The 116,211-nt window shown below is 41.1% G+C and overlaps 2 protein-coding genes across 11 annotated transcripts; both read left to right on the top strand.

Moving 5' to 3' along the window:
- The first annotated feature begins 35,667 nt into the window (after window positions 1-35,667).
- PROM1 (prominin 1) lies at window positions 35,668-107,844 on the top strand. 10 transcript variants are annotated; one of them, XM_076335969.1, is made up of 28 exons: window positions 35,668-35,784; window positions 42,375-42,788; window positions 65,696-65,754; window positions 68,928-68,954; window positions 70,489-70,694; window positions 77,826-77,946; window positions 80,762-80,825; window positions 83,157-83,246; window positions 84,572-84,789; window positions 85,204-85,278; window positions 86,493-86,556; window positions 88,390-88,549; window positions 90,079-90,231; window positions 91,068-91,191; window positions 91,616-91,719; window positions 92,139-92,223; window positions 95,057-95,203; window positions 95,481-95,552; window positions 98,276-98,368; window positions 99,124-99,141; window positions 99,504-99,557; window positions 101,027-101,107; window positions 101,200-101,268; window positions 101,832-101,924; window positions 103,490-103,605; window positions 104,689-104,757; window positions 106,885-106,925; window positions 107,158-107,844. In XM_076335969.1, the coding sequence occupies exons 2-27, from the start codon at window positions 42,569-42,571 to the stop codon at window positions 106,901-106,903; spliced, it is 2,601 nt and encodes an 866-aa protein (XP_076192084.1). In that variant the 5' UTR covers window positions 35,668-35,784; window positions 42,375-42,568; the 3' UTR covers window positions 106,904-106,925; window positions 107,158-107,844. The 10 variants fall into 10 exon arrangements, with proteins under 10 accessions (XP_076192084.1, XP_076192087.1, XP_076192090.1 ...); XM_076335970.1 differs by lacking the exon at window positions 35,668-35,784 and adding an exon at window positions 37,051-37,272; XM_076335972.1 differs by lacking the exon at window positions 68,928-68,954.
- A 3,222-nt stretch (window positions 107,845-111,066) lies between these two features.
- On the top strand, window positions 111,067-113,116 carry FGFBP2 (fibroblast growth factor binding protein 2). Its single transcript, XM_076337584.1, has 2 exons — window positions 111,067-111,870; window positions 112,741-113,116. The coding sequence occupies exon 1, from the start codon at window positions 111,231-111,233 to the stop codon at window positions 111,855-111,857; it is 627 nt and encodes a 208-aa protein (XP_076193699.1). The 5' UTR covers window positions 111,067-111,230; the 3' UTR covers window positions 111,858-111,870; window positions 112,741-113,116.
- Window positions 113,117-116,211: the final 3,095 nt, after the last annotated feature.

Genomic DNA, 116,211 nt, shown 5'->3' with positions numbered 1-116,211 from the left:
AGATTTTCTTGAAAAGCTCCCTTCTTAACAGTAAAATAAATAAGAGCATCAGAGGTTAAGCAGTAAATAAATGGAGTTCTTCAATTAATAAATCCCTCCAGAAACAAAATCTAGACAGTTCTGATGCAAGCAGTGATATTTCAACTAAAGTCACAGTTGCCGAATTAATTCCAAAAGCACACACTGAGTACAGTGTATATTCATAATTAGTAGTATTCATTATGGGAGCATTAAGGAACAACCATGTTTTCCATAGGATTATTTAATTACTCTTTTGAAGCCTTTCAGATGTTCATCAGCTGAGCAGAATTTCCCCTCAAGCAAAGTAGTTTTACAATCACAAGTACACTGTTAATTTACTTGCCTCTTAATTTAGTGAGTTTGAAACTTCTCAACTTCGTTGTGTTTGTTTTTGTAGTGCAAAACTTTCTATATTCTAAATATTCATTTAGAAGTCAGTTTTTGTAAGTCAGCATAGTCCTTAAGGTCAGTTGTTAAAGCCAGTATTTGCCCAGTTGTGGCTGCTATGCCAGCTCAGCTGTTGGGCCACAATTCTGAATCTATTTGGTGGCAGTAAGCAAGGGTGAATGCAACTTAATTATAGCACAAACGTAACCAAACTGTGAAACTCCTGAAACATTGCAACATTTTGTCTTACAAACTGGGCTACTCCATTGTTTGTAAACCAGGAGTTGTACCAACTGTGTCAGCCTTGGGTAATCATGGCTTCAGAAATGCTCTTCACAATTACTAGACAAAGTTTGCTCTTAAAACTTCAGAGTAATTGCTCTTTCTTAGACATTTGGGAGATGTTAATTTTGACTCCAAGGAAGCAAATAGTTTTGTGTGTGTACAAAGCAGCTAGCAAAGGGGGCTGTAACAAACACTGCAAAAGCGGTGCAATGAGACCATCTTTATCTCAAGGAAGTTCTTCCGTATATAGTGGTATGAGATGCTTAAACTATGAAGGCTGTCAAAATCACCGAACATATCACTTCTGTATGTCTCTTTCTCTAGGTGAATAGTATCTTTCATCGGCCATGCTAACTAAGCCAGAGTCTAGCTAGACTTCTAGGACTTCAGTATCCGTTATATTCTGATTTAGAAAAAATGCTGCCAACAGAGGAGTTGTAAGAGGGATCATGAATATGTAACACCAAAGAAACTCTTCAGTAAGCTCGCAGCTGTAATAACAGAAAAATCCAAAATGATGATAGGTTTTTAAAATATGTCTCAATTTTGACCAAAACCCTATTATCATGTTTGCGATGAAATAAACTCGGATTTTAAAATGTGCCCTTATTGTAAATATGCTGCCCACCTGTAGCTCACAGCGACTGTTTTAAGCTGTGTAGGCTGTCATTTCTTCCATTCATTACTACTTTGTAGGAGAGTAGTGCTGTCGAGCAGAGCCAAGGTTTCACTTTTAATTGGAGGCAGTTCTGTCTTACAGGCAAACTGTAGGAAGTGTTGAGCATCGGGGAGAGAGAGAGGAGTCAACTCTGAGTACAAAGATGTGAGTTGCAGCAGCTACCTTGGGTTCTAATTTTTTTAGGGTGACTTTGGTGCAGATATATTGTAAATTTTGCGAAATAAATCCTGTATTGAATAGGCAAACACATTGCATGTATTATATTGCATTTACTACTTTCATGTTTTTATATCAGAAATTTTGTATCAGAAATCGCTTACTAAGATCGGTGGTATGAGAGTGATGTTGCAAGTAAGTATATTTCTGGTGTTCAAGGAAGGCTCAGGTTTTATGTTTGTGTTGCTTCTTCCTATCTGTGCTCAGGTTGTTGGACAAAAGCAGTAGTAAGTTTCTAGGTATGGTGACTGCTTTGAATATCAGAAAGAGTATGTTCCTGTGATGCCCAGTCCTGACAGATGCTTATATCTGCTGTTCCTGTTGAAAATAAATTAAGTGTCAAGGTAGCTCAGGAATCACTTGTTTGATGCTGACAGTTTAAAACAGGTAATTCAGAGAATTGGAATTGTGGAGTCTTGGGAAGTGATGCCTCTGATTTACTGAGAAGCGTGGCAATGAAACTTAAAATCCAGCATTGGACAGTATTTGAGTTGATGCTGGTGAGTACGATCCTGGTGACAGGACTGACTGCGAGTCCAAAATTTTCCTGCAGATTTGATTTGAACTTGACATTCTTGTTAAAGGCAGCAATAGAACCATCAGCCAACTTCTTTCTGTAGCCAAGGCAGCAGGAGCTGTGCTAAACTAGTCTCTTCTGGAAACAGTTCTTGGAAGTATCCTGTGTGTACGAGTCTCATCTCGAAGCTATGGGACCTTGTTTTCAGGTCAGTTAACACTTTGTGCCCTTTGGACTCCTCCAAGGTGTAGCTGTAATGAAAAAGAACCTTGCATTGAGGCTTGGCACTAGGTACTGATTTGAGACAATGTCCTTAGTACGGTAGCAGAGAACCCACCTATTAGGCTGATCTAAAAATTTGAGTTGTCTTTAGTCATTTAAATTACTTTGACATTGGAGGAGAGTGAATTCTGCTCCATCTGAGGTAATAGTTTATGGTGCTTGTTCTGCCACTTAGTGACCACATGCTCTTTTGCCTCCATGCGGGCAGGAGTAAATTCTCTAGCTAGTTTTTGTTCTAGACCCTCATTTCTTAAAAGCCAAGGACCAAAGCCCCAGTGTATATTTAATAAGTGATTCTTTACAGTAGATGTTCTGCTAATGGCATCAAAGTCATTTTGTGGAATTGATTTACCTGCTTTGTACATCTTATGTTCAGAATGGCAAATTGCATGAGGTAAGTTTCAGCTTTTGATCTGAATACACGTGTCATTTCTTTTATTGCTATTTATTTAATTGATTTGACAAGTCTAGTTTCTAAAACATTAAAATTCTAGTAGTCCCAACTTTCAGTAATGTGGGGTTTTGTCCCAAGGGGCCTGAGGGCAGTAGGTGTGCTAAGCTCTTGATATGCTAACCAAACTGCAAACCCTAAGAAACAAAAATACAAGCCTCATAGTTTCACATAACCACTGTAAGGAGCAAGATAATCTCTGGTTTATATCTGGTGTGAGCAGTTCATGAGAGCAGGAAGAGCACTGGGAGTAAGAGACCAATACACAGTATACTCAGTTTACCTGTAAATTCTCCTTACAGTTTAAACACCAAGGAAATGAGCTAGATCTTAAATCTGTTCTCCTTGCTGTTATTTTGGATATGTCAAATTTTCATTGGTTATTCTAGTGTTCATCCAGGCCATAATCTGCAGCTTTTTTTTAAAAAGAAAAGACTGAATAAGTCTTGTCTGTAGAGGAAAATATTCTCACTGGCATTTAACTTGAGAAGGGAGGGGCTTTTGGATTATTAAAAAATGTTGGTTGTCTTATTTTTATAGTAATTAGCTTTTTTCCTCTAAAGACAATTGCTGGCTTTGGGTTTGCCATAATATTCCAAGTAGCTGTTGGCAGCCTGTGGTGAATAGTGAGATGGGTATCAAATTATCAGTGTTATGATTTCACTACTGGATGATACAAGTATGAGGACAGGTGGTAACCTTCAAACACGGCTATAAACACTGCAATGGCTATAAACACTGCAACGGCTATAAACCAGAGCTCCATAATCAATGAGAAGCTGTGGCCTAAAAGCCACATGAAACCTGTTAATTCTGTTTAGCATATTATGGAGCATTTGAAAGTCTTTCCTAGTGTCTTGAAGAGAAATTGTTCAGGATAGTGTTTTTCACAGAAAAAATAATTGGGGATTTTCTCCTGCCCACTGCGGGGTAATGCTCAGCAGACTGGGGCTTCTAAAGCCTGTGTCATTTATATGGTTGCTAATGATCTACGAAGAATATATCTGTTATTTTATTTATTTAAAAAAAAAAAAGAGGGGGGGGGCTGATAAATAACTTCAACGAGTGGAAAAAAAAATGAAATGTTTTAAAATAGCCTCTGCAAATGTAGAACTTCGTACATGAAGTGTAACGGTAGGAATAACATGCATTTGGGTGTACGTTTCCAGAGATACATTTGTGTATGTTTATGTGGTAGGGACAAAGTAGGATAAAGTCTTTTTTCATTGTCATTCCATGCTCCTAAGCCCTGCCATTTTGTCACTTTGACTGTTAGCCTAGCCCCTTCAAATCAACTGAACAGTCCCTGAACGGAATTCGGCTGTAACACTCGTTACTGAGTGCTTTTGTTCTCCCAGCTGGATGCCAGGTCTTTAAAGCATGTAGTTGCCTCTGCAAACGTATGTGCTCAGGACTTGGGGAAGGTCTTCCTTTGAGCAGCGTTTTCTGAGATACGGGACGAGATGCCCTCGTAGAGCAAGATCTGAGTATGTAGATGAGAACAAACGCCCTTCATTGTGGATCGGTGTAATCCTTGACTCACGGAGCTGGGGGGTAGGGGGAGCCTGGCTTTGGGCACTTTATAAGAGCAGATATTTCCTCTCCTTTGTTACACTGCTCAGGAATTTGGCCAGGTATGGTTTCCCTCTGCTGATGGGTGCCAAGGTGAGGCTATGGCCTGATGAGAACTCTGACAGGCTCTCCTGGATGTAGATTGCATGTAGAGAACAGAGCAGAAAATGGAGGTCTTTGTCAAAGCCCCCTTTGTAACCGTAAATAATGCACCTTTGTATCACGGTACAGAAGTTTCCTACTTGACCTCATGTTACAGTAAGTAAACAGTACACTTGCATCCAGAGAGAATTCTTCAGAGAGACTTCTCTTGCATCTCAAAGCCGACAGCTGAGTGCCCAGGGGAGGGGTGAGGGATGGTGCTGCTGTGGTGGTGATGATGTGACTTGACTGGCACAGGAAGAAGGCAGATGGGCTTTGTTCCACTTGCCCCATGTAAAATGGGGTGGGTTTGTGTGTGGGCATGTAGCAGCCTGGCATACACTGTGGGAGATGGGGGTAAGAACATCTGAGCTCCAGCCAGCACCTCTTAGAAGGCAAAGGAGGCATTTGTAAGTTATCCTACAAGTACAGCAGCTCCAGCCCTTCCACTACTGGACCTTTTCAAGCTACTTGCCTTATTAGGCCATACATACATACAACAGTCACAGCTTTTAAAGAATCAGGGAAGACAGTCCAGGACACTAGGCTAGAGCAGCTAGAGTATTTTGGGAGGCCAATGTCATAACTTGGATCTTCCTGCTTTTATTCTGCTGCTCTTTCCTCCTTGTTCCTCTGTGGTGGTGCTCACCATGTAGTCCAGCACTGGTGGCTGGGTTCCCTGCCATGAGAGCAGTGGAGAGCAGCTTGATGCCAGGGCTGAGGTTTGTCCTCTGAGCTGTTCAGCTGGTTTCTGGTTTTTGTTCCACTACTCACTGCTGCACTTGCTTGTTTTACTTGTCTGGTTTTTTTAACCTTGTTAATCAAGCCTGTTTCACAGTATCAGAAGCTGGATAGAGCTACTTATTCTAGCTCAGGTCCTGTCCAATGCAGCATCTAATTCATGTACCTCCTGATCCTTAACATCTTCCTCAATCTTAAATGACAGAGATTCCACAACCTTCTTGAACAGTAAATATGTACCCTGCAAATGCTGTTATTACCTGTAGAAAGCTTCCTACTGTCTGTTTTAAGTCTTCGTTACTGAAATTTAACCCCCCCTACTTTTTATCCATCCTGGGCATGGAGAATAAATTTCACATCTTCCTCCCTCTCTCTCTTTTTCTCTTCCATCCTTGGCAGCTGAGACTGCTTCATGTTTCCCTTCAGGCTCCTTTGCTAAACCACCCTAATGAGTTCAGTTTCTCTTTGTGCAGCCAGCTTGTCCCACACTCATCCTGGGCGCAGAACTCCAGCTGATGCCTTCCTACCCAGCTGAGCTGAGCCTAAGGGTTACATCAGCCAGATTTTAGTTGCCGTATCCTGGTATGGGATTTACCTCTTAAAAACAGGATGCCACTTCTGGCCCAGGAGAGTTTGAATACACTGCGAGATCTATATACTTTCTGTGGAACTGCCTAATTGTTCCCAAACCTGCACTTGTGCTGTAGTGTAGTGCTGCCAAAATGTAAAATCCTGTATTAGAGCAGCTTTAGTTTAATTTTTTTTACCATCTGTTTCTGTGGTTAGTCAAGTTTGTTTTGAACTCCTGTTGTGTAGTGTATTCACAGCCCTTCCTTTACCTTTCTCTGGCACCAGCACAATACTACTGATTAAAAACACCAAATGGCAATGGAGCGTGAAGAAACCTCTGCAGGATCTTACTGCTGTGTGATGATGAACTAGTGATATAAATACTCCCCAAGCAGGATTTCCCAACAAGCTTTGTCAACTGCCCCAAGCAATTTTAATCTGTACTATGTTTCCTTAGTTTGAGAATATCATGTGAGAGAGTATCAAGAACCTCATGAATATCAACATATGTGATACCTGCTGCTTCTCACCTTAGGTTGTATTACACTGTTGAAGGGAAATGCACTGGTTTGAAATGATCTGACCAATTCATGCTGGCTTTCATTCATCATCATCATGCTACTCTTCAAGCACTAAAAAGAACAAAACCCAAATCTGGTTACTTGCCCAGAAAAATTCTGGAAGACTGCAGTTGGTTTGATCTATTGTTTCCTTTTTCCCTGTTTTAAAGATTGCTCTTTTAAATCACAAGAAAACCGCTAACAAGACTGTTAGTCACTTTTTGGAGTTTTTTGTTTTGGTGCCCAGGATAAGACCTAAGCTGAGTGGAAACATCTCATATACCTCAGTTACTGATGTGCTAGGATCCCTACGAGCCCCCATGAAACTGCCGGTGGTATATTTGGTAGGGAGAACGGTGGGTTTGTACTGCCGTGCTTTGTCTTCGTGTGGTGTTCCCACAAAGAAGGTTGGTATGAATTGAGTAAGAAGCTCTCATAATATGTTGTGCAAAGCCTTACTGATGTGCCTTCAAGTAGCTATAGGGATAAAAGGCAGAAAGTGCTAACCTATCACCAGAATCGATGTTTATCGAAGGACCTTAAGGAGGAATAGGGAAGAAATGAGATAAACCTCTGAAGCGTCTTGTGATGTCCTAACGTCCAATGATGAGTCACAAGAAAGCAAAGTTGTGTCAAAGTCAGCCAGGCAGGGCTGTGTCCCACCGTGACCCTTGAACATAGGATGAGGGCTGCGGCTCTGTCCCTGTCCTTTGCTGGCTCAGGGAGACGGAGCAGTGTGCAGCTCAGGCAGCATTCAGACATCTAAAACGTTCAGTGGAGGGATTCCCCATATTCCTTCCTGTCCTTACCTTGGATTTACAGTAAGGACCTGATTTCTTCTGGTCCTTAGACTTTAGTCCAGATCAAGATGTTACTGCTTACCAACGGGCTCCTGTTACTCTTTTCCTCCCAAATCTTACTTAAAGCCTCCCCATCCTGGAAAGTTGACAGGCAAAGAGACTTTCCTCGTTAAGAGGATTCCCATCTTCCTCAACAGCTCATGCAATGTCACCCCGTGGCTGAGGGTGACAAAGCCATCTTGGAAACGTCATCTGTGTGCTCATCTCCAGGAAGCATCTGGCTCCACCTGATCCTTGAGCAGAAGGATTAGGATTCACAAGTCTAGCGCAACATCACCACTACTTTCTCTCCTGTTCAAGCCTTTCCTGAAAGTATCTTAGTTGAGCAGCCAGGGTCACTTGGTGAGTGACTCTTGGCTGAGTCTGTGTCTCTCCAGTGCCTTTGAGGCTTGGGTGTCAACAGAGACCCCATCTCCTGGGCAGGAGCCCTTCTATCACACCCAGCTGAAAGTCACCAGTCCCTAGTGCTTTTTCCTTGCAGTGGTGACTGTGAAACTTGGGTTTTAGGCAAGGCATTTGTCATTTTCTGCAACAAAGAGCGAATCCTTACTTGCGGGCAGGATATTGGAGCAGCAATTTAAACCATCTTTAATCTGGTGACTACCTGTTAAGAACAGATACAGAGGAAGCCTGCGATATGTTCATTTCCTTTTTCCTTACTCTAGCAGATAGAGCGAGCAATGAATCACTTTCTTCATAACAATCTTTTTAGTGGAAGATTGTTATCATACCCCTTCTTGATCATCTTTTTTTCTAGACTGAAGTAGCTTCATGTTCTTTCCTCTAGACTGCCCGTAATTTATCTGCATCTTTGAAGTGTCGTCACCAAAAGTGGAGGCAGTCCTCCTGTCGAGGCTTCACTGGGAACAAAAATGACAGAATAATGATTTCCCTTCCATATTATGCTCCTATTAATGCACCTTATAGTTGATAAAGCAAATCTTTAAGTTGTCTCTGTCAGCATAAACTTTGGACGTTTCCCATGTAGCGACATGGCCAACTGCACCAAGTCTGGGCTAGACTTTAAAAGGATTTAGATGCTAATGAATTTTATTTAGGCACCTGAATACTTCTAGAAAACTGATCTCTTGCATATTCTGTTGAGATTGTCACTTCTCTTTATCAAGGTGTAATGGCAATAAGTATGGATTAATGGTTTTGCTTTGGCACCCCGATGCCTTGATTACAGATAATCAAAAGTCACTTTTTTCAAGACCTGAAGCAGGCAATTAAGATGCAATATGGGCTCCACTTACAATGTCACTACCTTGACATGAAATCCTAGATGGAGCGCTGTGAAGGAGAGATGAAAGGTGCAAGCTTTGCCTGATTTCCTTTGCACTTCAATAAGCCTTACATCTACGCTTCCAGTGAGGTGTCAAAGATTTGGATGTTATATTTTTGGATGAGAATTGAAATAAAATACTTCAGGCAAGAAGTTAAGTCTCTGAGCCTGTACTCTCAGTGGAATACCAGTGGACCACAAAGAATCAGACAGACATACTTCACCCTTACAGGTTCTCTGTGTGATGAATGTATTTTGTGTATTTTATATAGTGTTACTTTAGTGTATAGACTCTTGTCTACAACATCTAATGAAAAAAACTAAAGTAAAATACTTGTTTAAAAAACAAAAAGCCCACAAAACCCACCCCGCACTGTCTTTTTAAGGCAAATGACAGCAATTTCCAGGGCATTGCAATTTACATGGATCTTCAAAATGATGCGGGGCAGCTCCTCCATTCTAGCTGACTTTTCCTAATTACAACAAATTCAATTAGTAATTCCTGGGTTGTAAGTTGAAAGCACCAATATAGCTTGCCCTTCAATGCAGTAACATTTAAAGATACCTTTAATCTGAAGTAATTAATTAGGAAATATACTATAGTTCCCCACAGGCAACTCCCCTAGCAAACAACTGGCACTACTTAAAAGCTTGTGTCTGCTTGAAAGTGATATACACATTAAAATGTATACCCCAAATTCTACAATAGCTTTCATTTAAGCCACAATCCTTTCTGCTTTTTGAAATGTGCAATAAATCCCTGTGCAAATATAATACCATGCTTTCACATTTCAGCCAACAATCTCAAAAACAATAAATCTTAATTAAGCTGCACAGCAGCACATTCTCCTACAGTGGGACACCAAAGACTATTTCCGCTTAAGAAATTAATGAAACGAAATACAGGGAATCTAGCTCGCTGACCCAAAATCTGTCTCATAGTAAGGGACAAGGCCAGAAGGACCTATAGCGCTGGTCCATCCTAAAGAACAGCACTTCCCTGAAGCAAAAGAAACTATTTATTTTACTGTCATTGTGTTGGGCTTCATCAAGTGAATGTGCAAGGGTATTTCAAGCCTAAGCTTCAGGATTATCCATTCTCCATGGATAAAATTCTGAGCAGGTGTCCTGCTCCCCACCTGTACGGACCAGTATCTCAGCCCCTGGAAATAAGTGTCCCTTTGTTCAAGAGAGGATATAGCGGGTACACACCACGGGCCACCCTGTGGTTTTACCTGCATGACCACGGAGATGACATGAGGAAGTGGGATGGAAAATCTACTGTGACCCTAGAGGTACGGGTACGTGAGTTACAAGGAAAAACAATCACAAAAGGGGGTTCTTCCAGGAAAATTGCTGCTCCGGTTTCCAGTGAGGCTGATTTTGCTTCCAATCTTAATAAAGGGACTTTTGATTCGCATATACAAGAAGTGAGTAACAAATACTATAACCAGGACTAGAGGGGCCCTGCCTCCAGCCAGGGGGAGGAAAGGGACAAACAGGTTTACTGAACTGTGTGGATTCGGTGGCCTGGCACATCAGACCCACAGAAGTATAAGGCTCTAGTAGACACCGGTGCACAGTGTACCCTAATGCCATCAAGCTATATAGGGGCAGAACCCATCTGTATTTCTGGAGTGATGGAGGGATCCCAACAGCTAACTGTATTGGAGGCTGAAATGAGCCCAACTGGGAATGAGTGGCAAGAGCCCCCCATTGTGACTGGCCCAGATGCTCCGTGCATCCTTGGCATAGACTACCTCAGGAGAGGGTATTTCAAAGACCCAAAAGGGTACTGGTGGGCTTTTGGTATAGCTGCCTTGGAGAGAAAGGAAATTAAACAGCTGTCCACCTTGCCCAGTCTCTCAAAGGACCCCTCTGTTGTGGGGTTGCTGAAGGTCGAAGACCAACAGGTGCCAATCGCTACCACCACAGTGCACCGGCGGCAATATCGCACCAACCGAGACTCCCTGATTCCCATTCATGAGCTGATTCATCGACTGGAGAGCCAAGGAGTGATCAGCAAGACTCGCTCACCCTTTAACAGTCCCATATGGCCAGTGCGGAAGTCTAATGGAGAGTGGAGACAACAGTAGACTATCATGGCCTAAATGAAGTCACACCACCGCTGAGTGCTGCTGTGCCAGACGTGCTAGAACTTCAATACGAATTGGAGTCAAAGGCAGCCAAAAGTGGTATGCCACAACTGATATCACTAATGCGTTTTTCTCAATCCCTTTGGCAGCGGAGTGCAGGCCACAGTTTGCTTTCACTTGGAGGGTCGTCCAGTACACCTGGAACCGACTGCCCCAGGGGTGGAAACACAGCCCCACCATTTGCCATGGACTGATCCAGACTGCACTGGAACAGGGTGGAGCTCCAGAACACCTGCAATACATTGATGACATCATCGTGTGGGGCAACACAGCAGGAGAAGTTTTTGAGAAAGGGAAGGAAATAGTCCAAATCCTGCTGAAAGCTGGTTTTGCCATAAAACAAAGTAAGGTCAAGGGACCTGCACAGGAGATCCAGTTTTTAGGAATAAAATGGCAAGATGGACGTCGTCAGATCCCAATGGATGTGATCAACAAAATAACAGCCATGTCTCCACCAACTAGCAAAAAGGAAACACAAACTTTCTTAGGCGTCGTGGGTTTTTGGAGAATGCACATTCCAAATTAGAGTCTGATTGTAAACCCTCTCTATCAAGTGACCCGAAAGAAGAACAATTTCAAATGGGGCCCTGAGCAACGACAAGCCTTTGAAAAAATTAAAGAGGAGATAGTTCATGCAGTAGCCCTGGGGCCAGTCCGGGCAGGACAAGATGTAAAAAATGTGCTCTACACTGCAGCCAGGGAGAACGGCCCTACCTGGAGCCTCTGGCAGAAAGCACCAGGGGAGACTCGAGGTCGACCCCTAGGGTTTTGGAGTCGGGGGTACAGCAGATCCGAGGCCCGCTATACTCCAACTGAAAAAGAGATATTGGCAGCATATGAAGGGGTTCGAGCTGCTTCAGAAGTGATCGGCACTGAAGCACAGCTCCTCCTGGCACCCCGACTGCCGGTGCTGGGCTGGATGTTCAGAGGGAGGGTCCCCTGTACACATCATGCAACTGATGCTACATGGAGTAAGTGGGTCGCACTGATCACACAACGGGCTCGAATAGGAAACCCCAGTCGCCCAGGAATTCTGGAAGTGATCATGGATTGGCCAGAGGGCAAAGATTTTGGAATATTGCCAGAGGAGGAGGTAACGCGTGCTGAGGAGGCCCCAATGTACAATAAACTACCAGAAAATGAGAAGCAATATGCCCTGTTCACTGATGGGAACTGTCGTCTTGTGGGAAAGCATCAGAGGTGGAAGGCTGCTGTATGGAGTCCTATACAAGAAGTCGCAGAAACTGCTGAAGGAAAAGGTGAATCGAGCCAATTTGCAGAAGTAAAGGTGTCCTGGTTTCGGCAGGGATAGAGTTAATTTCCTTCCTAGTAGCTGGTACAGTGCTGTGTTTTGGATTTAGGGTGAGAACAATGTTGATAACACACCAATGTTTTAGTTGTTGCTAGGTAGTGCTTACACTAGCCAAGGACTTTTTAGTTTCCCATGCTCTACCGACTGAGAAGGCTGGAGGTGCACAAGAAGCTGGGAGGGGGCACAGCCAGGACAGCTGACCCAAACTGGCCAAAGGGATATTCCATACCATGTGATGTCATGCTCAGTATATAAAGCTGGGGGAAGAAGGAGGAAGGGGGGGACGTTGGGAGTGATGGCGTTTGTCTTCCCAAGTAGCCGTTACGCGTGATGGAGCCCTGCTTTCCTGGAGATGGCTGAACACCTGCCTGCCCATGGGAAGGAGTGAATGAATTCCTTGTTTTGCTTTGCTTGCGTCTGCGGCTTTTGCTTTACTTATTAAACTGTCTTTATCTCAACCCACGAGTTTTCTCCCTTTTACCCTTCCGATTCTCTCCCCCATCCCACTGTGGGGGGGGTGAGTGAGCGGCTGTGTGTTGCTTAGTTGCCAACTGAGGTTAAACCACGACAAAAGGCCATCCAGCTGGCTTTAGATACTGCTGACCGAGAAAAGTGGCCAGTGCTCTATCTCTATACTGACTCGTGGATGGTGGCAAATGCCCTGTGGGGGTGGTTGCAGCAATGGAAGCGGAGCAATTGGCAGCACAGAGGCAAACCCATCTGGGCTGCTGCACTGTAGCAAGATATTGCTGCCCAGGTAGAAAACCTGGTTATAAAAGTCCGTCACGTAAATACTCACGTACCCAAAAGTCTTGCCACTGAAGAACATCAAAACAACCAGCAGGTGGATCAGGCTGCTAAGATTGAAGTGACTCAGATGGCTCTGGACTGGCAACATAAGGGTGAATTATTTATAGCTGGGTGAGCCCATGACACCTCAGGTCACCAAGGAAGAGATGCAACATACAGATGGGCTCGTGATCGAGGGGTGGACTTGACCATGGACACTATAGCCCAGGTTATCCATGAATGCGAAACATGCGCTGCAATCAAACAAGCCAAGCGGTTAAAGCCTTTTTGGTATGGAGGACGATGGTTGAAATATAAATATGGGGAGGCCTGGCAGATTGATTGTGTCACACTCCCACAAACCCGCCAAGGCAAGCGCCACGTGCTTACAATGGTGGAGGCAACCACCGGATGGCTGGAAACATATCCCGTGCTCCATGCCACCGCCTGGCACACTATCCTGGGCCTTGAGAAGCAAGTCATATGGCGACATGGCACCCCAGAAAGAATTGAGTACAGGACTCATTTCCGAAACAACCTCATAGAAACCTGGGCCAAAGAGCACGGCATTGAGTGGGTGTATCACATCCCCTATCATGCACCAGCCTCTGGGAAAATTGAACGATACAATGGACTGTTAAAGACTACACTGAGAGCAATGGGTGGCGGGACATTCAAACATTGGGATACACATTTAGCAAAGGCCACCTGGTTAGTCAACACTCGGGGATCTGCCAATCGAGCAGGCCCTGCCCAGTCAGAACTTTTACGTACTGTAGAAGGGGATAAAGTCCCTGTAGTGCACATAAAAAATATGCTGGGGAAAACAGTCTGGGTTATTCCTGCCTTGGGCAGAGGCAAACCCATCCATGGGATTGCTTTTGCTCAAGGACCTGGGTGCACTTGCTGGATAATATGGAAGGATGGGGAAGTCCGATGTGTACCTCAAGGGGATTTGATTTTGGGTGAGAATAGCCAATGAATTAAATTGTTTGCTGTTAATTGCTATATAATATATATATCATCACTTCTATGGTGGCTATATGCCATATCAACAGTATTACAGTAAGAATCACCCAGATTAATCAAGAATGAACTTTGATGAAACCGAGCAAAGTGCAGCAATTATAGAACCAGAGAAGCGCAGTGATAATGGAACCAAAACTGGCTGCAGCATGCAACAATCCAACACTACACACCACCTCTCGTGCCCTGAAGGACTGTTATGACAGATGGAGGCCAAAGTCATGACTAAATGAACTCAACAAACATTTTAGAGGGATGGCCCATAGACTAAGGGAATGATATGTGTATATATATATAAAAAAACAGGAAAAGTGGTGGTGTTTAATTAGAATGTATTGGAACATGTGGGACCTGGGCATGACATAGATGGTATAGAATAAGGAGTGGATACTGTCCTGGTTTCAGCTGGGATAGAGTTAATTTTCTTCCTAGTAGCTGGTACAGTGCTGTGTTTTGGATTTAGAATGAGGATAATGTTGATAACACACGGATGTTTTAGTTGTTGCTAAGCAGTGCTTACACTAGTCAAGGACTTTTCAGCTTCCCATGCTCTACCGACTGAGAAGGGTGGAGGTGCACAAGAAGGTGGGAGGGGGCACAGCCAGGACAGCTGACCCAAACTGGCCAGAGGGACATTCCATACCATGTGACGTCATGCTCAGTATATAAACTGGGTGGAGTTAGCTGGCCGGGGTGGGGGGGGTTGACCACTGCGCGGTAACTAGCTGGGCATCCGTCGGTGGGTGGTGAGCAATTGCATTGTGCATCACTGTCACTTATTTTGTATATTCTTTTATCATCATCATCATCATCATCATCATTATTATTATTTTATTTTCCCTTTCTTCTCTGTCCTATTAAACTGTCTTTATCTCAACCCATGTATTTTTTTTTTTTTCCGATTCTCTCCCCCATCCCACTGAGGGGGGTAGTGAGCAAACGGCTGTGTGGTGGTTAGCTGCCTGCTGAGTTAAACCACAACAGCAGGTTCACCCGTCTCTGAAGCACCATGATTAACACACACCATGAGATTTAAAAAACAAAATGTTTGGATACCACTTTCTTTTCTTGGACCTCCAGGACTTCTTTTTTATTTTTTTTTTTTCCCGAAGCTTTTGTCTGTAACCCTAAGAGCTGGAGGATTTTTCTCTAAAATAAATACATAAATTGCAGATTGTCATACAATCAGAAGACCCCAGGAGTTCCAGCCTTAGGAAATACAGCAAGTGCGAGTATTGTGAGACTGGCAGGACTGCAGTGCAAAAATGAAGCTTGCCACCTTAACTAAACATTTTCACCCAGGGTGAAATGCTCCTCTATTGCAGCGAACCCACAGAAGAAGTTTCACATCATCTTACCATATAATCATATGGGCTTATTAAGAGCAAACATAGTAAGAACTGAACAACTAATTCCCATCTCTGTCATGAGCACACTAGTGAGTGTTGCCCCAGCTGCGCATGCAGCTTCATTTCAAGGCAGCAATTAGAACAGACCCTTTTATGAACAGCGTTAGCTGATACTTGGCTTGCAGAACAATTGACTTTGAAAAGTTGTCACAAGCTGTTGAGTTTACAGTTGTATGCAGCTTTCTATAGCTAATAATAATCTGATAATGCAGTGAACACTTCTCTCTCCTTCTTCAATGTATATCCAAGAATTCTTAAATCTAAATCTTTTTCATTAAAGAATGTATCTTCCTCTTTCTTGAACCTCATGATTTCTACAGTGTTCTCAAATGCTACAGTCAGAGGTGAGAAGGCAGGTCTCCTCCAGATCTGATGTACTATTGGACCAAATTTAGTATGGCAGTCTAAAAAACATTGTACCGCTTTGGTGAGGTAAAGTTAATTAATTAATCCTATCTACCAGTTAAGTTCTGATTGTGGCAGCAATACTCAACTGGAGCTCCTCGGTTCATCTGGCAGAAGTGTCGTTGGCTGTAGTAGGAAGCTAACAGTAGAATTCAGATTAGGTAAGTACTGAAAAACCATCTTTTCTCTATTTTCATTCCATTCGAGCAACATCCTCCAAAACACATCAATCTGTATGTCTGTTGTCCAGTCCTGGCCTAGAAATTGTTCTTAAAAATGTAATGAAATTCAGCACTGGTCACATGCGTGGAGAATGTGCTCTGAATGCATTTCCCTCGCTAGCAGGAGTATTTGTTATTTGATAACTACAACTGTACTGAGTCAAGGCCAACCATTGTGCTACAGTTCAGGTCACATTGTGTTAGGGGAGCTATAAACACTCGTTGGCAATGGCCATCACTGTGTAGACAGTTGAAGATAGTACCTGATGATCTGGAAACTTGACTTGAGTGAGTACCATTTGTTTCTAGCAGTATTCACTTGCAGAAGTTGACTGGGAGCTTGAAAATACAGCATAGAAGTGTCTCTTGTGCTAAACTAGGCAGTTTTCATCAGTTCATTACTTCATTGAAAAATAAGTCGAAACTATCTAACTCAGCTTTAGGTTGGAGTTTTGATAGGCCAGTTCTCCTCAACAAACTCTTTGAGTAAGTTGTAGTTCAAATTTATTTGTTTTCAAGAAAAATCACAAAATATAAATCAAACCCTTCTGTTTCAAAATCCAAACACAATACGCCTGTATGGTTCTAGGCATATAGAACTGATCAAAGGTTTAGTAACATTGCTTGAAACAAATGCTCTTTCTCAAATGTTCCTCAATGCAAACACACTAAACATTCCATTAATTTCAGAGGGCTCTATTAGGAGGCTTTCTTAAAAGAGTCTGAAAGCAGAGTAATGCTCATCTTCATTGTCTTGTTCATGATAACGCAATGACAAGCCCTACAGCAGCAAAGGTCATTCTGCAAATTTCATATGGGAATTACTTAACAACTTCATAGGTTTCACTCTGGATTGCTGCACAATTGAACCAAGACAGTGAAAGATCAGAAAGGTCTTTCAAACTGTTCTAACTGCAGGAGGAAAATGCATCTTTAATGCGATCCTACCTGTTGACAAAGACTCTGGCGTTGTTTAGCAGAGCCTGAGAAAGATCAAACAGGATGGCATTTCCTTTCTACATCTCATCGGCCTTACAGCTGGCACCCTGGCCCAGAGCCCTGTCTTCGTAGACTTTCTTTTAGGGTCCTGCTACATGTGCTTTTGCAGCTGTACCTATGGCAGTCCCCACTGGCTTCCTCTGAGTTGTTTTTCCTTCTCTTGTGCTCATACCTACACCTACTTAAGCAATACCCAAGAGAGCTTTGTGGCTTAGCCTTGCCCCTAATAAGATTCATAAAGGGTTTCCTCTTTAAACAGATACCACTTCTGAAAACACATCAGCTTTACAATAGCAGTCCTTTTCCCTTGTTGGGTATGGTTTAAATGAGGTAAATCCTGGTAACTGATGGAAAGAAATGAGTTTAAATTAGACTGCCGAGACTTGCTGTGAGGCTTCACGCACACTTTCCTTCCTAAACTGTGACCCTCCTTTTAACACCCAGCCCCTCAACTCAGAGTGTTTGTCTCCTGTTACAAGGCCCTTCTAACACCTGAATAATCTCATTTAACCTAATGGTGTCTTATTTAACCCAGTGGTTCCCACTGTGGGTTTACATGAGAACCAACCATGGCAGAAAGCAATGATCAGCAGAGAAAAGGATAGTGGTGCCTGAGCATACCAACAGGAGCTGCCTTTCCGAAGAAGACCCTGTTTCACTGGCAATAGTGAAGTGACGGAGATAAATGCAACTGTGAATTAGTGCACAAACAGGGTCATCAAGAATTTCTCATTTCCAGTCACTTAGGACCGCTTTTTCCAGAACATCTGGTGTTGATACTAATAATCACTCCCTCTTTGATCTTCCCATTTTTTTACTGCTTATTTCTCTCTCACACAATTAGTGCAAGTTATTTGTGCCCTTTTATGGCCACCATATGTTGGAAACCTGAACTCTGCAGGGAGACTCAGTCAGTGCTGCACAAGCTGTTGCAGTGTTTGAACGGGGCTGCTGGAGTTCTGCCAGGGGAGGTTGCTCTGGACCCATCCTGCTGGATTTGTCTGTCTCTGTTTTCCAGACCCTGTAATAGTCCTGATAGCTCTAATGATCAGGGAAGACACTTGCACACACACAAGCAAGAGGTAGTTCATATAATCCCCACAGATTTTCAACAGTTGAGAGACTGAGCTGGAATCTGATATCTGTGAAGGACTCCAGGGAGAAATTTTCCAGGTTTATGTGCTGCTCTGTCCAGTTGTTGTTCGATGTCCGACTCAGAAATATAAAACGCTATTGTCACCAGAAATTCTTTTGATGAATATCTGAGAGTTATTTCTAGTAGGATCGCTATTTCCTCTGAGGTTTCTATTAAAAAAAAAAAGAAGGCAAGGTACTCAGAAAACAAAGTAAACCTCTTGCATGTTATTTTGACAAGAAGCCCAGTCAATTCCCAATGTTTTTGTACATATTCTGTCCTGAAAAAATGTGACTCTTTGCATCTGGAATATATAATTTTCTGCCAGGTAACTTGTCTGTTTTCAAGCTACAGTTGCCCTACAGGTGATTTCAGTGTAACTCTGCACAGCCACAACTGTCTGAATGAGAGTCTTGGATTCCTTCAAGTAACAGGGACTGCAGTCCTGCACAAGCAAAAGCTGCACAGGCTCTGGCTCTCTCTTAGATGCTTGACAAAGGTACAGATGGAGCACTAGGCTGACAATTTTTTGATGTCAGATATCCCCTCATGTGGATCTTCTTTGTGATGAGTGCTGGCGAATAAAGGGTAGCCCAATGTGGCAGTCTAACCGTGGTGTTGACACTGTTTCATTCAGTGATCTTGCTTAGAGGTGTCCGTCCTTTTGCTTTGGCTATTAGCATGAATAGGCTTGGAGGGTCTGGTCCCATTGTATGAAAAAACATTGTGTAGAGCACAATTGTATAAAAGGAAAGGGTTTCTTTGATTTTGAGAGCATGAAGGAGCTCTCCCTGACCAATGAATGCCATAAGGAAGGTAATATTCACCCTTTATGGGTAATAGAGGGATGTTCAGTGATGAGGGCACAGCATGACACGGACTATCACATTGAGTGCAAGTGTCACATGAGTGTAAATAAAACTTAAATTTCTCCAGTCAACCAAATTGAAGGTAGAGAGAAAGAAGTGCCATAGAGGATGAGATGCCAAATAGTTCAAATCTTTTTTTTTTTCCCCTCATGGCATAAGTGTAACTGGGTGCACCCAGAAAATACTGAGAGGATGCTCCAGGCTGAACAAAAATATCTCTATTTCTCTACAACTGGAAATTAAAAGAACTTATTTTTTCATATGCCTCCAGGGTGCACGTTGCTCCAAACCGCAGGTAGGAGGATGTCATCTTCTCCCTTTAAGCTGGCTACAGACTGGACTGTGAACACTGTGATCACTAAAACAAGACTATAGCAGCATGATCCAGCTGCCAGCTTGAGGATGGACATTTTCTTTCTTTATGTTCTTCCAAACAGGTAATGGGAGAGGTTTCAGCATTGTCATTTTCTTGGGGAAGAAGTAGTTCTTCCTGCTCAGGAAGAATTCTTGGGGAATTGCATGAGTGACACTTATTCCTTTTTTTTTTTTTTTCCTTTTAAACATTGTTATTTCTGTACCTTTAAGCAGCTTTGCACTGTGAATTGCATCTATTTTGAAACCTAGAGACTAAGTTTTGTATGAATACCAGTTACAGAACCTGAAGCCTTATCAGCAAGACTCAAATCCCACTAGTATTGCATTTTACATAATATATTCAAAATGAATTATATATATTTGTAGGGCAAAGGAGGAGTAAATTAGTAAATAGAAAAAAATATAATTTTCTGTAGGAAAGCATGGCCTGAAGTGTGTATCCGAGACTTGGGAAGTTACGCATAATGAATAGGTAAGTGTGCTCTTGAATTTGGATATTTTCTGTAGGTGGATGATGGAAATTGCACAGTACTGGTATGTAAATAATGCACATACACTCAGTAACTCTGACCCGTTGCTTCTGAAACAGAGGAGAATGTACCAGGAAGAGCCTGACAATAATGCTCAAAATAAGTCTCTAAGCCACATGAACACATACAGCTCCCAGCAGCCATTACAAAGGCAGACTAACAATTTGGGAATTGTATTTTGATGATTCCTTCTCCCCTCCTACCCTCACTCATCACAAGAGGGTTTTTGCGACTATATGGATGGGGGCTTCCAATGCATGACTTGTTCAAATACTGAACTTTTCAGTTGCTAGAGGGCAAATTCGCATAAAATGTGTGTCCTTTTTGTGTGCTACTGAAAACAAGTACATACACAGTCTAATTTGTTTATAAAATCTCAGAGACAGACATGTGCTGTAGATGAATCTAAAAGAACAGCTGGCTCAAGCTAGATGCTGTGGATTGGAAATACTAATTAATGTTTTTCTAAAGGCTGTATCTCATACTGCAATACACCCCAGGATTAGGGAAAAAAAGATATTCACGGCAAGAGACCAAGCATTGCAAGTGTTTATATGCTGCTGAAATCTTCTCTCAGAAAGCAGCACAAATTTACCCTGAGCTCTTCCTCTGCTTCCACATCCCTAAATGCCTCTTTACAATAGATCACAGTGTTTATATTTGGGGCAAAATGATCGTAAATACAGAAGGCAGTAGGCAACTATTTTCTCTATATGCTGTTATCTTATTTACTGCCTTTCTGCTCTGGTAATTGCAGTGGTCTTGGTGGTGGATGAAGCCCCACGTAACCCTGCCCAGTGGGAGCATGAAGAACTGTGCCTTCTCAAAGTGGGGCCACATGCTGGGGAGTCCTTCTTCAGACCCTCCCGTAATGTTTTGGTAAGTAAAAGTAACCAAGTCTTGTGAAATCCGGAGAAAATAATTCCTCTGCATATTTTTCCAATTACAGAGGACAAGAAAACCCCATTTGCCTTGTCTTTGATCTCCACAGATTAACTGGGGGGACTTAGTTGAAGGCCTGGGTCTTCCTCCAGTTGACAGCAGTGTTCTGGTCTTTATTTCAGCCTCCAAGGCACCAGGACTCCTGCCGTCCTGGCAAACCTCTCCCAAATAAAATAATGCTGTGGCTTTTGTAGCCTCCCACTAGGCTTTTTATTGCCTCACTGGCAAAGTGTCCCTTCCTTGCTGTTTGCTGAGAGAGCTTCAACAGCCTTTCTCTTACTGCATGTTAGTAAAACCGATGGAAGATCTTTCCACAGTACAGAACCCAGAGCTCTGTCCCTGACTGAAATGCCATGTAGCAAAATTGATAAAGGAATTAAATCTTCCAGCAAGCATCTCACATAGATGTGATATTTGTGTTTGGAGGTGATGTATGTTCTGCTCTGAATACGGAGAACTAGCTCCCGTCCAGTGCATTCAGAATGGATAAACAAGTTGTCACGCATAATTTTAATGGTGAAAATAACTTTGGGTGGGTGACAGAATGAGGATAAATGCATTTAATATGAAATTCTGGTTTATATATGGATGCATAGGCTGTATTTCTCATACACGATAGTGTAATTTCTAAAGCATTTTTAAGGTTTTTATAGCTCCAGTTCTGCTCAAAAGAGAATTCACCAGACCGTGTGGAAACTCTCCCCCTCCTTTAAGTGGCTTAATATATTGGCAAAACAGGCAGTTGCTGAAGACAGAAGCCTGACAGGGACAGCAAAAACCCTACAAGAGGCAGCCACTGCCTCCTTTGCCTACAAGAAGGGGAATGGCTGCTGTTGGTGAGGGTTTCGGCTGCATGGGGCAGGGCTGCTCCGGTGGCGGGGCAGGGGCAGCTCTGCCCCCGTTCTTCAGTAGGAGCTGTATCGGGGAGATGTTCACAGCTAAGAAACAGAAGTTCGGCTTTGTCTACTCCGTTAAGAAAACTTGCATTGGCCTTGTCCCAACTTCCTGACCCATGTGAAGTTGAACCTCTGTGCAGGATGCGAGCCTGTGTTTGTAACATGACGCTGATCTCAGCTGAGCTTCTCCAGTGTTGCGGGGGGAGCAAATAAAAGCATGCAATGGTGGCTGATATATATTTGGAGTCTTCTGCCCTGATGCCAATGGCCATAATAGCTGCATGGTGTCATGCTGAAGGCAGGCTTTCTCTCGATCAAAATACGACAAAAGGAAAAAGCTCTCAGTGATGCCGATGCTGTAATTTCATTTCTAATGGGTATTCTACTACTGAAACAAAAGCTCAGCACTGCCAGAGGGCTCTTGCATGGTTATGACTAATATAAACAAGTATTCAAAAGTGATTCTTCCTTTGCAAGCTGATGCCATGGTGTATTTACCTAAGCCATTCTCTTCTGGGGGTAGCTTGGTGACACACTTCAAGAGTAAGAATCACTAAACTAGATTTAGTCATGCATACTTGAGTCACAGTCTGGTGTTACTTAATTTAGTACAGGCCATTAAATATTTTTACCTCTGTATTAGGGTCAGGACAGGAGAACTAATCAAGTGAGATTCACTGAGGCTTTATATGTCATACAAAGTACTCAAGCTAATCTTCCACACTCAAACTTGCGCCCCACCACATGTGACTGAGACAGAAATACACGGGGGTCACATATTTCATGTATATACACATATATTTACTTGTGAGTTTGGTGAGACTAGTGTGCATGGGTGCAAGGGTAATATTAAACATTAAAACCATCTTAATGCAAAAGCAAAGCTTTTCAAGGTGAGAATAAAGATGTTCAAGGTGACAGCCAGAGCAGAGGCACAGAATCGCCAGCCTGGTCTGACCTGAAGATGTTTTGTTGGTACAGATACACCACGGATGCGTTGCAGTGGCACAAAATACTGCTTACTTCAGCGTGGCTAGCCTGGTGCGGGATGTGTTCGCTGGGGTTTCAAAGCACAAGATTTATTAATATATTAAGAGATAGTTACACTGGTGGAAACATCCTTGCTATACAGAGGCCTGAAGGAAAAAACCACATTTGGCACAATCATTTTAGAAATCTTAATCTATTTAGCCTCTTTAGTATTCATCTTGTTAAACATGTACAGCACTAAATAAATTGGTGTTATTTAAATATTTATCAGATGTCTCCCTGCATGTTTAAATAGCAAGCAGGCAGCCAGTCATAAACATCAACTTTTTTTTTTACCATCCCTCCAGGATCATCTACATTTCTTCTTTTCCCCTCAAAGGCTCAGCACCATGGTCACCCCAGTGCCACCAAGCGGGGAGAAGCCGGGCAGGGTCCAGCAGGCTGTGCAGGAGTGGTCCGGGAGGCTGGGACGGAGCCCGGGACCCCCCTCGGGGCTGAAACCCAAGTCCCTGGCACAGCAGCGGGTCCCCTTCCCCCGGGCTGCAAGGCAGTCGCTCTGCTCGGCCGCCTCGGTTGGTTACCTGGTGCTGTTCGCAGCACTGAGCAGGCATTTTGGCACATTTTTATTTGGAACAAGTTTTGTCTACCCCTGCGACTCCGAATCTCGCTGCGGCTTCAAGCTGTTGTATTATTATAACTTTTGCTGCAAATAAACTTTAAAAAACTAGTTTGCATCACTGCCAGGAAGCTTAAAGGCAGAAAGGAAAGAAGTCAACTATTTGAATATGAATTACAAACTCATAGCAACAACCATTAACACAGACTCGTCCCACACCCCATTTCAACCAGTCACTTTGGCACATTTTAATGGTGCAAAAGTTTGCACCAGGTGCAGACAGAGAATTGTAATTAGAATTTGCTTCCAGCTGCGTTTCACACAGCGCTGGTGCCAGCCAAGCACAAACACATGTCCTGCTGCCGAACGCTAGAAGAGGAAATCGAAGCAAAGAGTCCTGACAAGACAGCAGGACGCCACAGATCTGGGTTCTGATACCAAGAGTGTAAGTCCTACAGATTCACTGGGTTCAGCAACGTTAGTTTCAACTAGCACGAGTGATGACAGGGTCAGATACACAACCATTTATAGTCTGCACTTCAATAGCATCTTCCCCCTGAGGAGCCATGCACTTCACAAACATCTTCGTTTCCCTTTTACAGACAAGGAAATCAATGAAAAGAGAAGTTATAATAACTTTCTACCATATGTATTAAAAGTTGGGGACAAAATGAACAGAAAAAATCAAAACTCTCTGACTCCTCGTTTTGTGCTATTACCACAAAACCATGCTTAACCCTGCTCTGCGTGCAGCCGAGAAAACTGATGGCATGTCAATATTTTCATTGTATGCAACAGGGCGGTTAGATATCAATAGTTCAGTGACAGCCTCTGAAGGCATTTCAAGTGGGGTCTTTTGGGACCCAGTTCTGTGCCTTCCAATACTTTCCTCAATGATACAGATAAGGGAGTGGAGGCTGTCCTTATAAAATATGCAACTGATGCCAACTTGAGAGACACAGCAAGCATTTTGGAGACAAGATTGTTCAAAATAATCTTTATAAACTGGGGAAGTCCTAAATCAAATATATGAAATTAAACAAAGCAAAGTGAAAAGGAGGAAAAAAATCAAACACACAAAAAAAACCCCCAGGAAATATTTGCCTGGGCAGCAGTACTGCGTAAGAGATTCTGGATATTACAAGGACCGACACACACACTGAGTATGCACCAAGGCTGGGATGCTCTTACCAAGAAGGCAGATTCAGCAGTGCGTGAAGAAGAGAATTATATGTATGGTATGGGATGTCATTAGGTTGCTTTCCTCAGGAAGGGAACCCTCAGCTGGAGTTGCATGTTTACATAGGGGAACTACATGTTTTAAAGGACATTCGCAAATTGGAGAGAGGTCACAAGACAGAAATTAAAACATGACTCTTAGGATAGCTTTAAAGGAACTGGGCTTTGATCCGGAAAACAGAAGACCAGGGGAAGGACATGGTAACATGTTCCAGTGCATGTTCCAGTATTTCTAACAATGTTATAAAAACGATGACAATCAATTATTCTCCATGTCCACTGAGGGTAGGATGAATAGAAACAAACCTAATTTTCAGCAAAGAATATTTAGGTTAGATATTAGGAAAACTTTCTCATTATGAGCATAATTAAGCGTTGGACCAGACTGCCTGAGGGACATAGTGAATCTGCCTTCACGGGGGGTGCTGGAGTGCAGGTGGGGCAAGCGCCTCGGGATTCTCTGGGCAGACTTTGCAGCTGGGAGAGGGAACTGGGGACCCTTCCTACTCTGTTTCTATGCCTGCGTGGTATTTCTGAAGTTCTGAGATCCAGTGCCCAAATGAAATGTAATATACCTGGCACTGCTATCTGTCTTAACATTCATCCGGTCTTCATAGCAGCTTCTAGAGAAAAAGACAGAAGTTAAAAGTTTGCTCCAACTGATTAAGCAACTCAATTGATAAGACTGAATAAAAGTGCTCCAGAGAATTTTTTTTTGTCACAAATAAGTTCAAAATTACTTCATACTATGATCAAAGCACTGCTAAATCTGTACTAAACCTCTTCCTGCCCACCGAGAAGAATTGACATTCTGCAGATTTGAAATACAGCAACTGAGGCAGCCTGGATACAAAGGTTAACCTAGACAGATTAATGTGAGCTCATATAAAGCTCTTAATGCTATTCCAAATGCTAATAGTGACTGACATTATAGGGTTTCCTGGAACTGATTTAGAAAGACGAGAACTGTTTGCAATAAAAAGCCTGTTTATCTAATAAGAAGAGCAAAAATTCCTTAATTACCCGGCAATTTAACCAATTATGATCTCATTTAACAGACAAATCATTTCTAAACATGGCATACATCTGTGTGATTTCCCAAGACACTGTGCTGTACCGTACAGTGCTCTTCAAACAGGGCTGCAGAGGCACTTCTGAAATATATGCTGACAGAAACCTGTGAAAAAGGCAAGTTTTATTATAACCATTTTGCCAACCAGTAAAGTGAACTGCAGCAAGTACAATGTCTTTCTCAAGGTGAGAGAGAGGGGGACAGACAGATTCATGGAGAGAGGTTTTAGCATCACAATGTCCGTCCCCTAGTCTTTTGTTCCAAGCCTTGGGATGCACAGCTCCTGGTTAAGTGGTAAATGATCCTCTACACTCTTCAGCACATAGGCGTTCTACAGAGGTGCTTTTGAAGCTTTTCAGCCATGCACATGCTTTTCCTTTTTATTTCAGCCATGCACATGCTTTTCCTTTTTTTTTCTTTTTAGTGAAATAACAAATGTGAGACTATTGTGAATCTGGCAAAGGCATAACGGGAATTTTGAGAACCTCGGGGAGCTGAGCCATTTCACTGAGAGTAATCTTAGTTCACAAATAGAACAGCAGTCCCTGGTAGTATTGCAAATCCTGCTTCAGCAGCAAAAACATCTTAGAAGATTTTTTTCCCCTCTCTAAAATCGATGAGAAAATGTATACTTAAAATCTTTAAGCATCCAATTATAAAAATACTATCCCCCCTTCTCCATCGCAGAACAACTTCAATATTAAAAAAGAAATTTGGCTTCTCAGTCAAAATCAAAAGACAGGATATTTAATTTACTGTCTTTCAGATGTTGCGAAGTGACTGCAGAAAATAAATATCAGAATGGTTGTAATATACACAAACTCAGGCTGGAAATTCAACTGGAAAGATTTTTCAAGTGTATGTGGTATGCTGTATCACTAAGTACAAACTAATAACATTTGATGTATACCAGAATTCAGATTTGGCTGACAACTACACACACACATATCTCCTCTTGTTGGGTTCAATGTAAACTGTATTCCCATCCCAGGGCAGACTTTGTTTCCTTGTCTCTCTGGGAATTTTCACAGATTTCGCATAGGCAGGAAATATTTTTCATGTGACCTCTCTGCTCTTGCTTTGGCAACTCTTGGGCAGAATCATTATGCACACTTTTTTATAATGTTTTGCTGGGTTTTACTCTGTGTATTGAGATATTCTGCAAGCTACTTAAATCCAGTTACAAAACCACTGCAATGTGCATGTTTGGTAATATGAATAAGCTGCTAAAGAAAGCTTAAAATACATCTAATGTGCAATTTTTAATTGCATGCCTGTACTGTATCAACTCTCAGATAGCTCATATAGAATACATAAAATAATATGTTTTACTGCAGTGTATTGGGGATTACTTTTTATACAATGATTGCTTCTACAATTGAAGCATGATTTGGGAATTTATTTCTTTTCCTTACTACAAATAGCAGAGGGTAAATACTACAAATCTGCAAAAGCAAATATTTAAGCCTGTGCAGAGGCAAATGCTAGGATGAGCAAGGTGCAACAGAAACTGAGATCTGGTAGCCTTGAGAAAGCTTTACCAAAATATGGTGAAAATGACTACCATTTAGACTTGTAAAGTCAAATATAACAAAAAAACACAAAGTCCCTAAGTTTGTGGGAATAATCATCTGCCTGGCAGGTAGCTGCCCTTGATTGTCCCGTAAGTTCTTTCGGTGACTGCCTTTTCAGATAGGCAGGATGAAATGCAAAGGAGTTAAATGAAGTGTCCATTTAGCGAGAGGAGTGGGAACAGGAGTTTGCAATCTAAGCTCAGTCTATTAGACCTCCAGCTCTTCAAACGTCTGTAATTCAATGTTCAGGGAATTAAAAAGTAGAAAGACTGCCACAATATGAGTTAGGTTCAGATTTATAGATAAAGCATTAGAGTAGCAAACAATGGCTTCCAGATTTGTCAAAAGACCTTTTTTACCTTAGCAGCTGTGTAGGATTTGCAGGCTATACATGCTGAAGAGAATAGTGCTGCTTTCTAGTTGGAAATGGTACCAAAATCCCCATCTTTTATCTGTCGTGTCCACTTTGGACCACTGCCTCTTCCAAGCACAGACCCTCCTTTTCCACACTATATAGCTTGTACCATACTTGATGGCAGGGAAAGCCAACAACATTCAATCACAGGCACTATTATAATCAAGTGGCCAGGCAACACCAGTGCTGGTGAGTGTTAAAACACATTCTTTAACATGTTTCTTTCATGTTATTATAATAATTATAACAACATGATTAATAAATTATAACGCAAAATATTATAAAAAAGTGTGCACAGTAATTCCGCCCAAGAGTTGCCAAAACAAGAGCAGAAAGATCACATGAAAAATATTTCCTGCCTGTGTGAAATCTGTGAAAACTCCCAGAAAGACTAGGGAACAATATTTAATTCAGAAAAGGAGAGAAAAGCATGGAAGTCATACTTAGCAAGATTCTCATCAAGAATGGTGCTACTCTATCATAACAGCTTTAGTTTGTGGCACCAAACAGAGCTGGCCTAAGATGTGAAGGGTAGACTTGAAGACTAGTATCACCACTGAGTGGTACCACACCTAATTCTTTGGTATTGCTTGGTGCTGTGGAGCCACTACATTGTTCATCACTATTACAAGGCTGTTCAAAAGCGTAGAAAAGAAATTGGAAGCTGAAACTAGACAACTCAGGTGAAGGCTAAAATTTTAATCTTTAATAATGATAGAAGATGGCCATTCAGAGAGTTCACAATCCAACAAAGATCTACTGTCACCTGAAACCTAGGTACCTCTCTCCAGAAGTCTGCCGTACCTGATGAGCTTGATGTTGAAACTAGTATGTGAGTCTTCATGGCTTCATGTATGTTGTGCATATGAATCACATGCAAGGTGATCAGAACAGTCCTCTCTGACTTAAAAAGAAACCCCTGTGAATCAAGGAGCTTATGAAACAACACTTGATCATTCGTTTCTTCACCGGACGCAGAGCAGACCAAAGAGTGCATGACTTGCTGCAGTCCCTTTTACAAAAGCAGGTGATGAGTAAGTATGATGATGAAAGTTGGGCTTTGTTTTGCCCAGATTATGTGTGCAATGTCTCTGTTTTCTGTGCCTGTGTGGGCCTCCATCCCCAGGACAAAGGGTGCAGACTGTGGGACGTGCCCAAGTGAACGACCTGCACCCCAGGCTTCACTATCCCTTGAACTATGCCAGTCTGGAGACTACACATGAACTAATACTTACGCAGCCAGTGACTGTAAACCTGAGCAAAGAGCAAACCAGCATGACAACACGGATGTGCCCCCGCTGTACTCATCAGCATGACTGTGAACTCAAGCACAGAGGGAAGGATGCTGTAGCCTGCAGCAGAGCAGAACCAAGAGGCACACTGCAGCTCTTGGAGCATGAGGCTGATTCTTGCTCTGCTGCCTGCACAAATATAGCTATGTGCTACCTCTTACTCAGGCTAGATTTTAAGACTATGGTTTAACTTTAAAGCAACAAACCTCAGGTGTCCTCCGACAGTATAAATGTTTCCTTGTTCTCAAATGCTTAGTGTTGCCATGAAATACTTATAATATGGAAAATCATTTGACATTCTGACATGCAAAAAGGCAAAGGACCAGAGTTAAAGGTCAGCTTCTCTTTTTTATGTCTTGCATGCTTCAACAGCAGAAATACTTTCCCCTTTCTTTGCCTCTCATACTTTAATCAGCAGGGAGGTAGAATACAGGAAATAATAAATTAATGAGAACATTAGGGGGAAAAAAGCCAATCTCCTCCATAAAATTCTGAAAACACCTTCCTTGACAAAAAAAAAAAATCCATTATATTACAGACGTAAAAATGGCATTTTGCTTGGAGCATGGTATCATCAGGGCTGCGGTCTTTTACTCAGCTGTAATGAACATTTTTGTGTTAAACCTGAGAAGACCAAGGAGGGAGCTGGAGCTGTGAGGTGGCAAAGGGGAGAAGCTGCACTTCTGTTTTGTGTGATAACAGCTTGTGGATAGCAGGCTGCTGTCCCAACCATTCAGTGGAAAGTGGGGACTTGGGATGCAGAGGGACAGAAATGGTATTTTTTTTTCAAGTGTGCAGTTTATCATGAGGAGAGGGACGGAGAAGTTCACCACCTAGACCTGAAGCCTGGACAAGGTAACAAAAAAAATTGTTCTCTACCCACTCTATAAGAAACTTAGGGATCAGATACTCAGCACATCTCTGTGAAGGGCGTATAAAACCCAGGCCTCTTACTATCCTGGTAATAAATTTTCAGCCGAGGTATGGTCTGTGTAAGATAAATCGTTATACCTCATATAGTTCATTTGAGGAGACTTGCACTAGGTGTAATGTTAATAATAGAAACTAGAGCGAAGGGGCCCTGTCAGGTTAATCCTGTGAAGTGTTTTGTTTATGCGCTTCCTGCAAGATGGTGTAGGTGGTGGTGTCATTCTCCCTGAAAACATAATGAAAGGATGCCTTCCTTTCTCGTATTTTGTTGTGCTACAGATTATTTTATACTGATATTAAAAATAGCCTTCTTCCAATCTTCTTTACTCATGTCAGACAGAATTTACTCCAGAGCAAGCAGACAAAAGAAGGTCATTGCTGCAGCTAAGCTCCTAAGGTAGGATTAAATTTTGTGGGAAGCACGGGAGAGCTACCCTGCGCTGAGGGGACTTCTGCTTATCATAGGGTCACAAGCAGAGATGAAAACCGATCTTTTTTTTTTTCCTGACAGCTGACTACCGAGATCAATGACTTTGCTTCTGTGCTAGCTTTCATGGGTGTCCTTGGTTTGGCTGATTAATTATTTCTGTAGCGTTATGTTCCTACTGACATACAGATACTCTTATTAGATGAATAGCTTGTTTAAACCAAGTATTACAGCCTCTCTTGCCTCTCGGACTGCTCAGGTCCTAGCTCTCAGAAGAGGTGAATAAATGCATTAATTAAAACAAAATAAAATCAAATAAATAAGCCACAAGAGAGAACAAAGAATCTCTGAGTCCTAATCTCCAGGTGTCCATGACTGTAGCCCAAGGTGAGGCAGCAGGCTAGGCTCGGTGCTGTACCACATACAGCTGCTGGCCACTTACATCACACACACAGGTGACTTCATTAGCCAGGACTCAACTTTGTGACTGTGCCTGTGGGACCCAGCCTGGATGAAGCCCCTGCATGCCTCCGCTAGATACCAGTATACCACAAGAAACAGCCATAGTGCTAGTCAGCAATTAAGCGGCCACAAGCAAGAAATTACCAGTAGTTGAGAACAGACGTGCCCCATGGCCATACCCTCATTTCTGAGGGGAAAGGCACCAAACCATGTGTGCAAGTTTGGTAAACAGGAGCATCCTTATTTAAAATCTTCTCTTCTATAAGGTGAAATTACACTTGTGCAGGAGGTTTTCCAGACTTCATTTGAAATAATTTATTTAAGGCCATAAATTGCTTTCTAACAAACTGAAAAGCCCTTGCTGACATGGCCACGTCCTCCATCAGACAGCTCATTACGTACAGTTCCCACAGAGGGAGAATCTGGGAGCTGCTGCCCAGGTCCTTTATGTCACCAGAGAAGCATAAGGTGCTGGAGCTGGAACCAAAATCTGGGGTGGTAGCTGGCCACTACTCCCCAATCTGATACCAAACAGCATCAGAACCAAGTCGTGCTCCTTCTGTTCCAGTGTCAAAAAGAGATGTGCCTTTCCCATTTTAATTTCAAGCATTCCTGACATGGCAATTTATCAAGATGTCAAGCGTCAAAGCTTGTGAGCAGAAATAAAACACAGAGATGATGGAAAAATAGGGTGGGGGGAGCTCATAAAAGAAGCTACAAGCCCCGAGTACATGCATCATGTAATCCCTGTCATTTTGTACCTTTGTTTAGCTGTGAAATCTGTTATAGCAACTACTAGTGGTTTCCTCAGATGAAAAGAGATGAATATAATTTTTAAGTTCTTTGATGAGTTGTCATGCAGGTCTATCACAGTCGCGAGAAGGGGGCACAGCAGAGTGTAATGGCAAGACATGTGTAGCTGACAAAACATCAACTCTGTGAAGGCATCCTAAAGTGATATACAGCAGGATAAATCTTCTGTTCAAATGAAGGCAATCCTCACTGAAATCATATCCTAAACTGGCATGAATCAAAGGTCTACAATGAAATGTCATGTTGTTTTCTAAGTTTGAGAATGAATGTGAGTAAGATTGTCCATTGCCTTTTTTTATTTTCCCTCAGGAGTAAGAAATTAAGCAAATACATGGCAGGCTATAGCACACAGCAATTGTGCTGTTTCCCACCATTTTTATGGATCCTAATCATTCTCTCAAATTTTATGTGTTTTGTGTCTAATACAGCAACACATTCCTCCTGCCTGCTATAACCCCAGTTCTCTGCTCTCCCAGAGCCTGCAGAGCCTGGGCTAGCCTAGCTCCAGCTGGAAGAGTTCACAGCTTGGAGTTTGGGCTGTGAACTCACACAGCCCATAATCCCTTAAGCCTTGCATCCCACAGGAGAATTAAGGATGAGGAGGGATGCAGCTGTGGATGTCAGAGAGGGGAGAAACAGTGCTGACGGGGAGCTGAGCAGAAGGAAGGCATGGGGTATGCAGGTAGCTGGTGGGTCCTGGGCAGCATCAGCTAATTGGGAGGGCTGGCAGAATCCAAAGGGCTAAGCCAGACCTGAAGGGAAGGGTGGCATCGGGCGGCAGGAGGGAGGGCAGAGCTAGGCAGAGTGCATGGTGGCAGAGGGCAGGGAAGGACTCGGAGGTTATAACCCACAGAAAGCTGGGCAAAGTGGGCAGGCGTCGGGCTAAAGGGTAGAGCTGACAGGAGGGATAAGTAGACTGGTTGGATTTTGGGGTGTTGGCATAATTCCCTCTTAGGCATGTTCTTGGCAAAGGGTGTAAATCACTTTTCTCCAAAGCCCTGGTGCAGGGAAGGTACGCTGCTCCTCTCCCCAACTTCCATGCACCCTTCTCTCCCTGAACCCACACTCAGGCAACAGCCAGAAGAAGACTTAACATAGTATAAGAGGTTTCCTACCTTGACCTTTTTCTTTTTGGGAGGTGGAAAGGTTGGAGTTACGATTTTAGATCTCTTCAGGCAATACCATGCCTAGCTTAACTCCAACTAATGAAAAAGGCTATTTATCTAATAGACCTTTAATCACGAGCTCTACTTAAAAATCAATTACATGATACAACCATTATAGTTAAGCTCTAAATCTCCTGTATCTTCCTGTTATCTGAGGATTTTCCTCTGAGATAACAGAGATGATTGATACGCAGCCAGATTTTTAAATGCTCACCACAGAGTATGGGACAGGTTTTTTCATCCAGCTGTTCCTGTTTTGGATGCTTATAAAGCGGGTTTTCAAAGGCCTTAGCACCTACTGCACTGTGGTTTGAAAGACTGCTTCCTCATTTATGTGAGCAATTAGGGGTTTAGCTGTCTCGGGAACCTGACCGCAGCTCTGAGTGCTGCGATCGTTTAAAAGTTTTGGCCACAAAAAATAAAGCTAGAAGGCATCCTGATTAATTTTAGCCCAATCGCCCTAAGGCACAAAGGACCACAGATAAAAGATGGTGCAGTCCCTGGAGGACAAGTTTTCTTGATGCTCTCTGAGCCTGCTAAGACTCCACACCGTTTTTACACGTTCTGCTTCTCTAATGTGACTACGTTATACCGTGCATGCAAACCACATACCAGCACATAGTTCGCAGTGCCCACAGCCAAACGTCCAGCAGGTAAGTGTGCAGCTAAGGAAGCCTGGACACAGCTGTGATTTGGATGGCAGGGAGACAGGGAGCGAAGGAAAGGGCTGCAAACTGGTGCAGTATTTCCCACTTTACAGCTGTCCGCCTCTACCTGACATGCAGTTAGTGGTGAAGAAACATCAAGGAAAGGTCAACAGCTGCTCAGAGCACTTTCAGGTCAGACATATACTTGGGGTTGCCAGCAATGTAATGGGAGGCAGCTGAAGAGGTCGTGCTTCCATTTACCATCTCACAGTGACAAGCTCTGACATGTTAACTAGGTGCTACTCAGAGAACACATTTTCAGTACTTAATATGATATTCAATCACTTCCAGAGACCTTAGGTAAACTCCTTGTGTCAGGCTAGATACCAATAATACAAAGAAACTCAGATGTGACTGGAAAGCTTTCTTACATTGAAGGCATCATCCATAAAAAAGAGCAGGAAAGCCGTTACACATGGATAATACTAATCAGGAAATAGGTGTTGTCTTAGTCTACTGAAGAAATGCCTCCATTAATAGTGTTGGTCTTGATTTAGTTTAAATTCTTCCCTGAAAGCCAGTATCTTTTTCCTGTAACTCTAGTTGCATGTCCTTGTTTATGCAAACTACAGACATTTCTCACCTAGAAGTCCTGTGGTAGCCTAGCATAAATGGTAGTAAACCTATAACTTGTATAAATTAGTAATCCAAAAGAAAATCTTAGTATCTTTGGCTCCAGCAAGGCAAGATTTCCTGAAACTCCATTCCAGGCTGTTCTCTTCCACATTTCCACATTCTCTTCAAGTTCCTACAGACTATTCCACCGTTGCAGTTATTTATCACTGTAGCCATATGCCTTCACTCTGCAGTTTAAAATCAGTCAATGAGTCAATGAGGCCAGTGAGATTTGGCCTTTCTGTTATAACCCTGTATGGAAGCAAGGGAATCAAATCCATCAGATCATCTCATTAATAGTGTTGGGCACTCACAAACCATTATTTAGAAGGAATATTCTCTTGTATTTAAAACAATTTTAATCCAAAGCTTAAGACAGGAGCTATACTATTCTGTATTTGAGGACTATCTGGCTAATTTAACACATTTGTCCTTTTGTCAAGATGTTCTGTGTTTTCCCCAAGGCTATAGCATTGACCCTCTTTGACACACGGCTTAGGGTGCATACGAGAACTATAACAAGAACCAGGTCAAGCACCTTTCCTTGAGCTCTGTGCCACTGCACTTTGGGTTGTAACACTACGTATCCTCCTGCTGAACAAGTCCAGCATTGGCTGTGGTCAGAATAATTGTTCTTTCTACGTGTAGCCAATGTGGCAACTTGTTCTTTGATATGCATTGCTGGCAAATGCCCTAAGATGAAATACAGGTAGAGTTCAGCAACACCAAATACCATTTGTGGGAAAACTGTTCGATATTTGGCCAAACTTGCATTAGCAATGCAGACTGCTGTCATGGCCATAGCCTTGATTTCTTTCTGCCTGCCGAACGGGAGACTAACCGCCTTCTCCATCATTGTTTTAAGAACTTCCAAAGAACCAGGATGATCTTGGACCTCCAGCGCAAATTCTTGCTTTGCCTTGGTCTGTGTTGCTGAATAATGGAGGGTCTAGTAAGAGAGGTAAGAATCATGTTTATGTTTTAATATTGCAATGGGGGAACCATATTAAAATATCAAAGCTGCAAAAAAAACCCCAACCAAAACTAGAGGGCTGAAGGAGGAAAGTGCAGGAGCCTTTGAAAGAGTATGTTACTGTATTGCAACCTTTAGGAAAAGTGCTTCTCATTTTACCAATAAATCACTGGTCCTCAGAAACAAAAACCACTTAGGAACACAGATACCAGCCCTAACAGGAATGATAACCCCATCAGGAAATAAGGACACCCTTATTTTTTCCGTAGGGAAGGGTAAAACAAGATGTTTTTGCAAAAGCTAAGGTAAGCCACCTTGATGGGAAAAAGCAAACTCGCCTGAACTCAAACCAAGCTCTAGGAGAAATCGCCAAAGAGGGATGGCACGGCCACACCTGGAGGCGGAAAGAAAGGATGTGCCTCGGCGGAGGCCGGCCGTTGCTCCCGGCGTTCCGGGGCACCTTCCCGGCCGAGACGAGGGTGGGGGCCAGACCCCGCCTCGGAGCCGACCCAGCCCGGCGAGCAACAGGTCGCCGATCGCTGCGTGCTCCCACCCGCCTGCCTGACCTGCTCGGCCGCGTTTAAATAGCCGCAGCACAAAGCCTTTCCCCCCTCCACAGCTCCCGCTCGCCTGGCGGGTCCCTCCGGGGTTAAACCCCTCACGCTCCTCCTCTTCCTCCCCCCTCCAGCCCCAGCCTGCCGGGGTGGTCCCGCAGCCCCGGCCCGGGGCAGAGCCCGCCCTCCATAATCCATGCGCGGGCGGCACCACCACCACCGCCGCCGCGGCGCTCTGAGGCGGCAGGCGGAGCGGGCCGTGCCGTGCCGTGCCCCTCCGTCTCCGTCTCGCTTTCCCCGCTTGGCCGGTGAGTGCTGCCGGGCGGGGGGTACGTGAGGAGGAGTACTGGGGCAGCGCTCCCCCGCCGCCGCTCTGCCCGCGGCGGGGTCGGGGTCGGTAGCAGGTGGGGGTGGGGCTCCTCCGCCTTCCCCGGCTGCTCCCGCTGCGGGCGGCAGAAGGTCCCGGCCGGGAGTGCGGCCGCGGGGGAGGAGGGCCCCCTTCCCTCGCGGGAGGAGAGGTGTCGGCGGGCGGGGGGCCGTTGTGGGCAGCCGGGTGAGGGGGGGCGGGTGGCCGTCGAGGGAGGCGGGTGCCCGAGGGAGCGGGGCTGCCTGTGGGGAGGGGGTTGGTGGGGATCCCGGGAGAGCTCAGTCGGGGCTGGGAGAGCAACCTGCGGGAGCGGGCAGTGGCGGGATGGAGGCGCTGAGGGGGGGGGAGCCCCGGCCCTGAAAGCGCGGGGTGAGGCGGGGGCAGAGGGGCCGGCTGACGGGCAGGTCTGTGCTGAGGGGAGCCGGGGAAGCGGGCTTGCGGGCAGGGGCTCTGCGGGAGGGACGGGTTTGGCCGGGGGAAAGGAGCTGCGGCACGGCGGGGTGATGTGTGCCGGTCCGCGGGGAGCGAGGGCGGATCCGCCCGCTGAGGAGAGCGGGGCGGCTGGCGCGGCCGCTGTGAGTGAAGCGGCTTTCCTCCCCGGAGAGCCGTGTGTGGCGGGGACGGCTGAGGAGGGGTCGGGGGCCAGCTGAGGAGGGGTCGGGGGCCGGCAGTGAGACTCTGGCTGCTGAAGAGAGAGGAGTGGCGGGAGCGGGGCGGGGAGAGCCCCGGAGATCTCCGGGGAGAGGGGGAGCCGCCCCGCGAGGAGGAGGGCGCCCGTTGAGGACACCTGCCTGGGGCGAGGAGGGGGGAAACGGGCGGTGGGGCCTGAGCGGGGACGGGGACACCGTGCTGGCCTCGAAATTCGCTCGTCGGGGGCGGAGGAGGCAGGCAGGCGGGCAAAACCCTGCCTTGGCTCTGCGGTGAAACCGCGGATGTGAGCGGGGAGAGCGGCCCGTCCGCTCCCGCCGGGGGTCCCTCCTCGGTACGGCAGCGCGCTGCGGCGAATGCCGCCTCGGAGGAGTTAATGGAGGCGGTGCTGCTGGTGGCTTGCTGCTCAGTGCATACCTGGGCAGATCGCGCCAGCCCACCCCGGATGGTCAAACCTTTTTCTCGGCAGGGGCGAGCTCTGCTGTGAGCTGGGGACCTCATCCGAGAGCGGGGGTGGAAGGGGCGGTTGTGGTAAACACGGGGTGTGTCTTCCTCTGCACACACATGCAGGGGAGCAACTGAAGAAACTACTAAATCGGTCGGTATTCCAGCAGAGGCAGAACTGCGGTACCCGTGCTACTATGCAGTTTGCAGATCAAGGACTAAGCAGCGTGGTAGAGGAAGAGGTCTCTACAGTTTTAGTAATTGGAAAGAAGACGAAGGAAAGACTTGGTCTCAGCTGCCAGTGGGAGTCCGTGGGGTCTGTCGTCGCAGTACCTTGGTATTGAGACATGTACTCAGCTGTCATCAGTTCACATTTGCCAAAAAACTGCCTGTTTATGGGCTGGCTTTTACTGTGTTTTAAATTTTTCTATGTGATGCTGAAAAGTGCTCTCACAAGGAATGCTCTATGAACACTAGGGTAAATGTACCACTTAAAATCAAGTTAAATATATTTTTTGTTGTTCAGTTAGTGAAAAAATACATTAACCATTTAGGCAGTCAGCTAAAAATCAGACCTGCTGATGTTCTGGGAAAGATCTCTCACTTGGAATTTTTACAGGTCTGTTTCTCTTGTTTGCAAATGGCTGAGACTTGTAAAACAGCCGGATTTTTTGGTGTTGCTTGTTTTTTATTTACTTCTTTTCAAATTATTAAGTACCTGCTCAAAGTGAACAGGGTTCTGAATATCCCATTTTTCCTGACTTGAGCACTTATTCATTTTGAGCATATAGCTCAAATCAGATGTGTACTGAGGCTACCTTGTGTGGAAGATTCTATTTGTTTTGCTTTTTGTCAGTGCTGCCAGACTGTGTTCTGCAGTTCCTAGTGCTTATTAGGTTTATTTGCTTCCTACTCCTCCTATGGCAACAGGTTGTAATTGTTGGTAGGCTTGGGACAGATTTTGTAACAGAAAACTGTACCTTTTTAACTTGCCAGCATCTAACTTGGCTTGCTGTATTATGTCTCTTGAATGGGAAGGTGGTGGTGTGTTTTGGGGTTTTTTTTAATGCATACTTAGGAGTTTTGTCTAGCTGTAACTATCTGTTTCGTGGCTGTTGTAATTCATTTCGCTCTTCTGGTGGTTGCTCGCACTGGAGCAACCTCACTCAAGGGGATTATGGACTTGGATTTTCAAATGAATAATTAAAAAATGTAACAAACGTAGCCAGATCCTTTGTGTGGGCTTCCTATGGACAACTGCATCTTCAACCATCCCATCCCATTGTGGCTCACTGCCAGCAGGCTCCCACACTGAGCTTTAGCAATCTAGCCTCTGGTTGATTGAATTTCAGTTCAGCAGGGTTAATCATCGTTGCATCACTGCACTGCAGCGTTGTATTTGCATGGATTGCAGTGTTAAACAGAAGGACGCCAGTCCTGTTGAAACAAAGAGCTGGACATCATGCTGGTTCTGAGATCTGCTGTTTAGAGTTGATGTATCATGGAAGCTGTTGCTGAACTTCTGCATCTCTCACTCTGTCTCCTCTCCCCCTCTTAAACTTACAGTGGAGTCTCTGAAGCTTTATTGGTTTTGGAAAATATTACTATATTTTTAATAATAAGTAAGATATATCAGAGATATGCTAATACTGCAGCATACTTGGTAAAAGGGTGATGGTGTTCTCCACAGATAGTGGTTAAAACCCCAGGAATTATGTTCAGTGACTTGTATGTGTAGAATATTAGTGACAACTGCAGAATAAAAAGCAAAAGCTCTAGTCTTTTAAAGATGGACACTTGCAAACCACACAGAAAAGAAATTAAATGCTTTTATTATTAAGTACTTAACAGGGTTTGTGGCTTTTTTTTTTAATTGAAACATAGTAATGGAATGGATATCTTATTTGATAATGTAAGCACTTCAAAGGTTCACACAGCTTCTTTTCGTTGACTATTTACTTGAACTTGGGAAGAGTTGTACTGGCAGTTACTGTAGCTCATTGACTGCAGTGATGCCACACTGTTTCAGAGGAAATGAGATGGCCACGTGCTGTAATGAAGAGTACCATAAACTGCTATGTAATTCTCTTTATATGTGTCACTCGTGTGTATGTCATTCTTGCAGTTCTCACAATTGCAAATTTCGTGGATAGATTTTTTTCTTTTTAATGCTGTTTGTCTAGCATATTTAACTACTGATATGCTCCCAGCTAAGTTTCTTTTAGATATCAAGATAAGGATAACTGATGGGAGCTTTTTACATCTGAGTTATTTTTAGGTAGGTTGAATACATACTGAAAGTTCCAGAGGTATCCTGAGTTATAGGTTTAATAGTGTTTCTGCAAGTTCCTGATCGTTATTAATGTAACCTTGAAAATATATTAGTATTTTATGTAGTATAGGGAAGATTTGGTGTCAGCCTGGAGGAACTGCTCAGTAAGATAATATATACCGTGTTCATTGTGATATACTTGCCAACAAAGGGAGAGGAAGAGAGTATGGTCAGAATTCTGCAGGTTCTTTGATTTGCAAGAAACCCACCTGCTTTGCTGAAAATTTCTGAGCTTTATAAAAGCTTAACTGAAAATTATGTAGAGATGGAGGCTTCAGTAGTGTCCTTGGAATTGAAAGCTGGTTATGTCTCCACTTAGCAGGATATTGTTTGTATCTGCAGTACAGGTAGTGTCCTTGCAATTTGAGTAGTGTCCTTGTCTTAAAACTGCCAAGTTTCTGTCTTGGTTAATACATGACTTCACATTTCTAGCAGGCATAGTGATTATTCTCCTCCATTGGGAGGACATTTTGATTGTGCTTTATTTGCCTATTTGTACAATTAGATACACTTTAAATATTGTCCTTAACCTAAAATCTGACTAAAAAAAAAAGTTGTATGTACTTTCTCTTCTTCTGCCCTCTCTCTAATATAACAGAACGCACTACAGAGAACATGCCCTGTCTTCTAGCTTTGCCTTAAGATACCAGTTAGGGAGGCCATCTTCCTCTCAATTTCATCTTTCACAAACACACCTAACATTTCCCTGTATTGTACGCTTTTGTATCTGTTTCCGTAACTCTTGGAATCAAGGCTCAGTCACCATTTTTCTCCTGACTCATTGAAGCGTTGCAACTGTACTTGAGAAATCTCCAGAAAACTAAACTTTACTTAGAAGAAGTGTTCAAACTTTTTTTTAAGAAAACCAAGTTGAACTGTACTGTATCAAACTTGCACAATCTTCACTGTTCTGTCATTAAGGCAAAATAATTTTTTCTTTCACTTAGTTCTGGTCTTGTGGTATTTTGTCCCATAGAGTTTCTGTAGATTTGATAATAAACTGCAACCTAAGCAATTTTCAGTTTCTGACCATTTCTACATTCAGCCCTAGAGTAATAGGTGCATAAAAGAAAATTCCACTGAAAAATATCTTTTAGGCAGAAGACGACTGGTCTCAAGAAAAAAATTAAAGGAGGAAAAATAATATTTTGGAGCTGGACTTTTTTTTTTCTCCGCCCCTTTAATTATTCGTTAACAAAATGTTCTTTTCCAGGTAGGAAAATACTCATGGTTTGATGTGTTCTAAGTTCTTACGTTCCTGTGTTCAGCATCAATTTCAGAGTGGTTGCTAACATTGTCTTTTTGAATAAAGCTCGGATAATTCTGCTATTCATAGCATTATTGCTGTTAATTCTTCTTGGTTTTCACTAGCCATGAGGGGGAAAGATAGCTTTGAGTTTTTCTTCTTACCTAGACAGGACTTCAGGGAAACAAAACTGTCTCTAGTTCTTTAATCTGGTCTTGTTCCTTTGTTCCATGTTTTTCTTGATCTTGATCTATCCTTTGAATGCAGCACAGACTACTAAACAAGCCTGCAATATGGTTTCTTGCAAGTCAATACTGGTTTTTGGAAAGGTAGACTGTGTTTTACCAGAAACTGTAAAGCGTGGGAGATACTTAAGTCTCACCTTACTACCGATTTTTAAGTCTTTTGTCTTCAGAATTTCTTTGACCTGGAAGCACCTTGGAAATCGAGGTATTGGTGTAGGACTGGGCTGACTGAGGCCGTGAGGTGTTTGCGTTACTTTGCTGTCATTCTTGCAAGTGAATGGTCTGAACACCAAGGTGGAGATTAAAAACATTTGTATTGGGTGGTATCGCTGAAAAAGGCGACAGAGGCACAACTATGCTAAGCAAAGGCAGCTTGTGCTCCCCGGGTGCTCCCCAGTTTGGAGTGGGCGGCTTGTCATTGGCAGTGTGTTCCCAGGTGTCCCCACCAGTGGCACTCTGTAGATCACCAAAGACATTTCAAAGATAAGCCAGTCTGATGGGTGGTGATTGCTGGCACACTTGCCAAGTACATGTGACTTCCGAAGTCAGAAAGGGACAGAAGTTTTTCTGTAGTATTCCCCCCCCCCCCCCCCCCCCCCCCCCCCCCGGTCTGTTTCCTTGGAGGCCACCATGGCCCATGCTGATGTGAAGGAGTCTTACCTAGGCCCAGGTAGATGAAGATGTGTTCAGTTGTTTTTCTGGAAACCGAGGGAGTTTCTGTTTACATTTCTTAAGTGGTGGTTGATTAAGCTGCTGTGATTTGGTAGATTCAGAATGTTCTTAATCATGTGTAAGCATCCAAAGTCATCTTAATGCTGCTCGGCTTTAGCAAGCTATGAATAAAAATTGTTGAGCTGACTTCTCCACTTCCTAAGGAAAGTCTTGAGATAGTTTGAGTTAATAGAAAGTAATGACTGACACCCATTGTCACCTGTCAGGAGGGTGAAGTTTTGTTGTTTTTTTATTTTTGTTAACTTTTCAGTGATGAATAATTTCTTTCCTCTGTTTTGGAGGACAATTAGGAGTGGCTGGCATCTTAAATTCTTCCTTGAGGTGGAATCTGTGGCCTTAGTGGTGAAACAGGTGTCAGAAGGGTGCCATCTGCTAGGTCATGCACGAGCAAGGAAAGCGGAGTCCTATAAACTGGAACATTATAGATTAAAGCTGGAAGGTTTTACTGAAAGGTTGAAATTAAAGAAGCTACAGGATATGACTTGTAATAATTGCCATCAACTACGGTAACATCAGGTGGCTGATTAAATGCATTGTGTAACTGTTGTGACATGACATATTGTACTTAGTCAGAAGTGCAATTCATACGTTGTTCCTTTAGTTTTGTTTCTCTTGGAGCTGTCCCAGTGCTCTGCTTTGTTTTTGAAAACTCACTGACCTGGAACTGTGCATAATTGTTTTTCCTCCCTCTTTCAAGTACAGTGTATGTAGTAGACCATATATTCATAGACCTCAATCTTCTTTTTTTTTTTTTTCTTTTCTGTCCTACTTGGCTTGCTTTTACAACTACTGATATGTTCAATTTCCGCAGAAGATTGCAGGTTATCTTGCACTTTCCTATTCGCTTGCACACACCTTAACGAGCTCTTTCTTGTTTTTGCCAGAGATGGTGCGCTGAGTCATTTCCATGAGAGGCTTCTGTAACACTCCAAAGCAAGAATACATTAAAGAATAAAAGGTGTGAGGGTGCACCAGTGTGTTCGTGGCTGGAAAGCTAACTCGCAAGTGAATGTATTGAAGATTTCTAGACTTGGTGGGACAAATATCTCTACCTCCAATTTTATGAATACTGCTAGCTATGGCTGTGGAACTCTGTTTGCTGCTGCTGCTGTTTTGTGGAAGTACTATTTCAGAGGTACAGCCTATATACAAACCGCCTCCTGGGACTTTGGATTTTGGATTTGTACCAGCCAAGACGTATGATACAGGTGCATACCATGAACCTGGGCCAATAGGAATTTTGTTTAAAGTAGTACATGCATTCCTGTACTTAGTGCAGCCAAATTCTTTTCCTCAAGGTAAGTAGATAAACATTTTTTTTTTTTTTAAATATTTGTTATTGATGCATTCATGCTGTTGTAGATACCAAGACCATCATCTGGAACTAAATGATATGAAGGGCTTTGTTAGTAGCATGTGTTATGGCCTGGAAATGTGTACAGTTTCATATAAACTAACATTTTTCTGCGAAGCATAGTGTGTGTGTGGTTGTTAATGAAAATGAAATGTTGATGAAATTTCACAGAACTTTGCTCTGAAATATCTCAAAGCTGTCACTGATGCATCTGAGGCTTTTTTTTTCTTAACTGAAACTTTTTCTTACATATGCTCAGAAGCATGGGATAGGAGTAAAGCATAAACTGCTTTGTATTTGGTATTAAATCCATAAGAGACAGCTCTGAGATTTGCATATTATGATAAACAGTCAGGTAGTTATAGTATTATGAGATTTAGCCTAGGAAATGGAAACTTAGCAACTTGAAATAAATTTCATTTGTTTCCATGTCTGTGCATCCACAGTCAGGTTTTATATAAGGGCAGTTACATTACACAGCCACGTGTAACTTCTTGTTCCTTTGTGAGCTGAAGTTAAGACTTGAAACTGCATTTGTTTTATTGAGTTGTTTTTTTTTTTTCCCATTCCTTTCCTACTTAGTTGTCTCTTCTTCTAAAGGAAGAGTTAAGGTATCAGAGAAGTGTGTGCTTATTGAGGTTGCATTGATTAAAAGGTGCTTTTGGGAATTCTGTGTGTTTGTGGATGTGGTAGTTGTAGCAATTTAACTTTCCAACATGGTTTTTGTTTCATTTAGCTTTGAAAAGAAAACAATAATGTGTTTGAATAGTATTGGCATTTAAAATTATATTGAGGAGAAGTTTTAAAAAAATCTAAGAACGGCTTTGGCTTCTTATTGGCTTTAACTGGCTTGCAGTGCTTTAACTGTAACTGTGTATAAAAAAAGTTTAAATTATTTTGTAGTACATATTTCAATTTATGTATTAAAACCTTTAGTAATTTAAAATCTTATATTCTTTGGTCACGTACCTGTATGATACCTGTGAACTATTATTTGCCCGTATTTTTGACATTTCTTCAATAGCTGTAGAAGAATGAGCTCAAATGAAATTAATTGAATGAATTCTATTTAGACAAGTGCCTGGAGTCCCAGGTGTTAACCTGGAGAGCAAAAACCTGGCCTGTTCCCTGCAGGATCTGTCTTCTGAGCAGGTCTTACACAAGTTGTAATGAGGGCGATTGGATGAAGCTGACAGTAATGTCACCTTTTGGAGGAACTGTTTCCAGATACCTCTGCTTTTGTGGCCTCTTTTCCTTTCATTGAATATGCAGATGAACTATTTGCCTCTCTGTGAGACCTGATATGTTAGGATTGTCATCTGCCTTCAACTCTTAGAAACAGGCCTTTGTTCTACCTAAGGCCCTGCTTAAATATTTTATTCTCTTACGACTCTGGAAACTTGATTTCAGTGAGCTGTTTACTGTGTCTTTATATTAACAGGAAATTGGTCTGTAACCTTGTATGTCAAATTTAATATTATGTGTCCTAAGCATGTAAATAATCATTGAGTATAGAATTTACGATCAAGATTATAGTCATGTGGGACTGCTTGTAGTACATTCTGCATCAAGTAGGTGTTGTGAAATCCAGTATTAAAGAGAAAGGAGACATCTAGAAGTAAATCACTTGTTCTTAGCTTGTAAGCTTTGAACATCTCATACGTCTCCTTCCTTCCTCACAGATAGTTTTTGCCAAATTAGTTATTTTTAGAAGTTTGGCTTTCAGTGTTTGCATTAGGTGAAGTCCTTTTCCCATGCCCCCACATACCTTACTGCAAAATACAGATTTGATGGATCATGTTGGTTTGAGTCATACCACTTAATTGGTTAATCCCCATAATCTCTTTTGCCATATGCTGTTCTATTTTCACATTCAGTGTATTAATGGTGTAGTTACATATTTGAAATGCTTTTTTTTTTTTAAACTGCCAACTTGAAATAGAGTTAATTCTGATTCAGACATGAAAATAAACATAATCACAAATGGGCACAGAAAGCAAGCCTTTTGATGTTTCTAACTCAAAACTTCATCATCCTGATTGGGCTGGTGCTTCAGAAGAGTTAGCTCCAGGTTGATGCCCCAGTGTGTTGCATATAATCGTAACATAGAGGAGAAGTGTGATTTGTGTGCAAGACTTGGCATCAATCACTTAGACCTTTGATCGTAGTAGTCTTATATTTTTTTCCTAATACTTGGAAGTACTTGATGTTTGGTTTTCCAATCTACTGTTTGTACTCTTAGATGGGAGGAAAAAAAGTGATGGGAATGTCTGATTGCATATAGATACTCCTGCCTTTGCAAGTCATTTTTGTGCTTGCAGTAGTGCTCCGGTGGAGCTGAATAAGTTACAGTATAACATTCATACTCCTTCAGTGCCAAGTATGCGTTTTAGGAAGAAAGCTAGTATGATAAAGCAAAATATGAAGTACATCATAGAATCAGAGTCTTTGGGAAACATTGTTCTTAAAGTATTTGCATGCTGCTAATCCTTAACATTTATTTAAATGTTCTTATATGTTACTTACAAGTTGAAAGGGATCACTTCATTTAAAGAAAAAAAAATCAGTCAAGAAAAATTTTTAAAGGTTTTTTCTTAGTTAAATCTAAGTGAGTAATTATTTACTCATGTCTAAATTTGTTCATGCCATGTGGTTTGTGGACATACAACTTAATCTAAGTTTAGATTTAATAGGTAAGTTATTAATGGAATTAAATATAGCGCTCGCATAAAGCACAGTAACAGAACCAGGGCAAGGAACTGTAACTCCTTAAGTTTTTTTTAAATTGCTGAATCTTTAAGACCAGCTCTGTGCTCTTCGGATATGGCAAGAAACTAGTTTTAAAAAGTGACCTAGGATATCTGATTGCAATGCTTCAGTGAGTGTAAATGGATTTTGCTTTCAGCTCCAGCAGTGAAATTCTTTTGTCCTCACTAGATGATGTACTGGTGTAAATGGGAGTGAATTTATTCCCAAGCATAAACTGTTACGCAGGGAAACAACCTCCACTTTGAGTTAATGATACACTGGAGTGGAAAAGACTGTGTTTGGTCACTGGTTTGCTACCTGAGGCTCAGTAGGTCACTTTAACCTTCCTGTGTCTTGGTTTCTCCATTTGTAAAATGGAGATGGCGGTGCTACTACTCCTTTTGTTGAGAACTGTGTAGGATAGAGCATCATTATTCTTTCCTGTTAATAGCACCACTTAGATGATAATAGGAAAATTACAAGTTGCTTCTATCACTCAGCTAAGAGGACATCTAACAAAACAAATTGCCAGTTTTTCTCTTACTTGGCATTTTTCTTAAACCAAAGCGTTAATTTATTAATAAAGTTAAGTCAGTTCATGGTTGTGACCTGGTGCACGTCACCTGTTGTGTTGGAGACCTTCAGATGTGAACGTGGTGTAGACAGGGCATGGTCAGTATGATCCTCTGGCTGCTATGAATATCTTATCATGGCTTTGTCTTTGTTCCCATGGAAACCAGTTGTTAGTTGCAGTAAGATGATGTTAATCTGAGATTTCACTTGCCAGCAGGATGTGCACAACAAATCTTCAGCTTCACAGCTTGTCTTGTAACGAAAATGTGAAGAGTTCATAAAGGAAACAAGCTGGGAATAAAGCTCCTGCTCCGATTTTTAGGTGAAATAAGACAAAACCTTACAGGCCTGTTTACCTTACTTTACCTGAATGTATTGCAGGACAACTGTGCCACTTATGTTGAGTTACACCTGCTTTGTTCCAGCTTCTGCTTTTTATTCTGGATCACCCTGTTTCTGCTGAAGCAGGAATAAAACTTTAACATCAAAATCAATTGTTGAATGCAGGTACTTCTGGGCAAAACGTGGTATGAAGAGTTACATGTACTATTTGCCTGTAGGGAACAAGAACAAACTGGTTTTTAGACCTGGACTATACCTCTCAATTCTTTCTGTTTGTGGAGTCTCACTTGTTGAACAGTTTGAACGTAAGACTGAGGATCAGAACTTGACTATTTTAATGCAAAGTCCTGTCTCTGACCCCTTTTGGTTTTCCTTTCTCCTCAGCTGGTCAGCCTTTAAAGCAGCTGCAAATTGTGGAGTTCAGCAAGTTTGTCTCGCATTCCCTATCTCTGCAATTAATATCTCACATGAGTGTATTCAGCAATTAAAACATTTTAACATTTAAAAAAAAAAAAAATCACATAACTTGATGTGAAAATAAACAGTGTATCTCTAGCTAGTATAGCTGTAATAGAAAATGCATATGCAGAACCCTGCATAGGTAAGTTTGAGCTCCTAGGATATTGATTTTTTTAATATATTAGCTGTGGTGGATGTGAGGTTCTAAAGCAAATAATGAAAATACCTTATCACACCCTCAGTTAAAAACTCAGTAAGTCAGAATTTTTTTTTGTGTGTGTAAGACTAACTTCTTTGCCTTTTAGTTCTTGGTTGTCCGTTTCTACTTTAGTTTTGCTTCCTGTTAGTAATAAATCTTCTACAGCTCCCCTACAAGAAAAATGCATGTGTCTGGATGTTGCAGCATTGGAGCTAAACTCAGCTATGCATAGCTGGTAATGCCCTTTTGTTTTTAAACTTGAGACTTTCCCAGGAACGTTGGGCATGTCCGCACCAGCATGCAGTGAAAGGACTGAACTCTGGCTCTGACTTGAGCTCTGACTTACGGTGCTGAACTGCAGCATCTGCACATAAGATACTGCTCAGGTACCCAAAGCAATTATGACCTTTCATAAAAACTTAAATTACAATATCCTTTTTCCAGCTGTGTGAAGTCTCAGGTTTTAGTTTGGGTGTGAAACTGCACTGATGTGATAGACTGCTTTTTTGAGCTAGTGTTTGACAGCTACACCCCTGTGCATGTGGGTTGGTTTTCTTAAAGCTTATGTCCTGGAGCTGGGTTGGGAGCCCAGATGTAATTGCTGGTGCAGGAACTGAGAAGGGAGGAAGAGCAAGACCTGCCCTTTAAGTTAGCTGTTAGATTGGCTAAGCTGTATTGTGAAATGACAATTTCAGTAAGCTGTAGAGTCAGTGCCTTCACATCCCTGTAACTGTTTTTTTTGTCCAGCACTGTGGCTAGAGCTGTGACATAAATTTATAGTAGCTGAAGTGTGTATATCAAAAATGCAGGTTTCAGTGACAGAGGTTATATATAGCAAGTAGTGGTGGTGTCATTTGGGTAGAACTGAGATAAGAAGGGGGACTTACAGTGTTCCTCTATCTGGTAATATGGTGTATACATTGAAACAAATGTCTTGTGTCTAACGTTGGAAATACTGGGGAAGATGGAGCAGCAGGAAGATACAAGATAAATTAGCCTCTTCTTTTCTCTGCCCGCTTGTATACGTTTAAGGAAATAGTGTTTAAAAATCATTGCTCATTTCATGCTGGGAAGTTAAGAGATGCTCTACTTGATGACATACCCATGTAAACAAGGAACACTGAGAACATTTCTGAAGCAGATTTAAGGCCTGCTTCTTTATTTTTCTTAGGCGTCAGAAGAGTAATACCTTTTTCCCTGAACTATTCCAAACTGCAGACTATCTAACAGATTGCTTGTCAAAAGGATTTTTTTGTGGACAGGGAGGAGACAGAGGTTTTAGAGAGGGGAGGCTTATACAGATTATCTACTAGAGGCTACAGCAGAACACTACAGTTGCAGGATTAACACTTCTCTGATGTCTTCCTGCCCACTTCTTTTGGATTACGTAAACAAGGAATCTCTTTTGCAGACAGGTATTATGTGGAAAATATGCAAGTCATTTTTTAATCAGTGTAGCATAGTTGGTCATCTGAAAATCTTGTGCTATACACACATCTGGAATCCTTTCTCTACAGTATCCTCAATGCTTGCCCTGATCTGGTTTAATATTGCCTGCCAGCTGTGCCTAGGAGAAAAAACATGCCTTGACTGCAATTGGAAAATGGCAATCCAGCTTCACAATTTCAACACTATTAGGACAGAAGGGAGAAACTAATGAAAATGAACCTCAAGCGGAGTTCAAGGGAGTTGGGTGACCTTCTGTGGGGAGGGTGTTCAGAAGTGGCATTACCACAGATGACTGTGGTAACAGGCTGGAGGGCACCTCAAGCAGTAGTACCTGTTGGAGGCTAGATTATGATAATAAATAAAATGGGCCTACAGTTGTGTGGTATTGAGACTCGGCTCATATTTCCCAAACCTAAACTGCCTTCCACCCCTTCCGAATTAGACAGCTATGTCCTTTCTGTCTGTTGGCAATGTTTCCTGGCAAGTGGGTTGGGCATTTTCTGGGTGAGGTACTGAGCTGGCTCGGGAAACTTGCTAATAGTTATAGCATGGGCAATGCCAGGTCAGTGCTTGAAACTGTCCTGACCCTGTTCTGTTTGTCCATGGACATTAATGGGAGACACAAGGTATAACCAAAGAGCTGATCAGCAGCGTTCCCTGCCTCGGTGCGCAGGGGATGAGTTCTGGGCGCAGGTAAATCCAGGGGTGCCGACGACAAGGAAGGGAAGGGTGGGAGGTACAGGATGGTATTGTGACAGAAGGTGGCCTTGTTGTTTACCATTCTAGGTAAAGAAGCTTCATTGATAGGGTTTGTATATTTTTAAAGAAAAAAGCAAAGGTACCATGGCCTAAAAATGCATGTATCTAGATAATTAGTACTGCTGTGTGTTGTGTGTATTGGGGGTGGTAACATTAGCTATGTTGAATGTAGTGTGGTGTCTGTGTACTAGCAATTACAGTAAAACACTGAATTAAGCTCTGCGTGCATTCATTTTTCTTAACTTCTCTAAAAGATTGCCCATCCTATTTAGTATCTCATAGCAGAGATAAGCAACTTGGTCAAAACCTAAGTTTTGCCTTTCAGATGCCAGTGTACAATCACAGTCGGAGTACACCATGTGAAGAAGGCAGTTCTTTGTGTCCCTCCCCCTGTTAATAGGAAATCTAAACCACTAAAAGCATGAAAGCTTATTTGAGACTCCCAGAGCATACCTGCAGCATCTTGTATGGTGAGAAGTGAGATGGAATAGGTTTTGGGTCAGCCACATTCTCTGGTAACGTGTATCATGTGTGAACCCCTCTGAAAATTATCTGTGACTGCAGACATCTTACAGGTTTTCAGGCCACTGTGCTGGGACTCTATGATTTTCCTAGCTTAACAATAGCAACTACTCTGGTTGTCCATCCTCCCCCTCCATTTAATTTTTACAAGCTTATCTATCTGCATACTGTTGAACGTCATTCTCTTTTCTAACTTGTAGTTCATGGAACTGATGGGGAGAGAGGGGGGATGTCACTGAACTTACTGGAATAATGTTTTCACAAGCCACTAAGGGACCTCTCATTTCCTTCATCATCTTGGCTGTTATGAAGCATTTTGGCTTAACTATGTGAGATACTGTACGGATACTGCCTGTTACTGGAAAAGCAGTCATTTGACTTTTCTTTTCTTTGTTATAGACCATCGTAATTAGGTAACATTAGCCTAGCCCTCTCATTTTTTGTCTGACAATTTGCTTAGGTTGTCGTTTACAGAGCAATGGACTCACAGGTCTTGTTCAGTGATGGCTTTTTCTTGAATGATGTCAGCCAAAGTGATAATAAGTTGATAGATCTTTGCAACAAATCTTCTTTCCACAGTCTTTATATTCAATGTTTAATTACATTGAAAATTATGAGAATTAGAATTTTTTTCCTTTCCCTTTTTCTTACTATTTTTTTCACTTCTCAAGATGCTTTGTGTAACTTTTAGATCTTAACAGAAGTGATGCTTTTTTTAAATGAATATGCACTATTCAAAAGTTGCTGGAGCAAAATAAATGTATAAGTATTAATTTTAGTGATTTTTGTCATCCTTTTAACAGTATTAAATCTTTCCATATTGGTATTAAAATTTCTGAGTGTACTTACTCCTTTTCCACAAGCGAGTTGTCTTCTTGTTAGAAGGGAAACCAGCTGCCACAAATGTCAGCTATTGTAGTTCAAGCTGACTAATCTATCAGTATATACTTCTTAATGCAAGCCTACCAGTTACAAAAAAAACCCACAAACCTGCTTTGACACTCTTTTGCAATATGCAGATATATTTCTTCTCATCTAAAAACAGTTCTGTGATTAAATTATGACCTGTATTGCATCGTAACATAGTCAAGATCTTTCTTTTCTCTGAAAATATACCAAATTATTTTATTTTTGTGAACTTTAAACAGAATTTATAGTTGTGAATGTGAATATTCTTAATACTACTAACTATTGCCTTGGCTGTTTGACTCAGCTGAAAGATGCCTGGGTGTACCTGTACAGAAAATACAAACTTGAGTCCTAATTAACTTTCTTCAGAGTAGCGACCTTTACTTTTGCTTTGATTTTTGAGTGAAGTAGTGATCTCTGTAGCACTTTGAACCAATATGCATGCCACAGTTATTGAACATATGTGGAAAATTGTCGCCCTTGCAGAAATGGGAAAACAGAGAGAGGGAATTCTGAGGAATCTCAGTGAAGCTGCCAGAAGACCAGTCACTGAGGTAATTAAAAGCTGGTACCAGCACGGCTCCAGTGTGTCATACCCAATTATCTGTGTTCATATTTCCAATAATTCAAGTTATGCAATATGAGAGGATTTTCTGTGCTTTCCTCAGTTTACAGCAACTTCTGAGGGGAAAAAGGAGTAGGAAAAATGCTGCTGTTTGTACAGTCTAAATATTTACTGCTTTGATCAAAGTTACAAGTCCAATATGTCTACACAACCCTCACTATCAAGAAGTTGCTCAGGCTGTGCAGTGTGCTAAAACAGACAAGCATATATAGTGCACCAAGTTAAATCTTTGCCCATAATCTGTTGTAAATCCTTACCAGATGGTGACCTAGAGAGAGCTTTAGGTAGCTACTGCAAACAAAGTAAGTGGCAAAACATAGCTGCCGTGGCACAAACAATGTGCTACAGAAGTTTTGTTGCCTTCAGAAAATGAGAGAATGCAGTTTCTGTGTGGAATACTTCTTCAAAGCTTTCTACTTGACTTTGTGCCTGCATGATATATGCAAATTTATTGCAGCCTCCTAAGCAAAGATTTTTCTAAAGGCTTCTCTCTTTTTGTTCTTCTTCCAAAACTTCAGCAAGAACAGAACTTTCTTTGTAGCAAAGAACAACTAGAAAGTCCCTGCAAAGGTTGTTTTCAAAGGAGAAATCTTTCATTCTAGGTGTCCTGTAACAGTCAATATTGTGGCAATTTCTTTTTTTCTTTAAACCTTTTCCTGAGTAGGCTCTTTAACGTCTGTGCATGTTGATGGAAAATAGAATGTGCCTAAACAGAAAATATGACTGCACTAAAGGAATAAACTCAAGTTTGGGGCAGCTGTAAGGTGTGAGGATTTTCTGTGGAAGACTTAAATTACCTGTTTGGTCTTCCTGACTAATAACAACCTTGAGGAAGCTAAATTTATAAAACTTCCGTAGTTTCATCCATATTTTTGGGAAATTGGGGAACTTCTTGTGTGCATGAGTGAAGTTATTGACTGTTACTATTGTCTGGTCCACTGCTGTATAATTTCTTCAGTGGATCAATGGTACTTTCTGTCAGGAAGGGTGCAAAGGGGATCTCCTTAATTTCACGTCCTGGTTCCTTCAGCAGCTGTTGCTGCCCTGCAGTTAGAATCATAGAATCATTGAGGTTGGAAAAGACCTCTAAGATCATCGAGTCCAACCGTCAACCCAACACCACCATGCCCACTAAACCATGTCCCTAAGCGCCTCATCTACTCGTCTTTTAAATACTTCCAGGGATGGGGACTCCACCACTTCCCTGGGCAGCCTGTTCCAATGTTTAACCACTCTTTCAGTAAAGAAATTTTTCCTTACATCCAATCTAAACCTCCCCTGGCGCAACTTGAGGCCATTTCCTCTCGTCCTGTCACTAGTTACTTGGGAGAAGAGACCAACACCCACCTCGCTACAACCTCCTTTCAGGTAGTTGTAGAGAGCGATGAGGTCTCCCCTCAGCCTCCTTTTCTCCAGGCTAAACAACCCCAGTTCCCTCAGCCCCTCCTCATAAGACTTGTTCTCCAGACCCTTCACCAGCCTCGTTGCCCTTCTCTGGACACGCTCCAGCACCTCAACGTCCTTCTTGTAGTGAGGGGCCCAAAACTGAACACAGTATTCGAGGTGCGGCCTCACCAGTGCCGAGTAGAGGGGCACGATCACACCCCTCCTCCTGCTGGCCACACTATTTCTGATACAGGCCAGGATGCCATTGGCCTTCTTGGCCGCCTGGGCACACTGCCGGCTCATGTTCAGCCGGCTGTCAACCAGCACCCCCAGGTCCTTTTCCAACAGGCAGCTTTCCAGCCACTCTTCCCCAAGCCTGTAGCGCTGCATGGGGTTGTTGTGGCCCAAGTGCAGGACCCGGCACTTGGCCTTGTTGAACCTCATACAATTGGTCTGGGCCCATCGATCTAGCCTGTCCAGGTCCCTCTGCAGAGCCTTCCTACCCTCGAGCAGGTCAACACTCCCGCCCAACTTGGTGTCGTCTGCAAACTTACTGAGGGTGCACTCAATCCCCTCATCCAGATCATCGATAAAGATATTAAACAAGACCGGCCCCAGTACTGAGCCCTGGGGAACACCGCTCGTGACCGGCCGCCAACTGGATTTGACTCCATTCACCACAACTCTCTGGGCCCGGCCGTCCAGCCAGTTTTTGACCCAGCGCAGAGTCCACCTGTCTAAGCCGTGAGCCGCCAGCTTCTCGAGGAGAATGCTGTGGGAGACGGTGTCAAAGGCCTTGCTGAAGTCCAGGTAGACCACATCCACAGCCTTTCCCTCATCCAGTAGGTGGGTCACCTGGTCGTAGAAGGAGATTAGGCTGGTCAGGCAGGACCTGCCTCTCATGAATCTGTGCTGGCTAGGCCTGATCCCCTGGTTGTCCCGCTCATGCCTTGTGAGCGCCCTCAAGATGAGCCGCTCCATAATCTTCCCCGGCACCGAGGTCAGGCTGACAGGCCTGTAGTTCCCCGGATCCTCCTTCCGGCCCTTCTTGTAGATAGGCGTCACATTGGCAAGCCTCCAGTCGTCCGGGACCTCCCCCGTTAACCAGGACTGCTGATAAATGATGGAAAGCGGCTTGGCGAGCACCTCCGCCAGCTCCCTCAGCACTCTCGTGGGGATCCCATCTGGCCCCATAGACTTGTGAGTGTCCAGGTGGCGTAGCAGGTCGTTGACTGCTTCCTCTTGGATTACGGGGGGTTCATCCTGCTCGCCGTCCCTGTCTTCCAGCTCAGGGGGCCGAGTACCCTGAGGATAACTGGTCTGACTATTAAAGACTGAGGCAAAGAAGGCATTGAGTACCTCAGCCTTTTCCTCATCCTCGGTGACAATGTTCCCCCCCGCATCCAATAAAGGATGGAGATTCTCCTTGGCTCTCTTCTTGTCATTAATATATTTGTAAAAGCTTTTTTTGTTGTCTTTAACTAGAGCGGCCAGATTGCGTTCTAGCTGGGCTTTTGCCTTTCTCATTTCCTCTCTGCACGACCCAACGAGATCCCTGTACTCTTCTTGAGCCCCCTGCCCCTTCTTCCACAAGCGGTAAACTCTCCTTTTTTTCCTGAGTCCCAGCAAGAGCTCCCCGTTCAGCCAGGCCGGTCGTCTTCCCCGCCCGTTCTTCTTATGGCGTACAGGGACAGCCTGCTCCTGCGCCTTTAAGACTTCCTTCTTGAAGAACGTCCAGCCTTCCTGGACCCCTTTGCCCTTCAGGACTGTCTCCCAAGGGACTCTCTCAACCAGCGTCCTGAACAGGCCAAAGTCTGCCCTCCGGAAGGCCATGGTTGTGGTTTTGCTGGCCCCCCTCCTTACTTCACCAAGAAGTGAGAATTCTATCATTTCATGGTCGCTAAGCCCAAGACGGCCTCCGACCACCACATCTCCCACCAGTCCTTCTCTGTTAGTAAACAGCAGGTCGAGCGAAGCACCTCCCCTGGTAGGCTCACTTACCAGCTGTGTCAGGAAGTTGTCTTCCACACACTCCAGGAACCTCCTAGACTGCTTCCTCTCTGCCGTGTTGTTCCTCATCTTCAAGTTCCTCATCTTCAGCAATGGCACCGTGCTTAGTCCTACCTGCACTCTGTTTAAAGCTCACCCTGTTTAGACCACTCCTACAGCTTTGATCCTGCTCATAGCTGTTCATCTCTTCGTTACCTACTTCATATTGCAGCTCTACCCTCTCTCACATCACCCCTCACTGCATCCAATATAAGCTAAGACTCATTTCTAGGTGGTCTAGTAGCTTGTCCTTTCATAGAATCATAGAATCATTGAGGTTGGAAAAGACCTCTAAGATCATCGAGTCCAACCGTCAACCCAACACCACCATGCCCACTAAACCATGTCCCTAAGGGCCTCATCTACTCGTCTTTTAAATACCTCCAGGGATGGGGACTCCACCACTTCCCTGGGCAGCCTGTTCCAATGTTTAACCACTCTTTCAGTAAAGAAATTTTTCCTTACATCCAATCTAAACCTCCCCTGGCGCAACTTGAGGCCATTTCCTCTCGTCCTATCGCTTGTTACTTCGGAGAAAAGACCAACACCCACCTCGCTACAACCTCCTTTCAGGTAGTTGTAGAGAGCGATGAGGTCTCCCCTCAGCCTCCTTTTTTCCAGGCTGAACAACCCCAGTTCCCTCAGCCGCTCCTCGTAAGACTTGTTCTCCAGACCCCTCACCAGCCTCGTTGCCCTTCTCTGGACACGCTCCAGCACCTCAACGTCCTTCTTGTAGTGAGGGGCCCAAAACTGAACACAGTATTCGAGGTGCGGCCTCACCAGGGCCGAGTAGAGGGGCACGATCACTTCCCTACTCCTACTGGCCACGCTATTTCTGATACAGGCCAGGATGCCATTGGCCTTCTTGGCCGCCTGGGCACACTGCCGGCTCATGTTCAGCCGGCTGTTGACCAACACCCCCAGGTCCTTTTCTGCCAGGCAGCTTTCCAGCGACTCTTCCCCAAGCCTGTAGCGCTGCATGGGGTTGTTGTGGCCCAAGTGCAGGACCCGGCACTTGTCCTTGTTGAACCTCATACAGTTGGCCTGGGCCCATCCATCCAGCCTGTCCAGGTCCCTCTGCAGAGCCTTCCTACCCTCGAGCAGATCAACACTCCCGCCCAACTTGGTGTCGTCTGCAAACTTACTGAGGGTGCACTCAATCCTCTCATCCAGATCATCAATAAAGATATTAAACAAGACCGGCCCCAGTACTGAGCCCTGGGGAACACCGCTCGTGACCGGCCGCCAACTGGATTGAACTCCATTCACCACAACTCTCTGGGCCCGGCCATCCAGCCAGTTTTTGACCCAGCGCAGAGTCCACCTGTCTAAGCCGTGAGCCGCCAGCTTCTCGAGGAGAATGCTGTGGGAGACGGTGTCAAAGGCCTTGCTGAAGTCCAGGTAGACCATATCCACAGCCTTTCCCTCATCCACTAGGCGGGTCACCTGGTCATAGAAGGAGATCAGGTTGGTCAAGCAGGACCTGCCTCTCATGAACCCGTGCTGGCTAGGCCGGATCCCCTGGTTGTCCCACTCATGCCTTGTGAGCGCCCTCAAGATGAACCGCTCCATAATCTTCCCCAGCACCGAGGTCAGGCTGACAGGCCTGTAGTTCCCCGGATCCTCCTTCCGGCCCTTCTTGTGGATGGGCGTCACATTGGCAAGCCTCCAGTCTTCCGGGACCTCCCCCGTTAACCAGGACTGCTGATAAATGATGGAGAGTGGCTTGGCGAGCACCTCCGCCAGCTCCCTCAGCACTCTCGGGTGGATCCCATCCGGCCCCATAGACTTGTGAGTGTCCAGGTGGCGTAGCAGATCATTGACTGCTTCCTCCTGGATTACGGGGGGTTCATCCTGCTCGCCGTCCCCGTCTTCCAGCTCGGGGGGCCGAGTACCCTGAGGATAACTGGTCTGCCTGTTAAAGACTGAGGCAAAGAAGGCATTGAGTACCTCAGCCTTTTCCTCATCCTCGGTGACAATGTTCCCCCCCGCATCCAATAAAGGATGGAGATTCTCCTTGGCTCTCTTCTTGTCATTAATATATTTGTAAAAACTTTTTTTGTTGTCTTTAACTAGAGCGGCCAGATTGCGTTCTAGCTGGGCTTTTGCCTTTCTCATTTCCTCTCTGCACGACCTAACAAGATCCCTGTACTCTTCTTGAGTCGCCTGCCCCTTCTTCCACAAGCGGTAAACTCTCCTTTTTTTCCTGAGTCCCAGCAAGAGCTCCCCATTCAGCCAGGCCGGTCGTCTTCCCCGCCCATTCTTCTTACGGCGTACAGGGACAGCCTGCTCCTGCGCCTTTAAGACTTCCTTCTTGAAGAACGTCCAGCCTTCCTGGACCCCTTTACCCTTCAGGACCGTCTCCCAAGGGACTCTCTCAACCAGCGTCCTGAACAGGCCAAAGTCCGCCCTCCGGAAGTCCATGGTTGTGGTTTTGCTGCCCCCCCTTCTTACTTCACCAAGAATGGAGAATTCTGTCATTTCATGGTCGCTAAGCCCAAGACGGCCTCCGACCACCACATCTCCCACCAGTCCTTCTCTGTTTGTAAACAGCAGGTCGAGCGAGGCACCTCCCCTAGTAGGCTCACTTACCAGCTGTGTCAGGAAGTTGTCTTCCACACACTCCAGGAACCTCCTAGACTGCTTCCTCTCTGCCGTGTTGTATTTCCAGCAGACGTCCGGGAAGTTGAAGTCCCCCACGAGAACAAGGGCTAGCGATTGAGAAACTTCTGCCAGCCGCTTATAGAACGCTTCATCCGCCCCTTCATCCTGGTTGGGTGGTCTATAACAGACTCCCAGCAGGATATCTGCCTCGTTGGCCTTCCCCCTCATCCTTACCCATAGACACTCAACTGTACCATCATCACAGTCGTTGAGCTCTATACAATCGAAAAACTCTCTAACATACAGGGCCACCCCACCGCCTCTCCTTCCTCGCCTGTCCCTTCTGAAGAGTCTGTAGCCATCCATTGCAGCACTCCAGTCATGAGAGTCACCCCACCATGTTTCTGTGAGGGCGACTAAGTCATATCTCTCCCGCTGCACAATGGCTTCCAGCTCCTCCTGCTTGCCGCCCATGCTGCGTGCATTGGTGTAGATGCACTTGAGCTGGGCTATCGATTTTGCCCCCGGCATCGGCACGCCACCCCTCTGCTCATCTCTAGCGAGCCTGGTTTTATCCCCTTCCCCCTTCAAACCTAGTTTAAAGCCCTCTCAATGAGCCCTGCCAATTCATGAGCCATGATCCTTTTTCCCTTGTGAGACAGCTGGACTCCGTCTGTCACCAGCAGGCCCGGTGCCGTGTAAACCTCCCCATGATCAAAAAAACCAAAATTCTGTCGATGGCACCAGCCCTTGAGCCACCTGTTGATCAGGTGTGTTTTCCTGCTCCTTTCAGTATCCTTCCCTGCCACTGTAGGGATAGAGGAAAACACTACCTGTGCTCCCGATCCTTGAACCAGTCGCCCCAGTGCCCTGAAGTCCCTTTTGATCGCTGCAGGACTTCTCTCTGCAACCTCATCACTGCCAGCCTGTATAACCAGCAGCGGGTAGTAATCAGAAGGCCGTACCAGACCAGGGAGCTTCCTAGTGATGTCTCTGACCCGGGCCCCAGGGAGGCAGCAGACTTCCCTGTGGGACGGGTCCGGTCGGCATATCGGGCCCTCTGTTCCCCTCAGAAGGGAATCGCCTATGACAATTACCCTCCTTTTTTTCTTAGCAGCAGCAGTCGTAATGCATGGGGCTGACTGCCTCACCCTAGGCGACCCCCTGGATGGACCTTCGTCTACATCCTCGCTTGCCTCGCCCTCAAGTTCCAGGGCCCCATATCTGTTGTGTAAAGGCAACCGGGAAGGTGAGGGAGGCCGGGCAGGGGTTCGCCTGGCACGCCGAGCAGGGACCCGTTTCCACCCCCCCCCGTCGCTTAGGTCCCCTCTTTCTACCTGGTGGCAAGAAGGCAGGGGATCCTCTGCTTCTCGCGGAGCCTCCTCCTGCTGCCTCTGCCTCAGGGACGGTAGGGTGCGGCTCCACCAATCTATCTCCCTCTCACACTCCCGGATACTCCTATGAATATGAATAAATCAGTAATCATAAACTATGAATAAATCAGTATGTGCTTTACAAGTCTGCTGAGACCTTAAAAATGCATTTACTTTTTTTTGCTTGTGTCATATTGTGTGTTGCTGGATTTTAAGACCAAGCCAGAGTACTGTAGGATAAGTGTATTTCTCTTGCTTTTGATCAACATGTAATTAAAGAACGTGGAGTCAGAGAATGGGAATGGATGACGATTATGTTGATGAGAGGAAACAGCAAAATGAAGGCAGAAGAGGGTGAAAAAGCAGATCACCATAGCAGATGAGATGAGAAGTTAAAATACTTAAGAAATTTAGTATGTATTTGTTGTTTTTTATCTCCATTCAAACAAGTTCTTCCAGCCAGTGTAGAAAAACAGGTTCTAGGGCTTTATTTTGCATGTCAGTGGTGAGGTACAGCAGCAAGGTTCCTTTCTTACTTGCCTTTTTTCTTGTCCAAAGGCATGGCTGATGGTTTAAGGTTATGGTTTTTGCACATTATTTCTTTAATGCAGGTGAATAAACAGGTGATTGAACAGGGAATTTCCTTTCACCATCTCTGTAGTGTAAATAGGTGGTCTTGTGTATGGGCTTCAGAAATGAGGGAAGGTAAGTGTCACTCAGGAGTTGTGCTTGAAGGGAAGAAGGCCAGAATGGCCTCTTGTGAGGAGCAGGAGGGTGGAAGCTGAACCAGGCCGATGTTCCCAGTAACTCAAGGTAAAAAAACTGGGAATCGTAAAGAGAGATAGCTTGCCTGAAAGTTGTGGGGAGAATTTATGAGAACGCTGGTTTTTTTCTTAGTTTGGGGACAAGGGTTACGGCCCAGGTCTGCCTAAGGGAGACATTGTGAAGAGGGGGGGAGTGAACCTTCTGAATCTGGAGTTGGAAAGGAAGTCTAGATTATCTGAATGCATGGATTAGACTCCTCATCTGTGGACTAAAGTGGTCTCTTATTGTGTGGGAAGTGGGATTATCTCCCCACCTCTCAGACTTCCCGCTTGGCCTACAGAGTGAGTTTTCTTCTTGCCCTGCGGAAAGAGGACAGACTGCTCGGGGTGAGCAATGCGGCGGGAGCCTCTCTGCAGTCTCTGCATCAATGTGCATGATGGATTCTTCAGCCATCAACATTACTGAGCTCTCACCTCGCTCTGCAGTGGAACCAGAGCCAAGTGATCGCTGTGCGATTAGGGTCAGTAAGAGTGAGCAGAGCTGTTAGGTAGTTATGTGGCAGTAAAGAGGAGGACCCTGGGTTACCTGGTGAAGGAGATATCTTCAATGGGAGCTGAATCTGACCATAGTAAAGGCTACTGGCTAGAGGCTTTCTAACTTTGGGGAAGCAACCAAAGCTCCACTCAAGTCAAAGCAAGTATTTTAAAATGTCAATAAAGTGAACTTGCGGTAAAACTTGCTATAAGATACCTGAAAGATTTTTATCTCTGATGATAAGTCTGAAAGGCTAATATAGCTTTCCTGGTTTTCTTGGACTTGCAAGAGTTCTTTATTAGTCTGAGTCATAATTAGAGAGGTAAAAAAACAAGCTTGAAGTCATTTTAATTCATTAATTTCAGACTAATTATTGCTACTTATTTATGACACTAAATGTGGTCAAACTGACTCACATTCAGAGAGATGCTGAACTGTTCAGTGTGCGTGTAGTCCATTGACTATTATAGATGAAGGGGAATGGGATGAAATACTATGATATGCGTCAGAATGAGATAGCATTAAAGCAGTTATTAATTTATCGTGTATATTATCTATGTAATTCTCCCCTGTTGTTCTGAAAAATCTCCATTCAGTATGGCATGAATGCTTCAGTCATGGTTCTTATTGGTTTGCTTGAAGTCCTTTTCAGAATAGAAGCCTAATATATTATGCATGAAAAGATCACTTAATTTCTGGCATAATTTGATTAATGCTGGAATTGCACTATAACTGAACAGGCTCAACGGAGTTGTTTGAAGAAGAAGCATAGCATTCACAAAGGTTTTACTCCAACTGTTTTCCTGTCACCTAGATTTGAAAAGCTTTCTTGGCAGAAGAATTTGTAACTAATTTATGTTGGTACTTAATAGCCAGACATCTTATTTTTAAATCTCTGTTATTTTTGCTATCCCTTTCTGTAGAGCAGTTATAAGAAGCAAGCCTAGTGCTAACCTCATTTTCTCGTCTGGGCAATGAGATACTGAGTGTATGTACACAATACGTGTGCAATGCAGGAGTTGGTGATTATGTTTTCTTAACTGGGCCTTCTCAGAGGTGCTTAATATTTCATCACAAATTGCATTGGTAAATTAACAGTTCATCTGGCTAGTTAGATTTACTAGGGCAGATGGCATTTCGCATGTGTGATGAGAACAGGAAGGAGACAGAGCAAAGTAGTAATGTAATTAGCTGTGTAAATGAGCCTCACAAGGTAAATCTCTTTAACCCCAGTGATAAATTGTGTTCTGTGCTAAAGCCTTGGATTACTGGTCCTGTGAAACAATGTGCGCAGCTGGTCAAGCGAGATTTCAGAAGTAATCCCATTAATTTGAAAATAGAGGACACTGCTTTTTATCACACCTTCCTAGCGCTTTTATATTTGAAACAGAAATCAGCCTCAGCCTCAAGATGGTACTCTACCAATAATGCAGAAGAGAGTCATGTGGAGTTACCTTAGTTCAATTTTAGATAAAAACTTACTTGAATGCTAGAGATGAGACGTTCTAGCTAGGGAGGAAAGGTGCTTCAGAAAAGCAAACCAAAACACAGACTGAATTAAATGTGAGCTGAGATGTCTCTTCACTGTGCTACAGTGAGCAGTGTAGCCATACCTGAAAACATGATGCGTGTGTTTACACAGTACCTGGCACAGGATGTTCCCCTGCGTAACCCTTAGCGCTGCAGTAGTAACCGTGATTGCTGTCAATGTGCGTAAAACCTAATAGGGAGATTCTTGATTCTGCAAAACCATTAAGGCAAGTTTGTGCTTACAGATGCATGGGTGAGTAACTGCAGGTAATCTCACATGCAGTTATAGCCAGAATTATTTTTTTTATGGGAATATATATGAGTTCCACATTTCATTTGAAATGAATTGACTGGGAATATGCCTCATCCAGTTGATACTGAAAGCTATTGAAATAGTAAATTCATGGCAAAGACTGGTCAATCACTGTGTGCTGCCTGGTGAGAAAACCACCCTGAAGCTTCACGTTACTTCTAAAAAATCACTACAAAGTAATATAAGTAGTAAATCTTTATTCAGCAGGGAAATCTCACATTCCAGAAAATTAAGGGAAAAAATGGGCTGTGTAATACTGGCTATTGTGCTATGTATGAAACCTGTATTATTCTCACTATTTAACTTACTCAATCCATGTGGGAACTTTTTGTACCTATTTTCAGGCTTTCTTTTTTATTATAAACCTAAAGGTGTTTTAGTTTCTGATGAACAGGCTTTAGAGCCTCTAAATTTCAAAAACGCATTGAAAATGCTGTTTTCTGCATCAGTTTGTCATAGTGTATTCAGGTTGATTTCTGTCTTTTTTTTTTTTTTTTTTTGGCTGGCAGGCTATAAATTATGGAAACAGTATAAATAAAAACTGTGAATCGGGAACATTCTGAGCAAGTAATCAGAGCAGTTTTGAGGGTTTTTTTTTTTTTTAATTATTGAATGTTCTCCTTGGAGATACTCAAAACCTGACTGGACATGGCCCTGAGTAACCTGCGGTGAGTGACTGCGCTGAGCCGGGAGGTTGGACTGGATGATCTCGGGGGGGTCTCTTTCAGCCTCAACCATCCTCTGTTTCTCTTGAGTAGTTTTATATATGCATACACATATGCATAAGATGTCCATAAATATATATGTGTGTATAGATGTATGTAAAACGATGTAAAATGTTTTTTTTGTTTTATTTGATGGGGACAGACAGCTAGAAGAACGGGTAAAAACTTTCAACTTTTATTTAACAGGAAGGGCTAATGCTTTTAAAACTTTTTCTTGTACTGATTCCCGACAGTAGGAAATGTATCAAAGGAAGCTTTTGTCAGTAATAAAATTTAGCTTTCTTGCATGCTTCCTGGCAGTGCTTTCACTCCTCCATTAAATAATTTACAATAAAAAGTCAGCATGATTGTAGGATAACTTTGGAATAATTTAGAACAGAAGGGACCTCTGCAGGTCAGCAGGTCCAACCCTTTTCCAAAGCAAGATGAACGTCCGAGTTAGGAGCAGCCTGGAAGTAAGGGGAGGTTGCTGGGGCCTCTCCTGCTTGGCTTTGGAGTAGCAGCAAGGAGGGTGATGCCACAAGGTCCTGGGGCAGTCAGCTCCCATGTTTGACTGCCTGCACGCAGACGGTCTGTACCGCTTCATGCCACTGAGGATCACAGAAGCTCTTCCTTTTTCTTCCTTCCCATCGCATTCTGATTAAAGTTAGTAGAAATTTCTCTTTAGCGGCTGTTCTGAGGTGTGTTGTCACACAATGCTAAATGGTTGAATAAATATGTAAATGAGGGTTATTTTAGCCCTTTTCTTCTGCTTGCTAAAAGGCATCTAGCCGTAGAGAAAATTCATTGCATTATGTTTTTTATGCACCAGTGTTTCTTAAAGATACTTACTTGGTGGGTATATAGATACAAACAAGAAGAAAGAAATGTTGCCTCTGATGAAGAAAAATGTCTAACAGCCAGTGTGAATTACATTTTTGGGGTTTGCGCAGTTCTGCCTCACTTGGCTGTATACTTCCTTGCCGCTGAAACTCCCCAAGAAACACGGATGCTGCCTGGGGATGGCCTCGATACAGGGAGGACTCTGCTGGTCCCAGTGTGCGAGATGTCTCACAGCTGCAGCGGTGGATCAGTTGTGTGTTGCCCATGTAGTGGTGTGTGCCTTTCCTTCAGCGGTCTCCTCTCAAAGTTCAGAGCTTGAAAGGATTTGCAGGGATCGTAACTCTTGTTCTTCCTGAGTGCTTATTCTATGTATGTTTTGGGTTTACTTCTTTTACTATGGGATTCAGCCTTATCTTCTAGTATATGTATGGTCTTTCCAAAATGAGGTTGTCTCACCGTACAGAGTCCTTGATCATCTACTGCTAGCATTCTTTCTGCGTTCTAGAATATACTTCCCATCTGTGGATGATTTGCAGCTTGACACTCCTGTGATATGTTAACAGATTTTGTTTTTTGTTTTTTTTTTTTTTTTTTAATTGGCAGTCTTGCTGGCTGCAGCTTCCTTGCAGGGAGTACCTTCCTTGAAACAGCACTTGTTGCCTCGCTGTTGTGTGTTTTCTTTCCTTGGGCACAGTTTTCTGCAAGGAACTTTTCAGGATCTCTTTAGCTTGCAGATCAGTCGAGTCCATGCTCCCTCTGCAGGGTGTTGGGGAGGGAGGACTATGGGCGCTGTTAGCTTAGGGGTTTGTTTTCCTGAGCCACGTGCGGGATTAGAAAGGCATGAGATGTCAGCCCCTGTGAACTCACTGAACATATTTCATGAGTGCTACAATAAATTCTGAGAGGGCTTGGATTTTTTGGGAGGTGAACAGTCAGTTTTGAATCTACAGGTCTTTTATTGATCCACAGGGTAGGTGACTTATGGGAGGTTTCTCTTAAGTATGTTCAGTTGCATATGGGGAGACTAACAACAGGGCAATAGTACCATGAAGTGCAGCTCTGTATGAACATGTGGGGCAGAGTGTTCCTCCTTGAGGTGTAGTGTGCTCCTTCCTAATGTGTTTCCTTTTCCTCAGAGGAGGCCAAAAGTTCAGCCAGTCCTCCCAAACATCCAAATGCTGCTGCTTTTATACAACCTAGCATGGAGCATACCCAGAGCCGCTGATGCCCCTCTGAGGCAGAGGGTCTGAAGAGCTAGGGTGCCCCTCTTCAAGTGCAGGTTGTCACAGAAATGGTCGGGAGCCACAGTTCCCATAGGGTTGACAAAACCCCGATAAGGGTAGGCTGGTGATGTCCCAAAAAGATGATCCATTCATTGCAGGTGCTGGTGTTTATTGAAAAAATGGTGTGGTGAAATGATACTTATAATGTTAAGTGGCACTATTTGTGTTAAATTCCTACTTTCTTTTTTTGGTAGTTACTGTATTTTGTCTATATTATGAGTTAGTTAGAAATGAGGGTGTTAGATGGAGCTGCACGCACAGTAGGTTGGCACATGTTAGGCTTTCTGATTTGTTTTGGTGGTGTTGCATACTCTCATGCAAAGTCTGTTGGTCCAGAGACAAAAAAAAAAAAGAAAAGAAAAAAGAAAAATAAAATTGGGATAATGTTGGCAAGAATAAGGGACTCTTCCTTGTACCATTCAGTCAAGAAGTCATCGTTAACATACTTGTTTTACACATTAGCTATCTAATTCCATATACGTGTGCGTGTATATATATGCATGCATGTATGTACTGGACATAAACATGAAGCAAAGCTGATACCTGAAGCTGTCCAAGTAATTGATAAGTTTGGGATTCACTTTTAATGATGATGGTACGGTACAGAGGATGACCTCGGAAAAACCTTAACTGTCTTTCAGCAGGAATTGATTAATTGGCAGATAACCTGGATATCTTCCTGTGAGCTCATAAAATATACATTGGGTTAAAAATGTTGTTACTAGACAGGTTTACGGAAACACTTACGTGCTTGCCTATCCTGTTGGTGTCTGTTCTTAATTTTGTCTTGCCTACCTAACAGTAGAATTCATATCATCCTCTTTCCCCTGTTTTTATTGTTTATGTTGTTTAAAACTCTGGAATATTCTTGCTTATTTTCAGATCTCATCAGAAAACTAGCACAGCAGAAGTTTGGAAATACACAGGATGATTATCAAAAGGTAAATTGTCTATGTCTATCTGCATAAAATAATGAAAACAATGACTTTGAAATTCAGTTTTGTTTCTGAAATAGGAAATAGTATTTTAAAGCTATAACAACAGGATGCAGGAATGAAATTTGTGAATGATGTGTATGATGGTTTCATACAAAATCTGGGACCAAAACCTTTCAAAAAATATTACAAAGAAAATTTCATAAGCCACTGTAAAGAAGCTACACATAGTTAAGGCTCACTTATAAATTCCAGCTGTAATGTGATTGTGGTGTCTGTTGCACAAAGATTGAAGGCTCTCTTTGTATTGAAAAATTCTGCTTTTATTTAAAAATGCTTAGAGAGAACCATTACTGCTCAGGTCTCATGTTAGCTTCAGCTATTGTCCTCAAAAAGCTGAATTTATATGCTGGTTCTGGTGCCTTTGTAAAACAAAGTTTCCATAGCCTACTTATAAAGTATATTTTAGTTTACGTAGTGTGCTAATCACATCAAGGATATTTTCCATTCTCTCTTTAGGTTTGTGATTATCCTGTAACAGTTGAAATTCATAGGGTACTTGGTAGCAAGAGAAGATAGAACATAGTGTGGATCTGATTTTAGGCTGTTCTCAAGGACAGTACCCCATCTTTGAAGCAGTGTCACAGGTTGAGCGCCTGCAATAAGAACCTTAACCAGGCCCACACAGTGGACATGTTACTTTGTGTGAGCTACTTGCTTGTAGTCCCTGCAGTAAGGTGTACGTGTCAGGAAGAGGAGTGTGGAACTTGGCATACAGGCACTGAGCTATCGCCTTGAATCAGGATGACCTGAATGATCTTGGGATTTGAAGGGGGAAAGCCTTGTGCTTCCATGCCTTTCCGACAATGAACCTATTGCTCCAGTAGCTTCATAACCTCTGCATGACATCCGAGTGTGTGGGTATTGCTGTTATGCTGCATCAAGTGACTCTTGCTGATCCCGTATGCTTGTTTGGTGGGGCTCTGTGAGAGTGGTGCATCACAGATTGTGCCTGCACACCCAGGGAGGAATGTAGGGTGGACTTGCTTGGCAGAGTCTTTGGACAAAACCGTTAGACCATAGGTGGTATACATGGGTGCGAGTATAGTATTTAGTCATTAGTATGTAAGTCATGAGAAATTTGAGACTAATGACAGCTGTAATCCTGTGTAGTGGAGACACTTGTTAAAATACTGTGTGATTATAGGGTAGCAATACAATATTAGGTGGGCTCAGGAAGTAAAACAGATATAGGCCATTTATAGGTCCTAATTTTGACCTGAATACAATGCAAAACTTTAAAACAAATTTGGAAAAGGAAAATATATCAAGACAAGTAGACAGTCCCTCAGAAGATAGAAGCATCAATGAGAGGTAGCTGTGAAGAGGCCAGCATGGCTGTAGATGTGCCCCTGGAGGAACTTCCATTGAGGATAGGGAAGTCTGAATGTCACTGAAGGGTGCGGGTATGTAGTTAGAAATGTTGCCTGTGGTTTTGATCACTCAAATTCAGGGATAATGAACTCGGAGTAGGATGGGTTCAGCAAGTGTGTATTAGGATGATCTGGGAAACACACAGGTCTTCAGAGGAGACTGGAAGAGTTTGCTTAGCTTAGCAAAATAATCAATAAGGGGGGTGATTACTCCTTTTAAATATATATGGAGAGGAAACACCATGAAGAAAAAACTGCTATTTGGGCAAAAGATGGTGCTATCACAGAAGCAAAGGGGCAGAAATGGGCCATGTGTACATCCATGTAAGAAGACTCACTAGTTCACCAAGTGCTGGGAACAGCCCTTCAGTAGCGAGAACAGGAAATCTGGTTCTGATATTTATCCTGTTAAATTTCTACTGTTGTTGCTCTAGCTTTCTTTTTTAACCTATTTGTAGACTGTGTTAGTGACCCAGGAGGCCCTTCCCACTTCTGTGCTGCATGTCCCTGTGTTCCCAGTTGGACTCTTACCATCGACGTCTCCCTGTCCCCTGTCAGGGACAGCAATCTGCCAGGACAGCCCAGCAGCTGAGCGCAGCTGTCATGACTGCTCAGGGCGAGCCAGCTCGCTGCTGTTGCCATTGCTTTACTTCTGCTGGGAGACGTGCTTGCTTAAAACGTTCAAAATCATACTTGGTACCAGATTTTTAAGGGAGGGTAAGCATTTGTTTTCCTCCCATTAAAAGTATAGTACCAAATATGATTTTGAACATTCTAAGCATATTGTACAGGAGAAGTTTCATAAAGATGTGTGTGATGCTGAAAAAAATTTCCTAAAACTTGAGAACGTTTTTGATTTTCACACATCAGGCTTTGGGTTGAGGGGTCTTGCTGTCTTTGGCTTGTCTGCTTTCCTGTTCTCTTCTGCTTATGAGAAAGGGGAAAGCATTATCATGAATAATACTTGTCACACAGAGATGAAGGGGAAAAATACAAAAAATTCTATTTCCATTGTGGAAACAAAGGGGAAATTGGGTTCTTCTGAAATTCCTGTCATTGGATATTTAGTTTTCAGTGTTTTTCTGAAATTACAGGTAAGAAATCTCTTAAGAACCTGATAAATAGACTTCTTCAGTCTTTATTGAATGCCTTTTCTTTTTTACTTTCTAGTAGTTTAAAATAAACCTCTACATAATTAGTTAAAAGTGAGGGTGAATTTTGTGTGTAATGTGTTAAGGTCCAAAAACTGATAGTAAAGCTGCTGCTTTTATGCCAAAATAAAATAAGCGTTGAAAAGAAAAAGTTAGTCAGGAATATCATAGGTCAGTTATGACAGGTGGAATTCATGAAGAAATCGCTAAACCACAAAGTAATGCAATCTCTGGCCTTCTATTCTGTGAGATGTGTTGGGAATTATATGTGTTGGGAATTATATGAAACAGATGCTCAGTGTAGAAATAACTGGTCTGTTGTTGTTTTAAGGTGGAAATACTTGTTGGACAAATCCTAGAATCCTTTCCGTTACCAAGGAAACCAGAAATTATCTGCTATGTATTTTGTTGTAAATAATTTTCCATAATTATTTAATGGCGCTTCTGTGCATTATTTTACTTTAGTGGCTTTTTATTATTGTTTCTGTGTGTTAGTTGTTTTGGTCATGGTTAATTATTCATTATTCATGTGACTTGTTTTTGTGCATGCTGCCTGTGTATTATACACCTTCTCCATTTGTTTTGACTTCCACAGCCAGAAAATGTTGTCCTGACTCTTCAGGTAATGTCTTATGGTAGATGTACAGCTTTGAAAAGAAACTAACCATGTCTGTATACACTAGTTCTATTAAAACATCCATATCTATTTTTAATGTTATTTAAAATGTGTTTTTCCATCTAACCTATTTTAAAATTTGTTGTCAAATAATTTCTGAAGTGTTCAGCTAACTAGAAAACGGTAATTCTTTCGCAAAATCTAGCCAAGCTCTTCTTCCAGGCATCTAGTTTGTATTCTTCAGAAGGGATAACAGCTTTTAACCAGCAGTTAATAATAAAAAAAATAGGTTTCATCCTAGAATTGGTAATTAGGTCAGAAATTTGCAACTCTGCTAATGGTGATGGTTGCTGTATTTGGATCAGCTGGTAATGAGGGATTGTGAGGAAGGGCATCAGCAAAGCTAGAACTGGAGCATGATTGATAGCTTGTGAGAAATTGTAACTTACTTTGCAGGACAATACACAGCCTCAATTTCATCCTTTTACTGCCAAGTTGCCCTTGTGCTGGCAGATTAGTAAAACAGAAGAGGACTCAAAGTACTAGTGTGAGAATTAGTTCTCCTAAAATTGGGAAAGGAAAGGAGAAAAGAGATTTATCAGGGAAGAAGGACCACTGGGGCATGCCCACACCGTGCTGTCTACCTCTGTGTGCAGACACCTGCCCGATCCAGTTCTGGATGTGTAGGCTTGTCTTCACAGCACAGGGAAACAGCATGGCCAGCTCGCAGCTTGTCCCCTGGAAGCCACGTCGCCTTGCGTGGGGCTGTGCCAGGGCTGCCTGGCGCAGCTTCTTGGTCCTGGGGCACTTGTACTGCTTCCAGCGTAAAAGCTAGTTAGGGTATTGCATTGCATCATTCCCTTTCACTCCTTCCAGCTTTTGAAAGCGTCCTTTTAGTTGCTGCTGCTTTGCTGTTTGGCAGCAGAATAAATGTCTTTACCTGAGGGAGCTTAAAATCCACTCCTTCATGTTTTTCAGTCCCTAAGTAGTTTTTACTTCAGCAGTTTGGAGAAACCTCTGCCATTGCAATCGATCATCCAGTGAAGTACTTCCGTTTGCAGTTCATACGAATCCTTACACTCACAACTGATTAAAAAGGAGAACAAGCTAAGCCTCCCTTCCCCCTCCCAGATGAAGTGTTGATCTAGTCAGCCTTGCTGACATTTGTGGAGTCTTTTTGGAAACAGATGTGAGAAACAGCAAATTTGTCGTCTGGGAAATCAAATGTGTTCATTTTTAACCTATTTCAACTCCATCAATTCACATTTGTTTGTTGTGAGCATATTTCTCTTAGTGCTTACTCCTGTAGTTTACCTAGCCAATATTCTAGCTAAATAATTATTAGCTATCAGTATCTACAATGTTATGTATCTTTTTGTTAGAAAAGTTGTCAATTATTGATAAAATACACCAAGTCCATAACCTTGGTAACTTAGTAGATGGTTTAGTCTGTAGTTTGATTTTTTTAATTATTTGCTCTATATTGATTGCAGTTACTGTGTGATATCTGCTATTACCACTATTTTTGTCTGAATTACAGGCCATCTACTATGAAATCGGTTTTATAGTCTCTGCAGCCTTGGGATTGCTACTTATTTTGTTACTGCCTCTTGTGGGACTTTGCTTCTGTATGTGTCGTTGCTGTGACAACTGTGGTGGGGAAATGCATCAAAGACAGAAGAAAAATGCTGACTGTCAGAGGAGCTGTTTTGCAACATTTCTTTTTGTTGCTTCTTTTATAATAAGGCAAGTGTAATAAAGAGAACAATATGAAGCTTGGTATAGCACTAATTTTTCAGTGTCATATGGCAAATAATGTTACTGTATTAGCCTACAGGTGCAAAAATTATTTTACTAGACTAAGTAATATTACTGCTTATTAAAGAAAATGTGACTGCGTTATAAAAATGCTGCTACCATTGCTATCCACAGGTCACTATGTACTCACTTGAGAGGAATGTAGGTGTGAAACGAAAAAAAAAAAAATTAAGCTTGAATTTGGCAAATGAAGTTTTTGCCAGTCTCAAAATGGCAATTGCAGAATGTTACATTAAACTTACAAACATAAGATACTGTGTCCTGATGTTCAATTACCATCCCATAGAGAACTTGAGGTACAACATACCGCTTTGTTCTTGATAGTGTAGTAGTGGTGAGAAAAGCAATTGTGTGACCTCCTTCAGTATTTGCTGTCCTCCAGATTTTCTTATTAGTTCAAAATAATGGCACCGAGTTGTTTAAACCATGCATGCACTCACTGTAAAAGCCTGGAGTTTGGAGACATTTTTGCGCTATTAGTGTTAGGAGCGTACTCCTGTTCTGTGCTGGGTGTGTAACGGGTGATGAGGAACTACAATGCAGACTTTTCTTTTCCCTGTAGATGCTTTCAAAATACATTGTTTGCTTTCAGGTTTTTTATTTTCCTTCAACTTCTTCATATTTTCACCTGCCTACAATCCTTATTTTGTATTTATATTAAAAAAAAAAAAATCAAGTCTTTTGATCTATACTGTGTGACTGTTCAGGCAGGTGGGACTTTGTCACTTCACTGTAATCTAGAATTTTCTTTCTTTTTACTACTGTTTGTCATGACAAATTGAGACCTTCCCTATGCTCAAATGTAGACCACGCTGATACCAGGTATGGGAACGTGCTCTTTTCTCCCAGGTATTACTAACAAACATGACACTTAAGTATTCTGAAGACCAGAAAGCCGAATGGTATTGTAGGTGATAGGTGCATCCCTGCCATGATGACAGAACTAAAGTTCTTCATAGTACAGTGGTGCCTCAAAGAAAGTAAGTTATTAAATTACCTCTCAGCATGCCGAAACTGAAGGTAGCTCACAGAGATTGCCAGCTATGTAAAGATATTTACACCATGTTGCAGGATACTGTGTTGCAGGGCACTACATTCTGGTTATAATGGCTGAGGAATGTTGCCTGTCAGCAGAGAAATTAAAAGATTGTCCCCCTTGTTGGTCTCTTTAACTTGTGCATTTGTTGCCAGGTATACTTGTGGTATTAAGCATACCCAACATTGGCAAATGCTTCTTCCCAGGTCATGACTGGGAGATAAGTGATCCCTAGTAACATGCTTTCCAGAACTAGGGAAACTGCCTCTTTAACTCATCCCTTTTTTTTTTTTTCCTTTTGTATAAGACATCAGGAGTATCAGATGCTTACCCTAAGGGAGGGGTCGGCCTGAGCTCTGTCTGCAGGTTTCCACAGGTGGAGATAATCTCACACAACTCCTTGGCTAAGTCTTTAATGCTGAGAGTGCTGTGCAAGGCAAGATAGGACTTTACAGGGCTAATATTACTGACCCCTGCCTGCCCGAGTGCTTAGTTCTCCAGTACACCTCCGTACAAAGCAGGATTCTGCTGCCTGTCCTGGATCGTCTTTCACAAGGGAAAAGAAGATGCTATACCTGGATTTATTTAAGCCCATGTCAGCTTGCTTACTGATACACTGAAACACAAAAGGACAGTCTTGTTGGTAGCCATTACCCCAACAAAAAAAACTGGAGAAAGCCTGAGATTTACTTACAACTGTTTCTCTATTTCTTATACTGTGCTCAGACTAAGTCTCCTTGTGGATTTATTCTCTGCTTTTCCCCCAAGTTACCACGCAATTTCAGCCTAGGTGGAGGATTTACCTGTAGTTGTTCTTCCCAAACCCACACATGTCAAGGACTGTGCCACAGCTGCATACATAAGCTGTGACAATAATCAAAATAGTTTAGTCCTGTGCAAGTAAAATGCTTATGGCTACTTGCAGACAGAGCCAAAAGAACAAAAACTTGAATGATCTCCACTAATACAGGGTTATATCAAGACGTGCCATGAAATCGCTAAGGTGGGTCCTTTCATTGTTCAGGTATAGTTTAAAGTTCACGCAGCACTGGGGGCCTCCTTTGGGAGTATGTCTCCCAAACCCCTGCCAGGTGACTGGAACACTGTAGACTCCTTCACCAAGTGCTGTGCCACTTCAGAAGATGCATTTAACAAGGCACGCATCCATCAGAGTACCCTGAACCCACATCTCTGCCAGTGGAGCTTTGCTTTAAAGGCCCTCCAGTGGAACGTACGTGCAGACAGCTGCTGGAGGGAACAGGAAGGATTTCTAGGGGATGGACTTCTTCAGGATGTACCATCTAAGTGTGTGTTCTGCATCTTCTCTCCATCTCTCTTGCAATGCCAGCTGTTCTGGGATCCTCTCAGTCAATGGACCAGAACTTTGAAGAGCAGGAAACATGAGCCTTTTCTGATTTTTTTTTCTTTTTTTCTTTTTTTTTTTTTTTCTTTCCAGTCCTTGGCATGGAAAGACAGGTCCAAGCTATCTTTCCTTGGCTGGGAAAGACAAGTCAACTGCATGGTAGAGACTATTAGTAGGGGAAAGATGCCGAACACGGAGCTTGCAGTAGATTGTGTGTATATAGGCAACAACTCTTGAAAACTCAGTAACATGGGGATGGCTTTTCGATGTGTCAGCATACAAGTTCACACTGACATATATATGCTGGTAATGTAGATTTCAGAAGATTTCAGCTAGTAGATTTTACTCATGAGGAACATTATTTCGTCTCACTTTTCCACTGATACAGTGTTCTGGTAATTAGGATGAGGTTTTAATACTAAGTTTACTGGGATAATATGTAAAGGAAACACAAAGATGACAGATTTTTTTTTTTTTAATTAAAAAAAAAGTTCTACCTAGATGTGCTCTCTGAAGGTGAGGCATACATGGGAAGTATGCTTTCCTCAAGGAGAGGTATAAGAAGCAAGTCAAAAGTCTTGGGATTACATACACAGTTGTTTACATTAAAATGAATAGGCCTTAAGTGTGTCATTTCCAGTAGATGCATTTTGTGTTTGATATATTTCTTTGGTAGATTGAGTCAGAAATACATGTAGTGGTTTTGGTAATTCACAGGTGTCACGCCCCACCTGCGGGAAGGGGAGAGTGACTAAGATCCGCAAATCCCCTCGGTGTGGATTAAGGTGAAATAGCACTCAGGTCCAAAAAACAAACTCCAAATTTAATGGCACAAACACTTCTATAAGCATCAACCCTCTATGTCTTGATATATATCACAAGCTAAGCGGCTTTGTGGTGAGTTGAGGTAGGCCTTGTATTACTTAACAACACCAAAACGGAGAGCAAGAAGGAGAAGGAAAAAGAGAGAGAGCTGAGCAGCAGGAAAGAAGTAGAGAGAGAGAGAGACAAAGAAATCACCAGTCCTGGATCCAGCGTCGGACCTGCCAACAGGGGGGGGGGGGTCGGTGCGGAGAGAGAGAGTGCCCCCGGGGGCTCACGTGCGCCCCTATTTATTGGCCCCAGCCCAAGGTTTCTAGAGTCTTCTCTCACCCCAGCTCCAGGAGTGGCTGAGACATTAGTCAGTGAAGGAGAGTGACACCGGGCCCCTGCCCGTGGCTGGCTTCTGGAGCTTTCCCTGGGGCATTGTCTGTGCTTACAGCACAGACACGTGGGCCTCGTCCCTTACAACAGGTTTTATACAAGAATGTTGTCATACAAAGTAGGATTCTATTGCTAAAGAGCACAGGATGTAGAAATAATCTGTCAAATAAGTAGCTGAGTAGGTTTGATATTCCAAATTTATCATTAAAACAATTATGTGCTTTTCTTCAAAGGTTAACTGAGAGTTTAGCGACAGAGAGCTGCTATTTTGTTTTATTTCCTAGTCATCTGCAAGCTTAGGCAAACACACACTTTCTCTGGGAAAGAAATGTAATTTCATTAATTCCTCTACATCATAAAGACAAGGAAGGGACATTTGATTTTTAGGAAAGCGTACATTGCAATACCAAATATAATATTGGTGATAGAAAGTGTCCTGGCTATTAGATGCAAAAATACATAGTCAGGTTTCTGTCCTTCCAAGAGAGCTTGTGTTATCCACAACTTCAAGAAAGAACTTACGTTATTGTGTATGAAGCTAGGGAAAGCCAAGTCTGAAGGAAGGGAATGGTACTTGTTATCTTGGCAAGTACCTCATGCAGGCTTCATAGAAGGCCTCTTGGCTTTGCGAGATTGGTAATGCTTGTTGTTCAGAACCTGGGAATCGACATTATCTGAAAGAATTGGTGAAAAAGTTGGTACAGAAAGCTCTAGCCCATTCTTTTCTTAAATTCATTAGCCAGTAGTGAGGAAGGTGGCATTTCCCTAGTATGTAAGTCTGTTCAGGGTTTCTGTGTGACTTGAAATTTTTTTCAAGCACAGCTGAAGGAAAAGCTTGGGTCTTCCCCTGCAACTGGATTAGTAACATTTATATCGGTCTGTGAAACCTGACAAGAAATTGTGTGTGGAATATCTGATTCCCGAAGAGACTGTTTAAACAGTTCTCTAATCTGTTACAGAAAAGGCTTGTCCTTTTTTTCCCTGCTTTATGCCTCTCTCCTTGTAGCTGCTTATTGAATGTTGACTCAAGGCTCAGTTATATAGTAAATAGATTTTTCCTCTCTCATGCTGTGTATTTGTTTAGTTACATTCGGAATGTAGTCACAATTGTTCCAAGTGCCTTTTCTGCTTAAAGCATCTCCGCTATCTTGGTTCCTCCCACTCCTTCCATTTAGGAGACTGAAGAGAAAAATTATTGTGCTCAACTCTTACAAAGTACTGTTTTGTTAGCTTCCAATTGACCTTTCTGCTCTGTGAGCATAACGTTGAAAGGACATAAAACCACTGGCTGTCCAAAGAACAAGGATGATGTTATAAACTCCGAACCTCAGTGTGATATACAAATGTTTACTTTTCCTGGTAGCTTGAGATAGTTTGTCTTCTGATTTAAAAAAAAAAAAAAGTTTTAAAAACAATTGCCATCACTGTAGAGTGAAAAGAAATAATACATTGCAGGTGTCCAAAATGAAACTGCTTACTTCTCCTTATGTTGAAAGTTACTCAGTTTCTTGGCGTTTTATGCATTCTGAGTTCTCATTCCATGGGTGGTAGCTGATTGGTAATGGCTGCTTGAGTGTTGGTCATAGTGGAAATAAAACTATGGCGTTTGCTGTTAGTTAAAGTAGTAAGATAAATGTTGGTGTCCCTTTGTTCATTAGTGACTTCTAGGAAGGTAGTTAATAGCCAGTTTTGAAGACACAGCTGTGAAATTGTGGGTAGAGAAGCAACATCTTTATGTCAAACTCTGTCATCCTGTTCTGAATTTTTTTGGATATTAAGAAAAATGTTAGTGAAGCAATCCTAATAGACCAGCACCTGTGGCATATAGTCTTGCCATCTCTCCCCGTATCATGCTCTGAAATCAGAATTTTCCTACTGAGAGTATTCGTCAGAGCAGCAAAAATTCTTGTACTTGAGACCAGTTTTACCGGGAGAACAAGCCTTTACCTTGTTTGGGAAAGACAAAATAAAGATGAAGGTTTGGTTTTGGATCACTGATAAGAGGAGACGAGCATCATCAGGGTGTTTGCTCCTGTCTTGCCAGGATATGCTTGCCAGGATATGCAAATCATATTATTCTAGGTACCCATTTGCTTCCCACCATCTCATTTCTCATTTATGTGGCTGTATTATGGCTTCCTTTGAACATACATTCTTTGGAGCAAGAATTATACTTACTATATATATTTTGCCCAGTAGGGAGCCTGGTATGGGTTTTCTCTAAGTCTTATTTAAGAATATTAGTATTTAGGTCTTCTTGACACCCCAACTCAGGAAGTTTGACAGTCTGGGAGGAATACAGTACCATTTGTGTTAGTGACTCCCTTCTCCTGTCATTTGGATGTCCATAATGGCCTTTCAGGGTGCTGCCTCTCTACTATTGATTTGTTGTACTACAATGCAAAATAAGAGACTGAACAAATGTGCCATCCAGGAATTCCCTGTAATGCACCTGACTGCAGCCTCTAGACAGTGTTTGCCCTTTGGGGATGTGTCCTGCCTGTGTTGAGTGGATCTGTGCTACCAGTTACGTCTGTGGAAAGTTAGTCCCATCAGGTGGGTTTGTAGTCAGCCTGCTTTTGAGGCTATTACCATTCTGGTGGTTACTCATGATTTTACTGGTGCTTGTCTGAAAGGTTAGCTGTTGTGAATGTGAGATGTTTAAAAACAAAAAGTCATCCTTCTGTTTAAGTCTATTTTACACCTAAACTAAACAAAAAACTAAGGATCCTAAAGAGAGCTTTTGAAGCCTCTCATGGGACTTGTAATTGCCTTTTTACTTACTGTTTGTGCAGATCTGCCATGCTGTGATTAGAATTTTACAATGGGGAATGATCAAATAGAAAATAATCAGCAGTAGTGCTGACTGGAAGTCTAGCTCACTTTCCACCTTCTGTCTTACTATCAGGAAATGCTTATATATTATTTTAGCGTTAATAGGGACTGTTCTTGTGCTTTTAAAAGATCTGTGCAATTATGTAAATAAATTGGGCCGTTACGAGTAAATGTTGCCGAAGTTTTCAAACGTAAAATATTTCTTTTTACAGTTATTTTATGAGTACTTGCTTGTAGCTGCGTCAAGGTTAATGATACTTGTAAAAGAGCTTAACGTTTGTAAGTCTCATAGAATTTACCTAGGCTATAGACATTTTCTGACAGTATCGATGCAAACGGATAGGTAGCTGTACATTAATAACTTCTGAAGACTTTGGGTTAACATTGCTTTTTCCCTTCTTTTTTTGAATTAGTAGTACAATATTGGACCTTATGGCTAATTCCTCTACTCTGCCTCATGGTACATGTGAAAACTTGTAGTAAGAAAAAGAGAGTGTGTAAATTTCTGGAGACCTTTGTTTTGATAACGTTGACTTTTTTTGCTGTAATTTTGTGATTCTGTATGTCAGAATGGGCATTTACAGTAATAAAGAAATACCTATTATCTGTATTTTTTTTGTAGCGTTGGAGTGCTCTGTGCATATGCTGCCAACCAGCATTTAACTAACCAAGTCCGAGGAGCAAAGAAACTGCTTAACAGTAATTTTAAAGATCTGAAAATTTTCCTTAACGACACTCCAGCGGTAAAGAATTTTTTGTTTATGGGGAACGGGGGTGGGAGGGAAGAGGTGCAAGTAAGAAGTATTGGAGAAAATAATTGTTTCTTTCTATTTGGTATAAATCACACCTGCAGTATTTGTTTATTCTTTGTGTGTCAGTCTCATGAAGTAGAATAAATGATGCAAGGTAAGACATTTTCATATAGCAGTAAATGTTTGGGAGTGATTGTGATGGATCAGCATTCTTTGAGCAACTTTTGAGCTGTACTCCTGGAGTATGCTACAATGATGCTTGTAGGCCCTTTTCCTCCTACTGAACTAGTGTAGGTAGCTAGCAGAGGGCAAATAATTTGGAAAAAATACGGTTTTAAAAGGAATACATATAAAAAAAGAGATATTGCATGAAAACTTGAATTCCTTGTTGCTCTTTCCTGTTTCCTTGTATTTTGAACGTACTTGTATGTGCTCTGGGAGTGAGCTACGATAACTTCTTTTCCAGAAGTATTTTTGACTGTTTTTTCTTTAAACCAGTGTCATACTGTACCATACCGAACAGGAAGGATTCTCTCCTTTCTACTTTCAAACTTTCCTTAAAGTCCCAAAAGCAGTCCTCTGCATACCTTTTTTGCATTGAAAGAAAAAAAAGAAATGCTAGTAAGGAAGACTTGTAAACTTTCCCATGTACAAATTTCAATTCTTTATGGATTAGGAAGAAAAAAAGTCCAATGGTCCTGTTATCTTGGCTTTCATTAATTTTAATTAATTAAATTTAGTTAAATTAATCTGTTTTACTTGCACGTGACCCATAAATTAGAAATAGGTGGAATTCACACAATTATCTGGGATCCACAAGTGTGGTAGCATCCCAGTCACAGTAACTCTGGGCTCCCATGACCTGTGAGCTGTTTTTCTGCTCACAGGACTGTATGAGAACAGGAGACACCTCGGGGATGCCATTAAATGTCTCCATATCTGGAGTTGTTCACTATACAATTACTCGTTTGCGCATGGTGTTGTGATGATTTGGTGATGGAGGTATATGGCAGGAAGCAGAGGTGATACCAACAGTCTCTCTTGAAACAGAGTGCCTTTTGTCAGTCTGGAGCTGACTCAGGGCACAGAAAGATGTAGTCCAGTTGCATCAGAAACCACTAGACTCCCCTTCACAGCATGCTGAGTGCCAACAACGGGAAACGTCTGAGTGGAAAATCTGTTATGTAGAAGTAGCTATCTTAATAAAGACAAAAAATAGACGCTAGCTAAAAAGCTAATAAAGATGCCTGACTTCCTGACACTTTTAAATTCAGTACTTGAACATTTGTGCCGGGGGGTTCCTCAAAGTCTCAGTTAGGCAGTAGGTTTTCAGTTTCTGTGCAGGATTATGAATTTTTCTTTTTTAGACTTGATGGCACTTAATGATGCAGTCATCAGATATATCTTCTAAGTCATTTTGACAGACAAGGTACATGGATATCACATATACACACATTTGTAAGAATTTCTTAAGGATAGGAGAAGGGCTTCAGGTTCTTGAAAAAGTTGTAGAATCCAACTAATTGGCTATAAAGCTCTGAAATCCTAACTGATGTCCTTGACTCATCAGTATGAGGTGTACAGCATATAAAAGGATTTGTAAAAAGAAGTCACGTTAAGAGCTCGTGTCAGAAGATTTGCAGACTATGAGTATTGAGTGATAACACTGTTAGTTACACAGAATCGCCTTTTGTCTGTGACGCTGGAGACAATGCAAAATCTGCAGCCCTGCAATATTTCAGTCCTCAGGTTAGCCTAGGAAGACAAAACAAACAAGCAAACAAAAATATTCCTACAGCCTTCTTAGTAAGAAACTCTCAATTTTTTTTTCTCCTTTTTTAGAAAAAGGAGGTCTGCCTCATACTTTGTCATTTAATTATATCCACTGCTGTATGATCGGTAGGTTGGTTTGAGGGTAGTTTTTTGTCTGGTTGTTTTTTGTTGTTTTTTTTTTTATTTACTCCATGGAAGGTTTGAGACTGCAAGCCAGATAAACTTTGGTACACGTTTGAGTCACGTTTAAAATTGGAACCCCATTTGTCAAGTGTGTTAACCTTTACATTACTTTAACTCAATTGGGGTAGGAATCGTAATGCATTATTTTAAACATGCAGAAATCATCGAAGGTTTTTTTTATTGTCTTTTCAAAATTAGTACAGCGAGATTTCCACTTGGGATGGTTCTTTGACAGCCTTTTGTCCAAACCCAGGATCTGGTGATAACTAAGTTGCTGTTTCATATTGTTATGGTGTCTTGGTAGAGCCCAAGTTGTGACTGAGCCAAATCCACCTGGGGGTAAGGAAAACCATTTGCATTAAGACAGAGCAGCCAGCTACTTTCTCCAAGAAAAGCTCTGAGAGGCTGACCAAATACAAGCCAGTCTGGTTGGTGAATTGCTTCAAAATTACCACCCCATCAACTTGCCACATGTCTCTCTGTGAAGGAGAAACTAAAGCCACTAGAAAAATCAAATAACAGAGGTGAAGACATGCAAAACCTTATTGGCCTGATTGACCTAAAGCCTTCATAAGGCCACAGTTCCTGCTACTTAACACTTTTAAGAGGAATCATTTACCCCAGAGATGTTCCAATTAAGTAGATTTTCCAATTAAACACGTCTTTTATTACATGCAGTTCTGCCAAGCAAGGTTTTAAAATACTTAGTTAACTGAAAACAGTAGAGAACCAGGATTTTGGGGGTTTGCAGAAATATTTTGATTGTTTCAAAGTGGCAGTTTGACTCATTATTTAAAAGCATTACTTTTTTCCAATTATTTTAGTAAGTTTTTTATCATCTTCTTTTCAGCAAATTGACTATTTGGTGAGCCAGTACAACACAACTAAAGATAAAGCACTCTCTGACCTAAACAGTAAGTATTTTGATTTAAAGGGGGTTAGCGATGTGTATTTAAAGACTTCAGTAAGATGATGTAAATAGCTCATAATGCGAAGTGAAATTTTGTTTATGAGAATATGGTTTTTCAAGCAGAAGTGCTGTTCTCAGTAGTAAATGAGACTAAAACCTAAAATTCTTTTCACATAAAATGTCTCAGAGCTGGTGTAATGCATATTATTTCCTGAAATAAAAGTCTTTTATTAAATTGCTTATACAATAAGTCAGGCTAATACTTTATTTTCCTTTTTGTAGTTCAGTAACCACTAATACTTAATGGTGTTTTAGAATATTACTCCTCAGTTTTTAACTGTGGAGCCAAATGTCAAGGAACAGAGCTACTAGCTGTTTCGATGGTTCTAGTGTGTGAGAGATCTCTGTATTTGTTTATTTTTGTTGTTATACCTTTGTCCTCTACTCAGCTAGAAGTTGAGGTATAAGCTTATCTTCTTTCTAAAGCTGCTTAACTTATTTGCCATTTCAGAATGAGCAGTTGAAGAGCAGGAGATAAAACTTGAAATACAACTGCTGCACTTTCCCCTTCAGCACAGTTACAGTACAAGGCGTCACCTTTTAAAGCACCTTTTTTTTAATTTAAGCATCACTTTCTAAAACTCATAATAATAGAAAGGGCTGACCATATTCAGTGCAGATTAAAATTCAAGATGCACTGTTAGCAAGTGTTAATAAATATGTGCAGGTCTGCATTTCAGAGTGAAGTGAAATACAGAAATACCAAAACCTATTTCAAACAGGACTGTTGCTGGGATCGAACTATGCAACTGTGGCAGCATGCCACTTACCATGAATTGACTTATCATGCCCAGAATCTATGCTTCTGTCTAGGTTTAAAACGTATTTTAAAAGTAGTTTTCAATGCAGCCAGCTTGGCATACCTTGGCGTCAATGTGTCTTGTCTATATGAGGCTACTAAAGCACATGGCATGTGGTTGTGAAAGTAGTAGTAGTAGTAGTCTTCCTACTTAATTCTAGGCCGGAACACTCTGGTCTAAAAAAATGTGTGTCATCTTTAAGTCTATAATAATGATGATAAAAAATTGACATCTGCATTTCAAGTACTAGCTTGTAGCTTCCCAGGCACTCCAAACAAAATTTCAAATTAAATATTTATTTGTTCTCAATGCCAATTTAATATGTTAGTTAACAGGAGCCTAGCTGGATCTGTGATGAGAGTGCTCATCAATAAATAAAGATAGCTTTTATTTTCTTGAAATACCAGAATTAAGTGTGTGACACCTGGGGACAAAAGGATTTCTAAGGGAATCAACAGTAGCATAAACCTCGAGAGAAATGTAGATGAGTTCAGTTTGCCCACCCTAAGGAAGTGCTGAAAAGTGTTTTCTGCTTGGTAAAAATTCTCATCCCAAGCCAGACATGACAGTGCTGACAGTAATGGATGCTTCTGTACCGTGCAGTATTCCCATCTCATCAAGAGCAAAAAACTCAAAAAGCTGTTTACAGTGGTCTGAAAATGGAAGGCACCCAGCGACTACCTAAAGGATATGTTACATTAAGATGCTTCACCAGACTCTGCTTCGCATTTTCTGTCTTCTTGCTGAACTAAGCTTCATTTCTGTTTGTGGGCAGTGAGACAGGAGGCTTTGGAGGTGGGGATAGCAGTGGGTGAGCATGCAGCCAGCACTGTGGGTGAGCATGAAGCCAGCGCTGTGAGCAAGCATGAAGCCTGCACTGTGAGCATCAGTGCTGAATGCACTGCGTGAGGGGGCAGGGACTGGCAGACATGTGCTTAACATGCTTAAGGGATTTCAGCGGAGATGGCTGGCAGGTCTGGGTTGTGGGTGACCTTGACATTGCTGGATACACGAGGAACAGGAGAATGGAAAAGAATTCATTTTCTTGTTTCTCTTGCACTATGAAAACATAGCATGTAGTGAAAGAGCGTGCCACAAAATTCCTGTCCAGATGTCAGACCTCTTTAAGACAGATTGTGGGAAAAAAATCTCTTTCCAAACACGTAGTAAATGCAATGAAATACATATTTTGGAATTTGTTGAAATGTTATGTGTCTTCACCTATATGGTCAAGTGCTAGTGAATATTCTCTGCCATATTTTGATTTACTACTTTCATTTATAGGCCTATAGCTACCTAAAGGAGAACTGTGTTCCTGCCTGTATCTTCAGTCACTAAGTGCTGACTGTCAGGCCTTACAGAAATTTTAATCATATATGTATACTTTGTTAAGTAAGAGTCTGACAGCACCTATGATAAGAGGTAGTTTAAATTGAACTAGTATGTAATGGGTTTTTTATCTCTCCATACTACAGATGTTGGACCTTTGCTTGGAAGTAGAGTTCAAGAACAGCTGGGAAAAGAAGTGCGTCCCGCGCTTGATGCAGCTCTGACAATGGCAGGAGGTAAAGATGTACATATTGTATTAATGTTCTGTTGCCATGGTAAGACAGGCATCATCTTTCTAGTGCACAGCATGGGATGGCTTTATGCAGTACCATGATTCAACTTACCATTTTTCTACAGGCTTTGCTGTTTCTTTTATACTGAGGATTTCAGGTATTTTAAGGTTTATAAATATATTTAAAAACTAAATCAAGATTTATGTGCCATTGTTGATACCTAGTTTCAGCAGTCATTGAAGAGAGATGAAATCCGAATTCCCTACTCCAGGTGGTTGTCCCTTTCCATTGAATATAAGGGAGACTAGGAAGACTGTGCTTTAAGAGCTGTCCATAGGTCTTAGCATTAGTCTTCGACAGGTCAGGGAATGAACATACAATGGTCCAGTCCTATACACTGCTAAGCCTATTACGAGAGTGCTAAACATCATTTCTTCATTGTATCTTTGAGTTTAGCATTGCTCGTGCTTAGTTCTGTCTCCCTTTAAAGAAAATACTCTTTTATTATTTTTTCTATTTAAGGGTTTTTTTCAGGAATCAGATACAGCTTATAGAGCAAAGGGAAAGGCATCCGTGAACTTGAGTCACTTTGGTATTTTTTTACCCATGAATTCTTTCTCATTCACTCGTCATCATTCTCCTTTTTTGCTTTATTTCTCTTATTTGTCTTGAAGTCAAAGTGGAAAGGGCTATCAAAGGTAAAAGATACAATAAAACCTTGTGTTGTGTGAAGTGCACTTTATTTTTGTAACTTGTGTATTTTTAGTTGTGTTTGTGTGTGTTTTTGTCTACTAAAGACCTGTTCAGTGGTTGTGTTTTTGGTTTGGTGTGATTGGGATGAAATCTAAAGCCAGACAGTGTTGAACACTCATTAATGCTTGCTGATGCAACGTGATCTCTTTCCCTTTCATCTTGCAGCTACATAATTCGTGAGTTAGATTATAACCAAAATACTGAAAATACTGTTTTGTGGATATGGACTTTCTTTTAATTTCTAATGACCAAGTGTTAAAGTTCTTTACTGAAAAGACTGGATAAGGAGAGGTAGGGAAAAGGTAGGAGAGAGTAAGCTGGGAAGTGGATAGAATCTCAGTAAAAGTAGCCTGAGCACATTCATTCATTTGTAGGAAAACATAAGTGATGTATTTTTATGTGCAATAAATATGTATTCTGTGCTAGAGGGTTTTTCTGGGATGGAAGCAGGGTTATTTAAATCAGTATTGTTAAGAATATCATAGCATTTACGCATGTGCACTTTCTCTTCATATCTGTATCTATGGACTGGTTTCTAACTAAAGTTTTTTTTAAAAAACTCTACATCCTTGCAGCCATCAGAGACACGAAGGAAGCACTGGAAAATGTGAGCGTCTCTGTAGAGGTTTTGCAGGAGGGAACAGAGAGGCTTCATGCAAACTTGACGGACGTTAAAATGCACCTAAGCAACACCCTCAATGATTCTGCATGCTCTGCGGCTCAGGCTGCCTCAACTTGCAATATCATCAGGAATTCATTAAATCAACTGAACATCAATGCCAATTTTAGTGGGGTAAGAGAATATTTTTCAGACTCTCACAGTGTGACTGCCTTGAATAAGCCCAGTAGTATCTCTACAACTTAATGGCTCGGTGTGTGCTGTCACTTGTGAGATAAGTGACCTTCTTTTACTCTGTGTTTCTGGGTAATTCCAGTCACTGCTTTCATCTTCTGTGTAGAAGAGGATAAAGTGTGTGTCAAGCAGCTACATTAAAGTGCTGCTCTGGGCAGTGAAATAATCTGCCCTCCCAAAAATACTGAGGTTAAACTTAACTTTTGTACAGCAAGGGTTTCAGGAGTGTTCTAGAAAGATTCTACTACAAATTGTCTTTCTAGTTTCTTTACCCTCCCTCCTATCTTTGAAATATTTAGTAAATTAGCAAGACTACTACTTTGATGTGACTCAAGAATGCTTTTTGCTTCCTAGTTGCCAGGCGTGAGCTCACAGCTTGCCAAGGTCAACGATGTCCTTAAAATAGACCTTTCTAGTCTCGTTCAAAAGGTACGTTTCTTGACAGGCTTGTAAACTGTTAATTAATAAACTGGGATGCTTACGTATCACTTGTTTTCCCTTGGCTTCCTCAAGCAGAATTCTCTTGTTCCCGCCTCATCCTGCCTCATGGTGGATATCTCTCCTTATTATTCTATTGTTTGGCCAAGGTTTAATATTTGAAAGTATGAATGTAATGCTTTATACCCCCAGGATACTACAGATCAAAAATGTATTGCTAATTGTCTGCTTGAAAGAACAATCCTTAAAAAATAAAAAGGCAGAAACATGGATCTACTAGCATGCTCTATATTTTTTGGTTCAAACTAAAAAAAAAAAAAAAAAATCCATGCTCTCCTAGTTAGTTGTATTGTATTCAAGCTATTTTGAAATGTCTTTCAAATTCTTTATATGCATATTTGATATTAAATCTGGTGCAATGAACCTAATGTAATTACTATTAGTATTTTTGCATGACTGTCTACAAAACACCATGATTTTCACCTAGAAAAAATGGCTTAGTTTGGGCAGTTTAAAAATCTGGCAGTCTGAAAATGTTTGCTAGGAATAGAAGGCATTTTCTGAAACCAGAGGCTGTGTATAGGGGGCTCAGACCCCTGCCTGCTTCTGAAGTGATCAGGCCTGCAGGAAATAAGACTTCAAGCATCCAGTGCAGTGGCTTCTCCTTTCTGTCTAGATGAGCTACTGAGCTTGGTCCCCACGGTTTAGATCCTTTCTTTCCCCTTCTCACTGAAGAAAGCATTGCAATGTCTTTAGAGGTAGTTGGATTTCATTGTTTATAACATGCGTTTCATGTTAAGAAGGCATAGAATTGCAAAGAGGAGGTGTTTGACTGGTACGCAGTAACTCCTTTCACTTAGTGAGTCTTCATATGTGCATTCTCAGTTTTGTATGAGATAGATCTGACAAGCAACAGTACTATAAAGTTTGAGATGATTGTGACTGATGCGTGTGTATTTAAATGTAGATTTTTTTTTTTTTTTCCCCAAGGAATATCCTGGAGAGCAAAATGAATCTGAAATATATTTGAGTTCCTATTTTGCTTTGACCTTTTCTGATGTGCAGTGATAAAAATGTATTTTTCGTAGTATTACCACGTACATTTTAGCATGTGTATACTTTTACTCCTTGTATAAAAGGAAAAAAAATTGCAAGTAATTTGGCAATGAGAAACTTACTATAATTTTTCCAACTTTTATTCTTAGGGTTATGCAGCATTTAATGATACTCCAGATTTAGTGGTGAATCAAACCAGGAACATTTTATCAGGTGAAGACAAACTATCTTTTCACTTTGATTGTTTAATGTTGATGTTTTTACATCACCTACTCATGTTTTTGTTTTCTTTTATTGATAATATATTTTCTGGGCTAAAGATCATTAAAAATGGAAATGTAAAACTTAACTTTTTTTTTTTTTTTACATTTGGTGCCACAAAAAAAACATAGAAAGCAACTGTGTCTTAATGAGGACCCAAAATTAAATCTAAAAATAGACTGTACGGTATTTTATGGAGGAGTTTTATTTGTTAGGCTTTTTACTGCTCAAGTAATGAGAAATCTTGGGATCCCAACTGCACACTGATGCTTTATCTTTATTTGGTTGAAAAGCTAATTTTCCTTGACCGACGTGTCTATGACACATTTAGGAGTGTGATGTTAAAAAAAACCTAAACATGCCTCCTGCTGTATTAAAATGTAGTGGATGGCAAAGGGGAGGTAAAAATATGATTTAAAGATAATTTAAATGTCTGTCTTAATTGTTTTGTTACTTGCGCTTTAAACTGTTACTCTTTGACAGTACCTGGACACTTGACATTTGAATAAAATGTAGTATAGTGTATGTATACTAATCTGTTTTAATTTTTGTTCTTGCGTTGTGGACCTGTTCTGCATATATAAACAGCTGTTCCTTGTAAGTTTTTCTTTCTCCCCCTGACCCCCCCCCACTCCCCCCCACCCCCCGGGCAAAATGAAACACAGTATGTATACAAGCATAGTATACTGTGTGAACTTGCCTAAAATGAGCCAGTTTTCTAAAACTGATGTTATGCTTTTCATTAAGAAAACTAGTGCATATTTACTAACTTTCAGTATCTGCTAATATGCGTAAACACAGGCAGGCCATCTTAATTTATCTATTTATAAATTGCTGGGGTTTTGTTTTTATAAAAACTGAGTTTGAGTTACAAATCAAATTAAAAAATAGTTTTACTAGAAAAAAATTGCATTTATTTTAAACTTTTTTAAGAGTGTTTTGGGACCTGGTTGAATTTAGAAGAGTAAACATCAAAACAAATCGCCAAAAACTTGTCCAGTTCTTGTTTGAGAAAGAGGAAGGTATTGCCTACTACCAAATAGCAACCTATAGTTACACATCCTGCTGTTTCAAGTATGTTCCAAGTTGAAAGAAGGGGAAGAGTAAACAGAAACTGCATTTTACAAATGGACAATATGTATAATAAGTGAATTAATCATGTCTTTGTGTATCTAAATAGTGTGTACCTAAACTGTAAGTATAGGATAGCATGTTTTTTCATAATTTGAAGGGAAAAAATGGCTTAATTGATCATTATCTCAAGAGTGTTGCTAACTAATTGGAATGAATTTATTTAAGTAATCTTTTTTAATAAGATTGAGAATAACTAGTATAGATTCTCAATATAGGCAGTCTAATTTCTTTCACAGTGTTGTATTCCCAAGGGATGGAGTTTTAAATAGATTTTGATCTTCTCCTTCGTAAACTTAGTGGCTAGTTGTCTTGTTCAGTGTTACCATTTGCAATATTGCATGAAAAGCAAGATTTTAGCTGTCTAGATAGAAAGTGACACATTCATTACAACGAAAGGAAAGAGAGAACTCTGGCTCGACATGTACATCTTTCATCATTAAACCGAATGCTAAAAATAAAGTGTGTGTTTCAAAATGCCATTGTGTTACTTTGAAGCTCAATGTTTTTGTTGCCTGCTTGTCTCTTCCTCACGCTTGTCTTCATGGCTTGCTTGTTACATGTGCAAATGGCTTAATAGCATTTTATAATGCATATGTGGAATGTAAATTTCTTCTATGAATCTGTAACAGTGCAATATGTTTATTCTTTCAGATATCAAAAACGTGCTGGAATCCATTGGTTCAAATATCACTACCTTCGCAAAAACGCTCCCTGTTCAGAAGATTTTAGCAGATTTGACGATATATCTTACACAGAGTGAAGCATACGTTCAAGATTATTTTCCGGTAGTGGAGCAGTACGATTTCTACAGGTATGTACAGGAAATAAGGCAGGAGTGAAGTGCTACCTGTTGTTAATACTTTGTAATATTTTAATGTTTTGTAAAGGCAATTAAAATATTAATGATGAACACAGTGGAAAAAAAGATACTGTAAGGCAATTGTTTGTTACTGGCATTTTAGTAAAAGCCAAAGCTGTGGCTAATCAACATCTGGGTGCTGTTCCACTACAGAGCGAGAGGTAGTTTCTACTCTGTAAGCCTTCAGTCCTTTTTCAGGAAGGATAGATGTAGGTAGATGTTGAGGATGTAATGCATAAAGGAATGGATTGTTTCACAAGGCCAGGGCAACTTCTTATTTAAGGCTTGTTTTTATTGAGTTGCAGGTAAGTTGCCAGAGCATAGGACTGGAGAGGCCTTGAAGCCAATCCCTTTTTATTGCACCCTTTCTACCTCAAAGGAGGAGTAGCAGGGATTCTGCTTCACACCTTGTAAATCTTTGCGTACCCCTGCTTGTTCCTACTGGTGTAGTACTTGTCCTTGTGAATGCATGGGTTGATTGTACCTTGAGAAAAACATATTCTTCCTATTTAAGACTTGTGTGACTCCTATAATTGAGTAATAATCTCATATTTTGAAGCATAAAGCTTTTCATTTCATACCATTTAACTTTGTCCAGTTTTAGTCATTTCAGTCCTCAAGCTCATCACGTTCTCCCTATGTTTTGACTCTTCATTTGATCCTATATTGATAATTGCTTCTATCCTTGTGTCATAACCAGTTTCACTGCTACAGAATAAGTGTGCTAATGGCTTTAATGCAATGTTAAATGAAGGTGAGCAGAAGACTGAACTTTAAGAACGTTACTTATAACCTTACCTTTAGCCCGTTCCTTACCTGGCAGGTTTGGTGGTGAGCCTGAGTTTGACAAATTTATCAATATTTTCTTGGAAGCTCAGATTGCATTTAACCAAATAAATATATTGCTTCATTCTGCTACAGTATGCCTCAGTTAATCTTGTATTTAGTTTCAAAAAAGTGGAGAAATAGATCTCATCTACTTGGCACTTAAATACCCGTTCTTGTCAAACCTAACGTAGCAGTACTTGAGGTACAAATGAAACCAATAGGCCTGTAGTTGTCCAAATTTATTTTCTGTCTTCATGACCGATGGCCAGTGCACATTCATAAATTTCTCCCTTGCTTCTTGAATAAATTACTGTTTGAGCATCTGTCTCCTCTGAGTCATTGTTTGCTCCACTTGGAGCACTTTGACACTTTGGTACAGTCCACCTGCAGTAACTGGAGTTGGGAACACCTTGTTCCTGTGATGTTTGTTCCCCAACCCTTCAGTAGCAGCTGTCTGTAATCCAACACCGATTATGTTCTGGCCTAAAATATATGCTAGTGTAGGAAAAGCATCTTTTCATTGCTAACATTTGTTACTCAAATAGAATCAAGAGTGGGCCAGTTGGGAATATAGTATTGCCTGATGTATTCTGCAGGTCTCCAGTGTGTTCTTTGCATGCTAATAACCAAGCACTTTGGCTTTTGTTCCTTAGGTGGCTGGGTTGTCTCATTCTGTGCTGTATGGTGGTCCTGATTCTGGTCTTTTACTATCTTGGACTGCTATGTGGCACCTGTGGTTATGATAAACATGCTTCTCCAACAACCAGAGGCTGCATCTCCAACACTGGAGGAAACTTTCTTATGGCGTAAGTTTCACTTACTGGTGAAAAATAAAATAAAGGTACCTGTAGAAAGTTGTTTTTACTGATTTTGAAGAACATATGTATAAAAATAATTTGTTTTGTTACCTGTGTATATGTGCTGAAGAAAAACAGAACAAAAATAAATATTAATCTCACGTGCTTCCACTGAGGGACTTGGGGATTTTGGGTTGCTTGTTCATTGCGGATCATAGCTGAAGGATAAAGCCTCTGAATCTACTGTTTTAAGGCGAGTGCTGTAGCTAATTAATTTCTGTGTAAGCTCATTTGGAAACTGCAAAAACTGGCAACAGATAATTGAAAATACAATGGGAATTCATAGCTTTTTAGTACACTTGAGCACTTGCTCAAAAGAAAAAGCCATGTGAGGAGACAAGAAACACTTGACTTTCTCAGAGCACTTTAGGAGGTTTGGGGTTGCTCTTGGAAGTTCCCAGTAGTGGCTTAATGTCATTTCTGTTGGGTGCAAGAGAAGGTTGCATCTGAAATCTGTCTAAAACTCTTTCTAGAGCACAAGGTTAGAGTTGAATTTAAAAAAGAAAATTGTATGCTTTTGTGGCTCTAAACTTAACTCTTAAAAGAGTTTGCATGCCCAATGCAAATGTGAGCATTTTAGATGCACTTTAGCTGAACGCTTTACAGGGCTGAAATGTGTAAGATGTTACAGAGGGCAAGAACATATTTCGAAAACAGACGTATTTCAACCATCTACCAGTTTTTATATCACTGTTATAGCTGCTAACTGTTGGCTTCCCTGTTGCCCAAAGTGTATATATACTTTGTTCTTAAAAAGCAAAAACTTACTCAACTTCTTTTTTCAGCGGTGTTGGATTCAGTTTTCTTTTCTCCTGGGTGCTGATGATTGTAGTGGTGCTCACTTTCGTCGCAGGTGGAAATGTAGAAAAACTGGTCTGTGAGCCCTTTGAAGAGAAAACTTTATTCAAGGTGAAGTTATTCAAGTTATTAAACAATGAATAGAATCCCCATGAGTCCCAGTGGTCTTGTCAGTTATGTATGGCATATTATTTTTTTACGGGACACTTCAAGTCAGTTTCAATCTGGTTTTACTTTCCTCTTAGACACCGAATAGACGCATTCATCCTTTCTTGGTTTAATTTGCTTTGCAGTGTAAATACTGTATGCCAGTCTTCCTTTGGAGATAATTTTTTCTGTGATTCAGCGTTTCTTGGTGATGTGGAGCTTTAAAATTCACTTCCTGCACCAGAGAGGCTGAATTCGCTGTTTTGCTTGTATTTCCATTAGTGGGTGATAAGCTTAAACGTGGGTATGTGTCAAAAGATCACATATGAATAAATTCATGAACTGAAGACTTGGAATTATAGTAACATTACTGTATTTTGTCTTCTAGGTTTTGGATACTCCCTACTTACTAAATCAACACTGGAAAAACTATCTTTCTGGCATCCTGTTTAAAAATCCAAATATTAACTTGACTTTTGAAAAAGTATACAGGTATTAAAGTTATGGTCAAGATTTAATTCAATTTATATATATTGTTTTTATGGTATCTTCCATGCTTCATATTTCAAGCACATGCAGAAGTCGCACATGTTCCAGAAGACATTCTGATTTTCTAGGGAATCACTAGCAAAAGCAATTTTCTCCTATATATGAGTTATTAGAGATAGTTTTAGAGTAATATTGTGTAACAATACTATTTGAGCTCTTTGAAAAAATATTTTGCATCTTTGAAACCAGCAGTTAATTACTTGCTTTCTTATAGGCTGAGCTTCAAAAAATATAGCCAGAAGTTGTGGGGTTTTTTTAAAAGGGCTGATTTTCTTGGAATATGAAAACATTGTTAAACATTCTCTTAACACTTGGTCTTCAAGGTAGTTTTTAGGCTGATGTATGTACTTTTATTTTTATAGTGATTGCAAGGAAAACAAAGGAATTTATACTTCCCTTCACCTAGAACATCTGTTCAATATCACTGAATTTCTAAATATTAGTATGGTAAGTAAAGAAAGTATGAGTGACTTTATGATTATTTTTGAAGGCTTGGAGAGGTGTTTGCTCTTAAACACAGTATAGCATATCTGGATTTTATGGGATTTTGGTTTTTATACACAATACATCCTGCAAGGAGGCAAGAACTGTCCAAGCTAATTTGAAAGAAAGAAATCTATTTATGAGTAAGATGTTCTTTACCAGTCTCAGTGGGCCGTGGAAGGCTTTCTGATATGGTAGTTTTTGGGGTTTTTTTATGGGTGCTGATAATAATGTTATTTTTAATTTCATAACTTGCATAGAAGGTTCAAGTCTAGCATCTTCCAAAAGCTGCTTACAGTGTTTAATGAGTGTCTTGTTCTTTATCTAAATGCCTTTCTTGGTGTGTTCTCTTCTGATTCCAGTCAGATTTATGTTATAGAATCATAGAATTGTTTAGATTGGAAAAGACCTTTAAGATCTTAAAGTCCAACCATTAACCTAGCACTGCCAAGTCCACCACTAAACCATGTCCCTAAGCACCACATCTACACGTCTTCCAAATACCTCCAGGGATGGTGACTCAACCACTTCCTTGGGCAGCCTGTTCCAGTGCTTGACAACCCTTTCAGTGAAGAAATTTTTCCCAATATCCAATCTAAACCTCCCGTGGCGCAACTTGAGGCCATTTCCTCTCGTCCTATCACTTGTCACTTGGGAGAAGAGACTGACACCCACCTCGCTACAACCTCCTTTCAGGTAGTTGTAGAGAGCGATGAGGTCTCCCCTCAGCCTCCTTTTCTCCAGGCTAAACAACCCCAGTTCCTTCAGCCGCTCCTCATAAGACTTGTTCTCCAGACCCTTCACCAGCTTCGTTGCCCTTCTCTGGACACGCTCCAGCACCTCAATGTCCTTCTTGTAGTGAGGGGCCCAAAACTGAACACAGTATTCAAGGTGCGGCCTCACCAGGGCCGAGTACAGGGGCACGATCACTTCCCTCCTCCTGCTGGCCACACTATTTCTGATACAAGCCAGGGTGCTATTGGCCTTCTTGGCCACTTGGGCACACTGTTGGCTCGTGTTCAGCCGGCTGTCGACCAACACCCCCAGGTCCTTTTCCGACAGGCAGCTTTCCAGCCACTCTTCCCCCAGCCTGTAGCGCTGCATGGGGTTGTTGTGACCCAAGTGCAGGACCTGGCACTTAGCCTTGTTGAACCTCATATGGTTGGCCTCGGCCCATCGATCCAGCCTGTCCAGATCCCTCTGTGGAGCCTTCCTACCCTCAAGCAGATCAACACTGCTGCCCAACTTGGTGTCGTCTGCAAACTTACTGTTGATCCAGGGTATGATATACTGTGCTCCTAAGAACGGTTCTGATTTCGGTGGGAAGGGGTTGGGATAAAATAAAATCTTTTCAGTTAAGCTGTAATAATACATGACTGCACTGTCATTACATGACTGTGCTAATTTTGGTGTTGCCTATAATACTGATCTTCATTACAGCAACCCCTAGGTGACCCATGTTCCATTCTGCCAGGCACTGTACCCACACTTAATAGATACAGTCCCTGCCCCAAATAATTCACGATTAAAATGAACAGGGAAGATTCACTAAGAGGGAAAATTACTTTGAGTTTCTGCAACACACTAATGGTGGAGGCTGGGAAGGAAGTCAGGTTTCCAGATTCCTCATCTATTGCTCTGCGGCCTGTGCAGGACAGGTAACATTTTAGATTTGGGTGCAGTGCAAGAAGACTTCAGGTAACAATAAGCAAGTCATCTTAGTCGCCATTAAACATATTTAGAGGAGTCTTATCCAGTCGTGCGGCCAATACAGCAGCCAGTGTCTGTCCTGGCCACAGCTGAGATACTGAATTCTCTTGGTTTCCTTGATTAGGGCCAGAGGTAGAACTTCAAATTTTTAAGGATAACATTTCCTGGAGGGGAAAGAGAATTCTGTTTGTCCTGGTTTCGGCAGGGATAGACTTAATTTTCTTCCTGGCAGCTGGTACAGTGCTGTGTTTTGGATTTAGTATGAGAATAATGTTGATAACACACCGATGTTTTAGTTGTTGCTAGGTAGTGCTTACACTAGTCAGAGACTTTTCAGCTTCCCATGCTCTACCGACTGAGAAGGCTGGAGGTGCACAAGAAGGTGGGAGGGGGCACAGCCAGGACAGCTGACCCAAACTGGCCAGAGGGACATTCCATACCATGGGACGTCATGCTCAGTACATAAACTGGGGAAAGCTGGCCGGGGGGGCCGCTGCTCAGGGACTGGCTGGGCATCGGTCGGTGGGTGGTGAGTAATTGCATTGTGCATCACTTGCTTTGTATATTCTATTATTATTATTATTTATTATTTATTATTATTTTCAATTATTAAACTGTTCTTATCTCAACCTACGAGTTTTCTCACTTTTACTCTTCCAATTCTCTCCCCCATCCCACCAGGTGGGGGAGAGTGAGTGAGTGGCTGCGTGGTGCTCAGTTGCTGGCTGAGGTTAAACCATGACACTGTTTTATCTCAGTCTTGTCTTAGGAGGGACTAACATCTATTCAGAGAAACCTGCTTAAAACGTAATGGAAGGCAAATAATTGATTGGTATGAAAGATGCATAAGGTGGGTTAGAGCATGGCATGGCTAGACTGCGTGGATACTGCAGGGAAGGGAAGAACATTTCCTGGTGGATTCTATCAAAGTTAATTGAATTAAACTGATGTAAACAAAAATCAATGTGTGCTTCTTCATGGAAGTGATGAGTTAGCAAAAGCAAGATGCTTTTGAGGGGGGGGAGGCTGTAGAGGAATATGCACTGGGTGCAAACTGCTTTTATGCTTTATTTTGTTTCCCTCTCAGTATACAGAAGATGTAGCACTTAAAATTGAACATATTCAGATAAACCTCAGCAAAATCATTCTGCTGGATGAAATTGGGAAGGAGAATCTTCTGAATTTCAGCTCTTCAGGAATAGAAGGGATAAACTTTGCAGCATATTTGACAGAGGTGAGACTGTAGTAAACTAGAGACAAGACTGGGACAAAGCATAAAATGAAATGTTTCTTTAACAATGGGCAAGACAGAGAAAAATCTGCTTTTATGTGAAAGGGCATGTTTTGACGAATCACAAAACTTGGAGCAAAAGCACTTCAGAAGTTATGGTCAATAAACATTTAAAGAAATAAAGGGTGACAAAGTAGGTGGTGTGGTTCAGTGCGAACAGTCTGTACATGCAATAGTAACATGCTCTTTTTCTTTCCCTACTGTTCACATCTTGTTTCAGATCAACAAAAGTGTTACCAAGGTTGATCTTCTGTCATTTGCTAATGACTTAGAAGCAAGAGCAGACCAGCTGGTAAGTTTTAATTCACTAGTACAATAATACATAAAATGTATTGTTTATATACTATATAAGTATAAATACATAGCCAAGTATTTAGACTTCTATGGCAGAATTCTTGTACTTCAGACACTTACATACATGATGCATTGCCATGTAAGGAAAAACTTTCAAGAACAATGTTGCACATGAGCTGTATTTTAAATATTGCTAATTATTGATTTTCGTATGCTAGCTGTTGTACAATTTCTGCTTTGGAAGTGTAATTTCTTAAATTCCACTGTTTGCTTAAGAAATGAGGGTAATATTCTGTTCAAGTATTTCCTGTGATGCTGTCTACATTTTAGGGTCCCAGTTGAAAGAAAAAATGGTTAGATCGTGATGGAAAAGATGATTTGAATTAATTTTCTTTCAGTTAGTGAGCAGAAGATTTTGCAATTAGCAATAAAATTAATACTGTGGCAGCTCATAAAGGCTCTAATGAGAACTGGGGCTCCATTGTGGAGGGAGAATTCACAAAAGAGATCCTGTCTGCTCTGAAGGGCTTTTTGAATGCAGACACATGGACAATGGTCAGAGGGTATAGCTACAACATTGCCCGCAAATGAATCTGCAGAATGACACAGCTGTGTTAACAGATAGTGAATATTCAGTTGATATGTTTGTATGCATGTCAAGGTCACTTCATACTTATTTTTCAAAATGAGAGTCATAGTTTGGACACTAGATTGGACAGTGGCCCAAGACGGATTCCTGCATTGCGATGTGGGAGAAAGAGTTATGCTGCATATGTACTACAATCGCTTCGATCACTAAGGAACACAGACAGCAGAGCAAGACCATGCTGTTTGGAATTTATCAGATATCCATCCCTCCTCCAGGGAGAGGAGGGCACCGGTAGAGGCTCCTGGTGTGTTTACTCCAGCTTTTTGCATAATTTGATCACACCTGTTGCATTTTTTTTTTTTTTCTGCCACACGTGCACTCATGTCAAGGTTAGGCTGCTCATGGTTTTTTGTATTGTAGTTAGCATCCTCTCCAAGCACCATGAGTGAGCTGCACATTGCCTGTTTCCTCATGTGGGTTGTCTGCTAACTTAGACAGATAAGGTAGCTTTGGCCACACTTCACTTCCATTTTCAATTTTTACTGTGCTGTTTTGAAGGTTATACAGGTGGGGAGTTTTTGCTGTTGTTTTGGGGCTATTTTCTAAGTGAAAGTTGAGGTTCTTCAAACATGTTACATCTTACATAGAATTGCCTCTGAGATGTCTCTTTAAAGGTATTGTTGTATACCATGACAGGTATATTCTACATAGCTCCATAAAGGAAAATATATTGTGCTGGTAGATTGGTTTTTCATTATTTTTTGTAATAGAATCTAAAGGAAGCATTAGAATTGAGAATAGATCAGGCAGAGTAATTTCTTCATATAAAAGAAAAATACAATATTAAATGTGTTCACTGTCACAGTGTATGTTTTTATTTCTTCCTTGTGATGCTATTTAGTGTAATCTATGAGATGTCTAAAAAAACCAACCAAACAAACAAAAAAACCCCCCAAAACCCCACAACAATACGACATATTACAAAAGTTAGATTGTTTCAAAATTGATACTGGTTTCCAAGGATATTTTATAATCCCACTTTGTTATTAGTGATAGCTCTTAAAGTTTACAAGAGCAATCAATTAAAAATAAAATAAAAAACTTATGGAATTAATTAACTTTGGGTGTATAGTTTGGATTTTCTGGCACCTTACACAAAATTGAACGTATGGTTTTACACTGGAAGGAGCAAACGGAATAAAACTTGCATCAAACCAAGGGGTCAGGGTGTGGAGGAGGGAGCAATACCACTCACAGGTGTTATTAGGTAAGTGGATTCAGCTTGTCGGTACAGCAGAGGAAGCATCCTGAAGCTGCTCAGTGACCACACTTGACCACGTACATGAACACTTCACAGGAAGCAAACACATCTCTGAGCATTGAGGTCTGCCATTATTACACTTCCAAAACGGAGTTAGCAGTGTGTATTTATTGTGTATGCAGGGAGCCAAGTGATTTTGCCACCAAAAGGAAATGGTGAAGAAATGTTGTTCTGAGAGTAAAATAAAATTTTACAGTACTTTGCAATGAGTGTGAGCTCCAGACAGGCATTCAGACTTGAAAATCAGGGCATAAACTCATATCTTCTGACTGAAAGGAGGGAGCCGCAAAAATGAAAAATACCCTTCACAGATGCCTTTCCAAGTTACTGGCTGAAAATACTTAGACTTCTGTGCCCCTCAGAAAGCAGAGGGTGCCTCAGGATGATGTCCCCAGTGCCCAAAACAAAAGCAAGTACCCATGACTGGGAAATGCTCATCCCAGCCGGGGTGCTGTGCTGCAGGGTTCTTGTAATGAAGTCTGGCTTGTGGTGAGTGAGAGGGGGACGTGCTTGCTCTTCTGTATTTAAAATGACTTAGTCCACCATGTGAAAATTCTCTAAAGTTAAATGTGTGCTGATAATGTTATAGCCAGAAAAGCAGTATAATATGTCTCTTTTGGTTGCTGAAGTTTGAATTATTAATATGGTGATTTTTCTCCTCCTTGTGTTGAGGAATTCAGTTTGCCATATCTCATTGTTAGCATTAGCTGTTCTGCAGTGGATGAGTATAATGTGCAACTTTCATTGTGTTTTGCTTTGTTGGAAAGCTTTGAGACTACTGAACAATACTGCATAACTGCATTTTTTGCAGCCAAAAGGAGCACTGGAAAATGCCTTAAAAGGACACGCAAACAACATTCGAATGATTCATAACCAGCAAGTCGTTCCGCTAGAGCAAGCTATGGTAAAATATTAAAGCAGTATTAAAACATACTTGTAGAAAATATGAATCCTAAATCTCTTGAATACAGTTTATAAAGCTGGACTTTTGCTATTATATAAGCACAGATCGCATTTGCATTGTGTCACTGAAGAGTAATCTGGTTAAAGTATGTGTTTAACAAATAGTTTTCCTACTTATAATATTACTACTTTATAATACTGTCTAAAATCATGACCTTTTTCTTCCCCCTTTTTTTTCTGTATCTATTTGTGATTATATATGAATAAAAGAGGAAGCAGGGGAGAACTTGGCAAAATTCTAACCCTAAATTGCTCGTTTTCTCTTTTGCTTACCATTTGTCTTCAGTAATAAAAGCAGTTATCACTTTCACACTTTATTTCTTGGAGTTAGCAATCACCTAACAGTATTGGAATGGGAAACTCCTGACAGTAGTATTTAGAGCCAAAGAAAAATCTTTTTTTTATTGATACTATAATATAAAAGATGTGAAAGGGCTTATTCTGCCTGATTTTGCCAGGCACTGATTTGTATAGTATCAAGCTGTGAATCTCATACGTGCTAGGTGTTGCTCTTTCCTCTACATAACATGAAGAATTTTAGTTTATCCTAGCATTTGATACAGTATTTCTGCCCCTATCAAAGCCCTCTTGTAGGAAAGCATTGTCTTCTGTTCCACTCTGATTCTATGCTGTTCTTTCCTAATTAACTCCTAATTATTCTCATCTCTTTTTCCTTTTACAAAACTGACTGTCAAGAAATATGTTAAAGCTAGGGTAAGTGCTTTTTCCCTTCTGAAATGGCACAATATAGAATTCTCTGAGCACTTGGTTCTGATTTTAATTGTTCTCTCTTCCCTTCAGATAAATCTTACTCAGTTTATTGCTACTAACTTTAGTTAAATCTGAAGTCTTCCAGTACACAATTCATAACTACTTAGTGCTGTCAGTGAAATACTGATTCAACAACTAAAACCACAATGTATTAGTTTTAATACAACTGTTGTTACTATATATAATGTGATATGTTGTATTAGAAACAAAATAATCTATAGAAGATCAAAGCATGCGTATAATGTTAAAGCAGGTGGGCTCTTACCTGTAGTAATGACTTGAATCTTCCCCCCCCTTTGTAATAGAGCACTTTAAATCAGAGCATTAGGTTACTGAAGAGGACATCATCTGAACTTATGGTAAGCTTTTCTTTCTGGCAACAGGAACATTTTTATGTGTTTTAAATCCATCTGTCACATATGCAGGGCATATATTTTCAGCACAGCTTTTTCTATTTCTAGCTGTTCTGTTATTGGAAGAGATTGTAATGCATTGGGGTAGTAACACGGATTTAGGTATCTTCTCCACAGCTTTTCCTACCTTGGCTTTCCCTTCCTTAAGGAGGAAAAAAAAAGAATGTTTGGGATATTATTTGAAGTTTGAATTGTAAACTTAATTGTCACATGATGAAATAGACTTCAGTTCAGTTCCATATATTGTGTTATTCGTGTTCCTAAAAATGTAGTTGTTTTTTCTAGAATCCTTGAATGAAAAACTTGGGGGGGACAACCAAGAAACAAAATGTAAAAATACAACTGAGAAGAGAGCTTTGATTCACATCCTTAACGACCTCTTGTCCAATGTGCAGCTCCCCCTGGGGCCTGTTTCTTTAGCACTGTACTCGTTACCTTCCTGCTTCTGCAGCATCAGCCTCGCTGTGGGAACCTGGATCTGTATAGAGGCTTCCCCAGGGCAGCCCATGTTTCTCCTCTAAGTAGCAGCTAGTGCCTGCACCACAATGAGACCAGCTGCCTTCACGCTCTGCCAGAGTCAGGAGAATGAGCAACAGGATGGTTACTTTTCTGGCAGCAAAGCTTTCTGTCGCCACCAGCCTGCCTTGGCTGTGGTAGTGAGAATCCAGCCACGCTAGCTAGCACTTAAGAGTCATAGTCACAACAGCTTGATGGGCCATACCTGCCTCAGTTCTTCCCATTAAGGTTTTCACCCATCCACAGCAGCAGACCAGCTAGATTTCTTTTAGAATCTGTGATTTGAACCTGGATGGGGAGGTAAGAAGCCATGAAAGGTGTTGGTAAGAAAAGGATGATGATTGACCCTTAAGTATATTTAAGAAACATCTTTAGAGTTTCAGGCTGCACGTACATTATCCTTTGTGAGTGTTCTTCAAGAGACTTTATGGGGTTGTACATATGTTGAAGTGTCTCAATCTTTTTGGATACTGATTAGCAGCATATTCTAGCTGTATAGAATCATACTCTAGTAATCAAGAGTTGTGATAGTATATGGCCCACTGTGTTCTTCCTGTGCACTGTGTGTGTCTGTAGTATACATACATACATTGATGAAAGTATTTCTACACTGAAGGAAAGGAAAGAGAATGGAAGAGAAAGCTGATCTAGTATATAAATGTTACATAGGTTCCAGAGAAAAGATACTGTTCATAACCACTGATACCTAGTGAGAGAATTTTGTCAGATGATCATGAATCCTTAGGCAGGCTCGTGTTCTGTATGGAATTACATGTTTTGTCAGGTTTTGACAGGACAGTGATGCTGGTTTGTCAAGAGAATAGGTTCCTGACAATGGCTGCAGAGCCATTGTAACAGCCTGAAAGGATTTATATTAAACAACATCTCTTCCTCTCCAGGTTAAGGTGAAAAATGTCATTAGTGCTGTTGATGCTGCCCAGCTTCTCATAAATAACAACGCTTCTCTAGTTATTGTCCAGGTAAGCTTTATTTGATTAAAGTACATTAATTCATGATGCAATGGAGATAGAGGTTCACTTACTTTTGTTCACTTACTTTTGTCTGTTCCTAGGAGACAAAAAAGTACATGGGTACCATAGTTGGCTACTTTGAGCAATACGTTGAGTGGGTCAAGGAGTCGGTAAGGTGCATTTACTTCATTGAGAGAAGTTGCTTTTAAAAAAAAAAAAAACCCACAAAAAAGCTAAATAATAATAATTAAAATACTACTTTGGTAGTATGTTTTATAGTTTCAGTTTGGAAGATATTTGTACTTATTATGAAGGGGAAAACTTGTCTTCTATAAATAGTTTTGTTGTGTTCGAAGTGGAATAGAAATGATGAGTTGTGTTGATTGGAATAAAATGCAAATTTAATGTAGTATCATTTTTCCAGGGCTAGCCTGAAATCTACTATTTGTGCTAATACTGCACTGAGCCTGACCCTACTTAGTTCAAATCGATGTCATTAGCATCTTGTTTTATTTTTCTTTCTTCAGCTGCAGTCTTTGAGAAAGTAAGCTGATGTTTTAAAAATGTGTATGTTCCGTTGATAGCATATCCCACTGGAATTTATTTTGAATTTGGATAGGGTGAGAGATAACAATTTAGTAAAAAGTATCTGTAACTGTAAGCAAGTTTTGAGATTCTTACTTTATTCTGTTAGATACTTCAAACTGTATTTTTTTCTTACTCTGTCTTTCAGATTGCCATGGAGGTAGCAGCGTGCAAGCCTATTGCCAATGTGATAGATACAGCAGTAGATATTTTTTTATGCAGCTATATAACTGATTCTGTGGTAAGAAATATTTTCTGTTAGTCAAAATTGGGGCATCATTCTTTGAACATAAATCTGCATTTAATTATTCTGGCTAGACTGTTCTGAAGTATGATAATAAAGTATCACATCCGAAGTTATGAAAGGAAAAAATGTTCTGATCTGGATCAAGTCCAAAGCCAAACCAGTTCTGGACTTGTTTTAGGTTTCCATTAAACTTAGGCTTCCGTTAGCAAGAATTCTTTAAAATTAACTGTTCTTACTAAATTTCTTCCAACTTGAATTGCAAAGTAAATACAGTACTACTGGTTTGGAGTAAAAATTCTGGAAAGGGTGGGTTTTAGTTTGATTGCTTGATTCTGAACCACCTTGAAATGGAAAAGCATAAAGATCTGAAGTTTCAGCTGGAACCATTTCTAACTTAAGGGGATGGGGCAGGGGCAGGAAGTGAGTGAGAAATACCAAGGAAAGACTTTCTCAGGTATCTTTCTGGAATCTAGAAAACCTGAATGAGGTTTTATCACTTGACTTGTAGCAGGCAGATCTTGATTCATTCCTGTACAGTGGAGACTTTGAGCATGACTGATAGCAGTATATAAGGGCAATATTGGCTTTTTCATCTTACCAAAAGATCTTGGAAAGAGGACAGCATGTATTAAAAATAGAGTAAGAAACTACATGCCTGGAAACCACCTAAACCACCTCCTAGCTATTATTTAGCTTTATGGCACTTTTAGCCAGGTCCTAATCATACCAACAGTAAATGCATGTAATCAATCAAAGCCAAAGCACTCTAACCTTGATAATGCTTAACCATGAAATGCTTAACCTTGATAATGCTTAACCATGAAAACTTCCTAACCTGCCAGAATCATGTTGTACTTATTGATTATCTCATATGTTACAGAGCTTCTGTTCTCCTTTGTGTAGCCACTAACCATCTGGTAGGAGATGGACCATGATTTTCCTGATGATAGAACTTTAGCTGAGTCACTTATAAGTCAAACTGCCTCCAGCTAATACAAATCAAATTTGAAAAATCATCATTTTAACATCTGGTGATAACTCAGTTCAACTGTATGATAATGGAATTAGTTACACAAACAGGCTGCAGTTAGCAAGTTAAAAAGTACCTTGAGAAAGTGCTGGAAACTCAGATTTTGACAAGAACCACAAGAAATACACTTTAAAAATACTTTAAAATATCAAAAAAGTAAAAAGAAATAACGTGGCTGGTAAACTAATGCTGAGACACAAAATTACTTTCTAGTCCAAGGCTGACTATGTTGAAGTAACTTCTTAGGGTACTGTGGCTGTGTAGCTTTGAGCAACTGTGGACATATTTCTGTTTAGTTACATTTGTAAGACGATGGTGTTCTTTCTTTAGTTCACATTGACAGTGGAGAATGCCTAACTTGCCCTGTTCCGCACTAGTGTAAGGAGCCTCAGATAGTGCACAAGACCAGTGCCACTAATTTCTACTGTGTTCCTCCAGTAACAATGCTTAGAATATCAAGCAAGGATTCAGTACTTTTCTGATAAATTTTCTTTGTGATCTTTTTTTCCTGGATTTTGCTTTGTTTCAGAATACCTTCTGGTTTGGTTTGGGAGGCTCTTCAATATTTTTAATTCCTGCCATAATTTTTGCTGTAAAACTCTCCAAATACTATCGTAGAATGGATACAGAGGATGTATATGATGAGTAAGTATATACTGCTGAGTAAGCTAAATGGCAAATGGATTGAAATGTTTTTCCTAGTGTCTCACATGAAGGCACTATAATCCTCAAACCTTGTGTGCTGTCAGATTAGAACTGCATGTTCTTGTGAAATACTGTAGGTTTGGGTTGGTGCCTGCAAAGTGCTTCAGGCAGGTGGGCTTTGGTTGCCTTGACTTGCCATGATTCTGTGCAGATATTGCCAGCTCTGACTTTCAGAAACTTATTTCAGAATGAGGTCTTCAGAGCTTTGTGTACAGCACTTACATAAATATCTTCCAAATGTGCAAGTTATTAGCTTTGCTAAGTAACCTGTTAAGGCGAATTATGCCTGCTTTGTAATCTTGAATTAATTATTTGCTTTCTTACTGTCTTAGTTATTCCTAATCAGTCTTTCCTTTTTCAATTGCAGTTCCTCTGTCTCAGGGACTTGGCATTTTACTTTATGATAACTGTTCTTACATATTTTCCCATCAGTTTTGTTTTTACTGTTTTCTTTTCTACTCTTTGTTTTGCTCATTGTTCAGTTAGCCTGTGCGCTGCGTTTCTCAAATTTCACACTGGTCATTTTTCATTACACATTCACAAGTCAGGAGAGCAGAAACAGGCACGTACAGCTAAAGTTACTCACTTATTAGTGTCTAGTTAATTACTCCTCCTTTTCTGTGTTTTTTAGTGTTGAAACTATACCCATGAAAACGTAAGACATTTTTGCTGGTATTTGTTAAAATTATTTTATTCAGGTAGGAGGGTTTATATTTTTAATGTAACTTGTTACTTCAAAAGAGGTAACATGTTCTGTTTCACCAGACTTTATATTAGAGTATCCAACTCAACAAGAATAGTAAAATAATTAATTTTTGGAGAATATAAAAATATTAAAAATATAAAATAATAATTATGCCATAACTCCTGAATGTTACAAAGGAAAAGTTATCTTCTATTGTACAGACACAGTTTATCTTTGCATATAATACCATCATCCATGTACATGTCTTAGAAGCCATACTGTACATAGTGCATCTTATAGTTAACATGGTCTTTCTTGGTGTATTTATTTTATTACAGTACAGAAAATGGTAATAATGGTTATCATAAAGAGCATTTATATGGTATACACAATCCTGTTTTTACAAGGTAAACCAAGTCTGAAACTGCATGCCTTCATGTGTCCTTACTTAATCTACTATATTAATCACTTATCCAATTTTCTGCACGTTTTAAAGTGAATCACTTAATTCTCTATTTATGTTTTTTTGCATGATTACTCACGCTAGCAAGTGCTGTATGATTTATATTTCTCCAATATTCCTTACATGACAGCAGATATTGTAGTAATTTCCAGCAACTTAACAAAGCAATTGCCTAAATTTGATCTTAAAATCCAGGCAGTTAGGTATTTATCTAGCACAGTGGGTGGTCCTAAATTGATAAACATATTAAAATACTCTGATAGCAGTTGAAAGTGATAGGATGGGATGCATTCTTACTCCTGAGTTGTTTTATTTTTTAGATGGTGAGAAGAGCTTTTCCTGTGCAAAAGGCAGGTGATCCAGGGTATGCAGAAAACATGAACGGAGAAAATGGGTGTTTCTGCATGGGTAGAAATATTGTAGCATCACAAAACAAGAAATTCAAGTTATGTTTAAAAAGAACATATGTTAAAAGGAACATTAAAAGATTTGGCTTCTTTTCTGTCTCTACAACTTTTGTGCTGTAAAACTTTAGCTAGTTGTGAGACTTTCAGTTTCCATAGGGATAACACAGGATGTCCCACAACTTCAGTATTTGGGTTTCCAAAATATCCGAGTTGCTTAAGGAAGGATCTAATTTATGACTGAAATCTGTAGCTCACTGTGCCTTAACTTGCAACTTCATGACTGAACGTATAGGTTGAGTATTGGCAGAGAAGTAAGATATCACCATTCTTTCAGTAATGGATAAATACCAAGAGACCTCAAAGTTTGGAAGTCTTGCCAGATTTTATGGCTGTGTCAGTTGTATATTATTATTTATTAGAACTGTATTTTACAATAATTATTTACTGACCAAATCTTGATTCCACGTTTCCTTCTGAAGGAAGTACTTATATATAATGATGTTCTTAGTGATATTTATGATCATGATTGTCATGGTCTGTTCTGCAACTTAAGGGCACTCCCTAAATTAACCTACAAGGTGTTTAATTCAAAAGTACTCTGCACTGGCATATCTAAGGACTCTCTAGTTTTAAGGACTTTCGATATTTTACATAAGAGGAAACTAATAATTGCTCAGGCCTTAGAAGTCCCTTTCTGATCTTTGAATCTTTAATATGAATGCTTATATTCCTGAGGTTCATAGCATGTTTTCTGTGATATTTCAGTGATGAATAGTCTAATACAGTGTTCCAGAATAAGCTAAAAATTGCTAACATAAAATAATCTTTTAAACAAAGACCCACTAGTTCAGTCCTGACTTCCTTTTCCTAAATTTTAAGTTACTCAAAATGGGCTTCCATAATAAAATGTAAGGATTCAGTTTGAAGCAATGCTGTCTTCTGATATGCTAACTGAGATAATTTGAAAAACTGCTATTTATATGAGATACATGCTTTGAATTTCTCAGTCTGGGATTCCCATAGCAATAGAGTCTTGGGTTTCATTTTCATTTCAGCAAACTCTTCACTTTTATGCTATCCTTGCTTTTTCTCATTTCCTACAAATTATTTTGGGAGATACTTTGAGAGATAGGATTTTGATTAGATCTCTGTACACCTGTACTTTTGCAGGTGTAAAGAATCCCATAGGCGTTTTTTTGTCCTTTGAAATCAGCTGGATTATTTTGCTGGAAAGAGGTGCAAATATCTTTCTAAATATAAGATATGTAAATACAAGTATGAGATCTATATGAGGTATATTTATATTTGTATAGATATCTCACACAGGTGTTTTTATGTACATGTCGAGGATACAAATAACCTCAAATGCAGCCACCATTTTTGTGAGAGCAAAATTGGAGGCTGGATTAAGTTCTCAGAAGACTGGTGTTGAATAGGTAATCCAAGCATTTCTTTCTATCATGAAACAAAGATAACCAGAAAGGTTGGTGGAGAAAACCATGAATCTATTTCCTCTTGTTTGAAAAATTCTTGTTTAAATGGGTAAAAGTTCGAGAACACTGTGTGCCGACTGAGCTTGTCTCACCTTAGTTAGACATGGTATTTCTGTTCCATTTGTGGGCAAAAGAAAATGATGGGTTTGGTTTCTGTTTTTTCTTGTATAGCTCTGTGGAACAGTGGTAACGCATACTGGAAACATTAAGGGGTAAGTAATAAGCTTTTTAAGTCAATTCTAGGTCTATTACTACTTTACTATTTTTAAGAAGGCTGCTCTGCTTTCTGTAACATGAGTACTGTAAGGTTTAGAAATAAAAAATAAAAACATTATTGAACCATATCGATGTTCATATGAAAATCTGTGCCTTCATTCTGCTTAAATTACATTATAATTCTGTCTTCATCAAATTTTCCTGAATTGTTTTTGTGATTATTTCCAGGCTGTATAAATGAGGCTCGAGATTCTTCTACGGGAATATATCGTTATTCTTCCAAGTGTATTGGCATTTGTATTCATCTTCCAAATCCTGAGCCACTTGTTTTATGTCACCCATACTGTAAATCCCAAATGTACTATTGAATGTTATGCCATAAACTACTGTACAGAATATTTTGCGATCAGAGCACTGCCTCTCAAATACCACTGTTCAAGGCTTGACTTAAAATATTTTTTGTTTTTTACTTTTTTACACTGGGCTTTCTACCTTACATCACAGTATATAAATTAATTAGATTAACAGCCTTTGCCTAGCAATCCTCTGACAATTGGTCAAGTTCTTATCTTAAATTGTTGATTTGTGTTAAATACAGTACATACACGTTTACATAAAAATACATTTTGTATACAGAGACTTTTGTATATACATTTTTCTTAAAACTTATAAGTGTTTAGTTAAGATTTTAATACTGTATAATACTCTTCACAAATGAATTTACCAGCATGATCAGTGTTGCTATTTGGTGCTCTTGAATGGCCACTTTGGACTAAATTTGAAGTGTAATGGGATCCACAGTGTCTCCTTGTGTCTCTGAAAAGTTCAGCTGCAGTTTTGTTTTCTCCCTCTTTTTTTAATTATTTAATATTTAGTGGTTTTTGCCGTATAGACCTAAAAGGGATGTTTTGGAGAAGTTTGTTTTGAAACTCTTTGGGTGGGAGGGTTGGGAGTGTGCGTGATGCATAATACAGCGAAAAAGCTAAGCTTTCTAGAGTTCAGTAGTACTCAAAAAGAGCATGAGAGACATCATATGTTGGTGATTTTTAGAATGCTTTATGTTCTCTGTCTCCCTTTTCCTCATTCACACTCACTTCTGTAATGTCCTTAATAGTATCACTATTAAGCTGTGGCTCTTTCAGGGGGCAGTGATACTGTTTTTGCTAAATAATTTCAAAATATGATTCCCAATACTGAAATTCAAATGTGTTTAGCAATTGGAGTTAACGTTTGTACTATTAAGAGTTATTGCCTTGAATTTAGGCATACAGTTGCATTGCTGAATTAGTTGACAGCAGAATTCATCAACAAGGCCAAAAGTATCTGTTACTAGTGTAAAACATTTCAGTGGGTGAAGTAATTGGGTATAGTGATCTGAAATAGTGTCTCTTCATATATCAGTATTGTTAACTTTGTTTCCGACAAGGTTCATTGGCTTGAAGTAGGGATAATCCTGTAAATCATTCATATAATTTTAAAGAAATGCTGAAAAGTGATACCAGTCTTTAATCTGGAATAACCTTAAATTTTTTATTTTTAGGTCATAAATGGAAACATTTCTAATTGACAGTATGTAGCATATGTGTATATGTAATGTTCAGAACTGCAGATTTTTAAAAGTTTCTATTTTTAATTTGAGAAAATGTTCCCAGTTCATTTAAATAAAAAAGAACTTGCTTAACCACCTGATGTTTGATTCTCAATTGTTTTGTTCTGTAGTCCTGTCTCAGAAGAGTTGCACTGAGTTAAAATCTTATGAAAATGAATTTTTTACCCTGATTAAAATTTTCTACTATATTTGACTTTCAATGATGACTTTAGCTTAAGCAAGATAAGAGACCAAGAATGGGAGCAGGAAGGACTGAAAAGTCACATTGACTCTGGGTGAGGGAGCTTCCGACTTCCACAAAGGATGTGATTTATGCAAAGATGGTAGGATTCAGGCTAATGAGTTGTGGAGGATATCCACATACCCTGCAAGAACTCAAGGTGTTACCACTTGTCTCCGTTACTGTTTCTGTAGCACTGACAGCAGAATTAAACGTTTGCCAGTTCTTCAGCTCCCGTAGTTCACTGCTGGCATCCTAGCTTAACTTGTAAAAGGGCAATTGTTTTCCTGATACAACAGACCATGAGCTGTTTCATCTGAAGCACACGTGGACAGAGGACACAAATGTCAGATAGGAGTAAGACAAACACTTGGCAGTAACATATTAACTGTAATACATAACTATACCAGAGCTCTTGAGTCTAAGCTTTGGTATTTGTCCTTATTTTTGTAGTCTGATTTGTTTCCATGATTACACTTTAAAAACTTTCAGAACAAGAGATCTGAAACTGGTATAAAGTAACTTTTAAGTAGTTTTGAACTCTCTAACAATTATTAGAACGAGAGAGACGAATGCCTTTAGTTTCTAATCTAGGAACTGTCAGTGCTGTTGTGCATAACCAAGTGTAAATAATATGTATTTGCTTGTCAAATATTAGGAGGTCTTTGAGTGCTTGCAGTAGGGATTTGAAATCCTTGAAATGAAGTGTGAGGTGGGCAACAAGATTCTGCTGGCTGGCTGATGGGTGAGAAGGCTCCCCAGAAAACAACAGAAGAGTGAATTGTAAATCTTAAGTAGGCTTGTACCATTGCTGTTTCTCCTAAGACTTGACTGGAGAGCCACACCACTGTGCTTTGAAAGAGACAAATGGCAAGAAGCTAGAAATGAAACCTCTACTAAAAATGTTACTAAAATAGCCTTAGAGAGGGGATGTAAAGAAAACAATGTTGTTCTCTCCGCCAAGTGGTATTTAGTCATTGGAAACTTCATGACACGTTGACTGGAAGAACAAGGTTCAGGCCACCCAGAATGGCTGTTCCAGGTGACTCCGTCTTCAAGCAGGCAGCTCTCAGACTAGCTGGGGTGCCACAGCAGCTACGGACTCTATTGTCAAGTATTAGAGAAGCATTTTTTGCAATTTTTTTTTTTTGTTCTGCTTCACTGTCTGTATTAAATGAATGTTTTTGCCTTGGTATTTTCTTTAGCGATACCTATTGAGTGGCTAGATATACAAAATGGTATTCTATTCCATTATGTTTGGCCATTCTTAAACTCAGGGTTTCTAGCACCCTAGAGTTATCCAAGCATACCTAAATAATACAATACCCCTTCCAGAAGCTGTTCAGGTCAGGCTGGCTATAGCATGTGTACCTTCAAAAGAAGTGCCTAGTGGGGTCTTACTAGCCAGAAAAGTACTGTGGCTTGCAACAGCGTGGGAGGGATTTTTCCTCATGACCTCCTGAATGCCAAGGGAGTTACCATGATTTTCCTCAGCTCTGCTTTTAGTTACTACAGCAAAACCTGCTAGTACAGGATTCTGCACTAAAATATTTCTATTCTCTTACCTTTGTTTTATGGCACTTTTACAGCTCATTTATTATGAACGGGAAAATATCTATTTAAAAAAAAAAAGTGAAAGGTGATAAAGCACAAATATCTGTCTGACATGTTTTGGGGTCTATTCCCTGCTGCTGAGACCCATAATAAGCTAGTTCTGTTGTCTTGCTCTGTTGGCTGAAAATAACTATGGTGTGACAATGATGATAAAACTTCCAGATGTTTGGTTTATGTTTAGGCCTGTAATACCTTATTTCTCTAAAGCTTTAGTCCTTATCTTGCTTCAATATTGCAAGTCTAAAAATCTTTCATGGCTCAAAGAATGTGCAGTTGATTCTTCCATGTGTCCCCACTGCATGTCATGTGCTGACAAAATGAAGTGCTAAAGTTGCATCCTCACTGTGCAGATCCACAGAAAATCCATTCCACAAATCAGCATTTATTGGTAGGACACACTTATAATCATCCAGATGTAGCTGCATAGGTTGCTTTGGCACTTTTATCCTTTTTTACTTCAATATGGTCTTACAAGCTCTGGCATGAAGATAGCTATAAAGCAGCTGGAGAATGGAAAATATGTGGTAAAAATCAAATATGACATGTTCATCCTGGATAGGAATGTGCTTCTCGGTTATACAACTATCTTTCTGTATTTAACTGCATTTACAAGATTTGTCTTGTTACATTCTTGGGAGTTCACAGGTTATTCGACACTCCCTCAGGCTATAAATTACGGGCACATGCCTACTGAAGTGTGATTTATTATTTTTATTAAAAAAAACCCAACCCTTATATCCCACGTTTCGCTGGAAAGAGGCTTCTTTGTGCACCAAGCCTTTAAATTGTGAGGAGCCACTTACTGCTTTCACATTTTCTGATCGTGTTGCTCAAGGATCTCAGTCAACTCCTCTCACCATGAAGAGCTTTGCTCTTCTCTTCCTAGTAGCGATCTGTGGCATGGGAGGATTGGGACAGAAGCTGAAGCCAAAGAAAAGAAGCAATGGTGAAGAAATCAATTTTCGGACTAAAACCAAAGATGTTTGCACAATGAGCGTAAGTGGGGACGAGGAGATGAAACTTAGAATTGAATGCAAAAGCCAAGGCATGTCCTACTGGTGTGAATTTGCTGGCAAGCCATCAGTCTGTCGTGCTTTCAGAAAAAATCCAAAGATTTACTGGAATCAGATCGCCATGGAACTCAGAAAGCTCCCGCACGCTTGCGAATCCACACAAGTGTTGAAGACCACCATGTGCCAAAAGGCTCCCACAGAGGCTCTCATGAAGCAAATAGCTACTGGTATGGAGCCAGAAGATCTAGCAAACCAGGAGAAATCAGTCCAGAAAACTTCCACTTCTATGAGGGGAGCAGGGAAAAGCTCTGTTAAGAAAATAGGGAAACCTCCAATGCTACCTCTTATAAAACCAACCCAACACGGTCAAGGGTCTGAAAATGAAACGGAAGCGATGAAATTGGCACGGGAACATTGCTGGGAATCCCTGCATGGTTTCTGCTCCTACATTATTGGCATCTTTAGAGGTTAAAGATTTGCTTCAGGTAAAACTCCCATCTTGAAGCACAGCAGAATATACCTAAGAGTAATGCTGTTGTAGTTTTGCTTTATTTTGATCTTGGGGTGGGGGGGGGTGGGGGGGGGTGGTCTCTCAGGGGTGTGGACAGGGAGGTTCTAGGCTCGCTCACTAAAATCTAACATGGCAAAGCCTGTACTGTGGCTTCTGAGGGGCTGGATAGCTTAAACTCCCAGTGATGGCTACTAGTTTAGGACTCCCTGACAGCCTCCTTTAGTATGTACTGAGATGTTTGTCCTATCTGTTATTAATCCTATGGTATTTCAGTTCTAACTGTTCGAATTGGGCTTGTTTTCTGCCTTCTGTCATTCCTTCCCTCTTGTGCTGACTTCTGGATTTAAGCCAGTGCAGTAAGATAAATAACAAATGCATCAGATCTGATAACAAATACATCAGCTAGAACAATTTAAAACTACATTCAGAAATTGAGAGGTTAAAGCTTGTTCATCAAAACTGCTAGTTAATAATTAACCATTTTAATTTTAAAAATTAGTTCATAAACAACTTGCAAAAATGAGTAAAACCAAATGGACTGTCTTGGTTTGCGGGTCTGTTTCTGTAGGGGCGATAGGGGATCACATACAGGCGCTTGTCTGGTAAGTCTGAGGTTTTCAGCCAGGATTTAAAAAGGCAAAGCCTTCGCAGAAGTGATTGATTTTATACCTACTTCCATTTCGGCTCACGGAGAAAGCCAGGAGCTGGTGACTAAACCTGGCATGCTTTTGACAGAAATGGGAATATATGCAGCATGAGCCAGCAAGTGTTTAGGCTGCTAATGATCTTACTTGTGCTTAATACAACAAAGTGACTAATTTTTTTTTTCTTTTTTGTTTTGCAGAACAAAATTTTTACAGCTGAAGAAGGGTCCTTGCTGTAGTTTAATAATTTAGACATAAGAATTTTGGTTTAAAAATGAGTCGTCTCTATAAATCTTGTAGCTGTTTTCTCTTTGCACCCCTAAAATGAAACTTTTTAACAGCCCTGAGAAATGCATGAAACTGGAGTGACTGTACTTAAAGTGTTAGGATGAACTAACTGTTCCTAGGTCTGTTACACACCAAGGTGTACTGCATTTATGTAACCAAGGTTCCACTTTGAGTGCTGACCTCGAATAGGTTTTTTGTGTGTGCTGATTCGCTTCAATTTGTTAGAGGTGAAAGCTGTAAATGATGCCACAGTTAGTGCAAACAATAAAAATAAGATTTTTGAAAACATATTCAGTGTGCTTTCTTAAAATTTTAAATGGTGCTACTTGTATAAAGTCATGGTATTTGATACTTGTTTCTTAAAAGATTTTTGGTAGAATGTGTAAGAGAAGTTACAGGTCTGAGTTGTCACTTTCCCACTGTGAACGTGTTTTCATTAATATTAATATTTTCAATGTTATTACATTTATATTACAATGACAAGTTTCAGCCAGCAGGGAAAAAAAGATTGGAGAAATAAGAGTAATGTAAGAATACATTTCTAAACATAGCAGATTAGAAGTGTTCATCTGTGATGCATCTGCAGAGTTCGGCGTTATTAGGATCTGTTAGTGGTAATATTAATGTTTGGGTTCAGTAAATATTCTGAAAGGTAACTCATATCTGTGCACCTGAGCACTTGCGTATATCTCATCAAAAACACAAAGCAAGACCTAATAGCCTGTTGTCAGAGATTACAACACATTTATATTCAGATTATTTTTTAACAATGATCCCTTTTGTTCCTAAGTGAGCTTCCCAGCAGGGATATAACTGGAAAAACTTCTTACCACAGAAGTTAGTAGTGCTCTATGTTTGCCATTAAACAGTTTCTGCAAGGCGTTGTTACGCTTAAGTACTTCTCCAGCTTTACTCACGGATTTGTAATTCTCACTTCATAATTCCAGATCGTGACTGTCCAATCACTAAAGTTTGTGCCTTGTACCAAAAAAGCTTGACATAATTTTCTGTCCCCAAACCTCTTGAAATATATGGAAAGGAACAGCAAGTAATTAACATGGGATCAGTGCAGAAGATTGTATGTGCAAGGCAGAAACAGAGCTTGAATGCTGATAAAATGCAAGCTCAAGCAAGTCTGTATTTTTGTCAGCCATAAATCTAATGTGGTTAATCTTAATTTGTAACTTCAATTACCCTTGCCAGGCTCTTGTGCTGCGAGTAAAAAATGTAGTAGTACACCTATTCACTTATTTCTGTCATAGAAATGAATATAATTAATTGATTTGCAAACATGCAAAACACATCAAAGTGATATTTGGGAACTATTTGGAAATGTTAAGGGGAGGCTGAGGGTTTTCTTGAGGTGTGTGTTTTAAATATTTTAAAACTCCTCTTTTGTATGATGCAAAATCCACACTGCAGAGTGGATATTTTGCAGTAGTATCCACCGCAACAGTAACGACCTCAAAAATGAGACGATGTCTTGCATTGAGAGAAGTCTGGGAGAATCAGTCACCCACCACACTGATAGCAGGAGAAAAGAGGTGGTTTCATCAGTTCACTAAAAGAAAATTTTCCTCTTTATGCCCTCGTCTATGTATATGCACTGAGCACAGAAGGCAGGCAAGTTGTCTGGCACTTTGTAGAACTCCTTGATGATACAGTCTAAAATATGTGGCCATCATTGATTCTGCTTGGTAGAGGACAAATGTCACACATACTTGCTAGTCCACTATTTCCTAGGGAACTCTTGTCTCGTTTCAGTAGAGCAGAGCTCTGCTGCACAGGGCTCTGTGACTGGCACTGTGTTGTCTGGAACGACCACCTGAAACTTCACTGTTGAAGTGGAAACTAGAAATCAAATAGTCTTGCACCAAAGGCCCTGCTTTCATGAAATGTTTTTTATAAAATATCCAGGATCCACAAAACAGTTAAAGCACTAAATTTTACAAAAAGGTGAAGATTTTGGTACCGACGTGATGCATGGCTTGGATTGCATTTCATTAGGCAACACTATACACCCTCAGCAAGTCAGTTAACTATAATGATCTTGCTTTCCAAATGTTTAAAAATTGGATGTTAGCTGAAATACCCCACCTTAGTGTAACAGCACCGTAATTGTATCAGCTGCATTACCATTTAATTGTGTTTAGCACTAGAAACATAGTCGTGACATTTCAGTTACCTTCTTGGTATGAAAGTGCTATTCATTAATGAAAGGATGAATTGAGAAGTGTTTGTGGTGAGTTTAATGCATCTTCAAGTACCTCGTGAATGAATGAAACCTGCTGTTTCGTTCATTTTAGGTTAACCTGTTAGTCCCCATATACGTAAGTACCTCAGGAAATCCGCTCAAGTGGAGGTGGAATTTGTCCTTATCTTCTTGACAGAGGAACAGCAGGCAAAAATGTTTGTCTGGATTCCTGCAACCAGGGAGACCCCTGATATCCAGGCCCACTGCTTCTGCTGCTAATTCAGTGCAATGTGAGATAGTCTACCTGCCTCAAGATCCTCACATTTAGGTTCCCACAGAAGCATCATGAGTATTCGCTACTTTGACAAGGTAAGCCTCCAAGAAAAGCAAAATTATGTGTTTGGAGAACCTGTGTATAAAAGGATGTGTATTTAACACACATAGTTAAGATCCAAGAAAGACTGGAGTGAGTCTAACGGAAAGCCACCAAGACGTCCGGTTCTGGAGCCTGGAGAAGGCTTTATGGGGGACCTAATAGCCGCCCCCCAATACATATGAGGAGGCTATAGAGAACACGGAGTTAGGCTCTTCACTGACTTGTGTGATAGGAGAAAAGGAGATCATGGTCACAAGTTGATACGGGTGAGGTTCTGACTTGGTGGAAGGAAAAACATTCACTGTAAGGAGGATAAACACCGGAGCAGGTTCCCCAGAGTGGCTCTGGAATCTCCATCTGTGGAGCTTTTCAAGGCCAACTGGACAAAGTTTAAGCAATGGAGTCTGAATTCACCGTGACCCTGGTTTGAGCAGGAGCTTGGACTACAAACCTCCCAAGCTGCCTTCTGGCCTGAATGATTCTATGATTTACAATAGAAATACAAAAGAAAGGTTAAACATTCTGGTTATTTAATAATGAACACCTCTGTTAGCATCCATGTCTCCTTAAAGTGCAAAAAATGCTCTTGGATCAGCCATTCTAACTATATCAAAGCAAACGAGAGAGGCAGTTTTCTTAAGTATGTTCTGATGGCAGATCCGGTCATCAAGTCGAATGCATCGTCTTGAATAACTTCAGTGCTTCTGTCTTTTGGTACATATTTTTATTTAGCCTGGTTTTGACAGCAGAGAAAATCGACAAGAAATTCAGGTGTTAAGGAACACTGAACATCAGGTCTGTTTGCCTTAAAAC

The sequence above is a fragment of the Aptenodytes patagonicus genome, chromosome 4, assembly GCF_965638725.1.
Source record: "Aptenodytes patagonicus chromosome 4, bAptPat1.pri.cur, whole genome shotgun sequence".
Taxonomy (NCBI): domain Eukaryota; kingdom Metazoa; phylum Chordata; class Aves; order Sphenisciformes; family Spheniscidae; genus Aptenodytes; species Aptenodytes patagonicus.
The sequence above is the reverse complement of the archived record's forward strand: the minus strand, read 5'-3'. Positions and strand labels throughout refer to the sequence as shown.

Coding starts and splice junctions, on each gene's coding strand:
- PROM1 (XM_076335969.1), top strand. CDS start 42,569: ATGGCTGTGGAACTCTGTTTGCTGCTGCTGCTGTTTTGTGGAAGTACT. Junction 95,204..95,480: donor TTGCAGCATATTTGACAGAG/GTGAGACTGTAG, acceptor ATCTTGTTTCAG/ATCAACAAAAGTGTTACCAA. Junction 101,925..103,489: donor GCTATATAACTGATTCTGTG/GTAAGAAATATT, acceptor GCTTTGTTTCAG/AATACCTTCTGGTTTGGTTT.
- FGFBP2 (XM_076337584.1), top strand. CDS start 111,231: ATGAAGAGCTTTGCTCTTCTCTTCCTAGTAGCGATCTGTGGCATGGGA.